This window comes from Plectropomus leopardus, chromosome 5, assembly GCF_008729295.1.
Source record: "Plectropomus leopardus isolate mb chromosome 5, YSFRI_Pleo_2.0, whole genome shotgun sequence".
Lineage (NCBI taxonomy): Eukaryota > Metazoa > Chordata > Actinopteri > Perciformes > Serranidae > Plectropomus > Plectropomus leopardus.
The window spans coordinates 34,214,260-34,336,155 of NC_056467.1; the positions used below are offsets into that span (position 1 = coordinate 34,214,260).

The window sequence follows — 121,896 nt, forward strand, 5'->3', positions numbered from 1 at the left end:
TATTGTCCCATGATGTACATACAGAGCAACTGAGTCAAGTGAAAGGTGCACCAAAAAAAAACCTGTTGTGAGAGTTGTTAGTGCAAGGGTCTTATTCACATACTTAGTTATTAAAAATATTTTAAACAGGTCTATGTTAGTTGTGTGATACTAGCACTAATCTGAAGAAAACATTCTGTGGTGAGTGTAAGACTAAGCCGTACCACTGTGGTTGTTTGCCAAGGCTTGGCTCCAAAGTCATGACTCCAAACAATATTCTAGTGAAACGGGACAGCAACCAGATGCGGGCTTAGAGAACTGTTGTTAAGCCGTGGCAAGTACTGGAAAAGAGAGCCTCACACAAATCCCACTCCAAAATGACTTATTTGGAAAAAATTCTTGCAAGACTGCAAATACAAAAAAGCCTGAGCAGGCAGGAAGCTGATAGAAACAGCTTTCTTTATATGTGTGTATATCGTATAGTTTGAACTTGAAATGGAAAGATTCAGTAAGATATAACGATCATCCCTCATGCATTTTGTATTGTCCATTTGTTGTATGTTGTAAAATTTATTATAAAATTTTTGAATATTCTGACTTTTTTTGCACACATGATAAATAAAGATTTTCATGTCTCATTTGTTTGCTTTATTTAATTCAAGTCCTTTAGACTTTCCATATTTAGCACTGTAAAATGTATTTTTTTCTTTTGCAGTTTTACCCTTGTTACATCATGTGTTATGTTTGTTTGTTTGTTTGTTTTGTTTGTTTTAAGTGATGTACAGGAGAATGCAAAAACTGCACATAAAGATTAGAATATTTTTTCTTTCTCACTTTCAGTACAGTACCTGATACAAAAATAGTAAAGACTTAAACAGAATAAAACCACCTATCTAAACTTTTTCATGCCAGTATTTTGGTGTTATGCTGACAAATCACAAATCATATTCTTGAGTATAAACTCCAGTTTGAATGTGACATTAAATCAAATAAATTGAGACTGAGATTGACATACTTACAAAAAGCTTTGTTGGAACCTACAAATATGTAGTATATGTCCACCTGTAGTCAAACAGTAACTTGCCAAATGTAAGAATTTAGATGAGGAATTTAAATGCAACAAAACATGGTAAGAAGGCATTGAGCAGCAAAAGAAGGAAAATACAAGAAAATTACCTGAAAAAATGTTATAAAAAAAATTGACAGTGCTGTCCCATTATAGAATACCTAGCACAGAAACTAATGGCTGCCTGCAATGATAACTACATTCACAAATCCAAAACAGAGAAGTTGGCTGTACTATCAAGTATGTGATTTGCAGTAAATAGGATAAAACATGCAAAACCACTGGTATGGAAAACTTGTGTCCTAGAAATTTTGTTCATATTCTACTAATATGTCTGAGGGAAATATAATTGCTGCTTGGATTATCTTCACTCGTGATGTTTATTTCTGTGGAGAAAGCACCATGTTCTTGTGCGAAACACAGACACAGGGAGATGGTCAGGACACCAGAGGCCTGAACCCGTGGAGTGTCTAGGCAACCAAAATACTTTGGTTAACAAAGGACTGGTTTCATTTAAAATGCATTTGCTATTGCATATTCATATAACTTTAACTCAACTGCCAAATTAACAATTGCTGCTGTTTGTTATGATATGGGCTAACATTACTGACCCTGTGCAAAACTGCAAAAATGATTTTAAGGGTCCTATAACCTTTTTCTTGGTCCTTATTTATTAATTTACCACATTAGTAAGTTCAGTAATAACAACATAGGACAGAGTGCTCACTTACACATGTGCCATATTCTAAACATGGCTGTTACAAAATAAGGGCACCAAAAATTAATAAGAATTTATATACAGTTGGGATGTCCAGATCTGATCTCAAACATCAGACTCAGGGCTAATTTAGGTTTTTTTTTGATGATCAGGATCTTTAATATTTAGCTTATAGAGCACTCTGCTCCTTTGTTTTGTGTCAGCTGTTTAACAGGGCTTTTTTTTCTCTTTCATGCACAGCAACATGGAGTGCAACCTTTCGTCAGTTCTCCTCTTCTCAGCTGTCTCTGTCTGCCCTCTGTTAACCCCCTAAGACCCAAATATAGAAAAGCCTTTTAAAAAAACCCTTTAGGAGGCCTCTAATGCAGAAATTGTTTTGAAAAGTTTTGTTTTGTTTTGTTTTGTTTTTTTAAATGTTTTTGTACGTTTTTAGAGAGTTGTAATATTGCAACGTTGGGCTGAGATGGGAGAAGATTTTCTGTATTTGTTCTCACATTATCTGGACAATTCTAAACAACTAAGAGTTCATTTTCAGGGTTGATTACTTACTTAGCCCCATAAAGGTATATATAATTAATAATATTCACACATTAGTCATATTTTTATGAAGTCTTCCATATGTGTGTGTGTTAGAGCAGCGGCCGCAAAACACCACACACCTTTTCAACAGAGTCAGAGACTGTTTATTTGTTATTAACTACAGTTATGAGCACTTGTTTCGTTTCAGCTCAGTGTGAGAGTGTTCTATTTTGCTCTCAACTATAACACATGGTGTTTCCCCACCCTGCTCAGAGGAAAGAGTAGGAGAGTAGGAGAGTAGGGCAAAGTGTAAACAACCACACTCACCACTGCAAGTATGCAAGCTCTGCAAGCAAAGATTCAATGTCCCTTATGTATTAATGAAGTGTAATATGCCAAAAAGAAGTGAGGAAGACACAAATAAGCACTCAAGGGAGTACAGTTCATTCAGGTAACTCAGACACTAGCTGCACTGAAGCAACAAAGACTGGAGAACACACTTGTATAGGGACAGACACTCCCCTGAGACAGGCCAAAGAGATTAAAGGGAGGGCTTGTCATTTTATACTTTATTTTGTGAAATAAATAAATAAATAAATAAATAATAATATTAATAGGTTAATGCATTGCAGAGCTGGGTTGCCAGGCATGGGCTTTACATTGGATTGAGTTCTTTTTGTTTTTGGGTTTCCCTTAAGTTTACAGGACAGCATTTAGAGTGAATCAAATCTGCGGCCACTGCAGAGAGGAAATAGCCTTTTCATTCATTGGGAGCCTGCTCTACCACTTGAGATACTGGGCACCCCAGATTGTGTTTTTTAATCACTTCAAGGAAGTACTGTACTGTATTAGCTGCATTATCTAGAAAAATGGAAGTATCGGATCAGGACTCGATATCAGCAGATATTAAATTATTCAGATCAGGATCAGGGACAAAAAACTTGAACGGAAAAAAAAAAACTTGAACAGGAATCCCCTAATACAGATACAGATCTCCTACCATTTGTGGTGTCTTCACTCTGGTCCTGTTTAAGCTGAAGAGAGCAGATCTGGACTGCTGCCAACCACGTCTTTAAGCAGCACAAAAAAGTCTGATACTTTTCCTAAAACATAAGGTGCTGATAAAGGTATTAACACATAACTATCTACTTATTTCTTTATAGGACATGGTTATTGGAAAATTTGCATTATTGAAACATTGAACCCAATGGTAGAAATTTAAAGTAAATGACTCTTGATATTAAGAGGAAAAGTAACATAAGTTTACACCAAAGATCTTTGAGTTCAGATTAATAGTCCAAGCTTTTTATGCAATGCCTTAATAGTGCATTAAAGTGCCAGGGAGGCATATTGAAATTTATGTTATCTAATTTTCCACATAAAACCCCAGTCAGTCTCATTAGAAAGAAGCCAAGTTTAAGCCCCTTATGGAGCACAAGTTAACCAAGCGGAGTGTGTATCTCCAGTGAGAGAACCTGGACCTGCAATCCATCTGGAAGTCATTGAATGAGATCTGGCCATTCCCCTCTCCCCTGCGTCGCACTGCCCTTCCCTACTGTCGTCCCATAATCCCATCTAACAGCCGCCTGGGCTTGGCTGACCCATTCCGACACACTGACTGGCTTAACTTGGCCGTCTTGTAAAAAAGAAAAAGCCCGGTTTTTCAGCCAGGCACTCCAAAAAGACACTTTAAATATCTGAGGGGGATTTAATATCAAGTCCATTAAGGATTTTCTCTAGCCCTGTAAATAGTCAATTAGTGGATAATTCTGATGTGATCCACATGCAGAAAGATTTGCCATGGAAAAAACGAGGAGAGGCTGGGGGTTTGCATCAGATTACCATCCATGTGCCACGAGCACGGGGTGACATTGTGCATTAGTAGAAGGAAAGGATAATGAACATGCTAAGGTGTTTTAAGTATTCATTCTTTTATTCCTTCATAAAAATGATTCATTGTGAACAGAAGGCCAAAAGAACACAACACTCACAGATGGATTAGGACCGGCGGGCACTGCTTAGAGGAGTGGGAGGCTCGAGGACTGGGCCAAAAGGGCACGCTGTGGGTTCAAAGCTCTGGAGGAGGGACATTAAACTGTGTTTGCGTCCCTTGATCAAACATACAGCTGGTTGGCAGCAGAATAAACCAAAGCTAAATCTGCTGTATAAAACAGGATTTCTACATTTCAAAATGGCTTTGGATAAAAGCATCTGTAAAAACTAATAATCATTCCAATGTCTTCCTGGATTAGACATTAAGAGAAGAAAAGGAAAAAGATTATTTACTTTTTGCTCAGGACAAAAACACTTTATACTAGAAAAACTCATATTCCTTGGAAGTGGCGTACAATTTGTGCAGGGCAGAGACAGACAAACAGGCTGCACAAAGTGCTGAATTTGGAATTGAGAAACTTTAAAGTGAAACAAAGAAAAATAAATCAAATTCAAATTACCTTCAATATCAACATTGGAGTAAGGCATACAAATACACCACACTATTGTGAAGAAATACAGTGAAATACTGCACATTGAAACATAAAGAGAGCTATGGTGTGCCCCCTCCGAGCACGGTTGTAAATAAGCCAGGCTTTGGACCAAACTGTTCTCAAAATTTTCATAAAACATATGTGAAATGGAAAATGGAGGTAAATTCCTCTTCTCCACCCTTTAATGCATTTCAACTGTTTGTTTGGTTGTTTTTCTGTGACAACACTTTATGATTAGGCACTTTTTTCTTTGTTTTAAGACATCAAGATAGAGACAAGACAAGATAGAGGAATCTAAAGAAATGGGAGCTGATCAACATTTAGGTTAAGATGACCATGTATGAAAAATGAATAATGAACACATGAAATAAACAACTTCAAGAACTGAGTGAAGATGGGCCAACTGTTGACAGAGAAGAGGTATCTGCATCATCCTGCACAGTGAGAACAAGCATAGGAAGTGCAACATATTGCAAGGTCCATTCACATGTGTAATGACATCTGTGAACATAGTATTTTTAGTAATCAAACATGTGCAGCCAATCCATTTAAAGCCCAAAGACAAAAATGACTAAGTGAATTCACTTGCACTCCAGTTACATCTTTGTATGTTTGACAAAATCAGGGGTGTGACTGCCTGGGCAACACTTTCATGCACAGTTTAGTGGAGCCACAGTTATAGCTCAATTAGGTCATTTATTTGGACTCCTGTCCTTGTCTCAGTATACAAGCACTGGGGGGAGAATCAGTTTATTAACAAAAGCATGTAACACCACAGTAAGTGTAGATTTTCCCCCTTTCAGCTAGTTGCTATTGGACCTTCTTGAAGTTGATCTATTACGTCACATACCAAGTCATCAAGTGGCAAATGGGATGCAAGTTGAACAGTGGCAACATGGATAACTTTTCGGTGCTGTACATTTCATACATACTCTACGCTTTACTTGGTACCTTTGTCTTCTTTTGTTTACTCCCCTTCTTCTTTTTCTTTGTTTGTTTTTCCCAGCTTTCCTTTATAAATTTATGCTGTTCGACATCAAAGCCCAGCGGTTGGACTATGGAGCATGTGCAGAATGTCTAGGCCAGTTCAGGTTCTGTTGAGGCGTATACATGATAGTGTAAATCAACTTAGAGAAATTCAACTTAGTACAATTTCAGTCAGAAATCATAAAAAGTCATGTTTACATGTATTTTAAAAGTCCAGTTTTGACTAACACAATAATTCAACTTTTTATAACATCATGTAAATGTACTTGTGTTAGTAAAAATTCTAGTTCTTATCTTCACAAACCTACAAAATGAGCAAGTCTTCAGTGAAAAATATCAGTACACAGTATAAATGCACTGCACTTGCATAGTGTTTTTCTAGTCTTCCAACCACTCAAAGTACTTTTACACTACATGTCACATTCAACCATTTATACACATATTCATACACTGGTGGCAAAGGTTACCAAACATCGAGCCACCTGCTGCTAAGTAACCAATCACACACACAAATGGAACAGTCACTGAGAGCTATTTGGGGTTCAGTATCATGCCTTCGACATGTTGGGTGGAGGAGCCTGGGATCAAACCACAAATCTTTTTTTAGTGGAAGACTTGCTTTACCTTTTGGCCACAGCCGTATTTCATTGAAACATAATGGTACTAGCAAATATAAAATTCAGGCTTCCTTTTTTTGTGGCTCAATTAAAAAGGTCGAAGAAACCCTAAAGATCAGATTTTAGAAAAAAAAAATTCTTTGAGCAAAAAAAGTGATTATTTTTCATCCAGATTATAAAATGAGACAAAGGCTGTCATCAAAACCATCAAAACATGCACGTCAAAGCAGGGGAGACCAAAGAAAACGACTAACAACCAAAACAGCCTGACGCTCATTTGATTGACATTAAAAGCTTTGGGAAGATCAGTGATGCTGATATATTTTCTATGTTAGTGAGTCCCCAGTACCCACTCTGAGTAGGTCTCAGGAAAATTAAGAATGGGCCAAATAAAATTTTGTCTTTATTGACAAATTGTAGTGTTTAATGTTGTAATAGGCCTACGGGTTATAGTCATGTTAAAAATGTATCTGCAAATAAACAAATAAAATCTCATATCTAAAAAATGCATTTACAAAACACCGTACACAGACTTTATATGTGTCTTTATATACAGTGTGTTTATATTAGGGACACTAAAATCATCTACGCAGGATGAAGCAAATCAAATGTGATATGACTGTAATATACTGGATCATCTAAACCAACTACTGTATGAGTTTAATAGTTCAATATTTTGAGAAGCCATTCTTTCTAAGAAGGATTTTTATGTTTTCCTTTCACTAATTTAGACAAAAGGAGCAGTGGAGATATATGCACAGACTGCAGACTATTAACATGAGTGACTACAGGATCTGCAGACATTAGTAAATGGACCACTCAAAGTGCTGTCACACTATTTCTCACATTCACCCATTTATACACACAGTCATACACTGGTGCTGAGGCTACTGTACAAGGTGCCTATTGCTACTCATTATTTATACATTCGTACACAATCACACATTTGGGTTTTGGGGTTCAGTATCTTGCCCACAGATACTTTGACATGCAGACTGGATGAGTCAGAAATCGAACCACCAATCTTCAGATTAGAGGAGGACATGTTCTACCTCCTGAGCCACAGCGTTGTAACACATCCTCATCCCAAGTCGTCATGTATTACCACTTTGCAGAGCACTTCCATATCTACATATTACACTCTAGGTATCCTGCTGCATCTAATGTTGATGTTCCAGGATGGCATTACCGTGATGTCACTACCGTGATGTCAACACAAGCATATGGTGCAATTACGCTGTGCATGGTTCTGTTTAGACAACAGAAACACATGGCAACCAATGCAAGGATGTAAAAAATGAACATGCTGGCATGGATAGTTAGGATTCGGGGAAGGAGGCACATGATAAGGTGTACAAAAAACCCCATCAGATTCAGAGGGGAGGCAAACTTCTGACTCCCAAATTAAAGTCCGGGGTTTGTTGGACCCATCCACCACCCCTCCCACCCACCCTATAGGCACCCTTGCACTCCTTATATTATGCTGTTACCCGACACGTTTCAATCAGGCCGTGTATCATGCAGACATGACAGGTTCAGTTCAGCTGCGTTCCGTCCGTCCTCGTATAATGTGGACACAAAAGGTGTCTTTTGGCTTCAGGATCTTATGCTGAAAGCAACTAAAAAAGCATCAATATTTGCCATCTTTGGAATGAAAACGGGAAGGAGCACCAGAATCAAAAAGAACGGACACATAACTGACGGTACGACAATAACATCCAAAACATAAATTTCACTCTTGAAATTGGTTTTCTGTGACATGATTAATACTTATAAAAATTCACATGACTCCATTGTTTCTGTGATTTTAATACTGATTTCCTGTTCACAGTGCAGCATTGCCTGGGACACGAGCATGGCCGGGCTCTCAAGTGACGCCACCCATGTGTGTTGCATGTGGATGTGACTGCTGCCATCTGGCCGTATAATAACAACACCACCAGTTCTGTATGCGCGCATTCTCATCTGATACTGTCCAGCCGCGTTCCAGTTGGATGTGGGAGGTGGCTTTTTGTGTCATACTCGTACACGGAAAGCACTGACAGAGCCGACGAATTAGAGTTTGGAATGAGAACAGGCTGAGAGGGTCCGTGGATCCACATATTTAACCTGCAACCGGAGTTTCATATTTGACTTTCTTCAAAAGAATAGTTTGCCATTTTAGAAAATACACATACTCACTGTCTTGGCAATTGCTAGATGAAAAGGTAAAAAAGGTTTTAAAATTAAATTTGCCAAAATGTTGAACTATTCCTTTAATATGTTACTAATTACAGAAAAACTTGTTCATGACTGATAGCGCTGACAAGTTGAAGTGAAAGTGAAACATAATTGGCTTCTCCTCTGATAACCCTCATTTTGCTGTAGCATTATGGAAAGCCTAACTGCAACATGACAGGACTGGTTCCTTAAGGTTGTGACATAACAAATCCTGAAAGTCTGAATCCCCATTTATGAGACTGTCTTAAGCACTCAGTCATCAGTACTCAGCCATGGTGTTGATTGCTTTTTTTGTGCTCATATGTCTTGTAGCACATAAAAAATCAACCAGTTCTCACCCCAAATTGCCTCATATTGCCACTTTGCAGTGGACTTCCATTTCTATATATTCCACTCGAGGTTTCCTTCTGTGTCTACTGTTGATGTTCCAGGAAACCAGGCACTAAAGTGATCAATAAATGCACATGGTGGGATGACACTGCACGTGGTTATGTTTAGACAACAGCACATGGCAACCAACACCATGACGTCAGCAAACGCATATGCTAGCATGGATGGTTAGGATTAGGGGAGGGAAGCACATTTTAAGGTGTAGAAAAAAAACATCACATTCAGTTGGGAAGTGAATAGTCCGGGTTTGTTCAGTCCATCCACCATCCCTCTCACCAGCTCTATAAAGACCTTCATGCTATTTATTTTACATCATGAATGTCAGCATTTCAACCTGATGCCTAATGTCGTATCATGTTGACGCGGCAGATTCTGTCTGGACAGGTTCTTAACTGATGCCGTCAGTCCTGACTCATGCTGTATGGCAAGTGCTATCTGGCCATCTGGTGGGGTAAAATAGCACTGCAAACAGTTCTGTCCAGTTATGTTCTCAGCTCATGCCACCCAGCGGCATATCATATAGAATGGAAGGTGGCTTTTGGCGTCAGGATCTTATTCAAAAAGCACTGCAAAAGCTGCAATATTTGAGGACTTCAGAACGGAACCGGCTGGTGGCACAGAGAAACTGATTGGGCTGTTGGTAGTATGATTATGTTTTGAGAATGAACAAGCAGAGATGTTGAGTGTGGAGCAGATTTAGAAATACTTTGTGCAGCACAAGGCTCAAAGATTGACTTTGAGACAGGTGAATACAACAAAAAGTGTTAAACTCACTCTCCAGATGAGAATGTCAACTACTGCTGTGTTGCGAGGCAGTGTTGAATGTGCACACAACAAGTTGCAAAAAATTGTGTGTGACTGCAGTCATTGTTGAGTTTACATCACTTTATTCTGCTGTTGATTCAATAAGGAGTGTCAGATTATTTTTCATTCAATGTAGCTCAATACTGCTTTGCATCTGCCATTGCTGTCCACAGAATTTCAATTTATGTCTGAGTTTTGTCTCTTTTCTGGTTACATCTCGTGAGCCTAAACTGACATCAGCTGCAAAGTGCCAACGAAAGAGTTGAATTTGCTGTTGGTTTGGACATAAGGGGCCATGTTACATTTTAACTGACTTTCTTTTTAGTTTCTGTTTACAAATGATACTGTTTTGCACAATGTGTGAAAGTGACTCCTGCTGTTTTATCAAGAGAGTGGGCCACCTTCAGTGCACACACAGTTTACAGATAGGTTAAAGAGACATGGATTTGCAAGCTTGGTATGCAATGAGACAAGAAGGCTTGGGAGTAAATGGAGCACCTCTTGGAGCACCTCTACCCTCTACTGGCTGAAATGTGTTATATCAAATAAGAATGCTTCTCACTCTCCGAGGTGAAGCATCTGCACTTGCCCTGAGATGTGAAAATGTAACAGTTTTTATTAAGGATTATCTCAGCAGCAAACAGTAGGTCTAATGAGGCACTTTTCTGTAGCCATGAATATTGTGGGTTCAAGCCAAGAAGGGGCAGAAGTCTATTGAGTCTGTGCCAGTTTATAATTATTAGTATTATTATTATTACTTTGTGCCTGATGTGAAAGCTGAAGACACACTCAATATCATTTTATTTATAATATTATTAAGTTTTGTTTGTAAGCTGTTTCAGTATACACAGAAACATGCACATACCCACACAAACCCAGGCATTTATGCATTCATTTTGCACATTTATCCTTTTCTTTCAACGCTCAATACTTTTTAAATTATTATATCTCTCTCTCTATCTCTTTCTGTCTCTGTCTCTCTCTCTCTCTCATCTTTAATTTACTTCACTTTGAATTTTACCTCTACATGCTTTCAGCTACAGAAATTATAAAAAAAAAAAAAAAGTATATAGTGTCACACAAAAGTAATCCCACTTAATCATAACTTATGGCCAGCTAGCCTTGTGTAGCAATGTCTTTATCTGAACCTGCCCTCTGCCTGTATTTTCTCAGGCTGGCCCTTTAAAGTCTAAGATTTAAATCATGAGTAGGAGACCACTCAGTTGACTGAAATTGCTTCAAAGTCCAGAAGTCGTTTTTAATTTACACAGTACTTGACTTTAGTTTGATATCTAGTATCAGCAAAAATGTTGCTGTGCATTTGCAGTCTATCATTAGCACACTTACTTTATGACATGAATGCCACTGTGACAATGAACATTCCGCTGAGTCAAGTAAAGTCAGATTTATTTATAAAGCCCATTATCACAAATCACAATTTGCTTCAGAGGGCTTTACAGCATACAACATCCCTCTGTCCTTAGACCCTAAATATCACCAAAGGAGAAACTCCCTAAAAAAAACTGTAAGGATGGAATAAAAATGGAAGAAGCCTCAGGAAGAGCAACTTAGGAGGGATCCCAGATGGACAGACTTGCAATAGATGTCATGAAAAACATTTAAATTACAGTAGATGACAAAATGACAAAGTTTAAAACTTGATATGGAAAAAAAAAGAATTGTTGAATGTTTGTAAAACACCTGTGATTTTACTAGCATGATTCTGAGTCAGGTACAGCCCTAGTATTTTCTAACCCTTTTCTTCTTCTTGTGTCTTGTTCAGGTAGTTTCTGGATGTCAGCCTTTAGGTAGTGGTGTGTAGCCCCCAGCCAATAGCTGCAATAGGCCTGGACTCTATAAGAATATAGCAACCAGAAAATATTGCTGTTTCCTTTTTTCCTCTACTTAAAGAATGAGAACTCCAGGTCTGTGTGTCTGATTAAGGTTGAGGTTAAACCACACACACACACACACACACACACACACACACAGCCAAGACGGCAAGTGAAATGCAGGATGAAGCATACGCTTCAGCTGAATTCCCACAAGTCTTCCAATGCAGTACCCTCCTGCTTTGCTATGAGGAGGTGTGGATGTTTTTAATCTGTGCTTTGAAAAAATAACTGCCATGAAAAAAATTGTTTTGTTAGTTCTTATAATGGCAATGATATTAATACAAACTTCTAGCTACCACCTTCAATAGTATTAAGATATAGTTTCCGGCTTTCTTCTGTCTTTTAGCTTGTGGCTTTTTTTATGCAATGCACCAACCAGATAATAGGAGCTCACAGTGGTGGCTCTGGTCAAAGATGCTGCAATTTGGCTTGATTTTCAAAGTAAAAGGGACCCTGAATGAGGCTGGATTTTCAAAGTTACATACTGAGACGATAACAGAGGTTTACTGGAAGGGCCTCAACCAGGTTTGATTTTTAAAATTAATGCTCCAAATGGTAACATTGGAGCATTAATTGGAGCTGGAGTTTTCTTCTTCTTTCTAAAAACCCATAGATTGTAGTATAATCAAATTTTAACCCTTTTTTTAATTTCAGTACTTCCATCGAATTGAAAAATGTATAAATCTTCAGTCTACTTCACTTTAAACCTCTACTACTCTGTACGCTTTTATCGACAGACTTCAAAGTCTGAAACAGGTTACAAAATACTAATATCTCTGTTTATTTTTTTATAATCTACCACCTCTGCTCTGATTTGAGATTTGAAATTCAAAGATTGCTGGAGAGAAACAAAGTCTTCTTTAGGGAAAGTTTGGTTCATTTACATTAAATTCAGCCTCAGACAAACATATTTCTTTTCTACAACTTTAAAGTTCCACCATAATGGATTTTTTATTTATTATCAAAGCCAAAGTTACCACACAGACTTGTGGGACTGAGATACATATTTCTATTTTAAAATAGCAAGATCAGTTAAAAATCCATCAATCAGGAAAACTTTGCAAAGGGCAGAGCTTTGCAGTCTCAAGGCCAAAACTCATTAACGATTTGTCCAATCAAATCTTGCCTGACCCAAGGGGCGCCACAAATGCATGGTGGACAGAATTTCACAAAATGTGATGAACATGATCTATGGGCAATTGAAGACTTGGACTAGGTGGAGTGAATTTCCCCAGCTTTTGTTTGCTACCTTGCTACCACCTGAAGAAGAGCCAAGTTTAGAAATGATCCATCTCGGTCAAGTAAAGGTGGGATTCATTTAGCAGAGAGGTCACATGTTTCCCTCTAACATGTTTGTCCTCTATTAAGTCTGTTATCACAATGCTCTGAGCCGGGTCCTAAGAGCTTCATCTTTAGCTGCTGGCCTGGTCCGGATCAAGTATTTAGTTAGATAAGTACGGTTTACCAGGGATCACACACTGCTGATGGGCAGGTTAGCCAAAGGAGGAACTATGCTCCTGAAGGTGATTAAGTACCCGAAGGAAGGTTGGGTGAGAGGCATTAGACAACTTAGTTCGTCATTTTGCACGCTCTATGCAGGTAGATCTCATAATGGGATCAAACAAAACAAGATCACAATTGCTCCACCCTATTTCCTCTGCACTCACCGCACACATGCTTTAAAAAATGACATACAGAGTAATCAAATAAAATGCAAATACATTCCCAGCAAGACTGAATTTACCGTTTGTTTCTTTTGAACTCTCCTCTGATGTGTAGCTGGTAGTTGTCACCTGACTGGTCAGCCGAAGGGAAAACTAGAACAGAGGACAGAAGAATATGAGCAGGCCAGGATATATTTGATGAATTCATTCTTAAATATATCAATAATCAAAGATTATCTCATCTCACCCTAAAAATGGCATAAGATTACAAGTAGATGAACCTGCACTTGTATAGTTCCTAAATAGTCTTCTGACCACTTAAAGGGTTTTATGGTATTAGCCATTCATACATACACAGGCTGCCATACAAAGTGCCACCTGCACTCACTTTATGTTCTCAATTGAGCAGCCATCAGGAGCTAGCTTGGAGTTCAGTATGTTGCCTAAGGATACTTCATCATGTTGACTAGAGAGCCAGGGGTTGGAACCACCAATCTTCTGATCAGTGCCCGCTGTACCTCCTGAGTCACAGCTGCCCCTAAGTGTGTGTTACATTGCATACACTTCTTAATAAAAACAACAAACCTCTGGCTAAGCGACGGAGGTGTTAAAAACAGGCCTCGACCTTGCAATGCAATCTCACTGAATGTGTAACAGGTGTCCTTAAAGCAGGTGTTGGATTACCAGCCGGCCTTTCCAGGACACAACTCTGTGTCCTGCGAAGTGAGTATACAGCTGAAGGACTAAGCAAAGGTAAGAAAGGTAAACTTGGGGATTTAGGTCCTCAGCTCTGACTCCAAAGAGTCTTAGCAGGTGATTTGTGGCTCATCTCCTCGGGGCTTAGGCTGTGACGATCCGACAAAGCTCGACCATCAAATCAGGTGTCTACTTAACGCAGTGCAGCCAGGTTGATCAGGGAGATGGCTGAAAAACGGGTCGCACATCCTGTTAGTATAGCTGTTTGAAAGGGTATTTAAAGGGAAATCCAATTATGCTGGATTGAAAACTCCATAATGTGTTCCAAAACAGGTCCAGGAAGGATTCTGACAGCAGCTATTGGCAGGAAACATTTACAGAACATATGCTAACAACATGCATCAAGCCTGTTTTCATCATGAAAGGGGGACTACTGCAGTTGTATTAATCTACGAGAATGATTAGCAGATGTCACAGCCAACTGCACCCTATGGCAACTGTCAACATGTTTCTGTACTGCTCACACTTCAAGACAACTTCTGTCACTGACTGTTACCATGTTGACATGCAGGCACCCAAATAATCAATCCCAGATGAGGTGTGCTGATCACAATATAATTTTAGCTGGACTGTTCTGTACCTGGAGTGAATCACTGTGATATTTAGTAAAAGAATGCAAGAGGTTGCTGTGTGTCATTTCCAGCTTTTTGGCAGCCTGATGGTCCAAGAGGCCACATGATGCTGACATATTTTCATTTGCTCATGTCCGTTAGGCGTCTGTGTATGATTGCAGCAAATTTTAATGTGAATAGCTCAGTGCTTGAGCTATTCACAGGGTGGAGGAGTAATGGAATACAAGTAACTGGGTTGTGCATTTAAAATACAAAAAAATGAGTAAGTCAGTCACTCTTACAATTTGACTTGCTGGTTGTCTGAATGCTATTACTGTATTTAAAAATAGATTACTTGAATGGATTACTTTATTTGCTTTGTTTTATTTCCTCTAACTCAGCTCCTAACTGAATGTAGCGCACATGAGCATCAGCTGGATTGTAGTTTTCTACTGAAATGTCCCATCTGGCTGTGAGCGATGCAGCGCTGCCGTTTTTACTTCACTAACAAGACCAAAATGTATGGTAGAAAAGTATTTTATTGGATAAATGGAGGATCAGGGATGATGAAGAGGGTTGAGTTCAATGGGATGATGGGTGTCGAGGGGAAAGATGAGAAGAGGGTCTTTGGCCAGGGAATGAATTTGACCCTTAGGTTATCAAGGTCATGTATGATGGGATGAGGAAAGGGGATGAAGGGGGTCGAATTCGGGATGATGGAGGGAGTCGTGCCTCAGAGTGGGAGACACATCTTGTTCAGCTCTGTGCTAACCACAAAAAGCTAAGTAAGGTGCATCTGACCAAGAGATCACAAGGAGGCAGAAAGTTTCTGGTAAATGATCATCGCATGTTTGCTGTATTCCATGTATTTTTAATAAATTTCATGTCAGACTGATGTTGGGAAATGCAGCAACACATATGCGGAAAGGACGCTGGTGCTGTCTGTTCGCCGCTTCTCCATCTGCTACTACCTTTGTGTTCTCTCTCTGTTACCTGTTGCCACTGCCTCCAGCCACCAACCTTAGTGTCAGCCAGCTGTTATTCTGGGTCTCACCCCTGTACATCCTCTCAGCAGCCTCCCAAAGTCGCCTGGACTCCCGGACCGATTTGCTGCCTCCTCTGCTAACTGCAAGCTGGTCGCCCTCACACAGCCAATCGATAGGTGGCTATTGCTAGCTGCTACAGCGGCCTCAGTTCCTCTCACTCTGCATGACCTCTCCCAGGGGACCTCCGTCTCCTCCCCTGTTTCATCTCCTCCTGTCATGCCATGGATAATCTTGCCATGCACTGTAGCCATCCACCTCTGTGCACCTAGCATACGGCTAGTCGCTCACGCTCAGCTCTCCATGTCCTTGCTCAGCATCATGCTAAAATATTCAACTGCGCAGCGAATTCTACAACCACACCACCCTATCATGTATCTCAGTGATAAAACAACTGGACTCCTTCGCCGACCCCACTACATTCACAGAGGCTCATGTCGCTGGTTTGTTTACTCCTCTCATGGACACTCTATTCCAACCATCTGGTCACCTGCACGGTCTGTAGCGCCTCCGACACGTCATCAGAGCACAGCTACCTCTGGACCTCATAGCGCTGGGCATCTCCAAGCAGGTCGTAAAACCTGGGCTGGATTTTAATGCTGCCAGGCAGGTCGAAAAACCTGGTCTTGAGTCCAGTGCCCTCTGCCCTCCAGCGCCTGCTCGCACTGTTAACCGGGCAACAGTTGCCCTCATCCCACAGTGCCCCATCCCACCACCCTCTCACGACACCAACTTCGCTGTCCTCAACCCTCGATCACTCAACAATAAAGCCCTTGCCCTCCATGAACTTATCCTCGACAACACTCTGGACTTCCTCCTGCTCACTGAAACCTGGCAACAACTCAACGACTTCTTGGTTCTGGTTCACTCCCGCACTCTGAAAGATGAAACAAACAACTCACAAGGAAAACATCACTCACAGTCCACCATGAAGCCTACAAACTCCACCTCACTGCTGATAAAGATGCCCTCACTGCTGCCAAGTCTGCCTACCTTTCCACCCTCTTCACTGACCCCTCCCGAAACCCCAGAACTGTTTATTGTCATATGCAGAACAACAAACGTGTAAACATGTCTGTGTGTGCAGTCAAAGCCCTTAAGACTCGCTCTCAAGTGTTCAAATGAGTTAGAACAAGTCTAAATGCAAACTGTTCTCAGAATTGTGAAATTCTGCTGTCAGAAAGAGGGATGATACACAATCGTTGCTAATCTTGTCAGAAGCAGCCCCTTCACCCTGTCTTCATTCCACCATCAAAAATGGGGTTTCACACTGTTAGACTCAACAGGCCAGTGATGGATGAAGTACCTGAAAGCCAGACTTGAGTAAAAGTACAGATTTCTTACCAGAGAATGACTTTGGAAGAAGTTAAAGTCACCTATTCCTGTTCCTTCATTCATCCATCCATCTGTCCCCTCCTCCCCTATTTTGTAGTGAGAAACTAAAATGCTAAGGGTAAAAGTAGTGGAGTAAAATAAATTTAGAAAGTTTAATGGAGTAAAAGTCAAAGTTGATAGAAATACAAAAAAAAACCAAGTAAAATATTGTACTGTAACATAGTATTATTACTGTGTTACATTACACCATGGTTGTAAATGGTTGTCATCAGGGTATGTTCCTGTTGCTAAACAAAGTTGTGAGCATCTTCACTGCAGATTAACAGGAAGATTTGAGTGTTACATGATTAACAGAAAAACTTAGGATCGTGCAGGAAAAGCAGCATGATTGTCTCCAGTGTAAAAAGTCCTTTCAGAGCACGACAAGTCTCACGTGTGAACCGGCAGTCTGTCCTTTATCACCTTAAGTGTTTGTTTAGAGTCTTGTCATGTCGCCCTTGGCTCCTATCACGAGTTAATGACGGCAAAACAAGCTGAGTGATTATCATTACCAGGGCCAGGAGAACTTATCACACCCATCTTGCAGTCACTTTTTGTTGTGACCGAAACTCCTTTGCATTTCCTGTCCTCCTGGCCCCAGAGCCTCGTGTCTGATATGAGAGGATGACACCTCCCCTTCCGTTGCCTTCTTCTTACAGGCCCCACTCCTTAACAAGTAATTTGAAACAAGCACATTAAGATTACAAATTACAGTTTGTTTGCTGAATAGGAACTCATGTCCTCTTTCTGCCTTCGAAAAACATCCGCTCACCCTCCAAACACACCTTCTCCTGAGGTTTCTGCATAATGGCAGCAAAGATGTATCAGATTTGAGCTGCCACATATCTCAGTCACTGGATGAAAGGGTGTGTTATGTGAAGAAGTCAGAGTCTAGGAGCTGCTATCTCTGATGACTTAGATAGCAGAAGCATGGAGCCAAGGTTTGCTATCACTGGCATTCATCTCACATAAACACGCACAGCCCAAACAATGACAAGCAACTTTTCTGATAGCACAAACAACATCCTGATGCAATTACACAATCAGGACATTAACAAGACAGGGTGTCTGCTGCAGCAGGAGCATGTACCCAACGCTGAATCTCTGTGTCTGAGAAAGGAGGACGGAGAGGAAGGGGTTAAATACCACAGGCTGCCCTGTGCATCCACACAGATAACTGCCTGGCTACATCTTGAGATGACAACAGGGATAGCCACTTGTGGTGGGAGAATTATTCAGATCCATTTCTAAAGTAAAAAAAGAAATGATAAAGTTAAAATAATTTTGAAAATCACAAGTAGTGAAGAATGCCCTCTTCCTATGTTGTATTGCTGAGTAATTATTACTAATGCATTGAAAGTCCTAGCTGGTTGAGACTGAGCTCATTTAATGGTTTTATATTTTGATGGCTGGTAAAATACACTGCTTCACAATATTTTCAACAACCACAATACTAGAACAATTGGGACACTGTGTGAAATTTAAATAAATACAGACTGCAGTTATTTGCAAATGTGTTTTGACTTATATTCAACAAGATATTTGATATTCAAACAAATAAAATATATTGGGGGTTTTTTTTAAATATAATATAACCCTACTCTGAATGTCATGTCAGCAACAGGAAAGTTTGAAACCTGTGGAATGCTCCAAAAAACATCTGTTTAGAAGATTTCACTGGTAAAATGGTTAATTAATAACAGATTAAAGTTTCATGACTGGATATGAAAGGTGCATTCCTAAAAGACTCAGTTGTTCACATGCAAGGATGATCGCTTTGTGTAAAAGTTTGGGCTAATACTCCAACTGTTTAAGAACAGCTTTTCTCACCACACTACTGCAATGAATCTAGAGATTCACCGTCTACATTCAAAAGCCTGTGACCTTTGACCCCTCAGGCTGCTCTGCAACTACATTAAAAACCACCATGACTATATAAAGGATGTTACTACATGGGCTCATTAAAAAAGAAAATTCAACATGAGAAGTTGAAAGTAACACACACTTACAATTATGTATGTGTGATATTTGAAAATATTCAGAAAAACATCTTGAAATGTCAATCTTTTGCCATGCTAGCACAACACCTCTCACAACTAAAAAATCTAAAATAAAAAAAAAAAATCATAACTTCAATGCTACTCAATTCTTTTGATTGATTACCATTTTTATATCCCTACTGCTGTACAATGAGCAACATGCAAACTTGCAAATGATAATGAAAATGTTCAATTCAGTCCCATCCATATCAGGATATCCCCAGACTGCAGTGCTTGCAACATTGAGATTCGGTATGGATGCTCTTTTTCTGTTATTCCTAACGGATTTGGCGATCTTCTCTTTTGCTCCACAATGTGGCTGAAATTTTTATTTGTACAAAAAAAAAAAAGCAACTAACTGACCTATATGCCATTAAACTAATGTCAGCCATCTATCAGTCAGGCCCTTTTCATTTTGGACACAATATGAGCTTTCCTCTTTTGCCACCACCAGGCTGAAATGTAAACTTTTCACAGAAGATATCTACTGATCTGACGAGCAAAACATCATGGAAATTGACAAGCATATTAATGCTCTCAAGGGAATAAACACCACCTTGATGATCAGTTTCTTTAACCTCTAGGAAACTAAGATGCTTCATTTAGAAATTTTTGTGTGTATGATGATAATTATAATAATTTTTCATCATGTTTTCTCTTGCGCAATGGAAGTCCTTAATTCATTCTATAAACTTTAAGATTTTAGTTCTTCATAATTTGTAATTTATTGTTTATACATGTTGAACTGTGGAGTGTAAACGTGTTGTGAAATATTTTGGCGAGACTGTCCTCCCAAAGAGAACAATTGCATTTATTATTTCAGCAACTCCGGATGGATGGGTCCAAAAAACATAAGACTAAAATACAGGACACCGCTACACGTTTCCTGTTTCCAGCTGTTTATTATTGCATGTGTGTCCCTTACCTTAACCAAGAACTGATTTGAACCCAAATTGTGATCTTTCCCGAAACCTAACCACACCATAAAACAGGTTTATCAGAAAATGCTTCTATGTGTGGTTATACAGGGCATTTAAAATGAGGCATTTTGTCTCGTAATATGGAGGACTTATTATCTTTACCTTTATTTTGGTTCAGAGTACGTCAAATGACACATATACCAGAGCAGAGAATTCCACTAGAGGCTGGGGTGCAAAAATAGAAGTGGAGATTTCATCAGCGGTGTATTTAAGATTAATGATGCCTGAACATTATACAACTGTAAATTAGAGTCTTGTTTAAGTATTCAATAAACATAGTTACATTTCTAAGAGGTAAATATTGATTGGGTGGAGGAAGAATCATTGGGAGAGTGAACCATGAGAGTCCATTTTTCAAAGTCAGTGAATACAAAAGCCTTACTGCTAATTAATGAGTTTTCTCAGATTTCTTCTGTCAAAGCTTATTTTTCCATTAGCACTCAGTGCTGCTGAAAGGCCACACTGGATAGGGCTTTAGCTGAGAGACACCTGTCAAGCAGGCTAAAAGAGCAAACATCAAACCTTTATCCATACCCATAAGCAAACATACACACGCAGGTAGGCAAGCAAACACATGTGTGTGCAAACACAATTCAAAAGGTGAGAGGTAGAGCTCTCCCTGACACCCACAGGCCCTGCTGCCTGAGAAATTTTAAAGCTCCACTCCCTTGTTTGCTCTGCAGCTTATTCTTGTTTCTTCTGCATGTTTTTGTCTCACTGCTGTTTGTGCTGTAAGTGTGTGCTTATAAGGTGAGAGTTTGTAGGATGTTTTTGTTCAGATAACATAAGTGTTTATTTTGGGGAATGCCCTGTGCTTGGTTGGCATTCTTAAATATCATTTGATATGTCTGATTCTGTACGAGTTGATGTCTCTACAGAGCAACCATATGCTCCTTTTATTAAGTACATTTAACTTAAAGGTATTTCTAGTAATTTTTCCACTTAATATTATCTTAATCTTGAACTCGGACTTGGTTTAAAGGGAACAGCTGCTAAATTCCTACCTCTCAAACAGAACCTCTTACATGGGTACAGAAAATACCAGCTCCTCTATTGCTCATTGGAATTATGGGGTTCCTCGAGGGTCCATTCGTGGGCCACTGTTTTTTTCAATTTATATGCTCCCTCTCAGTCAGATTATTCAGAACCACAGTGTCTGCCACCATTGTTACACCAATGACACAAAGTTATATGTCCTCCTCCAGTCCACTGACTATTTAGATAACCTACTTGTCTGCATCAGTGATATCAGATGCTGGATGATTAAAATTAAAGTTATTAAAACTTAACAATGAGAAAACTCAAATTTTATACTTAGGTCCTATAAACTTAACCAGCTTGGTCCACAGCAAGCTTGTTTTACCCATTATTCATTTGAAACCAACTGCTAAAAATCTTGGCATAGTATTTAATGCAGATCTCTGTTTCGAGTCCCAAATAAAAATGTTGTTGCTTCTTTGTTGTTGCGTCATGCTTCTTTCATCCTAAAAATAATCTCTTAAACCAGATCTTTCTTGTCTCCTTTGAATTTACACAAAGTTATACATGCTTTTATTTTTTATTGGCAGCACCAGTATCAGTCAGAGCTCCCCTCACCAACTCCAAATGGTGCAGAATGTTGCCGTCTGAATCTTAACAAGCACAAAAAAATGCAAACAGATTATTCCTGTGCTAGAAAATTTACACTTATTTACCACATCAATTTAAAAATGTAAATGATCACCTTTAAAGCACCTTTAAATGGCCTCTCTCCAAAATACATCAAGGAATTATTGACCCCTATGTACCTGGGCATATTGCCTCAGATCAGTGGATGCAGCTCTGCTCGCTGTTCCCCATTCTCAGTTTGTGATTTAAGGTGACTTTTAAGGTGCTTTTCCACCAAACTGTGGAACACCTTGCCTACTGAGATAAGATTTGCTATATTATTAGCATCTTTTAAAACCCTTCTTAAAAGTTTCTATTATAGGAAATCATTTATGAATATTTAATTTGTTGCTATGTTTTAACTTCCCTCTGTGGCCATTCTATGCTACTTTTGAAACTTTTCTTCATTCCCCAGTGTTCATCCCTTTGTTGTTTGAACTGTATTTTATGGTTGTTTTATTGCTGCCTTGTTTTTATCTCTTGCTTTTCCGAGAAGCATTTTGTATCCTTGTTAAGGAAGTGCTATTCCAGCAAGAAATGCAATGTTTTAGTAATGTTTTCAGCTGCAAGTTTTCTTTAAGTTCTCAGAATGTTCTTCTTAAAGTTAGGGAAACATTCTCCATAAACATACAAAAATGTTTGTGTTTTTTTTTTTTTTTTTTGCTTGTTTGTTAACATATCACTTTACATTACATTTTCATTTTAAAAAATGGTCAGTAATCTTAGGCCTTTTTTGAAATGATAAACATCCTTAAAACATTCTTTGAACATTAGATTAAAATGTTTCTTCAAAACATTATTGCGACCTGTAGGTGACATTAACCAGTGTTGTTGGGACATTCCTGCTTGCTGGGATATAAATAAAGGTTTATTATTATTATCATTATTATTTACCAATGACAGTGGACATCTCAGTAAAACAAATCCAACAGTTCAATAGCCCCCAAAAACTATATCCTCCAACATGACCATTGGCATGAGGGCGAGACGGAGCAAATGTCTTCATCTCTATTGATAACCTATTTTAAAATATAAACTCCCCATGGTTTTGCTTGATACAGTGGCATCAAGAGAAAAACTCACTAGTCTGGCTACAATCTATCTCTACATGTTACAAGGCAGGCTAAAGCAGTGCCAAAGTGGTAAATGGTTTCAGAATGAACTGAGGCTCAGCAGGGGCTCTATTATATAGATCAGCTGAAGACAGAGCACTGATCACTCTTTTCCTGTTGCTCTTTGTTAGGATACCAGTGTTGCCCTAGGCTGGCGTCTCCAGCATGGAACCCTTGGCTGTCTCATTAATGTGTTTCAGCATCCGTTTATGTACCTAATTTCAGCAACAGAAAATCTGTTTGGACAGATTGGCAGAACAAAAGTGACAAAATGAACTGAACGATGGTGGTGTATTGTTGTTTCTGGCCAAACCACTCACTAAAGAGAGCTGTGTTGGGATAGCAAATGAGCAAAATTAGATGAGGAAACAGATGTCTCGTCTGGTGCAGACACAAAAGACATTACAGTAGAACCTTGCAACGAAGCCCAATGGTGAACCCAAACACTTTTCACAGCTTGATCAGATGTGCCTCTTCAGGCAAAGTAGAGAAACAGTGCCCCACTCTGTCCACAGTGAGTAAGACAAATGGGATGACTTAATACTCAGCAGGGCAGTGTGTCAAGGGCAATAAGGCTTAAAGACTCAAGCAGGAGGTGGGCAAAGGCAAAGACAGCATGTCTGTAACACCTTTGTGTTACAGAAAAAGGATTATTAGGTTGCCCCGTGATCAGTATACACTGACGCACGCACACAAAAACAGGCTGCCCTATTAATTAGAGACATATAAGCACAACTGTGGTGTGCGGGGCTTTGTCCCCCTAAAACTGGGTCATGATAGAAAACCCAGAGAGGACAGAATAAAGAAAACTGCATACAAATTGGTTGTGGGGGTGGGTGCTCCTGTTTTCCAACACTGTCACCTGCCCACCCTCTTTGCACATGGCTGTGGTTGGTTGAAATTTCACACAGCTGGGATGAGACTACCTTAAACCTTCTTTTGTGTTTCTGTCAATAATCATGTTTGCACTCTCATGATCCTACGGCTTTAGTTTGGGTAAATTATTTGCTGCTGCACCTCTACCACCTACGTACATGACTGACTGATGTGTGGTACACATGGATCAACATAGCAATTACTGACATGTGCTGTTTTCTTCGCTGCCTTTCATCTCATCATTCTGTCTCCCAGTTTTACTGCATTTAAGAAAACACTGTCTGTTAAAAACGGCATGACACAGGCAGAGAATCAGTCAAAAAAATGCTTGGAAGTTCATGCAAGGATACACATGGACAACATAAGCACCTTCCTAATATACCTACCTAATATAATCACTTTACAGACTGACTGCCTGTATTACACAGAATGATGCACATGTTTGGTTTAATGGTTCAGTGTGTAGAATTTCGGAGGATACATTTGCAGAAATGGAATAAAGTGTGTAGTATGAGGATGTTTTGTTTAGTGTATTATCACGTGAAAATTAGAATTATGTGATCCACCATGTTTCATTTGCATTTTCACATCAGCCACTATAGTAAGAAGACCCTCTGTTGCGGGCAGCATAAAAAAAATCTTGAATGTTTAGCATGAAACTGCTTTATTCTGTCTTTTACCCATTTAAATCACAAGGTCGGATTGTTTTAGAGAGGAAAAGACCTCTACTGATAGTCCAACTCCCACTAAAAACATCCCCAACGTCTGGATCCTAAATTATACAAGACAGGAGAGGGAAGGAAATGGTTGAAGTTAAATAAAACTTTTTTTTTCTGGCTAGAATGCCAGTGTCAGTCAAAGTTGGTTTATCAGTCCGTTAGTTTGTCAGTCGTCTGTTAGTCTAGTCTATGTGTGTTACTTGTGGTACTTTTGGCATCTTCTCCCTGTATCTAATTGGGTTTCTTCTCAGTACTCCACTGTCCTCCCACAGCCTAAAATGATCAGGTAAACTCATTGCATATTGCATCCATGTCTTGGATAAGTCTAGCCATCCATTTATTTCCATTGGCTTATCCAGGACCAGGCTACAATGACAGCAGGCTCAGCAAGATACTCCAGACATCCCTCTCCCCAGCAATGCTTTCCTGCTTTTCCCTGGGGGATCCCAGCGCATTCAAGGTTAGACAAGATGGCCAGGTAACACTTTACAATAAAGTACACAAAAAATTAGCGAGGAACTAATCATTAGTTAATGGTCAGTTTTTGAGTAACTGCCAAACAAATGTCATACAGTAACTAATCATTTGTTAATTCATTAATTGAAAATGACTAAGGTTACTGTTGAGGAATGAATGAGGAACTAACTTTTAGTTAATGGTCAGTTCTTGAGTAACTCCAAATAAAATGTCATACGGTAGCTAGTTAATCATTAGTCAATCAATAATGTTTAAGGAAAATTTTTATATCATTACTTAATAACCAATTAGTTCAAATATATAGCCAGTTTACATATGACATAGTTTGTTTGGCTGGTCATGGGGAGAACAGGAAGATTCCTTCCTGCACTCACAAAAGGCTTGCTGGTAAGCTAATCATCAAGGTAACTGTGACCTGTGCCTGTCCGGCAGCGGTATCGCCACGTCCCTCCCTCTGAGTACGAGGAAGTGAAGTCCCACATTAACCACCTCCTTAATGCCAAGATAATTAGGGAAATTTGCAGTCCCTATGCGTCACCGATCGTGGTCAGGAAGAAGGATGGGAGTCTATGATTGTGTGTAGACTATCGCCTATTAAACACCAAGACCTGGAAGGATGCATTTATCCCTCCACTGAGCAACAAAGGGCTGCACAGCTCTCCATTTTCGATTTTGAGATAAAGTACCGTTCTGGCCACAGTAATAAATACAGTCATGACAGTGTTGCACCAGTGGGACCACCCGGTTGAGCACATCCTAAGGGGTCAGAGGAGTTTTTGCAACTTCTCCTGCCCGCAGCCTTAAAAGAAGAAACCCTGGAACAACTTCACCAACAGCAGAGTGTCCTCTTGCATAAAAAGATGGATTCAAGAGTGCGAGCGTTGTCAGGTTGCAAAAGACTCCGGCTCAGTGCCAAGTAGCTTCATGGGCCATTTGCTGGCATTATTATTATTATTAATTTAAAGAGAAATTGTCAAAAAGCAGAGAGAACATGGAGGAAGAACAAATTGGCAATAAACTTTTAAATCTTTAAACAGCAATTAAATATTTATAACAATGCGATGAAGAAAGCAAGAAGGGCACATTTTTCAAAACTAATCAACGAAAATCAAAATAATACAAAAGTCCTTCTTTCAGCCACTAATCATTTAATAAACCCTGTTTTCACCGGACAGACAACACACTTTTATCATGTGAAGATCTAGAAGTCCACTTTAGAAATGAAATAGATTTTATTATTATCAAACTTCTCCCACTATCAGCAAACAAATTTTTATCTTTTTAGAATAATTTTTGCATGAGGAAACACTGGAGAAGTTTGGCCTGAGTGATGCTGAAATTTTTGACAAAATTCTCTCCCAACTAAGTACAGCAACCTGCCTTTTAAAAAATGATGGCTTTTTTATTCACAATCTTCTTAACATAATAAATTATTCACTTCAGATAGGTGTCTTCCCCACTGCTTTTAAGACTGCCATTGTCAAACTTCTGCGAGAAACAATTTGGATACATCAATTCCTGATAATTACAGGCCTGCATCCAACCTTCAATTTGTAAGTAAGATTTTAGAAAAAAAAAGTTTTTAATCAGTTAAATGATTTTATCAACACAGACAATGTCAGTGAAATTTTTCAATCTGGTTTTAGGAAGAATCACAGTACAGAGACAGCCCTAGTCAACATTATAAATGACCTCAGGTCAAACATGGATAGAAAAATGCCCTCGGTGTTAGTTTTACTGGACCTGAGTGCAGCATTTGAAACAGTAGATCACAAAATTCTTTTAAACAGACTGCATAACCTGAGCATCTCTGGCACTGTTTTTAACTGGTTTGAATCATATCTCACTCTCACAGAACATTTTTTGTAAACATCGGTGACTGCTCTTCTAGGCTTTATGATTTGAAATGTGGTGTCCCCCAGGGTTCGATTTTAGGTCTTACACTTTTTAATATTTATATGCTACCTTTGGGAGGTGTCATCAGGAGGCATACACTTCCATAGCTACGCAAATGACCCGCAACTCTACATTGCCGTGTCTCCTGATGACACAGGACTTATTGCTACCCTTTTTAATTGCATTTTGGATATTAAATCCTGGATGGCAGAGAACTTTCTTCAGCTCAACCAGGAAAAAACACAAGTTTTAGTCATCAGCACTGGACCTCAGAGAGAGAAACTGTCTGCAAAACTCCAAACACTTTTTTTTTAACCCCTGTCAACAAGTAAAAAATCAGCAAGTAATATTTGATTCAGACCTCAGCTTTGAGCCCCATATCAGGGATGTCACCAAAAAGGCTTTTTACCATCTAAAGAATATAGCCAGAGTGCGACAGTTTCTCTCCCAGGTCAATGCAGAGACTCTTATTGATTTTATAACTTTTATAACTTGAACAATTGACTATTGTAATGCTCTTCTTTCTGGTCTTCCTTAAAAAGAATATTTCTCAGCTGCAGCTGGTCCATAATTCAGCTGCACGCATGCTGATGAAGACCAGAAGGAGAGCCCACATTACACCGGTTTTAAAGTCTCTGCATTGGCTACCAGTATCTTTTAAAACAGATTTTAAGATTCTTTTATTGGTTTTTAAAGCTCTTAATGGTTTTGCTCCTTCTTATGGATCAGATCTGCTTTTAAAATATGAGCCCAGTAGAGCCCTCAGGTCCTCGGGTAGTGGTCTTTTAATACTGCCCAAGTGAGAACCAAAACATACGGTGAGGCAGCTTTTTATCATTACGGCCCCCGTGTGTGGAACAGTTTGCCCGAGGACCTGAGGGCAGCACATATTGTTCATGTTTTTAAAAGCAATCTCAAGACTTACCTTTTTAGTTTAGCTTTTAATTGAACAATATTTTACCTCTTGTTACCTTATTTGTTTTATTCCTTTTTTACTCCTTGTTAACTTATTTATTGTTTTACTAATATTTTACCTCTTATTAACTTATTTACTCTCATTCTTTATACTAGTATAACATTTTACCTATTTATAAAGTTATTTATTCACTCATTGATTCAATAAATTATTTGTATTTATTTTGCATTAGCTTTATACACTCTTTTCATTGTTATTCTTAATCTTTCCTCATACCTCCAGTGTTTCCTCATCTGAGATAGTGTTTCCTCAGTTGTTAATGCCTGTTGTTATCTAGTTTTATTAATGTAGATGTAGATTAATATTTAACCTTATACAGGGTGGGGGGTGGATGATGCTGTGTCGGGTTGTACTTTTCTTTTATCTGACGTTATTCTGTCTGTTTTGTGCTACAATGTTTTTTTTTGTATGAAAAGTGCTATATAAATAAAGTTTGATTGATTGATTGATTGATTCGTTCCTTATTGGTTCTACAGTAACTACTCATTTTTTGTGCACCTTATTGTAAAGTGTTATGTGTATGCTTTTTTTGGCTGCTTGTATCCAGGATCTTACTTTTTTGTTCATTACCCAAGCTCATGACCATAGGTGAGGGTTGAGACATAGATGGACGGGTAAATCTAGAGCTTTGTCTTCCGGCTCAGCTACCTTTTCACCACGACAGTCTGGCACAGTGCCTGCATCACTGCTGATGCCACACCAAACCGCCTGTCCCACTCACTTTCCATTCTACCCTCACTCATTAACAAGACTCCAGGATATTTAGACTCCTTTGCTCGGGGCAGTAACTCCCTACAAACCCAGAGGGGGCAATCCAACTATTTTCTGCAGAAAACTGTGGCCTCAGACACGGAAGTACTCGAGATTCTGTCCATGAATATCACAAACAGATCAGGGCGAATCTCATCCACACCTGAGGAGCTTTTTGACTACCTCAGCCACCTCTGCCAGGGATATGGGTTAGAGGGGATAGTGCAGCACCTGAACGAACAACTACGGACTGCCACCAACTGAAAAGAACAGCAGATTAAAGTCAAGTACAAAATGTACTTGGATATATTGTACTTCTGGCACCAGACAATAAAATGACATCAGACAGAGGACAGACATTCAGTTTTGGTTGCAATGAAAATTGGGTTTACGATATCTTAATGTCTTACAACGTTGGTATTTCATGTTTTGTGGAAGTTAACATTATGGCAATCTGCAGACCCTGGGCTTAGTTCTCTGTTTTTTATGACTAAATGTCAGGATTCTACATAAAGATGATGTTTGCGTGAGACATTTGAAAGACATTGGATTTTGTTTACTTAACAACAACTAAAAACCAACAAAATATCAGTCATTTGTCATTAGTTTTCTACATCAATTGATGTGACATTAGATGTTGCCCTGACATTGAATTTTGGTCACTTGACATCACAACCTAAATTCAACCATGTATGGTAGCCTTGGCCACCAGTCTGTGAATGTGTGTGTAAATAGGTAATACAAAAAGAGCTTTGAGTGGTCAGTTGGTGGTACAAGTGTTTTCCATTTGCAGTCCATTTAGAGTCGACTTTCTGGACACTTGGCAAATGTAAATACAATATTCAGTCTCCATTTGGTTTCCACCAACTCCTGAAGAAAATTTCTGGCTCCTTAGCTGCTAAATGCTCCTCTGTGTTCACTGGCCACATGATGACTTTCTGCAGTTTGATGCTGGGAAGGTAGCAAACAGTGGATTTTTAGAGCTTTTTCTCTAAAAGCATCCACCTGCTGATGCAGTAAAAATTAGCTAAGAGACCCTTAAGTACCTTTTAGACTTTAGGAAAACTGCAGAGACAGCTGAGTAATCTCTATTAGTTAAGAGGAAGTACTTCATTAATCTCTTGGGAAATGATGTTGTGAAACAGAGTTTTTACTCTGTTTCACAACACCAAATACACACTTGCACACACATTACCTATAGACATGCATTAAAGTTGTGGAGTAATGTCGAAATAATGTGGTTGTAATTGTCATCTGCTCCAAGCAGTTGGGGGTTCAGTACTATTGCTCAAGCGGCACACTTGGCTCGTGGCCAGAGAATGGCTGCTTCAAGTCCAGTGCAAACCAGGAATGGAATGTGGACCAGTAGCTGAAGACGCACCAGTTCACCTCCTGGGCAATGGCTAGGTCCACTCTAGATGTGAACCAGCCACTCTCCGGCCGAAAGCCATGTCCCTGCAGACTGAGCTCCTGCCACTGCGAACAGGGTCTTTTTTAAAGCTGACCAATACCGATTTTGGGGCCTATGCCAATACCAATATTAGTGAGTAAAAAATTCCAGTATTGATATATTGATGTAAAACAGAAGACATGAAAACATAAATTATCCCTCAAAAATGCTGATCAGACACTTGTGACAAAAATCTGTAATGAAGATGGTTAACTTTACATGTAACATAAACTTTGAAACAGCACGCTACACTACACTTCATTGGGGATTTAAAAATCATAAATTAATTACAAAGCATATTTTTCTGCATTATGTTGTGTAAAAAAAAAAAAGTTTGCTCTAAATAAGTTCGGTAAATATCAGTGATAATCATACAATTTTTACTGGGATACCAATATATCTGTGATAGCCCAATCAGAGAATTTTATTGGCCAACCTATATATCAGTCAGGCTCTAGCACTTTTTTTCCAGAAATTTGAACCAAAACTTCAGTAGTCTTCATCAATGTATTGCACAGTTGTGATGGGTTAATATTGGTTAGATGTGGTTGAAAGCTGCGAAGAAAGCTACTTAAAGGTTGTAAAGGTGATCCAGATTGAAGAGGTTTTGCAATACTATTTCCATGGTCATGCTAATCACTGGAAATGATTTCAATCACATTTATCTGAATATATGTCTAACAGTCAGAAAAACAGGGCAGAGATAGAGCAGTGTGGTTTCTCACAGGAAGAACCTGTGTCCTTTCATAAAAGTAGCAGCACAAACACTAGCACACACTCAAATGCACACTTACTAAGCCATGCTTTCATTGCCCCATAGAAAAAAATAAAAGGCTGTAGGTTTGTTGAGTACATTTAGAGAAAGTCACCTACAAAGTCAGTTAGGAGGGCAAATATGAAAAGAGATGGGCTTTTGGAATTGAAGAAACAATGAATCAGAAAAGCAACTTCAAGTGGCACCTGTTGTGGAGCAGGAGGACCAGGGTGGAGGCTTGGAGGGGACAAAGGCTTAGCTTTATGCCGCTGTTATAAAGAGCATGGAAGCTTGTTTGCTTTAGAGGTGTTGTCTGGCTGCCCCAGCGGTTATGTATTGCAGGGACGCCCACAGCCTTTGTTTTCTAACACGAACAGGGAGTGTTGAGAGCGGCTGTGGACGCTGACGCGTGACCGAACTCTCTTAGAGTGGTAGCTCTGGAGGAGTCTCTGAGGACACCTGTGACATCATCTCTGTGCCTGATAGCATGGATGTGCGTGATGGAGCTAAACTGATTTATGAAAATGGTTAATGATACTACAGTGTTTAATGTAGTGTTGAATATAGAATACCTAATGTTTCCCTAAAATGGACAAAAATACTGAAACACTATGTATAAATTCTATGACAAATACATAGAGTTTATGGCAACACTTTATTCTTGTCTGGCTTGAAGAGCTGAAACTTTCCTTCCTTCCCCTTACATGATTGTATAAAAGTCCAGTTGCTGAGATCAAAACATCAAGTCAGACGGGGCAGAAAACATGATCAGTCACAAACATGAATTTATCCCTGGCTTTGTCAAATTAATATGCAAGAGAAAACAAATGCATTGGTAAAATTATTACCCCAACTGTCTGTGGTTACTGACCGGTCTACAGACAAATTTACTGATACACCTTTTATCAGTTCTACATACCTGCAGTTGCGCACCCAGTTTTCTGTTTTTAACGCCACTTCAGTTGATGCCCCTTTAGTTTTATCTCAAAACAGAAGATCATCTGCATAAACTGTTACCTTGTGTACAAACTGATTGACTGGTTTCATTCATTGTGGTAAATACCATGTTATTATCATGAATAAAATTATGTTTTATCCTGAAAATTAAATTTGATTGGGTTGGTAAGTCTTTAAGTTATAGACTGAATCTCTGTGACTCCATGCTAACAACAGAAGTCACTTCTAGCAAACTGGCTACTATTTTGAATTGCAGAGATATGTGACTTTGTAAAACAGAGTTTTAAACAGAATTAAACACGGTGGTCCAGCCTGTCTGACGTTTCTGTTGCACTCATTTAATGAACTGTGTTGTTTTGCTAACATGTTTGATTAAAACAAATCTATCACCACAGAAGTTAAGAAACTTACAAAAGTGGACAGAGCCGTAGGAAAACATATTTTAACCACCTTAAAAAAACCAATATCAGTTCATGTGAATACTATGTTTGAGTATTTGCTCCTCTTTGCCCTCCACAACAGCTGATGGAGTCTGAACAGCTTCAAAACGATGAAAATATTCTAAATATAGCATATACTTAGACTGATATAGATTTTTTTAGGTGGGCTTTTTTAGTGGGGTTTACTGTAAATAAACATTGTGATTCACTCTATTCTTGCATAGAACCTTACCTAAGTAACTGAATTATTAAAAAACTTTTCAAACTTTACTGGTTATTGTTTTGGTCAGGGAGTAAGGGAGGCACCTTTGTCATGGTACACGGGAGATTACATCCATTTATCATTTGATAAAGGATACAATTTGACATTTTCAGGAAGTTAACTGTCAAGTCAAACCTAGATGTGTTATCATTAAGGAGTTCCTAACAACTGTGTGGTTATAGCATAAATTGTTGTTTCAAATGTGTAATTATGTCTGCAGCTATGATTTCATTGTCTTTTTTTAATTAACTGATTTATTTTTTAGTCAAACATAGTTTAAAAAACTGCTTTTTACAATTTCCCTGAGCAGCAGACAGAAACCTTCAAATGTCTTGTTTTGTCTCACTGACAGAGATTTCAGTTTACACTTTTATGAAACATACATAAGCAGAAAATAACTGACTTAAATGGTTGACTAAAATATTTAATGATTAATTTGTGTTAATCCACCAATCAACTGATCAACTAATTGTTGATCTAACTGACTATATATTTCTGTAAAATGTATGAATGCATGTCACAAGTGAGTAGTTAAATCAGATTTGTTTCACCTGACATCTATAGTTTCACATCAGAATCACAGAACACACATTCTAGCAACAATCTGCCGCCAAGATGACTAACTGAAATGGATCGTTTCAATCTAAATCTGTGTTGACAGTGCTAAGTTGAGCATGAGCAGCACGCCACCCAGAGACACATGTGGGATAGGAAACACTGGCAGGGAACTGGTTCATTAATGCCATCTGTCCACACCTCAGAGTGAGCCTGCCAGCTCGTCAACAAAAACACAGGATTTATTCAGACTTCAAACAGACGGGTGGCCACAGTCATGTGCACACTTTGGACTTGTATTCAACACTTGCTAACCCTTTTTGAAGACTGAGCTTGTGCATTGAGCCAGGACTTCATTTTAAATGGGAAGAGCTGCTGAATGGCCGAAGCAGAGCACAGAGAAAGTGGAATCAACCTGTTCAAACAGAGATGGGCTGAGAAGTGTCATTCCCACGGCGAGGTGTGCCAGAGAGCTTTCAAAGAGTGATGAGTCAGGGCAGGCTCTCGGGTATGTTGCCACACGATTTAAACCCTGAGTGTGTCCTGTTTAATTTTAGGAGCTCCTGTTCTTAAATAGTCCTGTCTGTCAGCACTCACATATTCCACTAAGGCCAGAACAAAGAGCGTTCCCGTCATGACTCTGTTGGGTTTTTTCTCAACACTTTGGATGACTGTGTGTGGTTAGAAGAGGTGTAAGATCATTGGAACAGGGGCGATCATATGTTTTAAGAAATTCAACCATCGAGGTCCAAAACTCAGTCCAGCCTGTAGCTGACACCGGCAGCTATTTGCATGAAACCCACCTTGGCATTCATTGGCAAACCTCTTGAAGATGTGGTGCTTTTTGACTCACAGCATCCCAACACTTACACTGTTCACACAAGTGTGGACCACCAACAGCCCCATGCTTTCACTCCTCCCATTTCTCAACACATTACCTCACATATCTGTAAGTCCTGAGCTCCAATTTAGCTCTCTGACAAGTGTCTTTCTAACAACTTTTAATCCCTCACCTTTCACCCTCACTTTGTCAAAAGAAAAGCAATCAATCATTTGGAGGGGAGAAAAGCAGAGCATTTAGTGGGAGATGAGTGAGAAGTAACATGTTTGATCTGCTGAAATATTTGCAGAAGGATTACAAAATGTAGGAGTGCTGCAGCGTATCTGAGGGAGTTTCCCCACATCTGCTGAGCGTGTCAGCAAAAACTCCACCCTGGGATCAGAACTACACTTCAAACATTTAGATCATTCAGCTTTATCAAAATATAATGCAACCCCCACTGTCAGACACAATGGTGAGAATGGATTATTGTGAAACAGCCTGCATTATTTTTAGTGACAGCATTTTGTGATGTTCAGTGTCAATGTTTTTACTCCACAGCTCTGCACAGAGCACACTACTCCTAACTTTGGCAACGTATGTTGGTATTAAAAGTATTTCTTGATGAGCAGAATCACAAGATATGTTCTGGCTATATTCATCTTTATGCACCCGCCTTACACCTTACCTCAGAATATTCACTACTTCTGCCAAACAGTTTGAACCTGGCTCAAGTTTTGCTGCCATGTCATCTGGTGAGCAGCAACGTGGAAATGCAGCTGCTGTCACCAAGATTTGTAAAATCCTGTCCGAGTGTTGTAAACCATTGTATAACCTCAGCACATTGGCTTGATTTGAAGATTGGCTTGAAGAAAACTACCTGAAAATTAGTTTTAAAACAGAAAAAGAAAGTTAAAAAAAAATATTGAAATTAAAATTCTTTAACATCATTTTAAATATGAAATGATGATAATTAGAAATATTTTTCCATACTTCTTTTCTTTTTTTTTTGGCTTGACAGTTTTCCTTAGCTTTTTTAAAATTATTTTCTAAATCTACTGATTTATGGTACATTTCTTATCAAGTTGCTCATTGCCATTTTCCGAATGTTTTTGACAGAAATCACAAAATTTTGCTCAGGGTGCAAGGTGAAAATACTTGTAAAAGGCATCTGAAAGCAGCAAAAGCCATGCGATGTTGTTCCAGTTTTCAAAGGGTTAAACACATTATTCTGTTTCTCCAACTGGATTTCCTGGATTGTTTTTAAATGGCTCACTGGTACCAAACAACACAGCTCCACTCATGCAGTCCTCAGTGTTTAACACAGGACTGTTTTCAGCTTGAGTATATTCTATGTGTGAGGACTGTTAGCATTTTGGAATACAGGAGTCTACACAGAGACTCTGTGTGCTAATAATTTAGTACATAGAAGGGACAGACAGTTCACATACCAGGCTAATGGAGCACTGCCTCAACTAGAGAGGCCATCAACAAAACCTCCACTCGAACCCAAGTGCCATTCTAAAATGAGAAGCAAATGTTTCCAAGGACAGATTTATGAGTCACCGTCCTTTAAGGTAACACACACTGCAGTATGCAGCTCCAACATATGGCTACTAAGACCAGGTCGGCAATAAAAAGACTTTTGCTGCGATGGCCTGCTCATCAAGCCGTCAGGCTGTAGAGCTGTCCCTGATGGATGGATCTTACTGTGAGGATCTCACGGTCTTTTGGACAGGGTATGATTTTTGTTTTAGAGGTTTTATTAACAAGATGATTGATTGTCTGGTTGACATAAAACATACACTTCATCTTCAAACCCAATGAGCATTCTCAAGATCCTTCTGCGAAGTACTCATATGTCCCAATCTGAGCACTCCAAGGACAGACCATCTTCATTTCACACAAGCACTGTCTGTTATAGCCGACACCATTTATTAAACAAGAGATAAAAGCAGTTGAGTCCTGCACTGACTGTAGCTATAGCTGCTATCGGGGACCACAGTGTGAGTGTCTAACACGTTCTCATCCCAAGTCATCACATGGTGCTGTTTTGCAGTGAACTTCTGCATCTCCATAGAATGCTCTATGTATCCCTCTGCCTCTGCTCTTTATGTTCTGGGATGCTGCTAGCGTGATGTCAACACAAGCACATGGTGGATTACACTGTACGCGGTTATATTTTGCCAAAAAAAAGCACATGGCAGCCAACGCCTGGATGTCAACAAATACACATGCTGGCACGAAACTGTCATGGTATACTCTGTAATCAAACCTGCCTTAAAAATGCATAGTATAATATGTCCTCAAAAATGTCATAAGCGTCATAGTTTATGTGATTAGTATGTCATCAAAGATATCATGAAAACCTCATACCAGAGTATGTCGTCAAAAATGTCATTAAAATGTCATAGTATAATATGTTGTCAAAACTTCATAAAAAAAAGTTATGGTATTGTATGTCGTCAGAAATGTCATAATTCAGTTCAATTCAATTCAATTTTAATTCAATTTTATTTAAAAAGCCCATTATCACAATGCCTCAGAGGGCTTTACAGCATATGGCACAGCCATCACCATGATCCAAGCACAGCCAAGATTGTAGCCAAGATCCGGGAAAAGTACGAAACAAGAGAGCACAAATGCTCCGGAGAGGCAACCAAGTTAGTGTAATGCAGTAAAAAGATGAGAGCTTTTGCAGATGGAAGGAGTAAGAGAAGGAAGAAGAAGCTCAGTATATCCTAGAAAGTCCCCCGGCAGACTAAACCTATGTCAGCCTAACTAGGGGCTGGTCCAGACAACCTGAGCCAGCCCTAATTATAAGCTTTATCAAAGAGGAAGGTCTTAAGTCTACCCTACAAAGTAGAGATGGTGTCTGCCTCCCTGAGTGAAACTGGAAAATGGTGCTCTTGAGGGTTGGTAGGGAACTATGAGCTGCAATAGATAGGACGGACCCTGTCTATACAGAGCTTTTTGGGTAAGGAGGAGGATTTTAGATTAAATCCTGGATTTTACAGGGAGCCAGTGCAAAGGAGCTAAAACAGGAGAAATATGATCCCTTTACTCGGCTCCCCTTAATAAAAAAAAAATGTCATGGTATAATATAAACATCATTGTATAGTTTGTGGTTAAAAATTCCATAAAATGGTAATATTATAGCATGTCCTTGAAAACGGCATCAAAGTATTATAATATTGTATCTTGTCAAAAAAGTCAAGAAACTGTCATAGTTTACTTTGTCATCAAAAATGTCAGAAAAAAACATTGTAGTTGAATGTATTGTCAAAAATAGCGTGAAAAAGTCATAGGATAGTGTGTCATCAAAATTTTTTTATGAAAACCTGTATATATAGTGTGTCGTCAAAAGTGTCATGAAAACATCATGTTGTCAAAAATGTCATAATAAGGTTATAGTAAAGTATGTTGTCATATATGTCATGAAAATGTCATATGTAGAATAGTATGTGGCCAAAACTGCCATGGAAACATCACACTATAGTGTGTCCTCGAAAATGTCATCAAAACATAATAGTATAATATGTCATCAGAAATGTCATAAAAACGTCATAGTATACTATGTTATCAAAAATATCACGAAATCGTCAGAGTATAATATGTTGTGGAAAATGTTGTGAAAATATCATGGTATAGACCAATTTCTAAAATTGTTGTTCCCATTAGTCAATTCAACCCAGAAAACATGGGAAAATAGGATCCATGTTTAAAAAAAAGTTCCCCTTTAACTCTTACTTTAGTCTGTAGCAGATCAATCAATGATACTGACTATGTGGCAGAGTAACACATTCCCAGCCAACAACGTTTAACTGTATTGATTCAAAGGGATTATTACATATCTACTTGGAAATCAATGCGGAAAGAAACAAAATGGAGCTGGATAATGATTTCCTGTGATTTTATTTGCATGCGAATCAAACCCAGCACGAGTGAAACCAATGCAAGTTATGAGCAACTATCCTAAACTGAAGCACAGATTCTTAAATGAATGCTCGCTCTCCTAAACGAACAAAGCCACAATGAAAGCATGAATGTATAAAATGATGTCCAACTAGACAACGAGTACTAACTAACTTCAACACAATACTACACAAAGCAGTTAAGTAGTTTAATGGATCAGAGTTTCTTATCTCTGTCAGTATTCCACCATAGAGGCGGTAAGGTAGCATTAATGGCTAATTGCCAGGACTTAAAGCTCTCCTGCTGAGACCTTCCTACAATATGCACCACTAAAAAAGCATCAGGCTTTCAGCTGACAAATGGTTGCCACAATCACACTTATAGCATTAACCAGCTTATTGTGTAAGCATACTAAGATGAGCCCAAACAACGGATGTCTATATCAAGATTAGTCAACTTAGAAACCCACAAAGGCAGATTAGGTGTCTAATTCCACTGACCCTCTGAAACAAATCTGGGTTTCTTACTCAAAGAGCTCCAAACCTCTGACTCAAGCCAAGTTCTAGCAGCTGCTGCAGCAGACAGATTGCTAAAGACCCTCTACGAGCAGATGATCCTGTCAAGCAATCCTTCTCAGGCTACATGCGCTTAAAGAAATCAATTTCATTAGTTATTCACCTAATGCACCACAGTGGCCAACACTGATTATTTCAACTGGAAATAAATAGTTTAAGAAAAGTCTATCATAAAATACACAGGTTATGGTTCACTTTTCGGTTGAGAAGCAGACAATCTGAACATTGGTATTTGGATTTTTTTTTTATTTATTGCATCACAAATCTAATCTTTTTGCATATTTCATTATATGTAATAAGACACACAGCACAAATGCTCTTTTTTAGAAATGCTTCAGGCTTCATGTTCAGACATTTTACACCTGATATTAGCCAACTAGGCAAAGCGGATTTTCGCAAAGTATATTTAGCTGAAACAAATTAAAAATTGACCTAAGGAGCAAACACAAATAAATAAGAAATACATATATGCACTCAGGGTAGGGTATGAGGGAAAGTAGATAGTTTATAGCCTAATATTTTTTATATTTTATATGCATATGTTTTGTTTTGGTTTTGGTTTTTACCTATATACATTTTCATTTATGAACGTACTTCTTTTGCTTTTGGTGAGAGGGACTCTTTGGAAGGAGGGGAGGTGAAGACAAGACTTGATGTTAAAAAGTGACATTTTATGAATAATGACGCAAAAAAATATTCTGTGCAACATAGAAACACAAACGAAAGCATTCTCTCAAGTTAGAAGTATGCAAATTATCTTGAAAGTGCATTCTTTAAAAAAGTGTCATCCAGTCAGGGGTGACATTGGCTGTAAAAAAAAAAAAACACCTGTTGTTAATATTTCAAAATATTACATTACAATTTCAAATTGTAGTAATTTGTTTTACATTTTATATATTTTCTCTTTTATTGTAAATATGTATTACATTTTATATCTTATTGCTCTGTAAAGCACCTTGAATCACTGAAATTTGCTACATAAATAAAGCTGCCTTGCCTCACTCATCTTGGGCCTGTGTCACAGAACACATTTGTCAGGCAGTTTGACAACAGAGAGTAAAACCTCCACGAAATAGTAATGACAAAAAACATTCCTTTCTATTCAGCAAGATTTCTATTTTCCCACGGTACGCACTGTAAATACAGTACACCAGTCCACACAAATTAAAATAATCACTTATTCAGTGCCTTTATATAAAAATGAGTAATTTGACAGAATGTGAAACATCTCAGCTTCCTAAGTTAATAAGTCATCTGATAAAAAAGGGTCCTTTTCATAAAACATTTAATGTTAAATTTAATATTGCAAAATAAATTCTTTATTTTCTGTCCAAATGGAACGACTGAGCAGAATTCTTTTGTTTCACAAATAAATCACTCAGATGAAAATAATCACCTTTAATATCCACTGGGGCATGAAGATTGGCTTTTATTAAAGGTCGCTACATCACAGCTTGCCAGCCTTCGATCTCATCTGCTTTGCTCTTAAAAAAGCAGATTCTAACACACATGGTGTCTGCGCGCCGCCTGCTATCTCAACATCAACTGTTATCAAACACAATGTCTGCAGCAGCAGCTATGTAGCATCATGACGGCGAGTCACAGAGAAAGATTTGAAGGCAAGTGTTTGAGGGATGAGGAGTGACATGTTTTGGCACGGATGACAAAGTCATAAATGATGGATGGGAGGGGGCTTATGACAACAATGACAAACGGAGATTAACAGATCAAAATGACAGCGGTCGCTGATGCTGGTAAAGTTGTTGTGAGTGTGTCATGCCCCACGCCAAGAGTGTTGGAGTCTGTTGCGTGGCTGCACACAGGCTCCAGTTTGGGGGTCTGGGGATTGCACCCAGACAGACTAAAGCTTCACATGCAATATGGTGTCTGTCAAATTTACAACTGAACAGCAGGAACTTGAAAGGCATCATGTGAGCCTCAGAAAAACAGTGAAGGCTGGAGTGGTGTGTGTGTCCTAAAACCCTGCAGCACAGGGGGGAGAGATGTGCCTTCAGCTGCTGGTCTTAGTCAGATTCACACTGTGATCCAGATGGCCAAAACCATGAGGCTGTTTTACAAACAAGTCCATTATCTTGCTGTAATGTGGGAGTTTACTACTGTAGTACTGAAATCTAAGTGCAACACAAGATGTGGCAGGACAGGAGAGAGCGCAGGATTCTTCTGTGTTCCACAGGAGCTGGACAACAGCACTCAACATTTGCACATTTGTTGTTAAAGAAGAATTTGAGCTGAACTTAAGGATAGCCATGGCAGGAGAGAGTTACTGATATGTCCAGGGTTCATATAGTCATAAAAAACCTGTAAAAGTCATGGTGTTTGCAAGTAGCACTTTCCAGTCCTGGAGAAGTTATGGAAAACTTAATGAACCCTGAAAGTTTTGGAAAAGTCATGGAATTTTGTTTCATAAATCTGTATACTAACACATGATGTGCTCAGGGACCATTGGAAATTTGAAAAAATCCAAAGATAATTTCTGTTTTTACTGTTCTGGCTGTGATTAATGGTGTAATTTTGGTGATTTTTAAATAATATGTGCTTTCCACACCTGCAGCCTGCAGGTGTGGAAAGGGAAAGAAAACTACAGGTATTATATGACTGTATGAACCCTGGAAGTTTTGGAAAAGTCATGGAAATCATCAAAAAAAATGTAAAAAAAAAAAAAAAAAAAAAAAAGTCCACATTTTTCTCTTTAAAAATGACTTTAAAAAAAGAAAAACAAAAAATCCACTTTTTTTAAAAAAACATCACCAAAAATTTTAAAGGGAAAAAATTGCCCATTTTTTTTCTTTTAAAGAAAACACGCCTTTGACATGCCTCCCCCTTTTTCACACCATCCTCTCCCCTGTCATGAATAACAAACAGTCCCTAAATTCTATGGAAATATTCAGTTAAAATTCTGTTCAGAATTCACTTTTTTAAATAATTATATATATTTTAAATACATATTAATAGTAATTAAAAAGAACCAATAAGGGGCATTGATGGGCGTTTCAGAGAATGTATGGTTTTGAAACTTTGTCTCAAGTTAATGGAAAAGTCCTGGTGAATCACTGGCAAAAGTGTGTATGAAGCCTGAGTGTGTGAGATGCTTGAGCCAGCAGCAGTGTGTAATGATGGCTCAGACAGGCAGGATGCCACAACACTATAACCACTGTTCAAATGCTTTCTAATGACTCGATGCAGCTCAACTGGAGCACTTTCATAGGCGATAAATAATATTTCTCTCTAACTGACATCTGTTTTTTGTAACAATTTACATTTTAATTGGGAAATATTTGGGGTATTTTATGCAAGAAGCTCTCCTTGTTGCAGGTAGGTCATTGGACTAACTGATAGATGACACTATCCGCTCCATAATCTGTCAGTCCTTCTCTCCTCCATGAAATGACTTTTTCTGTTTGAACCCTGTTTATGTTTGAATGACAGCACTCCTCACCTATCAGTGAAAAAGATTCAAAATTCAATCACACTTAGTTTGAAGCTTAATTTGATATACATATGGATCAAACATTGATTGAGTCATTTAAAGGAATTGACTTTTACTCATATTTACATCCCTGTATTGTAACCCTCATTAAAATTAACCCTTTAATGATTGGAGCTTTCTTGTGCTGCATCCCAACGCCTTTCACGAGCATTTCAGCCTCAGAAACTTAAGAAAAGTGGTTTGATTTCTTACAAACATGGAAGAAAAGAAAATAACGAGCAACTTGGGATAAGCTGCAAATAAAATTAAGAATTCAGTAAAAGAGGACAAGGATATGACCTGAGAATTAAATAGGAGGAATTATGATATGTTATCAAAAAAACAAGGAAAACATTTCAAAAAGAAACATATTTTCATTTTTTATTTTATTATTTATTTTGCTTATTTTTATGTAATTTTCTTGTAATTTTTTTTATAAATGTCTTGTTTATTTATGAGCCCTTTTTTTGAATATGCTATGATTTAGATGATCTAGAAAGATATCAAGCCAGTTTACTCAGGGTTAAAGGACTGAACCAAGATTAGGCCATAACTGTGATTTGAAAGTCCCACAGAGTTTGGAAAGTTCCAGTTTAACCTGAATGTACCCCTCAATCAGGGTTAATCTTTTTAATCTGACAGGCACAGTGATAATCTCAGCAGTGTCTGACATTCATAGAGCTGATGGAGTAAAAGAACAACACACTTCCTGCTGGATACTCCTGCAGAAATTACATATAAATGAGACAAGAGTAGTTACAGTTCATGAACACAAGCAGAGAGAACAGGAAAAAACATCAATAAACTTCAATAATAAGCATTTCAAAACACAGACTGAGTTTTGCACAATGACAAAAAAGAGAGAGATTTAGATTTTCAGTCAATATTAGCAAAACAGATTTTTTTATCGTGTAGACATATTTTTCGAAACACTGCTGCTCTACTTTACCACCAAATTGATAAATAAAATGTGATGCTTTAAACTGACTTCTAAGCAATACTTTTCATACATCCATCACCCATTCAATGAGTGGCTTACACAGCAAAAAGCTAGATGTACATCCTCCGCAATTATTTGAAAACAGTGACACTGACATTTCAACCGAAGTTTTTATTTCCTTTTTATAGCTACAGTCACATACAGTTTTAAAATGTAGTAAAATGAAGTAAATTTGGGGTTATGGTAAGAGAAAAATTAATGCATATACATCATATTCATTGAATCTAAAACTTTGATGCAGTTTTCATACCAGCCGACACGGCCACATGCTGCTGACAGATACAGTGTGGGCCAGAGGCATCTCCTGAATTATTTCAAAAAGCAGCTTAAGGATTTACAAACCGATGAGGCCATAAAAAAGCGGCTGAGGCATTCCTCAAAGCTGTGACACTTTGTACTGTGCCTCTGTTCTGTGACCACTGTAAGGCGGATTATGGATGGGGGAGTGGTTATTGATTGAATTATGCCTCCTGGCACAGTGTGTGTCCAGTTTGTACAAGTTAGAGGTAAAGTGACAAACAACTGCTCCGGAGTACCACAAGATTCTGTGCTTGGATCAATCTTTTTCACTTCATATATACTTCCCCTAGGCAACATCATTAGAAATCGCTTTGTAAATTTCCATTGTTATGCAGATGATACGCAACTGTATCTATGAAACCAGATGAAACTGATCAGTTATCTAGGCTACAAGCATGTCTTCAGGACATAAAAGCCTGGATGAGCCACAAATTTCTTCCTTTTCTAAAGTTATTGTTCTTGGCCCCAAACACCTCAGAAACTCTTTTTCTAAGGGATCTGACTGTCTGTCCTGGAAGAGGGATCCCTTCTCAGTCGCTCTTCCTGAGTTACAGGGTTTGTTCAGGGGAGTTTTTTCTTAGACAATGTGAGGGTCTAATGGCAGAGAGACATTGTATGCTGTAAAGCCCCCCGAGGCAAACTGTGTTTTGTCATAATGGGCTTTATAAATAAAATCGAATTGAATTGAAGGGAGCTCATACAGTCACTTTGCTAAAGCCCCCCTGAAAAGACTGAATTCCAGACAGCACTGAACAATGGGCTGTACCACTGGAACTGACTTCATAGGGTCACTTCTTATTTTTTCTCTTTGAGGACATTAACCATTACAGTTCTGCTGTGTAGATAGAAATCACAACACCACCTACATCTGTCAAACTTGCAGCACGTGGTCTCAAAGTATTTTAACATTTGAACTCTTTTTCTTTCATAAAGCAAATTTTTTTTGGCATTTTTGCCTTTACTAGACAGGACAGAAGATCAATAGTGTGAAAGGGTGAGAGAGAGGGGATGACATGCAGCAAAGGTGAGAGCTGGAATCGAACCTGTGGCCATTGCAGCAAGGACATTGCCTTCATTCATGGGGTGCCTGCTCTATCCACTGAGCCACCCAACACCCCAACATTTTATCTCTGAGTAAATTGGTGTGATTTCTTTCAAAAACATGGACAAAAAGACCATAAGCAACTTCGTAAAAAAATATTCTACATATTACAAGAAAATAGCAGATACAAATTTTATTTTGTTGTTGTTGAAGGCAGGGGGAAAGTCTTGAGAAAAGCTAGAAGAAAGCTAGAGAAAAAGTGTAATAATAAGTGTTCATAACTTATAACAACTGCAGACCCACCACCCTGACCTCTGGGGTTATCATGTCCTTTGAGCGCCTTCTTCTCTCCCATCTCAAACCCATCAGCAACCCACCCCTGGACCCTCTGCTGTGAGTCCACAGAGCCAACAGCTCTGTAGACGATCCAGTAAACATGGTCCTCCATTTCATCCTCCAGCACATGGACTCCGCAGGAACCTACGCCAGGATCCAGTTTGTGGAGTTTAGCTCTGCCTTTATCACCATCATCCTGGCCCTGCTGCAGGACTGGCTCTCCCAGATGCACCTGCAGGCTGATCACAGACTTCCTGTCTGACAGGAAGCAATACGTGAAGCTGGGTAAACATGTTTCTGACTGCTGGATCATCAGCACCTGTTCCCCTAGAGGCTACGTCCCTTCTCCTCTGCTCCGCTCCCTGTACACCAGTCTGCCCAGCTCCTGAGGTTCACAGATGACGCCACCCTCGCTGGACTCATCTCAGGTGGGGATAAGTTGGCGTACAGTTGTGACATTGACCATCGAGTGACCTTCTGCAGCTGAAACAACTTGGAGCTGACCGCTCTGAGGACAGTGGAGATGTAGCTACAAGAAATCACAATGTGCACTTTGTGCCCAATCTCTCTGCTTCTGTCTTATTTGTTTGGTGTCTTGTTTGACTTGTATGTCAAATGTTTTTAATTATCATGTGATGACAGGTATGTATTGCTTATTCACACTGTGGAAATCTGTAAAAACACAAATAAAAATAAAATGAAAAAATAAAATTATAAAAAAAAAAAAAAGTTAAAAAGGACAGTGGAGATGATTGTGGGCACTGCGCTGTTCGTTATTTTTACATGGGTCCTCTGTTTTGTGTTTGTGTGGTTTGTCCTCCAACAGAACTGTGTAAAAAACAACTATACACCGTTTTAAATTAATGCTACCTCGCTGTACCCTAAGCTTCCAAAACTCAGCTGCCAGCAACTGCATGCTGCAAAGATGGAGTCTGTGAGTCTGTATATATATATATATATGGTAAATATAAAATATATATATATATATATATATATATATAGTAGCCACCAGTATCAACATACCCCTGGTTAAAAATCACAGAGAAAATTGTGAAAGATGGAAGAGTTTGCATTTCACTCTAAATTTCACTGAAATTATGTTCATGGGATTTCATGTGACAAATAAAATGACTGATTGACATTTTCAGTCACTTTATGCTGACAGCGTTGACCATTCACAGTATTAATTTTAATCTTTCTTTTTTTTTTTTTAATTCTGTCAAACTGCACAAATCTCTAGAATTTTAATAAAGGCGGACAGAGCACTTTTTAAACTGCATTTTCTACTTGTGATTTTGGCCAGGTCATGTTTTGTTTTTTTTTACTTGACTTGACTAAAAATGTTATCTTAGTGTAGCTTTAATGATTTGGGCTGGGGAAAGGCAGAATTAGTCTAATGGGAAAAAACACAGTCATTCGCAGCCATTACTGAGTCTTTCAGTAATGTGGGCTCCCTATTAAGTGCTTTTAACACACGTCGGCTGGCCTCTCCACGCTCCACTCTGATGATGTTAACGAGTGGTCATGCATGATTATATATACAAAGGTCTTAGGGAGGCAGATGATGAGCAAAGAAAGGCTTTAATGGAACACTTGTCTGCTCTGCTTGTCTACGCAAATCACATGTTGGTGAAGTTTGAGCCATAATGAGACAAATCACATCAGTGTAATCATGTTTAATCCCATTTTTCTGCCTCCATTCAACTCAGCCTGTTTGATGATTCTGCATTTAGCGTTGGCTTGATTAAATCACCTCAGCTCCTCAGACTCAAACAGATATGTTAGACTATACATACTGTATTGCACATAAGTCATAAATAATCATTGTTTTTCTCAACTCATAAAACACAATAAAAGAAGATCAGTAATGATGTAAAATATCTAAGGACTACAAATATTGAAACTTCACTCTAAATGATAATATGACCGGCTTAGTTTGATATATTTAGATAAATTACGTGCAATATATCTCATTGATGAACATATTTAAATATATACTGTGGTAATGGTGGAGCTGTCTGTGTGAAGATATAAACTCAGTTGCCGGGTGGATGTAACTAATGCAGTCTAATACATGACTCTCCCAATAAACTACACACTTTCACTAATATTCCGCTGTTGTTAACTTTATGGCCATTTTGGAGGCTGTAGTTGGTGCTGATGTTGAATTTTACTGTGTTGTAAAACTGAGACGCATGTCACTGATATAGGAAGGACAACATATTTAAAACATATTTCTCAAAAGTTATACTTGCTCAGCAAAGTCTAAATGGGAAGTTGTGAAAGTAACCTAATGCATTTACTTAGGTACTGAAGTAAAGTTTTGAGGTACATGTACTTTACTCAAGCATTTCTATTTTATGCTACTAGTACTTCTTATTGTATGATATTTGAGGGAAATATTAACATTTATTATCTCAACTACATTTATTTTGACAGATGCACTCACTACTTACTATTCAGATTAAGATTCTATAAAACAGATAATTATCAGTTTATAAAAAATGTTGGGTTGTTACGGATTAACTCCTTGAAACCTTTGCAAATTCATTTTAATCCTTAGAAAAAAGAAGATGGTAATGACCAACTTAACAAAAAAATGGCCCAAAGATTTATAATAAGTTAAACTTGAAAAATAAGCAAAAAGATAAGGATTAATAAAACAAAAGAATGGCCTGAAAAAAAGGGCTGAAAATTAAAAAGAGAAAAAAAAATTGTCATTTTCTCCTTATTTTTTTTTAAATATTCTTCTAATAATCCCCCATTTTTTAAAACTAATTTTCAGATCATTTTTCTTGTCACCTATTTCTAATTTCTTAGTATTTGTGTGACATTTCTTCAAAGCAATTTTGTCCAGTCCAGGGTTGAAAGGGTTAAATAGCTTTTGAAAGGGGTCTGAATGCAGCGCAAGAAAATTGATTCCAATCCAGGTTTCAAAAGAATAAATAACACAAAACAAAGAAATTAAAATGATGCTACAGTAAAAATCTCTTTGACGTTACTGAGTCACTGATAATGAAAACTGAATATGACAACACTGACAGGGGTCATTCTGCATTATGAGTCTTTCACTTTCGATACTTTCAGTATTATTTGCTCTGTATTTCCAGCACTACATTTTGGCAGTTTCCAAGCATATCAATGTGCTCACAGAAAAAAGCAACAATAAAAGGATCAGAAAGATTAGTGAATGGCAACATTTCATTTTATTGTGACTAACAGACAGACTTTTTTTGAATGCTTGTGCTGAAATTAAAAAAAAGTGTATCCACACTACAGGAGCATGCAGAACACACTGACATAACTGGAACTGATGTTAAAAAAATAAAGGTCTATTTAGGTGAAATCATGCATGTCTAAAGTATCCACGCTCCTCACCCATGATCCACAAATGCATCATTAAAACACAACTAAAGGATTTTCTCTAGAAAACAAATGAGTTTATAGTTTTGTATTTTAATGATTTGTTAAATGGCACATTCAATCACTGGACGTTGTTGGTTACTTCTGGCTTTTTTAACCGCCTTTAATAAGATGAGCTGTCACGCTCCATTAGGGGCTGATGTGAGAAGGCTGAAGCTCTCATGGTAAGAGTGTGTGGGCTCGTTGCCTGAAGCAGCTGGAGTATGTGTAGATACTTTCCAATACAGTGTGTTCAGGATATTCTGCAGCAACAGTATGAACTAAATGGTACACTGCACAGCAATCTGTTTTGATATGTTTGATTTTGATGAACATATTTAAATATATACTGTGGTAATGGTGGAGCTGTCTGTATGAAGATATAAACTTGATTGCCTAGTGTTTCAATATGGATCTGCTGCGAAGCTAATGAGCACTGAACAGGTTATTAGTAGTTTATTTGCATAGAAGACATTCTGCTTTGTTCATAATATTTCTGTGTCCAGGATGTTAGTTACCTGCTGGAGTGGACAGAGCTTTGTACCTGGACCTAGACAGCCTGCGAAGCCTGCTGCCCGTCTGTCTGCTCTGGTTCTCTTCCTGCTCTCCCTCCTCTTCCTCCTCCCCCTGCCTCTGTGCTCCGAGTTCCTCCTGCAGTCTGTGTGACAGCTCTGCACTCTCCTTGCTGACTGAAATAGCATCCTGTCCATCAGGAACAGAAGCTTGGCCTTGCCCTTGGGCCTGCTCACAGCCAGTATGTCCTTCTGACAGCAGGGCAGGGTTCCCTGCCTCTAAAACCATCTTGGAGGTGACTGGGTCTTTGTGTCTTTCTGTGGGCTGCCTTCGCTGCCTTCATCCTCAAAAAGTTCTGGAGTGAAGAAGACAGTTTGGTCCTCCTCCTCTTCATCTTCATCTGTATTGTCTGCTGAGAGCAGGTCACTGTCACAGCTGGGAGGGGTTTTCACTGGAGACGGTTTCAGAGCCGAATTGTGTGTTTTCTCTGTGATCTCACTGGAAGTGTCTCCAGGAATTTGTTTGAGACAAGCTGCCTCAGTCTGCTGTTGTGGAGGGGAGATGTGCTGGTTCTCCTCAGGCTCCAAATGACTGCATGTTTCCACAGACTGGACAGAATTACTGGGTCCCTTTTCTTTAAAGACTGGTGTCCTGAAGCATGTGTTGATGGGGCTGGAGGGGAAAATGTGGTGCAGTGGCTGAGCTGTTCTGTTTTGATTCCATATTGGCTGTGCTGAGGGACTGTCCGTCGTATTCAACCACTCTGCATCAAGAAAACAAAACATCAGCAGATATTTATTAAAATAATAATTACACAGCGTTCATAAACATTTTTACCAATACATTTTCATGACTTTGAAGCAATTGTTAAGGACCGTACATTCTCTGAAACAACTATTGATAGTCCTTATTGGTTCTTTTTTTATTATTATGAAATAGCTTTTTAAAATATATATTATTTTAAAAAAAGAAAAAGAATATATGTAAATATAACTTAGGGACCTTCCTAATTAATGAGTGGGGAAGGGGTAGTGCAAAAAAGAGGGAGAGGCATGTTAAATCATTTTTTAAGCACCGACGAGAGACTTATGTTTTTGATTTTGGCTTATGGGAGGGGCATACAACTTTATTTTACTGACGATTTTTAAAGAAAAACTTTTTTTTTCAAAAAAAAATATAGTGATTTTTAAAGAAACCATTCCAACATTTTTATTTTTTTTTTGTCCTTTAGAATTTTTTGCTAATTTTTATAGAAAAATTATTAATTAAAATTATTTTTAAAATTAAAAATCTGGAAATTTTCTTTTTCTTTGAAAACTTTTGAGTGATTTTTTTTTTAGGAAAACATGTTTTCTTTTAAAATTCCCCCAAAATACATGACCTATTACAGCCAGAAACTGTAAAAACAGAAATTACCCTTGGATTTTCAAATTTCCGACGGTCCTTGAACAAATTATGCTCTTATTATACAGGTTTGTGACTTTACTTTCAAAGGTAAATTTAGTTTTCCCAAACTTTTACAGGCCTAGAAATTGCTATTTGCAAATTCCATGACTTTTCCAGGGTTTTCCTGCATATGATCATGACAAACACAACGGAAGAAACACAGATTTGGGGTCTTGCCATGAGATGAGACTGGTAGTCAGATCACCATGGCTGCCAAGGCTATCTTATACGGAGAGATAGAAATGCGGGCTTACGCTCAATATGATCCAAACAAAGGTCAAGGGGATTTAATTAAAAGCAACAGTCCAACTGCTGCTCATCAGCTCGCTCCAGCGCCACTCAGGCACGCCAAAGACCTTACAGTAATGAGGCAAGCCACTCAACGGATCCCATGGCCCCCACCCCCAACCACCAGGGAGGGGTGGGGGTCTGCTACTGCTCTGCTATCACCCTTGTCTACCACACAGAATTCAGCTAGGCAAACAGCTCAACCTTGTCCTGACCCCAAAGACAATGGGCTCCAGCCAAGGCAATGTTCAAACACGCCACCTAAACATGTTTTCTTGTGGCGATGTCATGCTCATTTATCCTCGAGCACAAAAATTATATGCACTGTGTTCGAATGCTGACTTTTAAAGAACTTAATACTTTTAATGTTAGAAATTGAAAAGAGATATAAATCACATGTCAGAGTGTGGGAGCTGTGTGGTTCTAATGGCTGATTTTTCAAAGTATTATGTTAGCATGTAGATGCAGCCTCTAGCTCCTGAAATCCTACTTTTTTTGCTATATTTTTTATTTTTTTCGACACCATGGCCATTTCTGCTGAAGCTTGACTTTTCTACAATAAAGAAGCACTTATCAACATTTGGAAAAGTTGTATGAGGTTTGGACTGAATGTAGCAGACTGTGATAGGGTCCCCACCAATGGCTTACGCTGAGCACCTGTCAGATCAGAGGGAAGTAACCAAACCGAAAGCACAGGATGAAGAGAGGGAGGAGGGCCAGCATCAAGGCGAGGCTAACCCGACTTGAACCGAAAGCTGTTCCTCCACCAAGCCTTCTTCTGGCTAATGTCCGATCACAAGAGAATTAAGAGGATGAGATGCGATTGAGGCTCACTCAGTGGCGGGGGATCAGGGACTGCCCTGCGCACATCTTTGCAGAGACATGGTTAACCCCTAACAACCCAGATCAAGCTGTTGCACTCGATGGGCGGACCTTGTTGGAAGCCATTAGGACCCAATTTACATGATGCAAATTCAAAAAATGCATTGCAGGAATTGACTTATGCCAGCAGCATCATGCCGAGCAACCAGATGGAACCTTAATAGTAGCTGCTGATTTTAATCAACTCATCTGTCAACTCTAGCAGGATCAAGTACAAATGTAATTTTGTTTTTTAAACTTTGTTTAAAAAATGACTATAAATCTACCCTCTACCTTCTTTTACCTTATGTTATGTATTTAGATGTTTGGACATAACAGAGAAACAAGACATCTTCTTTGCATCTCTATCATGGACTGAACATTTACAGCTTTGTACAGTAATAATGAGAGTAGTTTGTGTGAATGAACTGAGGTAATTTTCCCCCATCTTATTAAGGCCCTGACACACCAAGCTGATGGTCGGCTATGGTTAATGCCGGGCCATACGTGAGCGTCTGTTGCCCTAGTTTTGGCGGTGTGTCCCGCACCGCTGGTACTAGCTGGCCCTTATTCACTTTTTTGTCCGATTCATAACTTTGAATCGGCGTCAGAGACGGAGAAGGCCATTGACATATGAAATCTCTGTCAGTTCAGCTAAGCAAACGAGAAGAGAGGCAGAAGTGAGAAAAATAAACAAACAGCTAACGAGGGAGTGAGGTCAAAACAAACTTGTAAATATAAAGGTGAGATTATGCTTTCAGCCACTGAGCTTTTTTGAAGATAATGGTTTGTAATTGTTCCCAAGTGTATGGGAGGTATCCTTTGCTCTTTAACCACTGAGTTGTGTTGTCTATGTGTTAACTGGCTAACTAGAATCTTTACTCCCTCCTGTAAAATGTTACCCATTTTTTATGATGAATACAGACTTGCGTCACCTGCTGCTATGGAGCATTACCCTGCATTTATGTGGGTCAGAATGATGAGAAAAATTAGTTTCTGACTGGGAAAGTTCATTTCAATACATCCACAAATTGAAAGAATTTTGAAAGTCTTTTTACTCCCTGCTCATTTTAAATATGGTACTAGGTTATAACTATTAGCTGGCTTGGGGATGTATTGATACTGCAGCAAAAATTCTGGAACAAAATCAGTTTATAATATACACTTCAAACTGCTATTAATATGTTGTTTAAACACTCAACACTCACACATAAAATTCAACACATCTTCTTTGCAGTGTCCATGTTGTTTCCACAAAACAATCAAATGGGAAGAGCAACTAGGGCTGGGCAATATGGCCTAAAAATAAAATCTCTGATTTTTTCACACCAAACCCAATTTACAATTTCAATCATTTTTTTTCCCTTTTTAAAAACAAACTACAAATGACAAAGAAATTACTCAAAACAAGTTTTGCTTTTGATTTTAGCAGTAAAAATTAAAGGCAAACTGAATTTCCCCTCTGTTAATACAATAAACTGAATTTCTCTTTGGGGGTTAAAGTGCAAGCTGGAAACTTGTAACTTTAACACTGAAGGCTGCAATTTCACAAAACATATTTACATGAATTCATGGAGATTTGTGGAGATTACGCGCGTGGTCAGGCGCTCTAAATTGCCAGGAGGACACCGGGGAGAGGGCAGGGAAAAACAGCGGTGTCCCGGGAAAATCATGAGGGTTGGCAAGTTTGCTACTACCTCTTACGGGGAAAGATATCGTGTACTTTGGCATCCTACGCAAACCTCGCTAACGGTTAGGCCTAGCAGGAGGTCTCTGCTCTCGTTAACATTGTAGGGAAACACTGCAGATTTGCAGCGGGTCACTGTCCTATCATACGGGACACAGCGGGAAAATGCTTCCACTAATGTCGGCTGCTTTTTACCGGCTGTTTGTGGGCTGACACAGTCTTGTGCTTCTCAAAGTGAGACACATTTTCCCACTCAGCTGCTGCCTCTGTTTGACACGATGAAACAAAGTGTTCACGCTGCTGCCTTTAGTTGCAACAGCCTTTAAATGAACTTTGCAGGACTGTCGTTTGTTTGAGATCTGACGCTGCAAAACCGAAACCAGTTCTAAATGAATGACCAGACTGTGGCTTTTTGGGAACATATTGCGGAGGCAAAAAATCAAGATTTTCATTTTTAAAAATCACCCTGAACCACAAAATTGAATTAATCTATAAAATCGATCTATCGCCCAGCCTTAAGGGCAAGTTACTAATTCAGGAAATGGGGCCCTCCGAGCAGCACGTGAGAGCAGCATTATTTCCTCTCATGTAGGTGCAGAGTGCACGTGCTAGTTGGCCGCTGGCTGTAGTCTTTGCCCTGTAGTCTTTGCTGTGTGTTCGGGTGCAACTTTTAATGAAACACAGGCAACAGTTGGCCTTCCCTGCCATGAGGTCTCTGGAATCGGTTTGGTGTGTCTTGGCCTTTACCAATGCCCAGATCTCCCTGCTCATCTCTCAGCTGCATTTCGCTGGATGATGCGTTTTGTGTAATCCAAGTCAGATCAAATGCTAAAACTTGGCAATGCTGATTGAATATAAACCAAGATTATATAACTGCATTGCCTATTTCTTTTGCCTAAAATGTCTTCTGAGCCATATTTTATTGCACTATTTGGCTGTAATGTGAAGATTTGTGAATAAGCGGGCCCCATACTGTTTCGTGTAAAACTAAGCAGTGATGATCAAATATGAACCAAGATTCTTCTACCATGTCGTATTTCTCGTCTAAATTTTTTTCAGAAAAATATTTTAGCTTACCATTTAACTGTAATACCAGAGTGTTTGCTACCTGCCAGCCGACATATAGTTTCCTACAGAAAAACACCCAGGCAGCAGAGAGTATGAAGTGAAACACAGCTGTGCAGCGTGTGAACAGTTGAGGCTGTCAGTGAATAATGCTACAACTTCTCAGGACACAAACAAAGCTCCTATGTCTTGCCATCTGCTGATTGAAGTTTAGAGGGTTAGCACTGAAGTCAGCTAGTGAAGTCAGCCTCCTATTCAAAACTGACCAGGCTCACTTAAGGTGGACTGTTAAGGTGGACCGGCTGTTCTCATTGTAGTGACAATCACAGCCTCTCCTTAACAGATAATAGAGTCTGTCTGCTGAATCTCTCCTGAATTATGGAAAAAAATTATTGATCCCAACTCAAAATGTATTTTACTGTTATTGATACTGTAACTGTTGTTTATTGCTAAATTATTGTAGTTGGGTTTTATTATGTAAATGTGAACAAACTACAGTAATGTGCAAGATGTGTTACACAATTGTGGCTGCACCCAAAAGCTTTCATTGTTTATTTATTTTTTTAAAGTATTTAAAGTTTGAAGGCATCCAGTGTTAGAAAGAAACTGAAGATCAGAGTTGAAGATCAATAAATGCATGTTGTTCTCAAAGTCAATGAGTAATCATGTTAAATAATCATGATTTCAATATCAATCAAAATATTCATGACTATTATTTTTGACAATCAAGCAGCCCTAAGTGGAAGCATTTATTAGTCTGATATGTTGTTTTCTGGTAGTTGTAGTTTTTCTGCCTCTTGAGCTAAAGCTAATGCTACAGTCTCTTTTCTCTGTTTTCTTTGGTCCTGTACCTCATTTGATGAAAACAACATATTTTAAGCAGTCAAATACTTCTTTAAATTTCAAAATATAAGGACTTTCCATGTTAAACTTTAACTATTTCATCTTGCTTCAAACAATTCCATCCCCAAAAAAGTGCTTAATGGATAAGTGACTATTATTATCATCATTATTATATTGTTCTTATTGTCAACAAAACTCATGAGGAGAATAAATCCAACAATGAATGTATGTTCTTACAAGTATTGTGAATGTATCAAAGCTTGACAGATCTTATTTCTGTGCCACAGACACTATAAAGAACATGTCAGTGAGCCAAAGTGTTGACATGCTCCTTCATAACATGAACACACACACTAGTTGATTTGACTCAACCCAACACATACTGCTACAAACACTCATTGTGTCACCAAGAGTGTATCAATCTGCAGCCAAAAATAGTCCCCAGCAAATCCACTTTGCTCCTCTATGAGTAACGTTTGCTAGAAACTACAGTGACCAGCTGTTTAAGTAAATTAATGAGCCTTTTTAAAAATGACACTATGGGCTACATGTGAGGTCAAGGGGAAGGGAAATTGAAGTACTGAGATACAGGATAACATAGTGTTTTTTGTTTTATGTTTTTTTTAATTGGATTTGTTTGCTAATTTTAGAGAGCATTTTATTTAGTTTTTTTTAGGTTCATGTCTTGGTATTGGTGCAGGCATCCAGGTCCAGTACTGTGGTTTTGGTATTTTCATGGGATTTGTTGACAATAACAAAAATACAGAATGATTTCTGTGATGCCAAATTTAGATTAATTTTTTGAATTAAAAGCAAACAAGAGTACATAGGCACACAAGGTAAAAAGAGTGTCTCCCAATTATTTCCATATACATGTAAAAACATCCTAATACTGCAGATTAAAACCTCTCATCACCAGTTCAAGAGTAACATTATTACATTGGCCATGATGGATTGGCTGAGATCAGTTACACAGAAACATTGGGGTCCTTGAGCCACATTTAAGAGATATTATTAATAATATATTTTCAATTTCGCTCACCTGTGTTTGCATTTTGTCCAGCTTTCAACTTTGTTTGTGAAAGAAACTGGACGGTTGAGGGGCTGGTGTCCTGCTGGGATTCAGCCGGTTTGACACATGTGTGGGCTGTCTGAGGTTCTGAGGCCTCAAGCAGACCTAATGAGTGACTGTTTGGAGGTGAGACACTGGAGCTGAGGGCCTGACTGTCTGCAGGAGCCACCTCAACCTTCTGCTGCACCTGAGAGAAGGCTACCAGAGACTGCATGGCATTGCTGAAAGTGTCATGATGCTGGACAAGCTGGCGGACCCATTTGGACAGACCTGAGAGTGCACAAACACACACATCAGACACAAACGCTACCAAGGTCCTTACAGTGGATAACTATTGCCATCTAGTGTTGAGAGGCTGTGCTGTCAAAACACTGTCATCTGACCTGTGATGTACTTATTGGGATTATTCCTGTAACGGTCATCCACTAGAATTAGGGCGCCCCAGTCATTCTTGTGGCGGATACACCTGTAAAACAAGGTTTGAAGGCTTAAGTATAAAGGACAGAAAGTAAATCAATTTTTACAAAAGTAAATCTTCACTTAAGCTCTAACTCTAGAAGTCAGATTCACCTTCCCAGAGCCTGGTTCAGAGCTCTGTACGCCTGAATCTCATACCAGCGATTGCCTGGGAGAAGACCTCTGGACTTGCAGTGCTGGTCATTGTACTTCATCTTCAGTTCCACCTGAAATCACAGGACAGTATATTAAAAGATGAGTCAATGTGCTATGGGACAGTATTTGGATAAAAGTTACTTAAAAATTAAACATGTTGCACATCAGGGTGGTGTCTGAGCTTGTCTCTGGTTCCTTTAGTCCATCAAGTCATGTGACTTACAGTACACCACCATAAATAGTAGGTGCAAACGGCAACATTGTCATTATTTGATGGACTTGCTTGTACACACACTGGTCTGCAACTCACAGTGTGCATTCCCAGAGTTAGAAATGACAGTATGTGGCAGACACTGAAGCACCCTTTAACAGACAGACAGACTTTAGTAGGGATGAGAATAATAGAAATTAGATTTCTTCTCAAGTACCACACAAGCTGCAGTACCATTTAGATAATTATTAATGTTCTCACTCTTTATTTTTTATGACAAAAATTTACAAAACATATTTCTAATATCATCTAATCTGCATAAATGGCCAGACCTGGTTCTGGACTGAACTTAATGAAAAGAAAAGAAAAAAAAAACAAAGGATATGTCCCACTGTCAGATGAGGAACCAAATCAATCAGAGAGGTCTGGGAGTGAAGTCAGTACATCGCAGTCACTGTCTTGGGCTTTCAGAGGTTTCCGAAACTATCTGAAAAACCCAAATCAAGCCGTGGATTTTGCAACTATAACAAAAGAAGACCTCAACAGGATTCAACATTTATAAAATTATTAACTTAAATAAAGCAATAAATTTGGAACTTTACCTTAACCACTGCATTTGCAGAAATTCTCCAACATACTGTACTTACAGGCCAAGGGATCCATCATATTTTTTTTTGTCAAATCAACTCTTTAATCAATATAATTTATGGTGCTGTTTATCAATGCAGGTGTGTCCCTCAATGCAGTGCAGCAAGCCTGAGTATGACCACTGTGAAAAGTTGTTTTTGAAAGGATTAACGCTATCAAATATGGATTGAAGCAAACTATTTTGTTAAATAAAAACATATTGTGAATTTTGGAAATTATATATTTTTTTAAAAAAGTTAATGTTGACTTTACCTTGCTCTTGAGTTAATGGAAATGATGGCATCCTCCATCAGCTGTGCCACTGACAGTTCTACTTGCTTAAAAATACAGGTGAAGTTTGTGGACGTAGATGCTAAATCTGTTTATGGAAAAAAATATTTTTTCAGCAATTATCTTCGTTAAAACAGGACTGAGCAAGCTAAGCATTTTTGTGTTTATATCTGGGGCATTTCTTTAGTGTGGAAAACCCCAAGATCTCTATAAAGTATAAGCACAAGTTGGCCGGCAGACTTGACAGGGACCTCGTGGTTGAGACGTGTGTTATACAATCACTGCATCTTTGGTTAGATTTAGTCCAGCACCTTTGTTCCATGTCCCCATGCACCATGCCTTCTCTACAGCCTTTGTCTCTATTGTACTGTACGAAAAAATAAAAGCAAACTTCTCAAAACTATTTTTTAAATAGACTGTCTAAATAACTGTCTAATGTCTATTGCTAAAGAATCAAATTAATCCGGCATATAAAGGGGAAACCAAGTGGGCAATGAATCTAAACAGCACACAAATACTATGGACCTGAAGGGTTTGGGTATGACTTGCCCTTATAGACAGATTTGTTCTGAAAGGAGAACTGAGGGGCTAAGAGGGGCCTTGGCAGAGCAGAGTGGAGGTAGGAGAGGGCAGAAAAGGTGGCCTAGGTGACATGAAGCATCCTTGCACAAAAATGCCAGAAAAGCATCCATCCATTTGCATCTGTCGCTGCTGATTTTAGCGCTAACCTTTCAGAATTGACAAGTGAAAAGTTCAGCTGGCGTCTGACGGGATGCCATGCAGGGCAGGCTGCTGAACGGGGCTTTAACTGCTTTTGACAGGTACCGTGTGTTTGCCCTGAGCCACCAAACACGGGGCCGTGGCAGGTACAGCCTGTTCCCTCACGCGCATCACGCAATGCCACTGTGGCCTGTCTGGGCTTGTGTATGTAAACAAACAAGGACAGTCGCAGGAATTCCTAAATGTCGCAGCAAAGTTGGACTATGACTAATAACACCTCACCAAAAAGCATACTGAACACTGAGCAACACTTGCCACAATGGAAAACCTGCACTGACAATGGGAAACTTTGAGAGTTTGTGTGATGTGTAAGTTTGTCAGGCGATTTAAAATCAAAGGTTTTATCTACAAAAATACAATGTTAGTGCAGGCTGTCTATGGGAGGCCGTGTCACAGAAAACCTTGTTAATGCTGCTTGCTTCATGGTGAGATGTTTGTCAATGCATGACACACCAGAGCAGTTAAAAAATCCACTTCTAAACCCACAGCTTGAACAGAAAGGCCAGTAGCCCCGAGACAGCAGTGTCATCTAAATCCAATCACAGTCCATTTCAGCGTTTGAGCCATCACATCCCCGCTCTGTACCATGTCATTGTCCAATCTAACATGACAGGTTGCATATGTGAAAAAGCCAATTCTGGCTGCTAGCAAATCTCGCAAATGTGCAAGAAACCACAAGCTAGAAGGGATTAGTTAAAATGTCAAGAGATCACTCGCTTGCTTTGGCCTTGTCCTCTACAGCAACCTGTTCATCCCTAAAAACATATATTTGACCACTAGGCATGACTCGCAGCCGAGCGCATCTGTTTGAGCTACATTTTACATGGGGTGTGTGTGTATGTGTGTGTCAGTGTCAGTGTGTAAGCCTCTGGCGGTCGGGGACATCTTGTGCTTGTCACTGAGATTGCTGAGCGCCTCATCTGCCACGTAAGGCTGAGCTGACAGCTGAGTGGCTCATCTTGAAGAGAGTATACATGTGTATGTGTGTGTGCGTATACACACTCACAAGGACATCAGACTATCACACTGCTTTTCAACATGCTCATGGCTCAGGTCACACCAAGGCTACACAATCCTACTTATTCTGTGATAGTTGCTTTCCAGTTGCTTTTATTTGTTTAAATAAAACGTGACTGTTCAGAATATAAACGAATCAAAGTCAAATTGCAAGATTTATCCTAACAGGTCCTATAGTTTTTCTTGGCCGACTCCAGTTGGCATATACAGCATTTGATTTGATCAAACTACAAAAATTTCACCAGGAACAAGACATTGTTGTGGGACACCACTGAATGGCCACATTTCTTTTTTGGTCTCTGTCTTCAGAAGGTCAAATGGTTCCAGCTCAGTCTCTATTCCGACTGGACCTCCATTTTGGAACATCTTGAATCAATCTCAAAACAACTTGTAATTATTCCAAACTTGACTTAAAGAAGTATTTCTCAGATATAAAGAGGCTTCTAATATAAAATTCGGCTGTTTAGAAAGAAGCAAATACTTTTGAAGTTGGTGCTTCATGACCAGAGAAAACAGAGAAACGTGGTGCTTTTGCGTGATATGTAGAAAACCTACAGTTACCAAAATGAACTGCGCCTCACCGAACCAATGAACACTCCTGCTGGTGGGTGATATAATGTTGAATAGTCCATGTGAAATGTTGACAGCCGCTGATTTCGTGTTACAGTTTAACGCTGAGATGAAACACGTTTCCAAAAACATTTGAGACAAGAAATATGCAACTCAGTAACAGAATCTTGGTTTATATTTGCTTAGTCTTACTGTTCCATCTCCATTTTTTCGGCCTCCGTTTTCACTGTGCAGGAAGCAGTTTGGCGCATTAAAATATGTTTCTGAAAACATTTATGACAGAAATGGGCAGTGCAGTGACATAATCTCGATTTATATTTGGTCAGAACTGCCTAGTTTTACCGTTTGACTGGCATTCGGAGACAGAGAGAGGGGCCGGTCTGCCTCTCTGTCCACTTTTATACTATTTGAGTCTGTGGCGGAAGCAAGGTTGGACAGCAATATGCCAATTCAGAAGTATATGTAGGCACTGGTTAGATGGAGGGAAGTTTACTGCACTTCATCTACACAAACTACCCACATTGATTTGATACAAAGCTGGTTGAAAATCGGCAAAGTCCTTCTTTGGTGTAGTTGATCGGTGCTGTGTGGTGTTGACCACAGCCCTGGTATCAAACCTCTACAATTTCCTCTACTAACCAAACAATAAAAAAAGTACTAAAAGCTACTAAGGCCAAAGAGCTGACCAGTTTCATGTGTGGCTGCATGTGTGTTGACAGTATTTAATATTTGAGAAGTTAGGCTTCTCTTGTAAATGAAAAAAGGGAGCTGAAAACACACACATACACTTTTAACCCTACATTGTAATAATGTTTGTTTTGGTGTTTGTATTGAAACTTTGTACTGCGTCAGTTAATAGCATCACACAATGTTAAAAAGTAGCCAGTCATGAACTGTGTGAAAAAGTCTACATTTTGTAAAGGGTTGAACATGCATTAAAAAAGAATGTGCCATCTTTCTATAGTGGGCCTGTGGTGCTGACAAGGACAGTACAAGTAGTGATCATGTATTATACAGCCTCTTTCAGTGGCTGATGTTAAAGCCATATGTACAGTGTTGAGTGTGCCTGCAGCATCCATCATCCCGTCTTCTTGATGATTTCCATGAACTCTACAACATTCCTCCAAAATCCCCTTTATCCATCTGTTTTACATGCTTGCAGGTCTGAGAATTAAAATGCTCTTGTAGTCCTCTTTAATAAAGGGCGGCAGCAAGAGGTTGCCTGAGCCCTTCATTAAACTAAGAGAGATGCCTTATCAGTTGTTAAGTGTCTTTTTATTGCTTGTTAAAGCCACTTATTGTTTGACTCACTCACGCAGGCCGTGACTGTTCACTGTAAAACATGCCATTGGAAAAACTCAACCCAAATGTAATACCACCTTTGGCAGGGCTTTCTCTGCAGAGGACTTTTCAAGTTCAACCTTTGATCTTTGTCACAATAACACAACAGACCAGTAAAATGCCATGCTATGTGCTTAGGCTGTGGCGTGGAAGAGTTATGCCTGTCTGGGAATGCAGGCCATGCAGTCATCTAAAGTGCTGGAGTAGTTTAAATGGAGAGAAGCTGTGCCTCTACCTCTTATCCTAGCAATGGGGTGCTGCCGTGTGAGTGTGGCATACAGTGAATGAATTCATATGTCTGGGTCCATGTGTTAAGAGAATGTGCACATGTTAGCACTAGTGCACGAAAGTGACAATGTAAGAACTTTTTACATATGTGTATGAGCACTGAAGTAACCAGGTTTAACTATAATAAGGTGTTAATAGGAAACATTCATGCAGGTAAAAATGTGTTCAAACAAATTAAAGATTCAGTTGGTACATTTTTTTAGCAAATATCACAGCAAGTTTGTTTTTATGACTGTCACTACATCAGTACTACAGTACTACGTACATGTGTCCTCTGCCTTCTCGTGGTGCTCCTCATGGCATTTGCAAGAATCATAAAGACAACCAATCACAGCTGAGGAATCTATACCACTGCTTTCATTCATATAAATCACTGCTCATGAACTGCGCTCAAACTTTTAAACTAGGAAGCGCTGATCAAATATGAATCAAGATTCTAACGTACTGCCTATTTCAGCTCAAATTTTTTTGGAAACATATTTGAATGTAGTGTTTAGATGTGAAATTTGGTTGGTACGGCAGGCACATTACAAACGTTCTCATTTTATTGTTAAACAGTTCCCATGTTCCATTCTCTGATACAACCATCCATACTCCTTATTGGGTTTTTTTCATTACTAAATAAAAACTTTTTTAAAATGTATATTATTTTGTCTTGAAAAATCCTTGAACACCTCATGTGTTTTTATACAGGTTTGATATGAAACAAAATTGTATGACAGGGTATATTAAATTATATTATGAATTTGATATTTGCAAATTCCATGACTTTTCCAGGTTTTTCCATAATCGTGTGAACCCTGAAATATGTATCCGAACATTTGCCACGAGCAAAAGGCAATTCAGTAACAAAATCTTGATTCATATTTCATCAGCGCTGCCTAGTTTGATGGTTTTACTGCAGTTTACAAGCAGTGATTGATACCACTGACAGATGCTCTCTGAAATTACCTCAGTCAGCCATAGTCTGTCATCACAGGCTACATTTTAGAAAGCTTGAAAACAGACACAAGTGTTAGTGCAGAAGTCTAGTGTTCTCTAAGACCAACTGAATAATAATTTGCTCAAAGTCTGTTGTGGGATTTTTTTCCCCAATGATGCCAAAATGAAATTGTGTAGCTTTAACATTGTTAAAATAAGAAACAATACAGCTACTGGTGTTTTGAAAAAAGCTTGGGAATACATAATGCAGCAAAGGTCAAACACTTTGCCTGTAATTAAGAATGCCCCTGCTAAATCCAGAAGAAATTCTATACTTGTATAATACACCATTAACCTGTAGAGAAAAAAAACAGTGGTGGTCCTGAATCATAAAAGCCATGTATTTGCACTGCAGCTGTTAAGAATTGACCATTTGAGGAGATGCATCAGGGCCTCTATGAATTAGCTCAGCGAGTGACTGATCAATCATATTGCACATTCGCTTTGCAGGAATCAATTAGAGCAACGAAAGACAATGTCAGCAAAAAAAAGTTTTTAGAAGTTAGCGAGGGAAGAATAAACAGCATACAGCTTCATCAGTCACAATCAAGGATGAGGATGTGAGGAATAAATCACTTTACAAGTAAAGAAGCACATACAGCACTGCTAAATTATTATAAATCATAACCCATTTTAATTCTTTGAAACACAAGGCCCACCTTCGAACATTAGCACTTGTAGTTAAACTATTTATTAAAACAGCTATTTTAGCAACACTTCTTTGAAACACTGATAATGTAGATCACTGCATTTCAACATAGACCTTTTTATCATTATTTAGAGTGCACTGTATCCTGAATCCAGGAGAATGGACTATAATATGTAATGTTATTGACTATCCAATAATGGATACACCATTACATGTGCAAGTGCCCAGGCATTTGTATGTGTGTGAGTGTGAGTGTGTGTGTGTGTGTGTGTGTGTGTGACCCTTTAAAGAGCCTATTGTCTACTGCTGCAGCAGGATATGTGCTCCTTCTGCAATGAGGCTATGAGGGCTAGCTGCATGGCTTTGACAGTCATTAGTGTCAGTGTCCCCATCCTCTCGGCAGTGTAATGGGGTTAGTTCAAAGACCTTTACAGCCCCCCAGGGCTTCTCTGGGGCCACACTGCCTCTGCTACTGAAAGAGGATATAAGTGAAGGAGGAAAAGGCAACAAGAGAGAAGAAAAAGAAGGAACAAGCACGGCCATATAGGTAGAGAAAGAAGTCTCAGCAGTACTGCACAAGTGAAATTTGTGCCTTCTGCTTCACACTGCCCTCCTCTCCCCTTACCGACCCTCACCATCCCTTAGATCCACCCCAGCAAATCTCTTCTCCACCCACAAATCTATTCTCTGCACTTTTGGGGACAGAGCCTTCTCCAGGGGTGCTCCCAGGCTCTGGAACTCCCTCCCCCAAGAGATCTGTGACTCTGAGTCCCTCGCCGTCTTTCAGTCCCACCTCAAAACCCATCTTCTCTCCTCTGGCTATTCCTAGCCCCAACTCCCTCTTATTTTTGTTTTTGTATTTTTGTTTGAAAAGCGACCTTGAGTTCAAGAAAGGCGCTATATAAATCCAATGTATTATTATTATTATCATTAATAGTAGGGGTCATCCCTCTTCACAAAGACTCCAGTCTGGGACAGCAGTTCCACACATATCACCACCAAAGCACAGAATTACAAATAATTTAATGACTATGATTATTATTAAAAGTACAAATTAAAAAGTAAGCCTTTCCGTTTAAGTGCTCTGTCATGCTTGCACTCTTTCACTTGCCCACTTTCGTGGTTTATCTGTTAATTATATCATCCTGTAAGATAGCCAATTACATATGGTATTTATACGCCATAAGATTTGAATAAAATTTTTATCCTTGCCCAGGTTTGGAGGGGGGCTGGTGAGCAACACTGGATAATGCACCTTGACCCATCAGATGTGGTATGACAGTCAGGGCTGAGGAGTAATGGAATACATGGTACCAAGTTACACATTTAAAAATTTATAAATGAGTGAGTGTATTCAGTTATATTTAAAATTAGTGGTATTCTGAATACAGTTACTGTCCTTAAAAACAGATTCCTTTAAGGATCTACCTTACCTTACCACTAACACAGTGTCATACCTGAATACGACGCAAGTAAGCCTAGGTTTGATTGTACTGTCTCTACTGGAATTTTACAAATGGCCGCATGCAAAATATTACTGCCATTCTGAGCCAAACTTTTGTCAGACACCCTTTCTATTCATTTCTGTTGCTCGCTTTAAAAGCTTTGCAATTGACGAGGAACTGCTGATTTATGAAGTTGAAATAAAGAATTATGTAAACAACATCTCCTTATTTAATTAGAAAAAAAACATAAGTAAGGTGGCAGCTGGCTGGAGGGAGATTGCTATGGATCTTAAAAGTTTATGTAAAATGACCACCACTAATAACATCCTACTTGCTGTTTGCTGTATTGCATGTCATTTTCAGTAAATATCACAATATAAAATGGGTGTTTCTGGCATGATAACAGACCCAGACAAATGACCTCAGCAAAATAATTTTGGAGTATTCAAAGAAGTAATACAACGTATTTGGAGTATGTTACTTAGTTTGTAGTAATTTTCTGATGGAACATGTCACAAATTACATTTTAGGGCATATATTCTATAATCTGTGATGGAATAAATTTTAAAAGTAACCCTCCCAAAACTGATGACAGGTAAAGCAAAAAAAAAAAAAAAAAAAAACTGTTTGGTCTGCAAATTGAGAAAATAGAATTTCATTCTCTTGTGTTGTGTTTTTAAATAAGTTTGGTGACTTTTCAGCTGCAGTTACTTGTATAAAAATAACTTCGTCTTATTCGCTGAAACTGTCAGTACACCCATACAGCACTATATGACACAGATAATCTGAGAAAAGAAAGTCATGTAGTTCCTCCTCCTCGTAGTGCTCTTAATGGTGTTTACTAGAATCTACTGCAGCTGAAGATAAACAATAAAAACAACAACAAAACAAAACAATCAGAGCCCTGCATCTGTGAAACATTAATTCATTATGATTCATTTATAAACCCCTTTGTGTGTGTTTAAGCAACTTTTCTGCCCATATTTAAAATTGTCTGCACAGTCAAAACATATCCCACATATCTGAGATCTCTGAAAAGTTAAGAATAAAGTCATAATATTTTGAAAAGAAAAAACAACTCCTCTCCTACTCTCCTATAGGCTGCTGTTCATGACTGTATTGCTCTGCGCTACAGTTTCCCCTTCAGACAGTCTGACAGACACACAGACCCATTTGGGACTCTGGGTGAGAAATAAAGGGAAGAGGCTTTAAGCGATGCCCTCATTAAAAAGGTTGCTTCCAGCACCCCCCGACGTCCCCTGGGAGGCAGTGCCACCCCCGTTAAGAAACGCTACCATACATGTTTTCAGGAACATATTTTAGTGTACTGTTTAGCTGTAAAGTGAGACCACATTAAAAACAATAGAGTCAAAATGCACCAACACCAAAAGCACCACCCACCTGCTAAAACAAACTTTCTCATTTTACAGCTAAATAGTACATTAATGTATGCTTCTAAAAACATCTGAAGTGAGAATTAGGCAATGCAGTAACAGTTTCTTGAGTCATATGTGGTCAGCACTGCCTAGTTTGACAGTGTGACCTCAGTTCAGGAGCTGCAATTGACAAGACAGCTGAATCAGAGACACTCTTGCAGATTTTTGCAAATGCCATCAGAAGCAATATGAGGAGGAGGAAGATCATGAAGATTTTGAGTTTTTTTTCGAATTATCTGTCTCACATAAAACTGGATGAAGTGTACGTTTCAGCAAAAATGACCAAAAGTCGTTTGTATTGAATTTTTCAAGTATAGTCTTAAAAGGGAAAACAAGGTCAAAGTGTCGGCAGTTACAGCGTTGCCTAGCTGATCCTACAGCAGCCACAATCATGACAAGATGTGGCAGGAGATAAGGGGCTCTCAGAGGAACTCTTGTGGAACTCTCAAATGTAGCAAAGAAACAAAGTCTGTTGTGGAGTACAGAATATGTCATTAGAAATTCACAGTCTCTTAATGCTTGGTCAGCTCCACCCTGGCCCCTAACAAGCTTTGGCTTCTACAATCCACCTCCTAAGGTTCTGCTCCTGTCATTTAAGCCCTGTTTTAACCTGGATCAGGCACATTTTCATGCAGCACAATTACATCAAAACCTGTTTTCTGAATTTTATCCTTTTCTTTTTCTCTATCTCTCTTTCTCTCTCTTTTTTTTTTCTTTTTTTTTTTACAAAATACCAGTTTCATTTTCATTTCATCAGGCACAAAACATTAGCAGTTAAAGGTGGTTTCATTTAAAAAAGAAAAAAAAAGAACTGGAGTCTCTTCCAGTTAAACCATACATGGTAAGAACTCTAATATGACCTTCTTCGCAACATGCTTTTGACCATCTACTTTTACCTAAACCCAGGTGCTAACACAGGATAGAAACCCCCACAAAAATAAATCTGATAAAAAACTGACGCAATGCCCTAAGAGCTGACAATGGTGGAACTGACAGCTTTGGCTAAGATGAACGGCTCAGCGAAGTTTCAGTCACCAACACGTCTCGCCACACTGACAAAACAGGTTAGTAAAAGCGCCATCATGCTGTGACAGGGGGATGAAGAGGAGGAAAGGGAAGGAGAGGTGGGAGGTGGGGAGAGAGTCAAACTTAAAGGTCAACTTTATTTGCTGTAGACGGGGTACACACAGCAACATCGCTTTGGGATTTTTTTTTACGGATCACTAAGGGGAGATGCTCTTATTTGGTGTGTGAATGGTTGTGTCTGTGAGATATATTTTTGTGTTCATGGTTTTCAAAGTGTTGGCTCTGGGCCAAATAAATTAAGAAGTGACCATCTTAAAGACATAGCTTGGACAATAATGTGATCATTAGTGTTTCCTTCATAATTGTACAGGCCTGGCTGGCTTCCAGGTCAACGAGAACCCCCTCCAGGTCAAAAAATTGTTTGTATTTGTATTGTTAATGCAAAAGACAATGCAAAAAATGATCCATGCCAGTGCTTCCCCTATATTCATTCTGCAGCTACACAACTCTCTCACCTTATGTGAAAATGAAAAAAAACAACACAGCTTGTCAACTACAAGATAATTCCTGCAAAATATATATGATAGGCTCTGGAATAATTATTTAGCATTCATTGCAGTTTCCTTGTGGCCCAGTAGCAAATGTTGTGTGGCCCCAGGGGTTGTACAACTAAGAGAACCTGAGCAGGAATATCTGTTGTCTGTTGTGATGCTTCTTACCTGGAGGTCTTTGATGTTTGGGAAGGGAATTCCAATAGTGACCACAGCCCTGGCATTGTCATCAGTGAAGTCTAGTCCTTCACTCACTTTACCCCGACACACAGCGATCAGCAATGCCCCATCTATAACAGTCAAATACAGGACATATCAACACTGTAAATACCAATTCCTATAATGTAGAACTCTACACAATTACTGAGTATTGTATTGTAAATAAAGATGATGTAGCACTGGTGCAGCTGCACAAAGGACTACTTAAGGGCAGATGCAATAGCAACACATGGTATTCTTCTTATAAATTAATTAATTGCTCAATTCACTGCGGAAACACTTGACTAGATCAAATTTATCTTTTTCCACTCTTATTTACAGACCTCAAGCTGATTCAAAGTTATATAGCAAAACCATCAGCTGGTTCCAAAGGTCACCGTGATGTTTACCAGACTCACCTCTTTCCTCACAGTATTTAATGGCATCGTAATACATCTGAAGCAGTTCGTCAAAATCCCCCTTGCCACCGCCGCGGGGCTCTGTGATCACAGTTTTCTGTTGTTCCAGCTTCTCCCAGAGACCAGTGTTGATCCAGCGGTCACGCAGCTTGTCCAGCATCTGATCAAATCACAGGAGATATCATGTCGTAAATATGGACGCTTGAGTAGAACTTTTTGCTCAGTGTAGCTTAGTCATATGATCGTGACAGATATAAACTTTTGGAATTGTTTCAACCCCCAGAAAAGAAAAGAAAAGAAATGAAAAAAACTTAGATTTGAGCAATTCACACAAGTAACCCTATTTGACATGAAAAAAAGCAACATTCACAAAACAGCAATATATTTGCATCATGGATTGCCATTGAACTTTGCACACACATTCATGATTCCTTGGGGGATGATTTTCACCTGTCTTTTGTGCTCCCCTCACTTTTTAAATGTTTACAAATACCAAGTGAATCATCTTTACATAACTTTGACAATGTCTTAAAGGTCCAGTGTGTAGAATTTAGGGGGATTTATTGCAGTAAATTTAATACAATATATCAAGTCTGTTTTTTTACTGTATAATCACCTAAAAATAGGAATTATTTTCTTTACTGTAGATTGAGCCGTTTATATCTACATAAACAGTGGGTCCTCGTCTACTGACATCGCCATGTTGCACACTCATGTTTCTACAGTAGCCCAGAGGGGACAAACCAAACACTGGCTCTAGACATTCATGTTTTTGCATTGGTCAATGAAAGCCACTCTACGACAAGGAGCAGTGAAAAACTTGATTTGTAACTGCTTTTTTCAGTTTTTAATTCACCTGGTCTGTTTGTTTGGAGGAACTTCCAAACACTTCCAACTCCAAAAAGGGAGAGGGAATTCTAATCAGAAGTTTCAGTTGGTTGCAATCTGCAGTCCTCACTGCTAAATGCCACTAAACACTGCTGTGGAAGGTCAACATTTCAGTCTGTGAGATACCTGAGTGTTGTACAGCCTTACAGAGTTGCTAGCATGGCTGTCAACTTTAAACTATGTGTATAAGAGAGGAATAGTGTGAATAGCACATTAACTGAGCAGCAGCAGCAGTTTCAGAGCTGCATCTGTGTCTACACAGAGTGTGTTTGGACATAGTATTGGGTGGAGCTCTCCCCTGTTTTGTCAGTGCACAGAAACCAAAACACTATCACTATAGGTATGCTTCTAAAACTGAAGAAAATAGACTTTGAGGCATAATAATATGCTGTAACGCAGCCTATTTATACAGCTGGATTAAAAGAGGAGCATATCTATTCTGTTAGATGCTTGTCACATAATCAGTATGTTTACATGCATAGTGAAGTAAAGCTACAGTTATAGCTCAAATAAGCCATTTCCTTGGACTACTGCCCATGTCCCAGTATACAAGCACCGGGGAGAATCCAGTTATTGATGAAGCATGTTCAACTCCACCACAGCAGGTGGTGATATGCTACCCTTTCAACTAGCTGCTATTGGACCTTCTTCCTGTTGACCTATTATGTCGGGTTTCCATGTCGAATGGTGAAAACATGAATAACTTTTCGGCAATATAAATTTTGTATGTACTCTAAGCCTTGTTTTCTTTCCTTTCCTTCTTCTTCTTTGGTTTTTCCCAGCTTTCTTCTACAAATTTATACTGTTCCACTTCCAGGTCAAAGCCTGGCACAGGCACTAGGGAGCACACGCAGAACACCTAGGCCAGTTCAGGTCCAGTTGAGGTGTATGCATAGGGCTGGGCAATAAAACGATAACGATAACGATATCAATCATGAAAAAATAACTTTTCCTCGATTGAAATATGAGACGTAATCGATAGAATGTCGATAGAACGTATTCCAGCCATGTTTCGACAGACAACACGAACAGCCAATGATAAGAATAACACCACGACAAACCAAATACAGTGAACGACTTTGACTTTAGAAGCTGAGTGTTTGACAACCGAGTCGTATGTGCTTCCACAAAGTTTCACTATCGCGGATCAAACAGCTGATGGTCCGACAGCAGCACAGTGAGAGAGACAAACAGAGCAGAGAAATTGTCAGTAAATTATGAGGGCAAAAAACAAACCACAAAAAAAAGAAAAATAATCGTTCATTTATCATAATGGAAGGAAAATGTTGAATTAATCATGATATTAATTTTAGGTATGATGTTCGGACCTTTGCTGGGAGGAAATTTTAGTAACTGGACCTCTTTGGATTTTAGTTTGAATAGGTCCGCCTGTTCTACAGTAGATTTGCCATGTTCAATGTCTGAAATATTTAAACCAAAATTAACCCTACAATTTCTTTATATCTTACTAAGGAGTAAAAGGGAACCTTTAAGCTTGACAGAAATAGTGATTTGATGTATATCTTGATATATATCAATATTGACTGATATGAAAAAATTTATCGTGATAAGACTTTTTTTCATATTGCCCAGTCCTACATATACATGAAAGAAGAAATCAAACCCCAACCTCATTATCTAGGAGTGTTGGTCCAACAATAAGAAATTCAACTTAGCTCAATTTCAGTCAGACTAACATGTTTACATGTATTTTAAAAGCCCGGTTTTAGTCAGACTAACACAATAAATAATGCTTTTTCTAACATTATGTAAATGCACAGATTATAACACCTTCTAAGTCTGACACATTAAGCCTGAAACAGAGAACGGGAAACATTTAACTACATTTTCCTCGTGTCCTCAAACAGCTTGGATTTCTTTTCTTTACTTGTTTGGCAAAAGGCTGATGTGTTTAGACCCCCTTTGTAATAAAATCACTGTCCCTGTACTATTGTTAGTGCAAAAAGTCAGCAGCTCTCAAGGGAGGCACATTGATCTAAGAGCCCTCATCCTAGGGCTGGGCCCCACACGTCTGTGCTGGGCAGATTACGTCCTTGAATAAGCATGGCTTCACAATCAAAGAGCAGCTTCACTGGCTCGGAAATGTGTTAGAAGGGTCAAGTAGAAGTTCTTCTTCTAGTCAGCAGAAAACTTCTCAACGGGCCAGTAGTGTCAAGCTGTAAAGCCTGAGCCACATGCAGTGGGGCCACCAGCTAACAGAAGGTGGGGAGTATTCACCTGCTTCCAACCCTACACTATTTACCTGCATAAACAGCCAGCCCAAATGTTCCTCAAAAACACCACACAGAACTAAAGAAAAATATACTCTGCGGGTTATGTGCAGTGCAGAGGAAAACAACAAAGGCAGACAGCGATATGGGACAGTATGAGAGCAAAGATCATTTCTTGCATGCCAGTGTGATTGCCTCATAGTGGTGAAATGAACCATGGGGAAGATTTTGTCAGGTTGGTGCCTCCTAAAGCAAGTCAGCCCAGGACGTTTGCATCAATAAAACATGGCACATTCACTAAATATGCAGCGTTACAACGACAAGGACCCCCCCTTACGTGCCTCTTCAACTCAGCAAACTGTTTGTCCTCCAATTGCTTTCCAGTGCAATCTTGGGCACAAGATAAATAATTCAGGTTATGTACTTTAGGCAGATCTACTCCTAAACAAAACAGCCATTATCTGCCAGGCTGCACTTGGAAAGAAGCTGATTCCACAAGGCGAACAGCAGGAAAAATGTTCTCACTGATTACAAATATGCAGCAAGGTTGGTAAAGACAGAATAAAGGATCATGCCAACATAATCATATCTGCACAACTTAAATTTCATTGCACAGCACTACAAGTATGATGATTTAATTTGGTATTTTTTTAATTGTTTGCAGGAAACAACTTGTATTTTTTACAAAAAAAATCTTGTGCAACTAAGCTTATTTCTTGTGAGGACTGGACCAGTATTATAAATGCAGTTTGATTGAGGGAAAGTCGCTTCAATGAATCCTTCACCCACAAAATTTGTATATCAGTAAATCATGCCCTTTTATCTTGAATTCATTGAGAACTTATCTACTTAAAAGCCAAACTCCAGTACTAAGTTTTTTATGCGAAAATGCATGTTTTTAAGACCGAAAAGATAATTGTGAATGTTATTCTGGTGCCAAAAGTGTGACATTTTCTATGGACATGTTTGGGGAGGGCAGCTGTCTAACAATGTGCAATGTAAAGATGATATCCACTTTGGATCTCTACTATCAACAATCTGGCTGGTATGCAGAAAAAACTCCTCCAGAGGAAGAAGTTGGAGGAAGGTCAGACAGGAGCCTCGGTGGCACATTCCGAGTTACCAGGCCTGTGCGGCAGCATCTTTATCACCTGATCAAAGTAGGCATGTAACAGTTTCCGGTTATCACGATAACCGCGGTGAAATTCCCTGATGGTTAGTAATAACCATGCGTGATTACCGTGCTTTAAAATTATGGTAAAAACTGACAGCGAGGTCCCAAATTAACACCTGCCGAACGCCAAGTGTGATAAAATCTCTGGAGGTTATTCGTCACACTGGCTTGTAAATGTTTGTGCCAAAATAGTCACGTATTAAACTCTGTTGAGAGTCTCCAATGCGTTTTTAGGGGCGCGTGGCTCTGCGCCGCTGCTCTTGTGCTCTTTGCCGCCGCAAAGCCCTCACCAGCACTGCAGCTCTGTTTACAGCACAAGACATCTGCTGATCACTAAACTATCATGAGCCACTGGTCTGCTGGAAGCTAACACTGCGTGCATACTGATGAAGGTTATGAGATATTAAGATAGAGGCCCCACAGTTTCAACCAACAGGGTAAACTCTTTTAGGCTCTCACACTGACAATAAAGTAGCTTCACTTTTTCCGGTATTACCTTTCACAATAAAAGCCCTAGACAGATACACTGCATCACAGCTTGCCAGGTGGGACTCATTTATACACAGAGGCTGTGGTGATGAGCAGTTCAATATATTTAATACTTTTACATCAGATTTTGCTCTGGCCTCTTCTCTAAGTTTGCATATTATTTCAATTAAATTTACTGAAATAAATGTATGCAAGGAAAAAAAGGTTATTTATTATTTTGGCTGGTAAAAAATATGCTTTTTTTAATATGATTTTTTTTCTACCAACCAAATTGGTTGGTGATTCAAAAAATTTATTTCATTGTGGACACTAGCTGTCAAATTGTAATGCCTCTACTGAAGTTAGCCCTTCAGTAGAGGCCCTTTGCTGCGGATCATTCCCCTTCTCGCTCTCGCCTTTCCTGTCTATCTTTAGCTGTCCTATCAATAAAGGGAGAAATAACCCCCCACCCCTCAAAAAGAAATCTTAAAAAAAAATATTTCACCAATAAAATGACAGTCCTAACACAGTCCTGGCTTTCATTCAAAAGGTAAAAACCGACAACTACCAGAATGCATCTGGTGGGTGACATAACGCAATCTCGTCCATTCAACAAAATGGCGACTGGCAGGATCTGCTGTTACAGTTTAATGGTAAGCTAAAACATATTTCTGAAAACATTTGAGGCAAGAAATATGCAACTCAGTAACAGAATGTTGGTTTATATTTGTTCAGCATTGCTTAGTTTTACTGCTTGATCTCAGGTTTTGAGAACTGAGTCTGTTTTCACTGTGCAGGAAGCAGGATGCTGCCCACTTCCTGTTGACAACTTCTCGCTATTGTAGTGAAACGGGTCATTAAAATATGTTTCTGAAAACATTTGAGGTGAGAAATAGGCAGTGCAGTAACCTAATCATGATTTATCTATGATGTATCTAGGACATCTGAGCACTTGTTAGATGGAAAGAAGTTTACAGCAGTTCATCTACACATACTACCCACATTGTTTTGATACAAAGCTGGTCGAAAATCAGTCAAGTATACATTTTATTAGTTTTGGTAAAACCATAATATGATCAAAAATCCTAGGCTACATCTGTTTAGGACAGTGGTCCTTAAACAACCACTGTCCTTAAAGGACCCCTTTTCTATCATTGAGTAAACTGACGACCCCTGACTAAATGACATATTTTATGGAAAACAAAATAATAAAACAAAAACAGTACAGAACAACTGATTAACTGTACAGGTGACCCAAATAGTCAACACAGTAGTTTGTGTAAAATTAGTGATTTGGATGATAACAAGCTTCTTTCTAGTGAATAAATTGTTTCCCTTTCCCTGACACTTCGATTAACCTAGTTTTTTTTTAATTGCTGACTTTTCTATTGCAGGATAAGGCTGTTAATTAAGTACAGTGACGGCTCTGTGAATATAGCTTGTGTTCACCTTGCCCTTATCATGAGGGACGTTTTTTTTGTATCTTGATTAATAATCTAAACTTTAAAAGTACCTTCATTTAGTTTCCTCTTGGAAGTGAATGAAATGTTGAGCTATAGGCATACTGTATTTTTTCTTGCATCTCACAGAATCAGGCCTTGCAACAAATTGTCATCTAATATTTAGTCACATATTGTGAAAAATCCAATTCTCATATCAAATCAATAAACTAGTTTGAACTGTAGGCATTTGCATTCAAACTGTGTTTGAGCCATTTCTTTCTTACTCAGCACTGATGCAGGCCATGCACATCACAAGACTGACTGCACTGTAAAACGCTGTGCTTCACACCTACATCAGAGCAGTTTGATTTATCAGCCAAAACAGATCCTCAGCACCTTTAGCAAAGGCTTTCAGCCATGTGAGTGTTAAGACACTGAACACAGAAACTACAGACATGCACACCATGAATAATTGAGGGACAACATCTGACACACACAGTCCTGGTGTTCAGTTTCCATACAGGGCTGTAGAATGTCAATCTACAGGCTCCACTGCAAACCTCTTTATATAACCTAAAGACAAAAAAAAACTGAAAATGTCAGCTAACAGTTATTTAGTGCCTGCAAATTGAACATTTTATGAACTATCATAAAAACAAGAATGGCATTTCATGTACATGCCACCACTATTAATTACATTCCTCTGTATTTCAGAAACATGTATGTTTTTAGAAAAAAAAGAAAAAAAAACAATATGCAAGACAAAGTATTATCAGAAAGAATCAGTTATGTATAGACAGGGTTTGAGGTTATTTTATTTTGTAGGACATGTTTTCCCAAAGCAGAATTAACCTGCTGAGATTATAGGACATTCCACTAAAGCTCTCTTGGTCTAATTCCAGTGCATCTCTGAAAAATAAGCTATTGTTCTACTTTTCTTAAAAAGACAGTGAAGTTGTCAATTAAAAGTGAATTTATTTGTCGCCCCCCACTTTTAGTCTTAAACAAAAGACCTTAAAAGGACCATCGTCACAATGCCCAGGCAGCATAAATGGAATTGAGCAGTATTTAGCACAGAAGAGGGCACAACAAAGTGTAAATAATTTATTGCCTTTTCCAGGCATAGCAGGTGCTATGCTCAGTAGTTGCCAGTGACACAGTAAAGTGGGCCAGATCTTTCTGCCAAGTGGGACAGAGTGGTAAAACAACTACATAGAGGCAGTGAACTGTAGTCTTTCTCGCACTTTTACACTTCCTCTCACTATCTCCCCATCTTTCACCTCCTCTGCATCCAGCCTCTCTCTGTTTCCTTCCCTGTGTCCCTGGTGTCAGTGAGCTGTGCGGTGACACGTCGCAGCTACTCTAGTGCCTGCTGAATTATGGAGGGGGTTTGGAGGTGACGGCATTAATGAAACATGCAGCCAGGAGCCACATTTCGCAGTGGCGAGGGGAGACGTGTTGTTGCGGTGTAAATTATTCAGCCCCAAAATATCACAGTAACCATCACGCCAAGACTGGTGGCAAGAAGCCACCTGCCACCTCTGGCCTGCCACTCTTCCCTTGTTGTCTGCTCTACATATCCCAGCCACACTGCTGGTGACAAGAGAATGCTGCAGAAACACTGTCTGCTGCCTGCACAAGACAATAGTGTCTGAGAAGGCTTACTTTACGCTGAAAAAGAATATATATATATTTTTTTGATTGAATGCAAATTGTCATTTGTCTCTGTTTTGTGTCATATCTGAGTATCTTTGATTTGCTTTTTAGTCACACCAGCAGTTGAAGTCCAAAACCCAAAGACCTGAGAAGAGAATGAACATATCTTACTATTATTGAATCAAATGATTAAATGATTAACCAACCAACAGATGAATTGTTGCTGCCCTACATGTTAGAGACTGTCGATGTATCAGTCAGTCGATTTTATCAGCTGATATTTGCCCATCAGAGATATATCGGTATAAGCTTATATGTTGTCTGATATGCATGATATGAAAAGTTTATTTTTGTACAATGCATTGAATTTTTTAATCCCCAATATCAGCATAGGCCAGGGCCCAAAATTCCAGTATCAATAAGACTCTACTACATTTGGTCTTACATCAACTCAAGTTTCCACTGTATGTTTAATTATATTTCAACTGCAGTGACAGGCAAAACTTGCAACTGTCATTTCAGGAGCTACCAGAACATGAAGATGACTGAGCCTGCATTTGAAACTCAAAGCCTCCAAACAAAGTTCCAGCTTAGTTACACAGCAGCAATCCTGAAGTTTTCATAGTAGAAACTTACATTATAGACCACCTAAAGATCAGGAGAGATGCGCTGCACTGCGCAAATTGACCAATGAATGGAATATGCTCCAAAACACAGACAGAAACTGTCTCAGTTTGAGATACCAGTTCTTCTGGAGCTGTATGATTTGTGCTTCAGATACCTCTGAGCTGAAGAAAACAGTGTGTGCCAGTGAGTGTTCACTCTGGAGTCTGCTTTGACTTTGATTTGACACACGCTTGGCAGAGCCCAGGCGCCAGTGCTGGATGCGTCTTCACACAGACAGCAAGGCGACATCACCTAATGGCCCTTATCTCAATCTCCTTTAAAAGCATCTTGTATTCCCTGTTCATCTTTTTCACCTCTGCAAAACCCTGCTTCTTCTAATAAACCTTCAGTCCCCTTCTCCAGTGGAGCATTGGTGCCTTCCTTTGGCGACGGGGACCAGACAGCAGGGCCCACTGTGGTTTTAATGGGCATTAACTGGGGGGCTGTTGAGGCTAAAGTGCAACAAAACCACAGCACTGGTGCAGGCTCTCTGGTAAGTGTGAGTGACTATGATTACAGGCATTTTCTGTGTCTGTATTTTAGAAAATAATGTTAATACTCATGAGTTTTCTTTGCCACATTTGACTGCAGTACACCAATGCCTTTAGCTGAAGTGTGATGCGGGCGTTTGTCAGCAGAAATAGACAGTGAATATGGTGTTTTGATGATTATATTGACTCTATACCACTTTTTACTGCAATTTAAAAGTCTCTCTCTGTCACAGAAATGAGGAAATACAAAGACGGCTGTTTTACTCCAACTTCCCTGCTTCCCTTTCAAAACAAAAGCCTTCTGACAGCATCTCTGTGGACAGAATCCCATCAGTTGCTGATACAAGGCATTTTATTTTGAAACATTTACAGGACCATGTTGTTGGCTGTGCGGGAGCTTGCAAGACTTGCATGAAATTAGTGGAATTTGTACTTATAAATGTAGAAATACAGTACTAATATCTGCGGGCCGTGACGCAGCAGCGACGTTGCAACAACGCTGCATGTGTGAACACCAAAAGCATGAAACACGCTGCTGCTCGGCGAGGCTGAAGTCAAACTGAACATACGTCGTTTTTTGTCAACTCAAAGTAAAAAATGTAACGGTATGTTGTGAAAGCTGTCAACATTTAGTTTTTGAATTGTTTCATGTTTGATTTTGTCGTTATTTATTATTTAATATTATATTATTATATTTTGGCAGCTCAGGGATGTTTAAGCAACCCCTGTTAATGCACTGCACTTTTTGCTCTGTTGTCAATGATAATCTGTTTTTGAACAAAGTGATGGGAGAAAAAATACTTATTTTATTATTATTTGTATTTCTTTTTTTTTTTTAAATCTGATTTATCGATTAATCTGAAAAATGATCAATTATCAAAATTATCATTAGTTGCAGCCCTAGACATTATTAAAATAAAAGGCCAGTCCTTAGATTGATTTGAAGATTGAAGATTGATTACTACTTTTACTACTTGTGTCACTGCATCTGCTATAATAAAACAGAACTTAAACAGTGCAAGTGCATCATGCAGGGTGTCCTTCTGACTGTGTGTATCAAGTAGCAAATGAAGCCAGCGCTGAAGGGCCAAAAGCTGCAGTTCCTTCCAACAGCAAGTCAATCCCCAAAGACCTCCATGTTAAAATGCCCAACTTTACAGCAGAAACAAACATGTTTACAGCGTGGTCCAGTTTTCATGACAACTGTACAGGGGTTGATTTGATATATAATCCACCTGTTTACATTTTATTAAGGCTTAAAGACATGCATAATTAAGGGTGTGGCCATTTTCAGTGGTAGGCTGTCTCAAGCCTATTACGCACAAAAATGTTTGCTAACACCTGCTAACATTTTGCTTTTTAATGAAATGGGAAAGGGAACAATCGGCTTTCATTATGGGACTCTGCAGTGGTCACAGGTATGTATCGCCTCCAGCTCCGATCGGCATTGATGGAAACACAACACTTGGGTGAACACACTAATTGTAGCCCCTTAACCAACAAGATGTAAAGACAGCCCACCACTAAATACCATCTGTCTCCACCTAGGCAGCACTCAAATGTCAATCCAAATCAGTCTACTCTGAGTTTGAAAGAGACTGGATAAGTAAGAGATATACGTATAAAGAGAAGTAACCACCATAAAGTTTCCAAAAGCCTCCATGCTGCTTTCTACTTTTTACTTGTTTGCTGGCCCATCCATGATGTTGAATGTGACACACCAAAAAAAAAAGAAAAAACACAGAAAGGCATACTCATCAGCTGCACAGTCATGTACACAGCTTTGCTCTACTGGCAATGGAAAAGCAGTCTGTAGCCTATTTTAGCCAGTTTACACATTTAAAAACCTGCATGCACACACTAATTTTGGTGGAAAAGGGGTATGAGAGGTATCGCCACAGCTCCAAACCCTTGTCCAAGTATGGTCACTTCTTGATCCAAACAAGATGGCAACAGCTGAAATTCCAAACTTGAGGTTCAAACATGACTCCAAAAACCAACAGTGACGCCATGGTGGCTATGTCCATTATTTTTATAGGGCATGTGGTGTGTATGTGAAGACAGAGAACAGAGCCTTGAGGTACACCTCCTTGACCCTGCAGGCCTGTTCACCTCACCGCTCTCTCTGTCTATCTGGGAGCCAACTGTGTATGAGGGGCTGATAGCCATCTCCTCACCCCAGTGAACAAGGATGTCTGAAGATGACCTGTTCTCTCTGTATTGCCCACACACACACAAACACACACATCACAGGGCAGACGGGACTCAGCGGCACCAATGAAGCCTCCATGGGCTCCAATTAATACCCCAGCCCTTCATATCCCCTCATCTCCTCATCTTTAAGAGCTGACTGCAGATTAAATATTAATGCATCAGCGTAGAGAGAGAGAGAGAGGGAGAGAGAGAGAGAGGGAGAGAGGACTCTTACATGGCTATCAATAATAAAAAAAACATCCCACAGCTCACAGTCACTGGCAGCTGGCATCATAGGCTGACAAGAAGGGAGGTAAAATGAGAAAACAACAAGGCCCATAGTCTAAGCTTTCCTTTACAGTTTGGACTGTCATCAGCTGTTTGAGAACGGAACTGGATAGCAAGCAAACAAGGACTGCAGAGATATCAAACCAATGATCATCACTGCATGCGACACGTTGAAATACGAGTCGAACATGAGCCACACAAATATGCCAAAGGCAAAAACAACATTTGCCAAGGGCAGAACACAGCTATAAGGGCCCATCATTTAATGAAAAATGATGTTTCCTCCTAACATGAAATTGACTCATCACAGCAAAACTGTGTATCTGTAATGCCTGGCTTCCATGATGAAAAAAAAAAATCACATAGAGATACTGAGACAGAACGCAGAGTGGAAAGGTCCAGACACACCAAAGCAACACCACAGAAATACTGGCGCCGAAAGCGGACCTTTGTAGGGATATTTACCGTGCGTTAGGGCTGGGTACGACTGGTACCTACCACACCAAATTGTAACGCAGATTTCAGTGCCAGATGTGTGAGTAGCGAGACAGCGAGCAAGCACGAGCAAGAAAGACAGAGTGAGCGAGCTAGCATGTGTGTGACAGTGACGGTGAGGCTACAGCAGCCTGAGCAGAGAGTATGACGTTAACTGCAGCAATGCAGTGTGTCAGGAGTTTGGGCTGTTTGTCAGTGAATAAATGCTACAACTCCTCAAGACCCAAGCAAAACTCCCGTGTCTTGCTTTCTAACTGTTTATTAAAGTGAAAGGGGTATGTCCAAAGTTAGCAAGCTATGGTAGCATCGCAGGCTCCTTTAAGGTGGACTGTTAAGGTGGAGCAGCTATTCTCATTGTAGTGATAGTCTCAGCTGCTCCTAAACAGATAATAAAGAAATGTCTGTCTGTGGAGTCTCTCCTGAGTTAGTGAGAAATCACAAATCCCATATCAAATTTATTTAGCTGTTAGTAGTCATGTAACTGTTATTATATAATGATTTGTATTTATCCATATTTATATATTGAAGTATACTTCACACTATTAAGTATATTGGAACAATCTCAAGTTTAAATGCTTTAATTGCTTTTATTTTTAAAGTATCGCTTCAGGCACCATTTAGGCATCGGTACCATCATTTTAGCGCCAGTATTGGACGAAATCCAAACAATACCCAACCCTACCGTGCACTAGCAAACAAAAATGCAAACAATGGCAAACTGTTTTTGCTAAAGAGCTCAATGGCTAAAAAACAATCTCACCAAATATAAAAAGTTTGTTTCCACCTCACTCTGTCTTGACTAAAGCCATTTCTTTACTCTCCTCACTTCCTGTTTCTCCTCTTGTGAGCTGAGCTGAACTGCTAATCAGAGTGATTTCATTCACAGATAATCTCCATTGCCTCCAACACATATTCATTATGCTGAAAAAAAAGCCTAAGAAAAAGGGCCAACTAGTGCCACTGCTGCTAGACATAACACCAAAACTAGTATGACCATCAGCTTGGTGTGTCAGGGCCCTTAGGATCGCACACAAGGACTTTCCCAGCTGTGACTTTTATGAAATTTGCAAAATTGAATTTTAAAAAGGTACATGTATTTATAGAAGCATTGGGTAATATTCAAGGCTGACATCCTTTACAGAGTATAGTTTGCTGGTTGCTGTTGAAACAAGCCCTAAAAATCTGTGTGACTGTAAACCAGGGGATGGGTGGGTGGGGGGTAAATCAAAGGTGGACATTGTGCCTCACGTTGTCCCCCTAAAACCAACTACTTCTCTGGTCCCCAGGCTAACTGCCCTCTCCAACCAGATGACTGCACCCCTGTCCTCCCCCATCTGTGACCTCCACAGCGTGCTTCACTGCTGACCGTGTGAGAAGAAGTCTGTGCAAAAAGTCTGCTTTGTGGAGATTTTTAACATGTCCTCATTAAGCATGTTTCCATTGCAGATTTGCCCAAAAATTAAGCGATATTTACGAAATGTCAATAAAACACAATTGCATGATGACTGCATTTCCACTGAGTGATGTTCTGCAACTTCTCCTCTGGCAATAACATTCTAAGACTCATGGTGATAGATGTTCAAAACATTAGCAGCTTTATTTCTATTGCAGCCACCGCACTAGCCGTCATTATTTCCAATCAAAGGCCACGTAGGCATGTTATGGAGCCATAATGGAAAGGCAAGCCCCTTATATGTGAGACCGGCCACATATGAGGGACTTCTGGGAGGTGATAGTCCACGATTTCACAGGGGAATTGTGGATTCAAAACTTCCGTAGTTATGTGATGCAATAACAGCTCTTGCAGCTCCTACTGCATCATGAGGGAGCCAGTTCCTACTGACAAGCACTTAGTCATAGCATCATGTGACCTAAAAAAGCAAGCGCTTGTCTCAAGCCTATTATGCTGCACAAAAATTTTTGCTAATGCCCGCTAACATCTTGCTTTTTAATGAAATGGGAAAGAGAACAATCAGGTCAAATGGATCTGCAGTGGTCACAGGTATTTATCGCCTCCAGCTCCGAACAGCATTGATGGCAACACAACACTTGGGTCAACGCACTAATTGTAGCCCCTTAACCAGCAAGATGTAAAGACGGCCCACCACTAAATACCATCTGTCTCCACCTAAGCAGCGCTCAAATGTCAATCCAAATCAGTCTACTCTGAGTTTGAAAGAGAGACTGAATAAGTAAGAGATATATAAAGAGAAGTAACCACCATAAAGTTCCCAAAACCTCCATGCTGCTTTCTACTTTTTACCTGTTTGCCTTCCCATCCATGATATTGAACGTGACACACCAAAAAAAAAAAAAAAAACACACACAGAGAAAGGCATACTCATCGGCTGCACAGCCAGGTACACAGCTCTGCTCTACTGGCAATGGAAAAGCAGCTGTAGCCTATTTTAGCCAGTTTACACATTTAAAAACCTGCATGGGTATGAGAGGCATTGCCACAGCTCCAAACCCTTGTCCAAGTATGGTCACTTCTTGCTCCAAACAAGATGGTAACAGCTGAAATTCCAAACTCGAGGCTTCAAACATGACTCCAAAAACCAACAGTGACGTCATATTGGTTATGTCCATTATTTTTACGGGGCATTTACATTTCCATTGCAGTATTGCAAAACATGGCTTTTCCGAATCACCTGAAATATCACCTCATGCAAGCGTAAAAACTTTTTTTGTGATGAGTAGGAGTTTTTTCAAAATTGATGTGCTTCCATTAGGCATATTTTGTATTAACAATTTCAATTTGCACAATTTGAGGGTTAATGGAAACCCGCTTCATATGATCCTTCATATGAGTCTTCCAAGGATATCTGTGCTGTGGAAAGTGATGTGCCTTATTCCTGTGCCAAAAACTCAGCATCCCAGTGGCTCCATGTGACAGTGACCAATGACATTACAACACTGTGTGTCGGACACAGGTGTCAGTAATACTAGGGCCGCACTCTTTTCAGCTTGTACACCCCAGATTTCAAGTACCAAACAGAGTCCTGCCATCTTCCAAAGTTTTCTGATGATTTTGAGATGGTGGGATGTATCAGTGAGGGTGATGAGGCTGAGGACAAGGCTGCAGTGGCTAACTCTGTCACAGGGTGTGAGCAGAACTGTCTGCAGCTCAGCATGACAAAGAGAAGATGGTTGTGGATCTGACCAGGGCAAAGGCACCAGTAACCCTTGTTTCCATCCAGGGGGTCAGTGTGGACATGTGGAGGACTACAGGTAACAGGGACTACTCACAGACAATAACCTGGACTGAGCTAAGAAGACTGAAGCCCTCTACAAGAAAGACCAGAGCTGTCTCTATGTTTTGAGGAAGCTGAAGTCCCTCAACATCTGCATGACAATGCTGAGGATGTTTCATGAGCCTGTGGGGGCCAGTGCTGTCCTGTTTGCTGTTGTGTGCTGAGGCAGCAGGCTGAGGGTAGCAGACACCCACAGACTCAACAAACTGATCTGCAGGGCCAATGACGTTGTGGAGGAGGATGCTGTATGAGATAAGAGTCATCGTGGACAATGTCTCCCACTCCACACCATAAGGTGCTCATCAAACAACGGAGCACATTCAGTGTAAAACTCATTCCCCTGAGATGCATCACAGAGTGCCACAGGAAGTTATTCCTGCCTAACTTTTCAACTCCCTCCTCAGAATGTCCCGAAAACCAGTCGTAACATTTATCGGAAGTCTTTTATTCCATATGCCATCCAGGATATGAACACAGGATAATTGTATTAGGGGGAACTACTATTTTGTAAGATGTGCTCTCTCTCTATTATTTATTTATATTTATATAAATTATTGCTACGACTGCCTCTTTGCACTGTTGTCTCTTGTATATTGTACATTTGCATGTTTTTAATGTTGTGTTGGCTTACATGTTGTATGTATCATTGAGCATGCCTGTTTGCAGTGAAGCCAATGTTGTGTTGGCTTACATGTTGTATGTATCATTGAGTGAAGCCAAATTTTCACTGAGGTGGACAATAAAGTCTGTCTGTCTGTCTGTCTTTCCATCCGTCCGTCCGTCCATCCATCCATCCATCCATGCCAGATGCTCAGTCAACAGACTGGCATTTGGAATTAACTCACCTGTCAGCAATTACAATTCCATGATTTATTTATTATATTTTGAACAATGCAATAGTGACTTGCAAGTAAAATAATTCTGTGCAACCACAATTTGTGCACTAATTCAAGTGCTGCAATACTATGTGCAATTATACAACTGTACAGTATTCTTTCCATGTCCTCATTTATTCTTACTTACACTAGTCTTGAATGTGTATTTAATATATATTTTATTTTTATTTTTTTTTTTTTACATTTTTTAATTAAATGTTTTACTCTTCTTTCTATGTATATGTATGTGTATTTATATATATATATATATATATATATATATATATATATTAGTGCTGGGCCGTTAACGGCGTTAACGTGCTGCGTTAACGCGGGATTCTTATCGCGCGATAAGGAAATTATCGCGCGATAAACTATTCACTAAGTTGGGTCTATACAGTGAGCAAGGCACCAATTTCACTTTGTTGTTTAAGCGCGGATGTATACCTGGTCGAATTACGCGGAGGGGGCGTGAACAAGGCGGAAGCTGGTCTGCCTGAGTGACTGGAGTGATTGGCTCAAGCCGTGTCACAAAGCTGCTGACTGTTAATGGTCTTCTTCATGACCTCTAATGTAGGCCCACAGTTCAGTTAGGGTCATGTTATCAGAGGCTGCGCCCTCTGCTGTTCATTCCAGTTAGCAGGAAAAGCTTTTTCCACATGGAGACAGAACCTGTGTTCCTTAATGTCTGTGTTTAACAAAATAAAAAAAAGTTAAACACCAAAGTAAATCTTATGGAACATTATTTTTCTTTACCAAATATTATAGTAGAACAGCTTTCTCAAGCATTTTGTGATGCATTTTCATCATTTAGATAGATAGATATTATTTTGAATGTCTTTGGCAAAATTCAAATCTATAATTTTAATCTAGATTAATCTAGATTAACTACAGGATTGCAGTGAGATTAATCTAGATTAAAAAAATTAATCTATGCCCAGCACTAATATATATATATATATATATATATATATATATATATATATACACACTTTGTACAATGTAGCATAATACACATATTTTTAGATTTTTAAAACTTTTCATACTGGTTTTTTACACTGTAATGTAGCATAATGCACATATTTTTACACACTTTCCATGCTTAGCATATTATACATATTTTTTTAGTTTTAACAGTTCACATATTAATGTTAAACACTGAGGCATAATTCACATATTTTTATATTTATTATGTTACATTTATTCTTATTTTTATACTTCTTACTTTCACTTTCTTATTATTCTATACTATACTATAATGCTATACATCAGAGGGACCCTCAGGGATCTATACGTAAGAAGTGACCTGACAAATCGCTTTTAGGTTAAACTGGTTATAATCCATGCACACTGCAATCACTGGCAATGGGATAAAAGTTGAAGGTGCTTCATTTTAAAGAGATCACAAGATCAAGAAGGTTGAGAACAACTGCATTAGAATATGAAGAATTAAAGTGATGTTTTAAATTACTTTTAACTCACATGTACATCACATTAAGCATTTTAATTGAGTAAAATTGCTAATTGACCAAATTACACACAACATGTACAATGTGGACAAACACACAATAATAAATGAAATCCACTTGGCCTTGAGTAAGCTAATGTGACAACTGAGCTACATTGGTCATTAATTATTCATAAACAGAAACGCATGACAAACAAAGGAGGACAAAGTGTCTATGAGTGCGCTCCCAGAGGCGCCCTCATTAACTGGAGGAGGATACTGTTCCATGAGGGTGATTGTATTTAACAAGTACTTAACAAGTACCTCTATTGATTGGTAGTGATCTATTGTGCATTATGACACCTCCAAGGGCTGCTCCTTAGCACTGGGATCTGTTGGAATCCAGTTTAGGCTTGAAAACTGTCACTTGTTTTGCAAGACATTTTAGTATAAATACTTCAAACAACAAAATCACTGAGCGTGACTTCAATTGATGGTCTCTAGCTCCTCACAGTGGTAAGATGTGGATATTAATGTTCTTACCACAAACAATCCACCAATACCTCATTATTAAGGCCTTATTCATTTTAGGAATTACGCATGCTGGTTGTGGGCAGCTGCACTGACCTACCAAGAACAAAGTAAGAGTGAATATTTTGTATCGATGATGTAATTCCCAATTCTCAGAAAATAAGACAAGGTATGTCTAGTGAACGAGTGATCTGAAAAATAAAAACACCTCTTACTGTTGTATCTATGCAGTGCAGCACAGAAGCTCTCCAACACAAAACCCTCTTTATTAGGGCTCTGACACCTAATAAATAAACTTTGTATGGCACAATTCAAGCAAAGTGATACAAGGTGCTTCCCACAGGAGGGGAAAGGAGTAGAACCAATAATATTTAGACTTAAGAGAAGCAATCCAATACAATATTCTCAAAAATTGGAGTTCAAAAAACAAATCAAAGATTTGTAATGGTCTAAGTTTTTCATATAATTATTTTTCTACACAGCTAACTGTTAAATGAAGATCTGTGGTTATCCATAAATCTTTTTTCATCATTTCTGTGAATTTATTAAGTGGGCCTAAAAGCCTGCTCAAAGACACTGGAGCCATCCTTCACTTTACCTTCTCCCACTATAATAAATTTAAGAATGTGATGCAATACACTCTCGTTAGCAGCTAACTCAGTAGCACAAAGCACAATAGTCCTCGAAGCTGAAGAGTGACCCGACGCGCAGCTCCAGACTCTCGTTAGCAGCTTAACCAGTAACACAGAAACATGTAGACACACCAAGCCAAAGAATGAAAGGGGCCGCTGAGCAGGACCAGCCGCTCCTTCAGCAGCTAATAGCAGCTAAAGTTAGCACGAAGCACACACCCAGGGTAGCCGGTTTGGGTTTAAACAACTTAAAAGTAAGTTAGTGGCATTTAACAGACTTGTTTATTTGTGTATTAATTAGACTGAAAGTGCTGAGAGAGGTAACAGAATGCTACAAGCTCTAACATTAGTAGTCACTAATGAAGTAACGTAGTCTTAGCTTCTTAAATCGACATATCGCCAGCATCTCAGAGCAGTAAATACTGCTCTTTTTTCACAATTTTGAAACCTACTTTGATATATTTGCCGATTTTTTTTTATTATTCAAATTGTGCTGGGTGGTTAGTAACATTTTTGTGTGGGTTGACAGACTCATTAGCTCAGTAGCTTAAGCTTAGTAGTTTGTATGTAAAAACACTAAATTGATAAGAAAGACTGTTTTCCCTTAAGACAATGTAGGGGCCATTTGATTGTCCTTTCTGTATAGGTAGAACAGTCTGTGAGGCCTGTAAGAAGTTCAGTTCACCTGTGGCACTTTGGATTAAGGCAGTCACATTTCGAACAGTTTACACTATCTAACATGGCTCATGTGACACATTAATACACATCAAAGCGTTATTCCTTCAGACCAGTAATGTCATGGTCGCTTTCCTGTGAGTAGCTTTGGTTTAGTATGAGTGAATGATGTATTTACCTTGTAAGAAGGCAGAAAGCAGAGCACCCCCTTGGCCACGACCTGGCAGACATGGAGCAGTAGCAAACCCACCTCATCCTGGAAGGCATATGTCTCAGTATGCTGGAAGGTAGCACACAGTTTTCTGCCTTGGGGTCCTGCTCCGACTGTGCCCACCCAAACCTAAAGAGAGGGCATTAGACATCTTAAATTCATATGAAGAAACGGGGTTTGACATAATCCATGGACCTTGGGCTAAGGTTACTATCAATCCAGAACTGCAGAAAACAAATTGTTAAATCAACATTTTTATCTGTTATAGACAACATTGATGTAATTTATATACACTCCTCTGCCTCTATTCTCAAGCCATTTGATGCAGTCCATCACTCCACCCTTAGAGGGAACAGCTTTAGGACACATTATTGTATGTTGTACGAGAAAGTCACTGGCAGAGAGAAGAAAACAACATGGCATTCTATTTATTTACAAAGCACTATTTGGTAAACTTCATGGGTATCTTGCGTGTCTTTTAAACTATAGAACAATGTCTTGCTGCACTAGGTCTCAAGACTTTTTGGTCCTTGAAAATTATGTAAATACTGAAATCAGGAAACTGGCTTTTAAATATTATGCCCCAAGCGAGAGGAGCAATGTGCACACTAATCCCTCTTAATCAATCAAAATCCCTGCTGACTGACATAGAGCCCAGTGAATGCATGTGTTTCCTTTGAGTGATGTCCCATGTGTTGATGTTTTGGACTATTTGTTGATCTATACGGTGGCTTTTGTGTGTTTTTGCTTTTCATGTGCACTTAGTATCGGCTACATTTCTCATTTATTGACAATGTATGATGTGGTGTGCATTTGTTATTTTTATTTGTAATGTAATCAGTGCATCCTTAAAAAACAGAGCTTGCTCTCGATGGCCTTCCCTGTTTAAATAAAGGTTAAATAAAAACCCCTGAACATCCACAGTTCCATTTTTCAGGCCTTCAGGTGAGTGTTATTGCAATCAAATAGTTAAACTGTGACATCTGCTGGACAAGAGCGGCACTGTGACAGAGGGGGACAAATACAGAGTCAAAGTTTCTGACTGTTTCACACACCTTTAGCTGATGTGAGCTCTACCTGCTGACACACACAACTTTCCTACGGTGATTGACCTTCTGAAGACCTGGACCTCATGTTGACTGACAATGATAGTGCCGATAATCATATACCTCTTGAAGCTGAAGGATTTCAATGAGTACTGAGGTCAATGGAGGGAGGTTTAAATTTGAGTATTATTGAACTAAAAAATGCCTTTCCTACAAAAATGCATGTGAATGCTGGCAGCTAAAGTAAATTGCAAAGCATTGCCGAAAATACATGAATCTTATTGTGCAAATGCATTGCACTCACCTGCTAAACAAACCTAGTAGTTAAAATGTAAAGCTTGTAGAGTTAGAAGCTGAATTATACCTAAAGAAGCTAAAAGCTAAAATACATTACTAGAAGAGCTGGAAGCTAAACTGAAATACTGTCAAAAGTGGAGGTTGAATTAATTTACTGAAAAGTTTGAAAGAAGTGCTTTTTACTTAAAAAAGCATAAAATGTAAGAAAAAGTTTAATACAAGCATAAATGTCCTTCATGAGCATAACATTTTTAATTTAATAATATTAAACCGGAGTAGGCAGAAGATTATAATATTTTTTCAATTCACTGCAAATATTGAAAATTAAAAAAAAAAAACGCTTTAGATTTGATTATATCACAACAATTTCAATATTTTGAAATTCCAGCCTTGTTTGGGGTCCCCCAATAAACTCTTGGTACCATTTTGAGCCTTTTATTTTTTACAATACAGCCTTGCCCCCAGGAGACTCCTTTTACCATCTGGAGGCTTTTATTTTGAAAATCTAGCCTAATCCAGCTTCCTGAATCATAAATCAGCAGTCACACAAATTATACGACCAAGACTCAAACAGCTTCATACAGTAATACCAGAATGCCAGCAGGGCAACAAAATGCATGTGTTGCATGATTCCCAGAGGCTCAGTGACAAAAGTAAACCTTCTGACCTGGGACTTGTTGATAACATGGTTGGCCTCCAGCTGGATGGAGAATTTCACCCCAAGTTCAGAGGAGAAGGAGGCCATGGGTGACAGGGTTCCTGATGTCAGCACAATGCTGTGGACCGAGCGACTCATGTCAGAGAAAGCCTGAGAGATACAGACACAGACTTAGCGAACCTCCAAGGGGTGTTTCAGCTGTAATTTAAACCACAATCAAAAAATATCATAATGAGTGAAGGTACCTTAGGACCTTAGATTAGACCTTAGGATTCCAGTGGTACCAACTATGCAAGCTTGTCCGAAGGGGGCTAAATAATGCACCAAAGTTAGGCTAAATTTTGGCAAGGAAGAACAGCATGACCATTTCACAGGGGTCCCTTGACCACTGACCTCAAGATATCGGATTGAAAATGGGTTCTATGGGTACTCATGAGTCTCCCCTGTACAGACATGCTGCCTTTATGCTAGTCCCATGAAGTTTTTGGCAAAAAACATACCATTTTTGCATGCAGTATAAATGTGTCATTTGAATCTATTGTATTTGAGTATTTCTGCAGACTGAGGTCCCTAAACAGTCTTGAAATTGCTGCCACCTACGAGCTGAAAACACAGGTGCAGCTGATCAGACTGATTTCGGTGGGCAACAGTAATCGCCAAAACCAGCAAAGCACTATCCTTGAGTGTGTGAATCTCCACAGACCTGTGGATGAAACTAAATCAAAGAAGTTAACTACAGTGCTGCTGAATGGTTGGAAACTGATTGCAGATCAGTCAACATGGTGGAAGACTCTGGACTAAGTGATGTCCTCAGGTTAGCATGTTGTCATCAGTCACATACCTTACCGTTGTGGGGAACAATAGTTTCACACGTACAGGACATGCATGAATCAGAGAGAGAAACTAAACTGGAACTCCTAAAAAGTGACAACGGGGTCATTTGATTCCCAATCAAAACAATGTGGTAAGAATTGCTTCATCTGTTCAATAGGGACTTCAAATCTGTTTTGAAATGTGAAATAATGGAATTGCAATCATAAATTAAAAATGTTATTAATTATGAATAACAATTAAAATAGGCAATTAATTGCGATTTAAAAAATTGAATCATATAACAGCTCTGGTTTATAGACTTTATCCATAGATAGGAGTGGCCTACATGGCAGGGATTGCCATCTCTAACCTCTCACCACAGCAGGGTTGAGGCACCAGAAGCTGAGTGTCAGTACTTGTGTCTTGACTCTGATGCTTTGGCGTTGTTTGTGTCGCCGAACAAAGAAGCCCTGGGCATCAGGGACATCAGGTGGTGCCTGGTTTGTCCAAGCATAGGTCCTCTGCAGAGCAACACGGTAATCCTCAGCAAACCTACACATACACATACACATACACACACATATACATACACACACACACACACACACACACACACACACACACACACACACACAAACACACAATTGAGCAATCATTGAATTCTACATCCTGTACACTAGTTTATCTGAGGCACTGGATGATTTAAAATTGAGGTCTAGCTGACTTCTTTGTTTTGTGTCTGACCTGAAGATGTCCTCAGAGGAATAGATGAAGCCCAGCACCATGAAGAGGTTTTTGAGGAAAGTGGAGGTAGCTGAGCTGATGATTGGAACTTGAACTGTATCCTCTTTACCATTGACAAAACCAACAGACTCCTCTTTCTCCAACACTGCTGCTAGGTTTTGCTGTCACAAAGAAAGACATAGTGGAATATGTGAGAAAAAAAAACTGTTGTTGATTATTACAGAACATCAAAAAACAACTAACAACATGCAGCACATATTTAATAAAATAATAATAATATTTATCTGCATAGCACCTTTCATACCAGAAATTCTGCCCAACAGGCTTTACAACATTTTTATGACATGACAGAAGTATGCTAGAACTAAATTTGAAATTTTTGTCAATAGAGATGGCGAGAGCAATTTTTCCTTAAAAAAACCCAAATCTCAAACCAGTACTTTATGTACTGGTTCATCTTATGATGCATGATGGTCATTTCAACATATGTTGATTTTGTCAAACTGTGCTATTTTGCTTGTAATAATGGTGCACTTAACAAATACACCAGTTCCATGAACATTTTAAAGCATTTCTGTGGTTAGTGAACATGATTGTGCTATTTCACTGGTGTGTGGTCTTGTGCACATCTTGTGCTGACATGTCATGAATTACTGCATTTCATTAAATTCTACAGTTGTATAATTTTATAGGTTTCACAAACAATAATATTTTTATTAATAACATTTTATAAATTATTTTCATTATTTGAAGGCAGCGTCCTTGCCGCAGCGGCCTCGGGTTCGACTCCTGCCCTTTCACGCTACTGATCTGTCCTATCTAATAAAGGCTAAAATGCCAAAAAATAATCTTTAAATCCACCACAGAGAACAACCAGAGGGGCAACCAGGAGAAAATTTTAGGTAAGACCGGGCAGAGCCAGCAGTTGGTGGGATAACTTTGTCAATGGCGTTGTTGTGGATATTGAATGGAGGGAGAACTTTCGCATGTCCAGAGCCTCTGTCGTCCCCCTGAGCGAAGAACTGTGCCCATAAATTGAAAGGCAAACAACAAATATGTGGGCACCAGTTGATGCACTGAAAAGTTGTGCGTTAATGCTTTACTAACTGAGCCATGAGGGACGTCTACGGCAGACTGCTAACGCCTATGGCGTGTCGCGACAGGCTGTGTCCGTGTGTTGTTAGGCAGACACGCAGAATGATCGCCATCCACCTGGTTCCAAAATACATCAAACTGCCTTTTACAGAGCCCGAGGCCAAGGATCTGGTTGTGAGGGAAATCCTTGTCTGTCGGGTGCCTCGGAACAGTGCACGAGTTTTATGCTCTTGCTCCATGTCTTATTCTCTGTTTTTGGTGTATTTATGTGGCACAGTTACAGCGCCATTTACAGGCCTGGCATATATACTGCAGCCTTTTCAGTGGTTTTGTGTGGACAATTCCGTGTTTTATGGAAAACTTAAAACGAAAAGGAAAAGATCGGTTCCATCTCCGTGTGGACATGGCCTTAGGCTACGTTTAGACTGCAGGCAAATCCGATTTCTCACATCGGATCCTGAAGACAGACTGTCCACACTGTCATTTGCAAGAGATCAGATCAGATTTGTTACATCCACACTTCAGCGCTCTGTACTGACCTATCTGCATAGATTGCTGTGGTAACGATGTAGGCGTCAGTACATCCGCTTGTGACACGGATTACCAACACGGAAGTATAAGCAGTGGAAAAATGAAGATACAACATTTCGCCATCCAGCAGACATGATATTTCCCCATCAGTCCGCAGACTGTTGTTCCAGCTGCTGTCTTCCATGTTGCCAAAGTTGTTCGCTGTGTGGTTACGTGCCAGAAGATGTGTCTCTTCACAGGTGTCGTGCTGCGAGTGACATGAAGGACGCTCTGATAACCGATTTGAATGACCAGAGCGTCCAGACTGAAGATCAGATTTGAATCGCATTTCAAACCACCTCTACATCTGGTTTTGATGGGATTTGCAAAAATCGGATTTCATGTGGTTATTTGCTGTTCAAACTTCAAAATCAACCTGGATACGATCTGTATATGACAAGAATTGGATTTGGGCTGGCAGTCTGAACAAAGCCTTACACTGATCACACAACTGATGTTAGTCAAAATCTAGAAGGGTTCTGTGCTTCAGGCTTAGAGTAAACATTTGAACTGGGCCAAATAATAATAGCAGTGTAAAGATTGGTAAACCTCAAATGTTTCCAAGTAAAGCACAGATATTTGGTGCTTTACCTTCAGAAAGTTAAAGGTGCTCGCAGTGATGCCCAGGTTGTGAAAGATGCCCACTATTTCCTTCCCATTCCAGACTTTACAGGCACTCTCATATCCCCGCTCAGACATCAAGCTTTGGCTCTCCTCAATCCAGCTTCACCATGGACAAAAAGACATCATTAGTAAATATCTACTCAAATTATGAGAGCCACAGAGGAGCAAACTTCAGTCAGTGAATGACTAACTTGATCAGGCTGTAGCAGAAGTCCCTGAGCGGCTCGTGTTTGGAGCGTCTGATGTTGCTATTGACCATGCCATCCAGCTCGTCTCTGGACATCAGCAGACTGCTGTGGTCTAAAGTGAAGCTGGCACTCTCCCGAGCACAGTCTTCAATGTTGTGGGCCTCGTCCAGCACCACAATCTGGCCTGCCAGGTTGATCTCCATCTGATAAAAATGTAGATTAAAAGTAAGAGAGGAAGGAGAGGAGGGGAGTGGTTAATCCCTAAACTAAAACACAACATTTTTGTCATGATCCATAATTTAATAAACCAATAAATTTAGTTGCATACAACAGGTGGGTTTCCATAACAGATTTGTTCAAAACCTAAGCGATATTTTCGAAATGTCAATAAAAAACAATTGCGAGATGAACGTGTTTCCCTCGAGTGATGTTATGTCACTCCTCCTGTAGCAGTAACATTCCAAGAAGCATGACGATTGATGTTCAAAACATTAGCAGCTTTATTTCTATTGCAGCCACCGCACTAGCCGTCATTATTTCCAATAAAGGCCACGAAGGCATGTTATGCGAGCGATAATGGAAAGGCAAGCCCCTTATATGTGAGAGCAGCCACGTATGAGGGATTTCTGGGAGGTGATAGTCCACGACTTCACAGAGGAATTGTGGATTCAAAACTTCTGGATGATCTGCTCAATTTTTAAGAGTTATGTGATGCAATAACACCTCTCGTAGTGCCTGCTTCATCATGCTGAGAGTGCCAGTTCCAAAAAAGCCAAAAAAGTGTTTCCATTAAAGTTTTGTGAAATATGGCTTTTTCAAATTGTCTGAAATACCACCTCATGCAAGTGTAAGAACTTTTTTTACAATAAATGGGAGGTTGTTTTTTTGTTTTTTTTAAATTGATGTGTTTCCCTTAGGCGTATTTTATATATGCAATTTCAATTTGTGCAGTTTGAGGGTTAATGGAAACCCCCCTAGTGTGACACTAGTGTGTCAAGGTCCCTTTTCTCTTCAACTTCATAGAAGCCAAAAGTGCTGATGTCAACACACAAAAACTCCTCACAATGCATAGAGGGTTCCACCCAAAGAGCACCCTCAGACTATATGAGCAGTGAAAAGAGGGAAGGCAAGGATTAGTGAGCGTCAGAGCCACGAGTCAGGAAGAAACAAGAAGCACTGAATACATTAGGAAGATGACCCCCCTGGGATGTCCTGGTCAGAGAGTGCCTCAGGCAGTAGAAGACAGAGGGTGATGAGGAGGAGGATGAAATATCGTGGAAGACCAAACCCTTCCATGAGCTGTAACATCTGCAGACAGGGGAAGTGGCTGACATCAAGTAATCCTACCAGTGGCTAGAAAAGGCCGACCTGAAGGACAGTACAGAGGTCTTGATCATGGCAGCACAAGAACAGGCCCTTAACACTAGAGCCATAAAGGCAGGGGTCCACCATAACAGACAGACCCCTGGTGTAGGCTGTGCAGAAGCCCCTGAGACAGTCCAGTCGACATAGTAGTAGGATGTAAGATGCAAGCTGGGAATCCAAGAGGCACAGCCAAGTGGTTGGGATAGTGACAGGAACATCTTTGCCAAGTATGAACGAGAAGTCCCCAAGTTCAGATGGAAACACCACCAAAAGTGGTTGCGAACAACAGCGCTAAGATCCTGCAGGACTTAAAGCTCCAGACTGACAAGCAGCTGTAGCTAACCAAGCAGACACAGTGGTGATTGAAAAGGAGCAGAGGAGGGTAGCAGTGGCAGTTGAGGCAATTCCAGCTGACACTAACATTAAGAAAGAAAAAGCATGGAAAGATTGAGAAGTACCAGGGGCTAAAGGAAAAACTGGAACAGATTTGGAAGTTATGGTGACAGTGGCCCCAGAAAACTCCAGGTGCAACTTCTGAAGTCTCTAGAAAGTAGAGGTGTCCAGAAGACTTCGTCACAGGAACAGCTAAAGCCTCATTCCCACTGCACAGAAAAACCTGCTAACACCTGCTAACATCTGGGTTTTTAATGCAACATCAACTGCCGGATCAAATGACTCTGCAACACGGGTATTTATCACCTTTGGTGAACACAACATCTGGATAACTGCAGTACTTTCAGCTCCTTAACTGGCCAGATGCAGTGAGATGCCATTACGTATTACAGTCCGTCTCCTCCTAAGCAGCTAAAACATCGATCCAAATACATCTGCACCAAGTTTGAAAGACAGACTAAATAAGTAAGGGATATTAAAAGAGAGGTAACCACTGTAAAGTTTTCATAGACCTTTGCCCATGCTGCTTTCTTCTGTTAACCTGTTCTCCAGCCTGTATGTGACGTCACACAGACACACCAAAAAAGCATTCTCGTCTGCTGCAGCACTCTGTACACAGCTTTGCTCTCCTGGCAGTGGGAAAGCAGCCAATAGCCTAGTTTTAGCGGGTTTACTCTTGTTTGAAAAACTTGTGTGCATGCACTAATTTTGGTGGAGAAGGGGCATAAGATACTGGGCAGAACCCTTTAACTCCCAGGCTTCTGGTAGATGACCACCAGGTGGGGGTAAGAGGGAGATTATTGTTTTTATATATGTAAAACAAAATGGTCCAGGGTTTCTGAGGTGAAACAGACTGAGCAGAGTTATTTTCTTCACCACAGAGTGGGTTCAAGTTGTTTCATGCTTGTGAGCAGGTCAGCCAGCCCAGTTTGTTAATGTTACTGCTGATGTTACTCGCTGCTCCGCTTCCCTAGCAACATTAGCCTCTGGGACACGGCATAGAAAGCATTCACAATATACTTCATGTTCATCTCGCAAATGTCATTATTTATACTTCATGTTCATCTCGCAAATGTCATTATTTGTACTTTAATTAAAACATGCTTGCAACCACTGCACTTTATGAAGATGAATTACAAGATAGGGTAATTCTAGCGTGTGGGCGTTGAAGAAAGTCCGGTTGCTGCACATACGAATTCATACTAAATCGTCCACATCTGCATCACGATAAATCTAGGATCTGATTGTTTTCTTCACCCCATCTCCTCTTCCGCAACAATTTTCTGATTGCTTTATAATTTCCTCACCCTCTCTTCCAAATGTACTCACACTCTCTCTGATCATTGGGTCCAGCAGGTAGTTATATGGGCAGAAGACGATGGAGGCCTCCTGCATGAGTTCACGGGCAGCAAAGTAGGGGCATGACCTGAGCCGTTTGCCCAGTGCCACAAGGTCCTCAATGTCCCAGCCTGCGTGGAGTCCATGGATCTGCTGCACTGTGCTCTGGTCACGCATCCTCTGGACTCCGTGGTAGTAGTGGCATGACTTTCCCTGTAAGAAACGCATTTTTCACTCAAAGTCAGCAGCATTCAATGGATCGTGGAACATGTAGTCTGACTGATCAAACATTTTTCAATGCAGGAACTTAAAACGTAAAGCAACATGTAGCCATTGTCACTGGTCCATCCATTGATTTCACACACAAGTTCCTGGAACTAAATTTGGCTTCTCCTGAAGAAGTGATCTGAATGCAACTTGCAGGCACTTTAAAGGGTTTCAGGAGTGTTGTCTACGGTGAATGTCAACGACGACAAATTAAATGACAATAACCACCTTTTTCATACTGTCTGTGGCCCTGTATACACTAGGTAGGTGGAGGGCTTTAAGTACAGATGTGAATGTACCCAATACGTCCTCAGTGTGACATGACCTTCAAACACTAGACCCCGTTTAGAGGTGGTCTGGACTGCATATGTTCAAATTCTTTTAGCACTGTGCACACTGATGTGACCTGGGCCGCACTGAAGGATCACCTACTCAAGTGACGACTTCCCGCTGGATCATCAAACTAGCAGTTGGAAACCCTCACATTAACATTTTCATACTTTTTTACTATGCACATACTTATCTGTCAGTGGTGTGTTTGTCTTTTATTATAAATGTATTCTACTGATTGTCTTTATTACTTGACAGAGATTTGCAAAAGAATTCCAATGCCCCAGTGGACTTGTACCTTAGAAAATTGCAAACACAAATCTTGAATCCTGAAAAAAGTCTTGAATTGTTGCAGCTCTAATTCTACTTTCAATTTAATTACTTCTTCATTCTGCCAAGAATAACATAATGGGAAAAACACTGAAATCTTATCACTTTGGTAGTACAATTCTGTGAAAAATTGTTGAAAATTAAAACAAACTATATTGGCAGTCTTTATGTTAGTCTCCTTTTTGTCCAGACAATTTCAAATACATAACATAAGACTTTCACATATTCTTCAGCTAAACAGACAGTTTAATGTTTTTTTGTCTTCAGTGTAGTCTCCAATTGAACCAGGGGTGTAGGTCACAGTATTTCAAAGGTAGGCTGTTTAGGTGTTCCACCTATTGTATTGGTTTACATGTCCTGACACTCATACAGTGAATGCATAAGAAGGGTAAAGAAGCAGCATCTCATGTACCAGGGCCCAATTACACTGTCAAGAGAGGTGTCTGCTCTAGATGTCCCACCCTGTTCTTTATGACTTTACAGCTTGAGGTGACACTGTCAAACACACATACTGTACACCAGTGGCCTCAGTAACCTCCAGACACAATAATCATCTCTGGATGAAACGGTCTACTTCTCCATGTGCTAAGCTTGGACACTTTGTTGACACTGAATCCTATCTGCTCAGTGAAAGGGGAGTTGGGGGGATTAGCAGCCATGCCACCACTTTTAGGAAAGGCAAGAAAGCTTACAGCACAGTCAAAACAGAGGGCAGGTGTTTTGATTGAAGACGCCATTAGCTCAACGATGTGTGTTTCTGTGTATGAATCACTGTGTGTCTGTAAAGCATGGTAACCTGATGCTGACTTGACTAGACCCTGAGGTGATGAAGACACAGAGCATCAGTAACACCCACTCCAGTGAGGGGTTATGACTGGGCCAGCTATTTCATATGACAAAGTGAGACAATTACCATGGGAGGCAAACACCTCCAAAGACAGCATAATTGTTCTCACTGCAGTGGGAGTCCCAACTTTAGGACATTGTGGGGGCTTACAAGTGTCTCACGTCTCTAAAAAAGCTCATTCAATGGTTCTTGACATTTCAGTGTGTAAAAAGAGCCACCTGGATCAATTGTGGATATTATAGCAGCATAATTGCTGCTCTAAGGCTACATTGTTGAAGACATTTTGTCTGGCAGTGCTATTTACCTGTGGGTTTGTGTTACAGGGTGACTGAAAAACTCTCCAGCAAATGGTTTGAGGTTAGTTGAGTTTTATGTGTGAAGTACAGAAATCATTTCGTATCAATAAATTGTGGCAAAATTTTAGCCTATTTAATGTTGCCTCTACTGGTTAGTGTAACCAGTGGATGAAAGTGTGTGTCATTAGGTGTTCAAATTCACAGCTAGTTTTTGAGGCTGATAAAAGGGCTGTGCGATAAATTGATTTCATCGATTAATACAAATTTGTTGTTTAGGACAATTTTTGAAGAGATTCATTTGATTTAATAGTACTGGTTTTGCAATGAAAGAAAGTGCTTCATTTACACTGTTAAAAATATACATATTTGTATACATATATGTAATATATGTAAACTGCTTCAAATTGGAGTGTCATATAGCTCTGCTCTATTTGTATATTTTAGTGTAGGATCCCTGTTTATTTTGAATGACTCCAGGGTCCAACAATAATGTTCACTGTCAACCAAACATCAACAACAAAGTAGTTTCTCTTGGAATTTAGTGGAATTTCTTAATATATAAGGGATGCAGATAACACATTTTAATAACTGAACTCCATATAAAGGAAGTGCAATCTTTACAAATGTGTATTTGTTGCAAGAAAATTGTGGCACGTATGTATGGAAGTTGACTACGGCTGCTGTTCTCTGTGAGGATGAAACAGCCAGCTGCTAACAGGCTGTGACTATTATTAAAGAGTTCTACTTTTAAGATAAATTGGAAAATTTGTTTAATGTGAATGCATGTGTGTATGTACATACATCTTTGGCATCCAGCAGATCCTTGCAGCGTTCATTGCGGTTGGAGTGAGGCGCCACCTCTGGGTGGACACAGGTGTGAACTCTACTGGATAAAATGGTCATAGGCACGCAGGAGTAGACGGTGCGCTTCAGCTCGTGAGCGATCTGAGTTATCTGTTTATGTGTGCGAGTGCCAAAGAAGATCTTAGGAATCTTCTTTCTGCCATCTTTGCCTTTGTCTTTCACATCATCTTTGGTTGAAGCACACGGGCACCGAGAGCAGGGCTCAGAGGACTGTCGAGAAAAAAAAAAGACAAATACTTAAGAGGTAGTTCACAGCTAGATTTCACCATCTCAGTACTGCAGATGAGTCCAAGATCTTGCTCTATTAATTACAAAATGCCAGTAATTGTCATTTTTATACTGAAAAAACAGTCCCATACAATTGTGCCAACTCAAATTCCTGGTTGAATAATGCAAAGACAATTAAGAAATGACTCATTTTGCTTGATTTTAGGGGAAAGGGCCAATTTGACTCTGAACAGATACTGTAGGTGTCTGAGCTCTACTTATCAGCATTATTCTATAAAAAAACGCTGAAACCTATGAGAGCTTTGAGACCAGTGATGTGACTGTCTGACACTGAATTTATTAATTACCCTTCAGCAAAACACAGGGAAATGCAGAAAGTCAGGTACCATCACAGTGGCAGATACATATCACTACATCCGTGAGACATATCCATGGGAGATGCACTGAATACAGTTAAAAAAAACTTTATTTTATATCTAATTTGATGTAAAGATAAGTTAATTAGCAGGAATGTAATGCAAGGTGAAAGTGAAAGCAGTGCTCTGTTGAATTCATTTTGGGTGAAAGTTTTGGTACAGTTTTATTCATATTTTGCTTCTCTGAGATGCGCTGAATTCAGGTGAAGATTGACCTTAATTGAAGTCTTATTTTGATGCAAAATTAGCACATTGGCAGGAATGAAGCACAACGTGTTTTTTTCACTTTCATGTAAAAGTGAAATAACATTTTGTCCCTAAAAACAATAAATAAGCATGAGAAATAATCCTGATCTCAAGAGAGATCAAAATAATAATGATGATTGTTTTGGCCATATTCATGCAGGCCTAGGTTTAGGTTCTCTCTAATGATGAAAATCAAACTCAAGGAATTAATGAATCAATCAGGAACTGATCATAGCACTGTGGAAAATCCAGGTAGGAGTGATTTTAATTTTTTGAGCAATTTATTTTTCTCAAAGTCAACCTGAGATTCTCAAGTACATGATGGCATCACCCCTGACTCTGTGCATAGAACCTCTGTGATTGGTGGAGGCTGCTCAGCCTTCAGTCACTATCAGAGCCAAGTTCCGCCAATAACCAACTGTAAAACGTCCTATTGTCACCGATTAATCTGCCAAACTTTGACATATACAACTCAGAGAAAATGTTCATCTACATTGTTATTTTCTTAGTATTATGAATGCTAATGCTTTTCAGTGTATTACAACACAAGAAGCTACCGACTCGTCACTATTATCCACAGTCTGAATAGGCAGAATAGACCGTCTTGCTTACTCCTTTGAAAAACACATGGAGAAGCACTAAGAATCTGCATCCGTACATAAGGTGTCCTGTCACTCTGCACCAGGTGACCTTTAGAGTCTGAAATATGATAGGCCTCCATTGTGGAAGCTGAGAAAATCTAGCTGCTTTATAATTGGCCATCCAGTGATGTGGCAGATCCCCTCACAGGTGAAGTGTAGCCTGTACCGCTTATGAAACTGATCCTGCTTGTGTGTGGAGCTCTTTTAAGTGGTGTACTCTTTGACCATTCAGGGCTAACGTACAGCATCCAATCACAGGGTTCTCACATTCAGTGTAGGAACTGTAATAGCATTTTTAAAAAAATCAAATTGTGTGTGTGAGAGAGAGAGAGCGAGAGAGACAAAGGCAAAAGGTATTTTAAAACCTGAAACATTTGAAGGGCTGAATCTGTTAACAATTGAAACATTAGAGACAGATGTCCCAAAAACAGCATAAAAATAATGCACCATTGCGAAAGACAGGAACTGACAGAGGTCATATCAGCTACTCAGAATCACCTGTGTTTCTCTCTGAAAGCATAGCTCGTTATAACACATAGGTAAAACCATAATAAAAGTAAAAAAATGTTTGAAGAAAAAAAAAAGAAAAGCAGAAGACACACAGAGACATCTCATCAGTCTGAATCTGCTGTGTGTTTGCATGAGTTACTGTCCAGTAGAGCTGAGTTTCATGTACTAGTTAGTACGCTCCTTTCCTGAGAACCTAGCATCACATGGTTGGTGCCACTGGATTCCTTATATCTTGTAGTGTCCTCTCACTCTAGCTTTATAACTCAGCCCGGCAAAGACAGAAGTATTAGCCAGTGATTTGCACGATTAAAAAAATAACATGTTATGTACAGACCTTAGTCACATCGTGGCTTATGTGTTAACACTGACAACCTGAGACAGATGAGTGCCTGTGTGGTGTCTGGGCCTACAGTAATGACTTCACTTGACTATTATAGATGTCTGTAAAGAAGTATTCGGCCTCTTTCTTCAGAGATTACCATATTTAGTTAAGACTGAGTAAACATAACTCAAAAGCTTGGCAAATAGGTCTATCCCTAAATCCTTAACAAGTTATCAGAATGATTACACGTAAGAATGAATGGTATGTGTTGTCATGCATCACAACTTTTGATGGGGATCAGAGGGGAGCACTTCTGATGACAGACAAGTAGCTCCAGTTACGTGGCGGCTCAGATTTTCCAAGCATGTTTGCCCATCAAATATTACAATGTGTGATGGAGTGTAGGCCAAAGAGAGCCCTTAGAGCGTCGTCTCTCAGAGTTAAGAGGGATAACGAGCCCTGAGCTCATGTGAAAAATAAACAGAGGTGCTGCAGGGCCCCAACACCAGTTCAAGTTACCTTTCTCCTCTGGAACAGTTATGCTCCACAGCCTGGGCCCTGAGCCCGATCACCTTACCTGCTGCTGCCACATTAAATAGAGCCATCCAAATATCCTGCCCCGAGATGGCCAATAATTACTTATTCATTGGCAGGTGGGGGGAGGAGAGGTAGGATGGGGCAGTGTAGAAGGGCTTGCTGATGAATAGAGGCCCTTGTCAAAAGCTGAAGCAGGAAACAGCTGACACAAGGGTATCCTTTTACGTGCCTGCCTCTCGAGATGCCAGGACAACAAGGTTTCATGCCTGGCCCCACAGCCCAGAGCAGACACCCCCTAGAAAGGAATGTAGATAACTGGCGAAAGCAGCAGACGGGATGCCAGGGCCGCTCGCAACAACACACTGGTTCTTTCAGCACACAACAATTCCACTGGTGTTGCTCCTAGGGTGCTGCCAGCTTGCTTTGTCTGTCAAACAACATGTGATGTGAGGGAACTGTTTTCTTATTAACACAGCATTTACAGGTGCACCGTTTAGGGCACATGCACTATGTTTCTTTAGGTTTCCTAAGTTTTTTCAGGTGTGCTAAGTTTCTTTAGGTTTACTACTCTTCTTCAGGTGTACTAAGTTCTTTAGGTTTACTACGCTTCTTCAGGTTACTAAGTTTCTTTAGGTTTACTACGCTTCTTCAGTATTAACACAGCATTTACAGGTGCACTGTTTAGGGCACATGCACTATGTTTCTTTAGGTTTCCTAAGTTTTTTCAGGTGTGCTAAGTTTCTTTAGGTTTACTACTCTTCTTCAGGTGTGCTAAGTTTCTTTAGGTTTACTACGCTTCTTCAGGTGTACTATGTTTCCTTTGTATACATTAACTACCAGGTGCAATGGTTTTCTTGAATTGACAAAACAGAGGTTGGTGGTGTTACTGAACACCTCAAAATATTCACAGGTAGGCTTCTGTTGCTGCACTCCCTGCCAACACCTAAGAGATGGAAATCTCACACTCCAGGAGGCCAGTCAGAGGGTACCGTGGGGCCACAGGCAGTGGATCGCTGAGGTATCACTGGCGCCTCTCACTGGACGCCAATTTGCTCCTCATTCCCCAGCTTTTGAGGGCTTGGAATTCATTCCAATAAGGGTGGGCTTCAATAGCCAATACCTCGGAAGACATGACACCGAACACCCTTTCCTCCTGATATGACCACACTATGCAGGTAGGGGGCCCTGGCAAATATCTGCCCTCCAAAGCACCTGTTTATCCCTCGGGCACAGTAACCAGCGGGTGAACCCCATTCAATATTTATCCCCCTGGCTTTCACAGATCAGCAGCCCAGGCGAGGCAAACCCTCTTAATTAAACTGGAGCTTGCTTCAAAGGGCCCCATTCAGGCCGTCAGTCAGCGCTCGTGGGACAAAAGAGCCAGGGTCACGTAGCTGCAGGGAAACCAGAGACGGACGCACTTTTTCGACTTCACTTTCCCCCTCATCTTTTTCTACATCCAACCATCCACGGCTCTAAATCCAAGCCACACACCTGTGGACAGTTAAAATGCAGTTGTGAGAGTATAACCATTCCTGTGAGCTGCTCTCTGAACATCATTCTAGGGCTGAATCTGTAATAATTATAGTTCACCTATTGGCTTTGGGTACCTGGAGAGAAATCGAACATGGAGTATCGACAGAAACATTTAAGAGCATGGTGTTACATGATGCCCTTAGTTTGGTTGCGTCTGACTACTGAAATGGCCTTAAACAAGTTGCTATACTTTTTCATGATAAGACCAAACACAGCAAAAAATGAATCATCATAAATGTTCTGGGCCAAATGATCAACATCTGAGTGACAAAAATATTTAATTTTTCTTACAACTTCGAAGAGTTTTGTCCTTACACCAGACAGGTACAGCTTCAAAATATTAGCAACAGCTAACTGAAACTAATGCAGTCTAACAAACAGTCCTGTAATAAATCCAGAGAAACAACTGGTCATCTATTTGATGATTAATTGATCTCTTTGGTCATTTTTAAAGCAGAGATGTCAAACATCACAAGCTTTTTAAATTTGAGGCTCTTTGGGTTTTAGACTGATGGTTGGATGAAGCAAGAAATTCATTATGACTTGGACATTCTAATGACAACTTTTCAACACTTTCTTACATTTCATAGACCAAAACAATTGGTTATTCAAGAAAACAATCATCAGATTGATCAATAACTAACATAATTGTATGTTAAATTAATGGAGAGTATACATTCAGTTCTGTTCAAATGTTTTAAAGAGGTTTTTATCCAATGATATTATCATGGCGGCTGTAGTTTGTGGTGCTGTTGAATTTTATTGCAATACTGAGAGATGTTTCAAATATTTGGTCTACCTTCTTCAATACAAATGGGGTGCTTACATTTATAACTAAATATTGATGCTAAGTTGATGCAGATGCCATCGGTGGCTTACAACTGTTTAATTTGTCAGGGAAGAGGCTGTTTAAATATATAGTGCGTAACATTGTTAACTGTTCTGTTATAGTTTTTACTAAGGGGTTGGAACTTCCGAGTTCCTAGTTGCCTGGAGTACAGCATAACTTCCAGGGAAATACCACAACACTAGATGATACATCATTGAAAATCATACAATGTCGCAAAATTATACTCAATAACAGAAATACAGCATTTTTCTGCCTTTCTGCATTTCTTTCATTGCCTGCCATTTTGCAACACAGTAATCCTACAGACCAAATTTATTGATCCTATAGTGCAATATCAACTCACTTACTACAATGTGCTACTATGACAAGTGGCTCCTTACTTATTGTCTATTTTTAACTATTTCAAATGGATATAATCTTATTTTATTGTAGTGCTGCACACTAATTCGGTCTGTTTGCACTGGCTGTACTCGAAGTGCTACAGGGCACTAAATAAGACGTCCGTTTAACAAGCTCATAGACTTACTTTAAGCATGGCTGTTGGGACCATGGATAACAGCGCTGGGCTACCTCATGCTCTGAGTCACTACACAGCATTAGCAACAGTAGCTATATAAGTAGTTGACTCATCTAATGCTAATGGTAAGTAAGCAAATTAACATTACGTTAGTTACAGCTATTTAATCACAATGAAAGACATAACAACAATAAACGTGAATAAATGCAACACAAATTTAACAGCTAAAATCCATGGGACAAGGTCGTGGTGCAATCTGCCGAAGCATGCCTGCAGCAGAACATGTCCATTATCATCAACTGTAGCTGCTACACTGACCATGCTGCCCCACACGGCCACTGCGCTGGTCAAAATGAATTTTTGAGCGGTTGATCAATTTATTTTTCTTTTTGCGTCTTAGTAAGTCTTTTGTTTTTGTTTAAATTGAGAGACCACTTGGGGCAGAAATTCGATATTGTGTGTTCCATACACATTAACCTGCTTGTTAAAGTATGCTGGAAGGTCGATTTCCAATGACTTACAACAGAAAGTCTGAAATGTCAATGTTTTTGTGGCACAAAGATTTGAGGATGCTGCCCTAGCCCTTGATGACTGCAGGCTGGAACTTTTGAGTCTGCAAGAAATTTATATTCAATTCTGAAAACTGTGGTTCTAACAACCTTAGTGCATGTGACATTTACTACACACCCACACCCACACCCACACACACACACACACACACACACACACACACGGTTTCCTCTGGTGATATAGCATAGCATACTAGTTGGTGTTGGAAATTAATCTTTTTGTTCACCTGCCACTGTGGCTGTGGACTCCTAAATCTACCAGCCACTCAATAAATTACCATTGTCTTTTGGGCAGGTGAGTAAAGCAAATCCAACAGCCACTTGCATATTTTATTTGGCTAGTGACTGGGGCTAATTTCCAACCCTGATACTAGTATACTGTTTATATTAACCTTGCATATACGTGCTCCATTTTCTGTTAATAGAAACACCTGTTTATAAAAGACATGACCTGTCTCCAGTGCCCAGTTTTGTCACATTCTCAGCCGATTCATTTTTGAAACTGTAACCTTTGTCAGTTTGTTGGAGTATACTGCCACCCAGTGGTGTTAGTGGATTTGAACCTAGTGCTGACATAGTGAAACCATAAAATAAATGGTCCAAATCTAGTTCTAATCTATTCTGCAAGCAACATCCACGAAAGGGTCAACTAATGTGTTTCTGTGGGTCATTTATGACACTGATAGAGTGCATCAGGCATGTTCCCCACACAAGATTATGCTACTTAAGACAATAAGAATGGCTTCTTTCCATTCGACCGTCTTGCCAAACTGTTCCAGCAAGCCAGTGGGCACAACTGACCTTTTTCAAAGCAGATATTTTGGCATGTCTTCGCAGGAAAAGCACAGGTGTAACTAATAACATAAATATAATGAATAATGGCTTTGATTAGCCTTTAGCCAGTAGCAGAGGGCTACTACTATAGGAGTGCTGTCTGTTACTGCTCTTGATATTAATTATATCAAAGTATATGCATAGTTTAGCAGATTGTTTGAGCAGACCCCGCTCACTGTGAAATTCTCACAGCAGACATTCTGACTTGTCATTTTAGGAAAGCAAAGACAGAACAGAGCCATCAGAACAAAACACAACGAATAACAAACAATAATCAATATTAAAATTTGACTCTGTTCTATTAAAGTGCCCCAGTAAGCCATGACAGTGTGATAGTGAACCAGTGTGCACATTCCCAGAATCACATCACAATGAAACAGCTGAATGGAATTCAGCCATCATTAGTTTTATTAATAACACATGTGCTTTTTCTACTATTAGAAGTCAAACGCATGCTTATCCAAATAGATGTATAATATTTCCCCCCACATATCAGTAAAGTACATATTACTGGTGTAACTCAGCATCTACTGTATGCTTGAAGTGTACTCACGCAGCATGACGACAAACCAGCCACTTGGCTGTGAGCTGAGTTGGTGTTTAAACTCTGAGGACATGGAGGTTCGTTTTCCAGCTCCGGCTCATCATCTATGAATATCACTCCCTGCTCCAGACGCTGCCTTTTACGGCTCTGAGGGACAAACACACAAACTTTACTCCACTGCGTGGCATGTTTCTCAGAACCAGTGACAACCAGTTTGGGCAACAAAAACTATTTCACAAGACCGCTTTCTTATTATCAGAAAACATTATCTTGAAGAATAATGTCACTTTATTTTCATGAAGTGTGATTAACAAAAGGAAGGGGGTGATATATGGAAAGCATAAAAAAGGGAGTCTCACCATTTAAAAGATGCATTGTAACACCTATAACGACAGCCTGCCAGCATAATGATGTATGTATATCATATCAGATCATGATCTGAATACTCTTTGTACATTTACATATATTGGTATATTTTGGGTAATATAAGTAATTTTTTAAATACATGAAAGAAAGAGATCATAGGAGTGGGACATTATTACAACCCCTCCGTGTATCTTTAATATAAATGTTGCTGGTGTGTGGTCATGGCAACCGCTTACAAAATTGCAAAAACTAGTGAAAAAGAGACAGAGAATGTCATTCATTTCATAACTAAAGGAAAGTCAGAATTAATAAGGGAAGTATTATGAATAAACATTTTTTGGTCTTTTTGGTCCAGAAGGGCTGAAACCCTATTGCTTTGCACTAGTTTATTATTTTACATGTAAGTCACGCTTAGAGTGCTCACAAAAGCCTCAAGAACCACAAATGTCCTCATATCCGTAGGTCCAATTAGTTCCAAATTCTCTGTAGATCATTATTGGACCAAGCTCACCAAAAGTTATCAAAAGTTTGTTTTTATTGCATTGCTTTTTGAAGATATTGACTGATACACTTTAAAAACACTATAGCTCAGCATACAAATAGACCCAACTCCATAACTGATGGGCCATCATCAAGAAACTTGTAGGAAATGTCCACATAAGTACCTGAAACAAACTCTGAAAGTTGCATTCCAATCGATCACTTCAGGGTGCTTCAAATGCAAATAATATGCGTGGCATAAAACATATCAAACTGTAAATAAAAATTGCCCAATCATTACAAAACTCACACGATATGTTTCATAATAACGGGAAACCACATGTATAAAATTATTTTGAAATTGTTCCAAATAAGTGCATTGCCCTTTGTGCAACATTTGGCCCTAATTCAATGACAGTTTGTCCATACATCAACAAATCAATGATATCTTTAATTACGCGATCAGAGCATGCCCCTAAAATCTTTCTTTTGAACAATAGGGAGCACATAAGAGTGTGGCCAGGGAGATATTTGTATGTAAATGAGTTTGTGTCTGTATGATCATCATACTAACTGTTAGCAATCTTTCATAAGAGTCACATAAAATATGAGAGCTCCTGATTATTTGCAACTTTCAACTTCTAACTTCTACGCTGGCTTGATATCCAAAATTGCCGCTTTAGGATGCATTTAGTGGTTCAAGCCTGAAAGGCCAAAACCCTTTTGACGTGGTGTGAATTTATTCTCAGGGGTCCATCCTGCAGGGCTGAAACTAGTAGTTCAGTATGAATGTACAACAGTTATAAAGCCACTACATGTACCTTGTGTTCGGCAGTGCGAATGCGTTTCCTATCTGGCTGGAAGTCGTTGTCCTTCTCACGGTCAGAGCTCAGGGAAGACTGAAACTTCTCAGACAGGCGAGAGGCTATAGACAGTTTCTTGGGCTTTGACTCCTCCGCTAAAGGTGCTAAAAGAAAGCAAGTGCAATACATTCAAATTTTCAGATTATACAAAGTAACAGAAGTTAGGGACCTTATCCAAAAGTGGTCCACAGTGCAGAACAACTGTCACTGCTACAGTGGTTTCACACTAACACAGTTGTCATTTTCAGGACAGGCACCAATGGTGTGTGAACAGCAAATACACTTGCCCTGCATTTGTTAAATATATCAGATTCAGACTCTATTCAAACATACTTTCAGCTAGCTCGTATACATGAAAGGAGAGACAGAACACGGGCGAAAAAAATAAAGAAGCGTACAGGATGGTAAACAAAACGTACTACATCGAATCGCATTACAGCTACAGAAAATAAATATGCCACTATGTTACATTCCATTAAAGTTATCCATGTAAGATCATGGCAAAAATTTCATTACACATAACTAAATTCTATGACTTTTTCAGACCTGGAAAATGTGATTGTAAAATTCCATGACCTTTCCAGGAACCCTGTTTAAGTACTCCTCCCCGTTCCTTACCAGTTTTTACCTCAGGAGTTCTCTTTAGATGCTTTTTGAATAACTTCACCAGGATGTAGCCTTAACTTTAAATGGAAATTCTTAGAAAATGTCATAATTCAGTGAAATCAAATCCACAGCTCTGGCTGTTCGATACAAATACTGGACTTTTCTGTCTTTCTTTTCATGTAGAGTTTAAACAAGACAAGTTAGCCCTCCAAGTTAATGCATGATTACTTCTCTAACAACAGATCAAAAGTGTGTTTTTGCCAATAGTAGATATTAAACAAAAGCCAGAGATTATACCATATCAAGTTGCTGTGGGCTTTAAATTTAGCACTTCTAAGCAGAAGGCAGAAGATAAGTTGCCTCAGAACCTGACCAGGCAAAGCCTCTCCTCCTCAAGGCAGACTCACCTGGTGTCTGGGTCCCCAGCTGCCAGTACCAGAGAGCAGCTAAATCTGGAGACTAAGGTGTCCCCAGAAGAACACTGCACACTGACTGACAAAAAAAATGACTGCTGGACTTGAAGAACCTTATTCAAATGATGGGTCTCCGACTGATGATTTGAATCTTTGCCTTTCAGGCGCCAGCTCTGTGTCTTTCAACGCAAAGCTTTCGGAGTTGCCATCCTGCAAGTGGTTTGAACTTGAGTTTATCAGGATCACTTATGACACCTTTCACAGAGTAGCACTATTTGTGTTTAAATTATTAGAGATGAGACGCACTTCAAATCTTGAAGGAAATAAAAATTCAATACAAACGTAGCCATGAGAAACATGTTTTCACACAGATCATAGGCAACATCAAATTTTTCTTAAAGTAGACTTAAATACTTCAACAGAACATCAGCATATAGTGAAGACCACCATGAATAATTTAAAGAACTTCTGGTCAGTTAAAAAAGAAAGAAGGATTCAAATGCTTGTAATCTGCTTGGAGCCCGATAAATGCAGCTTGCAGCTTTAATTAGTACTGTGGCCATTCCAAGGCACACCTGTGTAGTAATGATGGAATGTCTTGGAAAAGTACAAATGCCTTATAACACAGATTTTAACAAATATGCAACTAAAGTTTGAGAGAAATGAGTATTTGGGGTTCATAAGCTTTTTAAGTCCTTAATCTTTGAGTTACATGTGTGACAAATAGGAGCAAAAACAGAAGTGATCTGTTTAAAATTTTGTTAAGTGTAAAACAATAAAAACTGATATCTTTAATTTGACATCACAAGCACCTTTGTTACATGTAAATCTTTTGCGAATCCAGTAAAACAAAACCAAAACAACACCAAAAATGAATGTCCCTCTGTATTTGATATGGCCAACTACCACCGTGCTACAGGGGAGACTAATTCAGGCACAAGAACTGCATGTTTAAAATGTTACCAAAAAAATAAAATTAAGGACAGAAAGACACTTACCATGTTGAGGTGCTGGAGGTGACGAAGTTAGGTCCACAACATCAGGTTTGGCTGCGGTTGAAGCTGTGGTCTTGCTGGCTTTGCTGTGGCACACACACTGGCAGGGGGTAGTGTCATTTGACTTTTTAAAGTCTCCACTGTTTTTATCAATTTCGCTCTTGTCCTCCACAACGCCCCCTCCTCCTTGTAGTTTAGCTGTCATCCCACAATGAGACATGGACATAACAGTTAGTGACACTGAGTCTCAGCTGGTACATGGGGTAAACCATACAAAAACTTTTTACAAAACAAGAAGAGAGTGAGAAAGAAACATATTTACAATGTGGATACAATGTGAATACTGTTAACAGTTAACTGCTTTAACACTAGGAAAACACCTATTTTAATATACTATACCATTACAACAACACAAATTCAAGTTGTACCAAGTATAACCTGTTAGTGAATATATATCATCTGGCTTAAAGATAAAACAGGTAACTTTTATAATAATAACTTTTGTTTCACTTTCAAGATATGATAACTGTCTCAGAAAATACTGTGGTGTCACCACATTAAAAAAATATTACTCTCTTACAATGATCCTTGAAAGGATGAAAACGGAAGCTGTTTAGGTAAAGAAAAGTTTTACTACTAACTTACTTTTTAATAAACATATTCTTAAGAAGTCTCTTTTTGTAAATAACTAGAATAAAGGTGAAATTCTGCATTCAGTGGCGTTTTTTTTCAATACCTTAAGTACGCAGCAAACATACTTGATATGACAACTGTCAGTTTTTATATCACAGCAATCCTAGTGTGAATATTGTGTTTCAGCAAATATAAAAAAGTTACTTATAAAAGTCACAAACTGTAGCTCAAGTTAATATACTGCCATTTATAAAAGTCTGAATGAAAAAAATCAGACAGAAGTGAAAACATCTTAAATGACACTGTCTGTGTTAGACAGACTTCTGCTCTAATTAATCAGTGCACCAGAGGTTTTTCAGTTTATTTGAGGATACCAGCAGGCCTGCTTGCCATTACAATAGTTTTGTGTTTCTTTGATCCAGTCAGACAGACATACCATACTGAGCCTGCTGCCAGCCCAGAGCAGAGCAAAGCAAGGCCAAGCTCTTTCCACTTCCAGTGGGACTCTCAAGCAAACAGTGCTGCCCATAGTTCAGCCCACGTACGATCTGCAAACAAGATACAGACACAATCATTTGATGCAAAATCCATACATAGTATTGCACAATTTTAAGTACTAATGTTCTTTTTAACTTTTCTCAGGGTATTTGTACCTTTTCTACAACACCCCACAACATAGTCAAAGACACTAACAGGTTGCATGTAACAATTTAAGAATCAAATAGACATATCTAACAATAGTGGGGGGTGAGTTGAGTCAATTACCAAATACTGAACAAGCGTTTGCCAATACACAGAGATACATGATTTTAGATGTACTATGACATTAAGAGGCCGTCTTTCAAAGACCGTGTTTCAGCTCCTCCACTTGTCCAAAACAAAAGACATGCAGTGTGGTGTGTGATTGGTTGTCCACCCTATGACAGACTGGAGGCCTGTTTAGAGTATACACCACTTCTCAGCCACCCCAAGCTCGCAAAGATAATGGATGAAAGGACAGATGGATAACATAAACTACTATTTGCTTATTAATTTATGGTGAGAATGACAACTAATGGGCCTTTTAACGAATGTATTGTACAATATTGCTGAAACATCACCTACATCGGTGCAATTGTGTCCCAGACTGATGTAAATGGACTACTTACGTCATAATACTATTCCAGAATTACAAATGCAGTTATGATGTTATCTCATTACTAGTTTACCACACAATGATTCCCTCTACATTAGAATAGGCCCACATGCTTTGCTTTGGTTTGTTGATCAAGCTGATACTCACTGAATTCATCATCGCCAGCTGAGATGGGTAAGCCTTGCAGGGGAAGTGGATCTTCACCCCTCCAATGGTGTAATCCACAGAGGATTTAGCCATGTTCCTCTATCCCTACTTCACAGAAATATCTAAAAACAAGAAGCACGTCTGATAAACATGTCAGCTACATGCTATACACACAGAAGTTCAGTTACTGCAACACATTAGCTTACAAGTTAGGGGAAAATTGTAGTAACACACAGCTAACACACATCACTAACACACTGTTAAGAGTTTAACAACAGTTTGACAAACGTTCATTTTCACTTTTTTCCTAACTGTGAAAGTTGTCGCCTTACGTTAAGTTAACGTTACCTGACAGTTGAGACAAAGTTCCTTGATAGCGTTAACTGCTTAGCAAGAGCTACTGCTCATGCTAAGTTTTCCCCCGTTACTTCTTACTGGCATCCACATTCCATTGTTAAACTTGTAACCGGTACAATAAAGATGTTCTGACAATATAAGACACGAGTATGGCAAACGTAAACATCAGCTAGCCTCACCACATCTCTTCCCGCTCTCACAAATTCCAGTACGGTGGTGACGTCATAGCAAGGAAGCTAGCCAAATTACACAGTGTGCTTCCGACGAAAGCTTTCAAAATAATTTTTTTATTGTGGAACATCACGGAATATATTGGAGGTAAAGGCACAATTTAGCATTTCCTACTTTAAAATATTTTGCAATGAGATATTCTTCACTGCGTGTGTTTGCACTCGTATGCAACATCCCCAGTTCTTATGATACATTTCGATTGTTATGCTTTTATTTAATATGGTCTGCCCGTATGGTTGCAAGCATGTTTACACCTTGACAATTGACAAAAACACACCGGAAGTTACACTAGTGAACATCCGCAGAAAAAAAAGAAAAACGCTAGGGGACAGTATACATCCCTATACATCATGGATGTATTATAAGGAAGTGGTATACATACTAAAAGCCAAAAGACTAAAGACATCTTCTTCATGTATTGCTTGGTTTCATTTTTAAATGTAGTAAATAAGGGTTTGGAATAATTCAATTTTGTTTTCTGGATATAACATTTGCACAAAAAATGATAAAGTTAATAATGTAATATTTTCATTTCATTACCATTACATTTATTGAAACCAAGCAAAACCTTCTGTTAGCATAAAGTGAAATCAGTCAATAGTCAATACTATCAAAGGCAAATCTACTCAAGGCCTTCCATGGCCTTTTAGTATGGGTACAGTGCCAAATAAGATGCTTTAGTATTTCTGGGAGTACTGCACAGAGTAATTAATTTACGCTGATATCCTTTGTCATCTTGACAAGATAATGATAAGCTGGGTAATAGCTAGAAAAAAAAGGGAATTGTATCATTTCATTATACAATTCCCTTTTTTTCCGTCAACAAATAGTCTATTTATTGTGTAAATTCCAGATATTTTTCCCATTAAGGTCTGTTGTAAAGCTGTTCCAATTAGTAGGCTAATCTATAGTTTGCTAACAGTTAAGAGCAAGTATAAAGCGTAAAGATAATATTTGGTACAGTGGTAGTTTTAAAGCTTTGTAACATCAGAACTGTGGACTAGTCACACAGCTTGACTTATTTTGACAGAAATTATTAATAAATTACATTAGATTTAGATTTAGACTATCCGTGCCAACAAGACTCCACAAATTCAAAATTAATCACATTTAAGGCCGTATATTTAGGAAATTGAATAAGACCTAAGGACCTATAGACACCCTATTTTGGGGAATTACAACTTGCCTGCCATTAACATTAAAATAATTTGTACTCCTTGTGAATATTTTCTGCTGCTTACTCTTAGCAATCTGACACTTATTCAGCAAAACAGCATAGTCTCGAAATTTTTGCACGGCAAAATCATATTGATATACAGTTGCCAAGTAACAAATATTTATATGAGATTATTTCATTCTGATTTGAGAGTTGCACTCCATATCAAACTGAGCAATTCAGAATGAGTGCCTTGATCTGGTCAGTGTTTTATTCTACTTTATCAAAAATACATTTAAAGCCTGCAGCTTTAAAAAGACAAAGAATAAACAAAGGGTGGTTATTTAGTCACTTATTTAGTCAAACAAAGGGTGGTTATTTAGTCAAAGGGTGGTTATTTAGTCACTTTAGTCACTGTATAGTATTCTGAGCATGTAAGTGTGTAAAAATTGTGGACAATTAGCATTAATATGTGAATAATTGAACTATAAGATAGAAGATGTGTAAAGACATCAAACTTGAAATTACTTTATTCAGCGTTTTAGCGGTGTAAATGACCAGGTTTGTTTTGGAGAGGATCATTAAGGCCTCTGGGATAATTCAGTTCACCCTAAAATCCTCTTGGTGTCTGGAGCAGAAATAAGGTGACAACAGACATCAGCGTGTGTTGGGCTAGTGGTCTGTCCGTGACATGCCAAACAGCAACGAAGAAACAATTATTTATTCCATAAAACTTTTAAATATTTTTTTCTGAAGAAGTTAGATTTTTTTATTATTATTATTATTATTATTATTATTATTATTATTTTTATATTTTATTTTAATTATTTTTATTTTTATTTTTATTTTTATTTTTATTTTTATTTTTTATTTATTTTTTCCAATTTAATTTATGTTCTCTGCTATATCATATAAGCATTCTTATTGTACTTTATTAATCCTATGCTTGCTTGATCTTATTTTCTTTATTATTATTATTTTATTGTAGGATACTTTATTTGCTTTTGTAATTTTGGGGTTTTCTTTTCTTCTTTTCTTCTTTTCTTTTCCTTCTATTATGTTGATGTTTTGCTGTTTTGTTTTTTACTGTGCAAATAAATAAATAAATAAATAAAAATTAGACATACTCTGTTGGGTAAACTGTGGTTCATTACAGCTGCTCTGATGAAGAACAAGCACAAGTATATTAAAACATAAATGTAAAAATATATATACACTAATAGTAACAGCACAGAATGTAAATATTTAAATATTTAAAAATAAAGTGTGTATAGTATTCTGAGCATGTAAGTGTGTAAAAATTGTGGACAATTAGCATTAATATGTGAATAATTGAACTATAAGATAGAAGATGTGTAAAGTTTGTAAAATATAAACTGTGCCTTATGCCACAATGCAGTGTATAAAACTAGTAGGTAATTAAAAAATATAAACATATAAATATGTGTGCAATGCTACAACAATGAACAATGGAGATATACATAGGAAAGAATAACAATAAAAATATATACAATATGTGTAATATGTTAAATATAGAGTTAATATTGCATATTTGATAATTGCACAGGGGATTGCTTTGGTTATAATATTATACCAGATGTTGCAGTTAAGACACTGATATAAAGAATTATTGCACCTTAAAACCCTTATTGCACATCTGAAGTATAATGAATAAGTTATGGAATTTTAAATTTGTGTGTATTCAGTCCAAGTTCCAGTCTATTGATCTGGAGTGTCTGATAATCTGATGGCCACAGGTAGGAATGACTTCCTTTTCAGGATTTTTACCAGTTTTGATCTCCTGCTAGTTAGTTTTGGAGAGGAAGGACCTCCATGGATAATTCAGCTGAATTCCTGAACAATGAACACTGAAGGACTTCTAACCGGGAGAAGTTTCAGCTGGTTGTTATAGGTGCCACTATACTTTTGAAGTGCCTCCCCTGTTTTGCACCGTCCCTCTCATAAGTAACGAACTGTCCCTAAGTAACAGCACCTCCAAATTGTTTTCTTTCTTTTAGTGTAAAGAAGTACATTCTGAATGTTTAGAAATTTACAAAACAGCTGATGAGCAGCCTGAGATGTCTTCGGAAAAATATGCATAATTTAAAGGTTATTTTTTTAGTTTTTCCACATTCCGTCAGTCAGTGCAGGTGCATTTTTTCCATTTCCACTCTTATGTACTAATGCTGACATCACCACACCAAACTAAAGCTGAAGCTATTGAGGGAGCAGGTGAAGTTATGCTGTGCATTACAAACCATTTAAAAATCAAAGTTAAGCCTTCACAAGAACATCAATATTAGGTGTGCAGAGTTATGCAAAGGGGCAGATGATTGTGAAAAGTATCTGTGACACCCCTGGTTTAAATCATCTTGTGGCTGTTAATTTTAAGAGTCACCAAGATCTCATCCTTTCAGATGTTGAGCCATTGCTCCTTACCACAGCCACCATCCACTCTCCATCTGTGGGACGTTCCTGTCTAACTCATGACTTGTCCACCCCCTTCAAATAATGATGTCATTATGGGGTCGAATCACAAAAGACTCATCATATTTCTTCAACTTTCCTGTTGTGTACTATGTCAAACAAATAAATTCAATTATTCTTAAAACCTCCTTTCAATTAAGTCTGTCCTGAAGGAATTAACATCCAACTCAATGCAGTGTTGAATGACTGAAGTCAACTAATTTTGGGGTAACATAACTTGTCCACTGGAAATTCCCCTTCAGTTAGAATTAGCAAACAGTTTCTAACCAAGATACCATTAACCGAGAGGGACTGTTTGGTGCATTTTAGGTGCTTTTCATTCTTCATTTTTTTTATCATTTTGGCTGTGTTCATATGGCAAAACTTTTGGAAAGATTGTGTATTTTTGTTTAATCTTGGAATTTCCAGCTCAGCTCCTACAATAAGACTGGAATACACATTTGAAACTAAATTGTTACATTCATACTGTTAAGTGCAAAAAAATGCTCCACTGAAGCCCATTCAAACTGCAGTTTTTGATCCCTAAGCCATCAAAGCATAAAAACATGCACCGTATTATTTCTGGGTGTCATTCTGGGCTTTTGCCTCGGAATTTGTCATTTTGACTATTTTCTACCTGATGACATAATTTTACCATATTTAGCATATGGAGAAAATACATGCTATTTCTAGGTGCACTGTCACAATCAATGTTGCTGCTAATCATTGACACATCCCAGACTGTGATGATTTAAAAAAAAATAAAATAAATAAATCTAAAAAACCTACTTAGCATGTACTATAATGACAATATTTCTTTCTTTTTCTTTAACCTAAAAACACGGCATTTATAAGGGGTTAACAATCTGAAAAGAAATAAATATTTGATATTTATGATCAGGACTGATGTTGGTTAAAAAAGTAAACTCAATGAAAGTAGAAAATCATAATAATGTATAACATTTTTTATAGCCTGATTTTGTAAAGCGCATTTTGTGAGCAAAAATGTATAAAAATCAATGTTGCTGCTAATCACTGACATGTCACAGGCTTGCGATAATAAAAAAAATAATAATAATGATCTACTTAACACATAGTATATTGAAAATAATTCATTTTTGTGTTTGTTTGTTTGTTTGTTTGTTTGTTTTATCTAAAGACATAGTGGCAGCAAAATCTGGCATTTTAAGGGTTACAGTCCACATGCGCTTTGTGGACTTGGAGAAGGCATTCGACCGTTTCCCTCGGGGAGTCCTGTGGGGGGTTCTCCAGGGAATATGGGATATCGGCCCCCCTGATATGGGCCGTCTGTTCCCTGTATGACCGCTGCCAGAGCTTGGTCCGCATTGCCGCCAGTAAGTCGACTTGTTTCCGGTGAGGGTTTGACTCCGCCAGGGCTGCCCATGGTCAGCGATTCTGTTCATGATTTTTATGGACAGAATTTCTAGGCACAGCCAGGGTGTTGAGGGTGTCCAGTTTGGTGACCTCAGGATTGGGTTCCTGCTTTTTGCAGATGATGTGGTCCTGTTGGCTTCATCAGGCCGTGACCTCCAGCTCTCATCGGATCGGTTTGCAGTCGAGTGTGAAGCGGCAGGTATAAGAATCAGCATGTGGTCCTGTTGGCTTCATCTGGCCGTGACCTCAAGCTCTCATCGGACGGTTTGCAGTCGGTGTGAAGCGGTCAGGTATTAAGAAATCTGCACCTCCAAATCCGAGGCCATGGTTATCAGCTGGAAAAGGGTGGAGTTCCCCCTCCAGATCAGGATGAGACCCTGCCTCAAGTGGAGGAGTTTAAGTACCTTGGGGTCTTGTTCACAAGTGAGGGAAGGATGGAGCGGGAGATTGACAGGCAGATCGGTGCAGTGTCTGCAGTAATGCGGACGCTGCACCAATCTGTCGTGGTGAAGAGGGAGCTGAGACGAAAGGCAAAGCTCTCGGTTTACTAGTCGATCTTCGTTCCTACCCTCTTCTATGGTCACGAGCTTTGAGTAGTGATAGAAAGAACAAGATCGCGGTTACAAGCGGCCTAAATTAGCTTTCTCCGTAGGGTGGCTGGGCTCTCCCTTAGAGATAGGGTGAGAAGCTTGGTCATCCAGGAGGGGCTCAGAGTAGAGCTGCTGCTCCTCCGTGTTGAGAAGAGCCAGATGAGGTGGCTCCAGCATCTAATTAGGATGCATCCAGGATGCCTCCCTGGTGAGGTGTTCAGGGCACGTCCCACCGGTAGGAGGCCCCAGGGAAGACCCAGGATACGCTGGAGAGACTACATCTCTCAGCTGGCCTGGGAACGCCTCGGGATCCCCCGGGAAGAGCTGGACGAAGTGGCCGGGGAGAGGGAAGTCTATGTTTAGAGTATTGTATTCTAATATATGTTGTGTTTTATCTTGTTGTATGAGCTGTCATTGAAAGTTTTGTGTGTGTTTCTGATCTAGCAGATCTCACTCTGTATTTTCCACATCTGAGAAAGGTTTGACTTTCAACCTGATGTCTGGGCTGATTTACTGATGATCACATGAAAACTTTTGGGTCCTTTCTACAGATATTCTGTGTTTGGGGTGAGGTTCTTGTGCTGCTTTCTGCCTTTTACAAGTATTTGGCCATTTTGCCACTTGGTAGTAAATGTTTCACAAATTGCAAGAAATTAAAAGATTTATTTAAATTATTATTTTTTTAAATAAAAATGAGCTGGGGAAATTTCAGAACTGTATATTAAAGTTGTGTTATAAAATTATTAGAATTCTTAAAGCACCTTTTCAATTTCATTTCCATTTTTTTCATTGATTTTTTTTTTTCTTACACATTTTCTGGTAACTTATTATTTCTTCAGGTTATTTTCTTGTTGTTTTGCTAATATGGGGTCAGTAGGGTTTGAGTTAGGTATGAAGATATGAATTGACAGGGTTAAACATGAGGCACCTTCTTATCCAAAGCAGAAAGTGAAGCCCTGCTGCCAAAAGCTCACCTGACAACAGTTTCCAGACTGCAACGTTTATTACTTCACTTCAGTGTTACTGCCAGACTCAAAGTCAATTAGAATAACACACAACACAAACAAGGTGATTAACAGTAAAATTAAAATCAACAGAAAAATATTGCCACTTTTTGTGTAAGACAGTGAAACCAGTTTCCACATGAATTAGGAGTCAAATGTACTGTAGCGTGGTACCTCTGGGGGGAGCTGTATGACCACATCAGACATATAGTTTTTTTTATGGTTGTAGTGTCATCATTATCTTTTGGGCCATATTTATTGGAGCATTTTTACACACACACACTTTTACAGTATGCCAGCTTGTGTTGCTGTAACACTTGTGTGAGGAGGCCTTTTGTACAGAAATGTTTTTTTTGTTTCAGACCACTGGGAACTTGAGAAACAGTATGTAGGCTGCCTTTGCTGATCAGTCATGAGGAATCCAGCTGCAGATCAAGTTTGGACGGAAGCAAAAGCAAGCAAACTTAAAGGATATTATATATTTTAATATATATATAATATCTGTGATATATATATATGTGTGATATATACATCACATCAGGGGGTTCACCAAATAAGTTTTTGTAATAGACTAAACATCTGTTGCTTTTTTGTTGTTTGTAAGAGCAAGAGAAAAAAACGTTAAGTTGAAATCAATCAAAAAAGTAAAAGAATTTCCCCATTAAAATAAAAAAAATAACAACAACATAGTTCAAATATTTGGTACTTGCATTTTTCCCCTTCAACATTTCTTTTTTCATTTCAAGATCTTTATTGATTTATTATAGATATTGTGATTATTATTATTATTATTATTATCATTATTATTATTATTATTATTATTAGAACCGAGTAGAATGCTGGTAATCTGTGCTGTCGTGTATGTTTGTGTTCTTGTTTATCTGACAAAATACGTCAGAGAGAAACAACACTTTTTTGGGGGGGGGCAAAAAAAAATTATTAAGGTGTGAACTTGAACTGTACAGAGACACTACAGAACCACAAAGGTCTTTCATAGATTTTTTTCCTAGAAATGCGGTATTTGGCTGCACTGCTAATGGACATCATTTACAATTGTTGAGCAATTACAAAATGAACCATTTGCTGGGTTCCGGTCCAAGTTTTGCTTAAAGGCCATAAATATATTAAAAACTGTATGCAACACACACTGTTAATGTAAAATATTTTATATTAATTACAGAATGATGTGTAAAATTAATTGAAAATAGATAAAATGTGGGGAAAACATTTTTAAAAAATAGCATCAATGCCGTCATTAGTGACGTTAGGAGTCTATGGTTGCTATGGATTGCACATAAATACTGCCCGTCTCTCCAACAGCCTCGAGCAAGGAGGCTGAGAAGGACACGGAGGGAGCAGGAGAGACGCCACAAACACCAGCCGCCTCTGGTCCCCAGCAAGGAGGGAGGGAGGAGCAGGTGTGAAGCCACAGACTCCGCCTCTTTGGCGTGCAGGTAACACTCTCCCAGGACCCACTGTAAGCATGCCTGCTGGGGTTCCACTTGCTAATCAGTCACAGGTGATGGCGCAGGTATGGGGCTGGTGGGTCAAACTCCATATGGTGTGGAGCTGTA

General features: G+C 39.1%; 1 protein-coding gene across 1 annotated transcript; it reads right to left on the reverse strand.

The window, feature by feature from the left end:
- Positions 1-48,151: 48,151 nt before the first annotated feature.
- On the reverse strand, positions 48,152-113,665 carry brip1 (BRCA1 interacting helicase 1). The gene is given in 21 exon segments (XM_042487366.1): positions 48,152-48,645; positions 48,648-49,112; positions 55,582-55,881; positions 55,995-56,077; positions 56,182-56,294; positions 67,605-67,726; positions 68,054-68,213; positions 87,638-87,799; positions 89,681-89,821; positions 90,862-91,036; positions 91,229-91,389; positions 93,485-93,617; positions 93,709-93,908; positions 96,793-97,014; positions 99,673-99,945; positions 107,495-107,632; positions 109,153-109,298; positions 111,212-111,406; positions 112,278-112,389; positions 113,124-113,245; positions 113,472-113,665. Coding segments are annotated over 20 exon segments (3,693 nt in total). The 5' UTR covers positions 113,217-113,245; positions 113,472-113,665; the 3' UTR covers positions 48,152-48,346.
- Positions 113,666-121,896: the final 8,231 nt, after the last annotated feature.